This window comes from Eucalyptus grandis, chromosome 11, assembly GCF_016545825.1.
Source record: "Eucalyptus grandis isolate ANBG69807.140 chromosome 11, ASM1654582v1, whole genome shotgun sequence".
NCBI classification, from domain to species: Eukaryota; Viridiplantae; Streptophyta; class Magnoliopsida; order Myrtales; family Myrtaceae; genus Eucalyptus; species Eucalyptus grandis.
In genome coordinates this window covers 2,534,447-2,675,295 of record NC_052622.1, presented here as the reverse complement: position 1 = coordinate 2,675,295, position 140,849 = coordinate 2,534,447, and the positions used below count along the sequence as shown (strand labels likewise).

The following is a 140,849-nucleotide window of genomic DNA, read 5'->3' as shown; positions in this document are numbered from 1 at the left end:
AATTATTATTTGCATAGGGGCCGCCGATGTTCAATATATTCCTTTCCCAAGATTATGTTTCCTTTATCAATTTCGAGACATGGGAAACAAATTAGCATGAACTCCAAATCACAATGATGGAGGAAATGTGAAGAAACAACTCTTCTCAATGTGAAATGAGAATTCAAATATTGGTAAATTCGTTATAAAGTGAAAGCTTACTAACCATACTTGTAATATTTGAAAAATATTGTTACTTTTAGGTTGTTGGGAAATTCTATAAATGATGTGGGGCATCCCAATCATTTTAAAGATTTTGTTTACTAATTTATTGGAATATTGTCAAATTCATTATATTTAGTAGTTTACTAAGCCATACCGGTAAAATTTGAAATTAATGATAACCCATTATGATAAGTTAGTAATTTTTATCTTTTTTTTATTATAAAATATGTAAAGTGTACTGACTAAACTAGTAGTTTATCAACACGGTGACCCCACAGTTGTTTCTTGGAGTTGATTTACCTAGGCCCGCCTAATCTTTTTATGAAAAGTTCAGGACAGTTGGGCTACAAATGTTGAATTCCGAAGACACATACATTGGCCCAAATTTAAAAAAAAAAAAAATTATTAAGACTTAAGAAAGAAAAATATCTAATCTGATTTTTGTCCTTTCCTCTCTCACCTTAATCGTGTTCTCTGCTTTGATCTAAGACCCACTTGTGCTTGTGCACTTGTCCACTCACAACCAATACACGTTGGTAAATAACCTTAAAAGTGATTGGCATATCTAATCAAGAAATAATTCATAATTCGATATTGACATTTGTAACTTTAAAATGTTGGCAAATTTTTTATAATGTTAACTTTCAGCACAGGTGTTTAAAATCTGGAATTAGATTTGAAATTTTTTTTTATAATGTTAACTATCTAGAGAAATTAAAGTCATCACTGATGTATAGTTCTTGTATTGTTATTCAGTCGCTACTCCTGACGGTCAAGTAGCTGCACTGTGAATTGAAGGGCTTACTTTTGAAATCCAGATATGGTTTTAGAAAATTTTCTCAAGGAAACCATGATTCTCCATTATATATGGATTTTTGGTTTGCGATGATGTGGTTTACTGCAAATGTAGACAAAAGCTTCATGACACAAATGTAGATTCGGCTAGTCATATTTACAAGGGTTGATGCAGATCTAAGTTTCTGCATTGTTTATGCATGCTATCTGCTTGTCAATTGTCATTCTGACTAGAAACTAAATTGTGGAATCTCTCAGAAAAAAGGGTGAGGACCTGAAGACACTGAACAATCTCTCTGAATATCCATCTTCAGTGTTCTCAATCCTCATGTCCTGACTAAAGAAATTATCACCTTCTTTAACTGTAGAACCATCATCTTGATTTCTCATTCTATTTAACTAGCCTTTAATAGTGTGTTACGCACGGTGCCTGTGAACTAATTTATATATATTGAAGTCAATTATATTATATCAATGACTTTTCTCACTCTTTTTAAAATTCGCTTTAAATCAGTCTCGAGTCTTTTGCTTGAGATCTACATGACATTCAACACAACTTCATTTCAGTTTTTGAACATCCATTCAATTAAAAAAACACCAACACTTAAATATACCTTGGCGGATTGCACACCTTTGCAAGCATTCTCTTGAAATGATTTTGAACTTGTGTGTGTATGCAAAAGAGGAAAGTATTAGGAGGATTGCATACCCTTTTACTAGGTCGACGAAATATAGTACGAGAATCAGCGCATCGGTATCGTGTTCAAGTTGAGAACTTTTTTTTTTTTTTATGCATTTCTTCCCATTTTAATTGTTGTATGAGCAGTCACTACCCTTCCATGTACTTAATAAGCAATCACGAGGTGTAAGGATTTGAACTAAGGAAGGTGCATTCCGTAACAATCTCGTGTTTGATAGAATTTTCATCTGTTTTCTGGATGAGAGTACATGCAAGCATTGCCTGCTGAATTGGCAATTTCTTGAAGACTGAATACCATAAAGAGAACTTAGAAGTGATTGGCCATTTTCAAAGTTAAGAGGAAAAAAAGGCAGAGAAAATGACATACACGTTAGGGAACAAAAAGTACAAAAAATTGAAGTTAGATTCCGGTGAGAAATCGGAGCTTGGCTGGTAGTGAGGAAGATCCAGAAGTGGTTATGCGTGAAAGTATTAGAGAGAGAGAGAGAGAGAGAGAGAGAGAGAGAGAGAGAGAGAGAGAGAGAGAGAGAGAGAGAGAGAGAGAGAGAGAGAGAGGGGGGAGATATGGCGTTCGCGATCGGGAATGCATATACCAAGTATAGCAGCCGCAACAATGGTGCATTGAGTTCTGAGGAAGCTTAGCTTTGTAAGCCTCTAACGTAAGTCTCATCTCCAAATGTACGCGGCCCATTCACTGATTTGGATGTCTCGCTGCCTCATCAATGTCAGGAATATTTACAGAGATGATATCAACTTTCCGATTTTTGGGAGACTGTCGACCCTCCATTCTCACTATCATTCCTTGCCTCCCTTCTCTCTCTAAATGCCTTTTAAGAACCCCCTCAAAACCCATCCCATTCACTATCCCATTTGAGCCCATCTTTTACTTGGCCACATCTTATGACTGCCACGCCATCATCAGAAACTAGGGATGCATTCAATGTGGTAGTGTGCAAAATGGACTGCCCAAATTGAAAATCGCTTGGATGAAACTGAATTGGCCAATTGGGTTCCGTTTCTTAGACTGTCAGTCCGGTTCCCAGTTCTTAAAAATGGAATCTATGTTTAGGTGGTCCGATTTCTGATTCCAAAGGGGGATCGGATCATATCATATCAACTACATATACTTTTGTTTTATTTGGATTTCTTTAGAAAAAAAATTAGTGGGTGTAGTTTGTTGTTGGCGAGAAAATAAAAACTTATAATTTGACAATAAAATATTTCGATAGAAGTATAGAATTTGTCTCTAACTTTGAATTTTTTCTCATCATGCTTTGGAAAATTAGATATTCAAATGGAAACATGAAAATAAAAGTGACCGGCTCGCCATTTTCAAAGTTGGGAAACGGATCAAACCGGAAACGGGTGAACCTACATTCGTCAATACCCCCATGCTCTTACGTTCTACTCTCTTGCCCTCCCCCTCCCTTTTTTTTTTTAAATACTTTAGTTGCTCCAACAAATTCGCTAATATTTTGCGAGAAATGTGTCAAAAAAGTTCTAGATCTATTGTATTGATATCAATTTAGTTCTAAATCTTTTAATAGTACTATTTTAGTTCTAAATCTTTTGACTTGATGCCAATTCAATCATAAACTTTTTAATGATGCCAATTTAGTCATAAAACTCTTATATAGTACCAATTTATTCATAAATTTTTCGATTTAGTACCAATTTAGTCATTTCGACAAATTTTCGCTAGATTTTGCTTATGTGGACATTGGTCGACTTACACAAAGACGCTAGCACTGACATGAATAAATTTTAATAATTTTTCGATTTTTGGTTTTTCTATTTTATTATTTTTTCTGAATTTTTTCTCTCCTTCCTTTCTTCTTCCTCTAGATGGTGGCCGGTCGGTAAGCGATGGTCGGGTGAGGCCAAGCCTTAGGGAGGGTGGCCCTAGCGAGGGTAGCCTCGCTAGATTTGGCTTGGGCAAGGCCAACCCATGCTAGGGCCCATCTTGCCCCGGCTAGGCAAGGCTAACTAACCCAGCCCGTGGTTGGCGGTCGACTATCTCCTACTAGCCAGCCATCACCTTGAGGAAGAAAGGAAGGAGAGAGAGAAAAAGAGAAAAAGAAGAAAAAATATTAAAAATCGAAAAAATATTAAAATAATACTAAAAATTGTCCATGTCACGCCAAAGTGATGTTATGTATGTTGGCCGACATCCATGTCAGAAAAATCTAGTTAAAATTTCTCGAAAAGATTGAATGAGCACCAAGTCAAAAGGTTTAGGACTAAATTGACATTACTTGAAACGGTTTAGGATTAATTTGGCACCATTCAAGTTTTCAAACTAAATTGACATAAATGCAATAATTTTAGAATTTTTCTAACACTTTTTCCAATATTTTGCCTCAATCATGCCCTGCCATTCCAATGGGAATTGGGCATGGGCGACAGCGCATCCATTAGCTTTTTTGGAGTTGTTCTTTTCATCAATAAAAATTTTAGAACATATTTTAGGGGATTCTTTAATTTTCTTTTCGTGTACGATTCTTAATGTTATTATTCAGGATTAAATCTTTAAGTCTCTTTAGAAAAATCATAAGTGGGAAAATGATTTGTCATGCTCAAGCATTACATATGTTGCTTAAGTGGGTCTTTACGCCCCTGAATAATGCAATGCCAAACGAGAAAGGAAATTTCTTAAGCTGCTGACTATTGATGATCTTAGTGCTTTACATTGGGATCATAGGAGATAACCCAATAGGTCTTTGTTTCGGAAATATTTTATTGTGTAGACACAATATACTTGCAATCCTCAATTAATTACCAAAGTTACACGAAGAATGGAAGCCATAAAAATTTCATCAAGTCAAATCCATAAAGAAAGGCTTAACTGTGTAGATTGACCAAGGATGTCTTTGATTTGTGGATTCATTTTAGTCTAGAAAAATTCCAAGCAAATGCCTAAAATGCTCTCATTTTCTTTTTTAAAAAAAGGTATAAAATGAACATTGTTTTAAATAAAGGCTTGAAGTATCATCATTTTCTCAAATAATGATTTGAAATTGCCATATCAGTCTTAAAGAATGGCCTACTCTCACCGATCAAAGGGCGTTTTCATCTTTTATTTCTTTGAATTATTTTCCATTTTTCTGTTATTTTCATTTTTTCCTTTTTCCTTTTTCTTTTTCTCTCTTCCCTCCACCGGCCATGGCGAAGGTTGCTAGACTCAAGCGAGGGTGTAAGGAGGTCGGCAACCTCTGCTGGCCATTGATGAGGCACAATGATGGCTGGGGGAGGGAAGAGGGAAAAAGAAAAAGAAAAAAATATATATTTTGAATTTTTGCAATTAAGATATCCTTTCAATAGTTATTGGCTAGCCAAAAGTCTTTATTTGAGACGATATGGTCATTTCAAGTTCTTATTTGAAATGACTTCCACTTCAAATTCTTATTTAAAAAAATAAGAACACTTCGAGTTTTAATTTGAAATTTTCTCTTTTAATTTTCTTTCGAGTTTAAGTTTCAGCCACCAAAAAACTGCACAATTACGAGAACATAAGCTGGTGCTGTTAGCTGGATGCAGAAGGTCTCGATGAATCAAATCTTCATCTTCTCCTTATTCAAGTATCCAATAAATGCTAATGACAAAAGCAACCCACACCAAAATTGTTGGTTTATTATGGTGTTCTTCTCCATCCAAACCACTCCAACATAGCAAAAGTGTCCACAAATTCTTAAATGTATTATACGGTAGCCAATTTAATCCTAAACATTTCAATTGTGCCAATTTAGTTCTAAACCTTTCGATAATTTACTAATTTACTCCTAAATCTTTTGACGATTTGCCAATTTAGTCACTTTAACCAATTTTGATCGGAAATTACTAATGTGATGATCTAGTTAGTGCCGAACGTCCTATGTGGGATAGCCAACCCTTTCTTTCTTTCTCTGCCGCGGTCGTTGGGCCTGGCCACCAGCAGAACGACGATATGGCCGTCAAGACTTAGGGTTGTTGCTTGAGGGTCTGGCGTGTTTTCCACAGTGATTTGACTAACGGAAGTTGATGTAATCGACTTATAGCGAACACCTCTCTGTTTCGACTACAGCTATAAAAGTGACGCATGACTTCTTTACTGGTATTGCTGCCTCACCAAAAAAAGAAAAGAAAAAAAGAAAAAGAGGATACTGGAGCAGCTCTAAGGATGAAGTAGGAGATTAACCGAGAAGTGATAAAGGTTGACTCGACTTGAAGTCATTCGGGGACTTTCAATTTCACGAAATTTGATTGGAAGAAACATGTAAACTCCGAATTGGAATTGAAAACAAAAGCAATAATTAACTTTATCTTGAATTAGTAGATACCTTAGATGCATGCACCCATCTCTCATACGGCACATAAATCAAAGATGCTTAGGATATTCTATGAGATTAAAACACACCCATAAGTCCCTTTGTCAATTCTGTTTGTGTGTTGTAAGAATGCCAAAACTCACTGCATGCAGTAACTATAACAGTGAAGGTGATTAAGTACAAATAACAACCCTAGTAACTCTGTTGATGCCAACAAAGCCTGTTGTATAGGGCATACTAGCTTCGTGGAGCAGGCAATAGACAAGGCATGTGTGGCTATAACTGTAAACGTATCCATGTTAAAGAAACGATTCAAGAACCGCTTAAGTAATGAGCAATCTCATGCCCTCTCCCTAACTTTTGGTTCTTCATTTTGGGTGAATGAAACTTCTTGTGCTCGGGTGATCTCTTGCTTCTAATAATCGTTTTCCTTCCAATAATATGTTCGTTAATGTATATTAACTCAAGTGGATTAGACTAAGTGATCAAATTAATCCTTCTTCAGCAGAAAATGGCTAATGACTGCATATGTACACTCATCATCAATGTAAATTTCGGCAAATGAATTCAACAAGATGGACAACTCAATAATATAGAGGTACTCACCGGAATGGAATGTCACACGATTTTGTACCATGCTTCTTCCTCTTCTTGTTTTTTTTTTTTCTCCCCTTGCGAACTTCATCATTTCCAAATATGTTTTTATTTAGAACATCTTTTCATAATTAATTGGGGCCTAAATCCTTCTCTGCGCTCGGTTAAATATATCGAACCTAGTTAATAATGTCTCCGTCTATGCATCCCCGTAGACGTGCTACTGTGTGGAAAGCTAGTAATATGAAAATTATCAGTTGAGTAAAATTGACTTAGGTCAAAACTCAGCCTTTTCCTCCTGTTCATTTACCGAAAATGATCCTACAGCGGCCACAGCGTTGCCTTTTTTTTCTTTTTCTTTTCTTTTTTTGCAGATTGACTCGGTAAACTGTATTGTCTGTGGCTTCTTGATCCATAACATCGATATGTATTATCCTGGAAGTTGCTTGATTTAAGTACGGAGAGAAAGTGTCCAATTTGACTTGGACTTATGCGCAAATTGTCACTTCATGATCTCCTATTAAAAGAAGAACACGTTTTCCTTTATTATGATAACCAACACTCAAAAGACTTGACTTGGTTAGTGACATAGACGAAGAGATCAACTTGTATGATTAACGACATTGATCCAGAACACTTGACTTGGTCCGTGTCCAGCACTGCAAAAATTGGACGGAGTCCTCCACGATCTCCTTAAGGGTGCCGTACTTGCTGCCAAGTTTACCTGCACTAATTTTTGAAGGATCGATTTTCTCTTCTGGATGGGGTCCAATCGCAATAATGGAGGTGCCTTTCCTTCCTGATTATATTTATGACATGTGGACCTCACATCTGCTGAACATACGTCGTTTGAGATGGTCCACATGCATTCACCTAAGTAATGTGATGTGCGTTCCAATCGAAAGCAGTACGTATTTTCCTTTGTTATATCTCTAGTTACATTTTAAATAATATAATGCATATGCATAACAAAGTCTCTCCCCATGATTTGAGTCCTTATGAATTTCTAGAAACTCTTCATGTGTGGACTTGGCACAATTTTAATCTTTTTCAGCAACCACGAACAATTTTTTATAACTTGCTTTTTATGTTTTAGAGGAAGTAAATGAGTTATATTTCTTCGTTCATCCGATTCTCTTCATTTACTTTTATTGACAGTAAAGAGATGGTTTATGTGAAGATGAACAAGATTATAGATGAATGCAAAAGAAGAAGACGATTCCTTTATTCTCTTACGTATAATGGTGTATTCACCTCAAAAATACAGAGCATCTTTCAATGGAGTATTCTCCTTTCTATTCTCTCAAGAAACTGTTACAATGAATCGATGAAGAGGAAGAAGTCTCTTCTTATCTATATACAACAGATGCTTAATGAAAATTAGAATGCTAGCTGTCAACGTAAAACTGAATCCATGAATGACTTAAACAGAAAAGAACTTATTTCACAAAAGCTGAGCTAATCCGAATCAACTGCCTCTCTTTCCTTCTGGAAATTGGTCACGTGATGTCTTTACTTCACCGACTTATCTTCACCACATTATGTAGATATACGGCTGACATTATTTGACAGCATTACTGGTTACTAACTTGCGTATTCTGCTTCTTCGTATTCTGCTTCTTCCAAGCTTCTCCAATGACAGCCATAGACTTGTCTCTGTTACAGTCTGACTTCTCTATTTCAAGCTTCGATGAATGAATGTTCTTAACATCCCCCCTCAAATTGGGAGGGGATGAAAATCCCATGCCCAATTTGGTACGAAGATTAACATGAACAAAACGTGTCAAGGATTTTGTAAAAATATCTGCAAGTTGAAGATGGCTAGGAACATAACGAATACTGAGGGATCCTAAGGAGACTTTCTCCCGAACAAAATGGAAGTCAACCTCGATATGTTTGGTTCGGGCATGAAGAATTGGATTAGCTGTAAGAGAGATAGCAGACTTATTGTCACAAAATAAGAGAGTGGGAGACAGAAGAGATATACCAATATCACGCAAAACAAAAGCAATCCAAGTAAGATCAGCTGAAGTAGATGCAAGAGCTCGGTATTCTGCTTCTGTGGAAGAACGAGAGACAGTTGGTTGTTTCTTAGCTGACCAGGAAAGAAGATTGGATCCAAGATATGTACAGTAGCCGTTGGGATCGCCCGGTGTCGCACACCCAGCCTGTCGGCATCCGAGAAGCCATAGAGAGCTGTTGAGCTACGAGAATGAAGAAAAAAACCAAGATGAGTGGTGCCTTTGACATAACGAAGTACTCTTTTTAATCAGTGAAGATCTGCAACTATTGGATGCTGCAATTTTTGACACAAGGTGTTTGTTGCATAAGCAAGATCAGGACGGGTAATTGTTAAGTATTGAAGGCCTCCCACAAGACTTCTATACTCAAGAGGGTTAGAGAGCAAAGTAGTATCATCTGTCATAGTAATTGATCGAAGTGGAAGAGGAGTTGATACAGGTTTACAACTGGTCATATGAGCTCTTGTCAACAGATCAATAGCATACTTGGTTTGACAGAGAAATAAATCATAAGGAGAGCGTTTGACTTCAATGCCGAGAAAATAGTGAAGATGGCCCAAATCTTTCATGTGAAAGTGAAGATTCAGTAACTCAATCAAAGTGGTTAGTAGCTGAGCTGAGCTTCCTGTCAGAACTATGTCATCAACATACAGTAATAATAGAACTGTGTCTGAACCAGTATGAAGCACGAAGAGGGAAGGGTCAGCAGTACTACAGAAGAAACCATTCTCCAGGAGGAAGTTGCTAAATTTGTCAAACCATGCTCGTGGTGCTTGACGAAGTCCATATAGGGATTTCTTAAGTAAACATACACAATGAGATTGTTGAGGATCAATAAAACCAGGGGGCTGCTCCATGTAAATCAAGTTTCATTTAATGTACCATGGAGAAATGCATTTTTAACATCGAGCTGGTGTATAGTCCAATTCTTCATTATTGCAAAAAGGACTATCCGAATAGTGGCATGCTTGATGACTGGACTAAATGTTTCAGTAAAATCGACCCCTGCTTCTTGATGAAATCCCTTTGCAACTAAGCGAGCTTTTAATCTCTCTAGACTGCCATTAGGTGTTAGTTTAGTTTTAAACACCCACTTATAGCCTATAACATTCATCTGTTTGGTTCTAGGAACTAAGAGCCACGTCTGATTCTCATACAAAGCATCCATTTCATCCTGCATGGCTTGATACCATCCTTTATCAACTAAGGCTGCTTTGACTGATTTTGGTTCCAAAGGTACTTTATAGTCAGCCAAATATGCATACTTGGGGTTAGGTTTGATGATACCAGACTTCAATCGAGTTTGCATATGATGGACAGAAGAAGTACCTGAAGAAGTGGCTGTTAAGTTTGGTTGAGCTTGATAAAAGGTAAGCTCTCCTAATTCGGCAATTTGAGATAGAACATCTTGTTGCTCTGTAGTAACAGAGTCTGACTGTTGCTGAGGAGAAGCTGGTATATGTGGAACACCCTCATATTGTGATGTATGAGTATGATCAATTGCTACAGAAGGAGGTAGTTGAAACTCTGTTGTATGGTTAGTGGAAGGATTGTCCACTGAGGTTGTGTTTGTGGAATCAAGAAGATTAACAACATCTGCCCATTGGTTATACAAAGTTGTGTACTGATCATAGTCAGATATTACCTTCTTTGTAAAGGGAAAGAAGGTTTCATCAAAAACCACATGGCGACTAACATAAATTCGGCCATCGAGGTACAAGACAACGATACCCCTTATGCCGTTCACTATAGCCCCCGGAAAAACACAAGTGAGAGATCTCGGGATCGAACTTGTGTTGAGCATAGGATCGAAGACAAGGGTAACAAGCACACCCAAAAACCTTGAGATGGTCATAGCCGGGCTGCTTATTAAAAAGTCCGGAATAGGGAGAAGCCATTTGTAACTTTGGTGTAGGAAGAATGTTGACAATATAGTTAGTTGTTATGAAGGCATCTACCCAGAATTTCAAAGGAACTCTAGAATGATACATCATGGCTAACCCCAACTCGACTATATGGCGATGTTTCCTCTCTGCAATTCCATTCTATTCTGGTGTATGAGGGCAAGACAGACTCTGCTTTATACCAGAATTTCGTAAATGATTCTGAAACCTGTTACTAGTAAACTCTCCTCCACCATCACAATGAAACATTTTGATTTGATGATCAAACTGCTTCTCGACTAGTTTCAAATATGATAAAGATGTCATAAAAGTCGACTTGACTTCATTGGGTAGATCCAACAGAAGCGAGAGAAATTATCTACAAATATGACATAGTACTGAAAGTTCTGAAGATTTCACCGTGAGGGACCCCGAGATGTCACAAAGTGTATCTTTTCTAATGGCATAGTAGATGTAGAATTTGATAATGGGAAAGGTAAAGCTGCACTTTTTGCAATTTGACAGCTGCTACAAATGGATTCAGACTTTGTATTATAGGAAATCAAGTCTTGATTTTGCAAATGCTTCACTATATTGAAGTTTGTGTGAGCCGCTCTTTGATGCCACACATCTCGTTATTGCTCGTGTCTTCGAGTAAAGTATGCTGCTGTAGTTTGAGGATCCACACAAGAAAGTCCTCTAATTTTCCTTCCGAGCATCTCTGTTTTGTTGGTTTGGTTGTCCTTTATATAGACACCAATTTTATCAAAAATAAAAGAACGAGGGATAGTCATCCGTCGCTTTTGAAACGAGAGAAAGGTTCTTTTTTATTTCGGAACAATCAAAACATCATTTAAAGGTAACTTGTTGTTTTCGTATTCAACGAGTATTACCGGTATAAGCAATAGCTAAACAGAGCCATTACCTATCATGACCAGTCATTTCCAAAAGTATATTGAGTAGAGTTGAGAAGAATACCGGGATCGGCACCGATATGTCTTGTTGCTCAGATCGTCGGTACCACTCACTTCCTCTTGGATCCTCTAGATGAACTGCTGCCAAAGCAGTTGGAATTTCTTTAGCCTGATAAGAATTATCAAATCGATACCAGCAACGAAGAGCATCGTGTCCTGGTCGTTTACAAATCTGACATTCTAACCGGATGTTTTCTGTTGGTTTCTCATTTTGCACATGTTTCTGAGGCATCAAGACTTGAGTCGGATAGGATTTGGTGTCTTGATACGTTTGTGAATAACTTGCATATGGTCGAAACCCCCGTCCAGACTAGAATAATCAATCCTCTGCTTGAATTGTTGATCTGTTCGTTCCTGATTCAAATTGTTTGGTCTGTAGTATTGATTTCTTCCTGAATATCCATAACTACGGCCTGCATTATTCATTGCACGGTCTCGACCAAAAAAGCGTCCTCCTCTGTTACTACCTCTTTGACTTCCAAAACTTGAAGTCTGAAAGCTGTATTCTCTTTCAGAATTTTCTTTCTGTTGTGTTTCAGAATTTCTTTGTCCAAAGTAAGCTAGATTAGGATTGAATTGATTCATCGAATATGTCTTTAATCTTGTTTCAAATCGTTCAAGCTGCGCTATCACTTCATCATAATCTGGCTGGGGTTTCAAATAGTAGATAGTAGTTCTAGAATTCTCATACTCAGAACCTAATCCTTCAAGAACACCAAACATTTTAGTTATTTCATCTATAGGTTTTCCAATCGCATTCAGCTGATCACAAATGGACTTATACTCCCTCAGATAAACAGAAAGAGTTCTATCTCGTTTTTGACATGCCTGTAACTTTCCTCTTAGTTCAAACTCTCGAGCTACCGATTTCTGAGTAAAACGATTGAGAAGAGTCTGCCATACCTCATAAGAAGTTTCTAAACCAATGATCAAGCTCAGAATATTCTTAGATACGGCTCCACTAATCCAGGATGAAACAAGCTGATCAGTCCTTGTCCAATCTGTATAATCTGGATTTATGACTTCTGTTTCACAATCTTCAGTTTCAGTGTTTAGAGTTCGAGGAGGTGAAGAAATTTCACCACTGATGAAACCAAAGAGTTCTTGACTTCAAAGGAATCTGTGAAACTGTGCTTGCCACAACAGGAAATTATCTTCAGCAAGTTTAATCGTGACAAAATTGGAGATGTTAACATGTATTGGAAATGGATACTTCTGTGTCCTTCCTGCCATTGCTGCACTTTCAGAGGTTTTATGATGACAGAAGTCGATTTTTGTGACTGGAAACAGGATTACCTGTTGATCAAGATGATGTTCCATTCGTGATACCAGAAAGTTCAGATCTTACCAAGGAACAGTAGAATCGAATACAAGATACTTGTGAGATTTTTCAGCAAATCAGCACACGGAGATGATCAACGGCTACTTTGATCTGCTGCAATCATTGAAGTCCCGGAGGCCACTATTGATCTTCGAATCTTCAACACCTTTGGTTTGATTTCACGAACAATTGCGTATTTCATGAAAAACTTTTCAATACGGATGATCGATCACGGCTCGATACCAAGTGAAGATGAACAAGATTACAAATGAATGCAAAAGAAGAAGACGATTCCTTTATTCTCTTACGTATAATGGTGTATTCACCTCAAAAAATACAGAGCATCTTTCAATGGAGTATTCTCCCTTTCTATTCTCTCAAGAAACTGTTACAATGAATCGATGAAGAGGAAGAAGTCTCTTCTTATCTATATACAACAGATGCTTAATGAAAAACAGAATGCTAGCTGTCAACGTAAAACTGAATCCATGAACGACTTAAACGAAAAGAACTTATTTCACAAAAGCTGAGCTAAGCTGAATCAACGCCTCTCTTTTCCTTCTGGAAATTGGTCACGTGATGTCTTTACTTCACCGACTTATCTTCACCACATTATGTAGATATACGGCTGACATTATTTGACAGCATTACTGGTTACTAACTTGTGTATTCTGCTTCTTCCAAGCTTCTCCAATGACAGCCATAGACTTGTCTCTATTACAGTCTGACTTCTCTATTTCAAGCTTCGATGAATGAATGTTCTTAACAGTTTATAACTTAAATCATCAAATAGAAAGTTCGCTAGTCTCTTATATATATGGCGATGTTAAATTTTGCTGAATTTGTGACTGTTTTAACGCATATGATAATATTATCTAGCCCTTAATTCTTTGACTGCGTCATCCATTGATGAAGAGAATATTAAAGAGTGGTAATTGATTGGTTATTTTTATTTTTTCCTCTTCCAAATTTTTATGATTTCTTCATCTATATAAATCTCTTAGATGTACACTGCAGAATAAATCTGAGTTTATACAAAAGAAAAAGAAAAAAGAACATGATGAATATCCTGGGTAGTAGCAGAATTAGGCACACATCCTATTAATATATATGGTTTCTTGCTTTGGTGTTGTTTGGCCTGAAACTTTGGATATTTTCAGGAAAATTGGGATTTTGTGCTATTTCAAGTGTGAATGAAAGTTGACGACTTATAATTTTGTTAGCCTTGTAGAATGAGGACATGAGCGATGAGTTTGGCATGGGAGACGAAAAAGGGACCAGGTAGGATGAAGACAAAGACCACAAGACTTAGAAAAAAGGGACCAGGTAGGATGAAGACAAAGACCACAAGACTTAGAAAAAGGGACCAGGTAGGATGAAGACAAAGACCACAAGACTTAGAAAAAAGGGACCAAGGTCGGATGAGGACAAATATCACAAGACGTAGACTTGGTGCTTACGGGTCTTGCGGGTTTTCCACAGCGATGGGACCAAGGGAAGTTGATGTCATCGGTTTATAGCATTGGGCAAAGGCGAACACCCCTGTTTCAAGTTCGACTAGCTATGAAAGTGAGGCATGACTACCCTGCTGGGACCGCTGCTCACCAAAGGGAAAATAAAATAATCTCGAAGGATGAAGAAAGAGATTGATCGAAAAGTAGTAAACGTTCACTCGAGTTGAAATCGATGGTATATTTATAGACACATTTTGGTGAAAAAATCCCTCTATGATTGTTACCTAGACCCAAAAGACTTGACATGGTCCGTGTCAAACACTACAAAATCTGAAGAATTTCTCCTCGGACCTCCTCAATGGTGACTTGACTAGCCCTATTTGTAGATGATTCGTTTTCTCTTCTAGATGCAGTCCAATCATCGTTTTACCCACTCCAATTGCAAGAGTGGACGTGTCTTTTCTTCATGATTATGATTATGGCATGTGGACCTCATGTGTGTTGAATATACATCCTTTGATATGGTAAACATGCATATGCATAAGTAAATCTTCGCTGCCCTTCTCTTTAAGTGATCTGGGTTTCCTAAGAGAACCCTCAAACGGAGTCTCAAAAGCTTATACCTATTCTCTCCTTTGTTCCTCATGGGGAGATACTATTTTGAAGTGCTTGACTAGTAATCCTATTACTTATTTTAGATAAGGGTTAATACCCTGAAAAACCCCCAAACCGGTACACTTGTGACAAATCTACCCCAAACTATTTTTTTGACCACCAAAAATCCTAAACTGGTATACTTTTGACAAATTTACCCTAAATTGGTACACTTATGACAAATTTACCATTTGTTAGTTTTAGTTAAATTTTCTTGTTAAATTATAAAGTTAAATGACACGTGACAATTGACCGGTATACCAATTTGGGTTTTTACAATCTATTTGTCACAGTTTACAATTTTTGTGATTTTTTTGTGGTATTAATCTAATTTAGCGGATGGTATATTAGTCACAAATTTACTAGTTTGAGGTTTTTTGTGGTCGAATAAATTAGTTTTTGGTAAATTTGTCATAAATGTATCAGTTTAGGGTTTTTTATAGTTAGTCGGGGTAAATTTGTCATAGGTGTACCAGTTTTGGGTTTTTCATGGTCAAAAAAATAATTTGGGGTCTTTACCAAAAAAAAAAAATAATAAATAATTTTGGGTAAATTTGTCACAAATGTATCAGTTTGAGGTTTTCAAGATATTAACCCTTTAGATAATTTGTGTGTATGCTTTTGTGAAAATTCAACATCCATTTGCATAAAGCAAGAAAGAGAGGCTCCGTTGTACATTAAATAAAGCCTCTTAGACCAAGCTCGCTTACTTACTTCGCTATAGCTTAAATAAAGGCTCTCAAACTCATCTCGCTTACTTTCTTCTTGGAAAGGTGAAGATTGTTGCAAATGGAAAAGAGTCGGTTGTGATGGAGTGTATGGTCATGTTATCGAGCTCCAATTCTTATCCCAAATTGTATCTATTGCGTTGGTGCCAATTTAGGCAGAAAAAGTACCAAAAAGTCATAAATCTATTATATTTGTACTAATTTAGTCATAAATATTTTAATTAGACCAATTTAGTCCTAAACTTTTCGTATTCGTATAAATTTAATTCATCTGGCCAATTTAGGTCGAAAATTGCTTACATAATTGACAATCGTCCTACATGACATGATTGACACTTATGTGCGCACTTTTTTTTTTTGGTAAGAATATGTGCACACTTTTTTAATTTTTAAATACTTTTAGAATTTTTTATTAATTCTTATTTTCTTTTTCTTCTCTTTTTGCTTCTTTTCTTCTTCTTCCTTTTTTCCCCTCTTTTTTTCTTTTGTTTCTCTTTTTCTTTTTTCCTTATTACCCTCCACCAATTGTCAGTCAATGGAGGTTGCTAGTCGCCAGTGAGGGTGAGGGTTAAGACCCTCTCGCTCACCATAGGCAAGGCTAGTGAGGGGATCCTTGCCTAGCCCTTGCCAAAGGTCAGCAAGGCGCCTGGCGATGGTGGCAAGACCGCCCCTTGCCAAACTAACGAGAAAGGAGAAGAGAGTTCGCATTGCATGGAGATGAGAGAACTAAATTTGACCATACTGTTGAACCCTGTACACCTCCTTCTGTATCTCGAACGTTTAATCCTACAATGCAAACCCCCCTCCGGCAAAAACAAAAACAAAAAGCCGTGGTTGCTAAAATTAAGGGAAAGATGCACCAGAGTGAAGACCTAAGCTAAGAGGCTAAGATAAGCTTGCTTGCTAGATTTGGCAAGAGCCGGCGAGGGTTGGGCAAGGCATCGCAGCCCTCACCCTTAGCGGCTGACGACCTCTACTGGTTCGTGATAGGTGAAGTGTACTAATAATAAAAAATAGAAAAGAAAAAAAAAGGAAAGAAAAAGAGAAAAGAAGTAAAAGAAGGAAAGAGATTAAAAAAGAAAATAAAAGATTAATTAAAAATATTATAAAATTTTAAAAAAGTATTTAAAATATTTAAAAAAATATCAACGTTAGCATCGGCCATATCACATATGACGGTTTGCGTCCATGTCAGCAATTTTTAACTAAAATTAGCTGGATGGATAAAATTCATAGTACTAATTTCAAAAGGTTTAGAGCTAAATTTGTTTAATTGAAATGTTTAGAACTGAATTGGTACAAATGCAATAGGGTTAAGATTTTTTTGGTACTTTTCCCTAATTCATGTATGAATATTTTAATTTGATCAATTTAATCATAAATATTTTGCATTCACATCAATTAAATCCATTTTGCCAATTTTGATGGACGTAGTTTTGGGACATTACAAGCTCAACGGGAGCATTTGTAGAACAATATGGCATTATAAAAGATACACGATATTTGCTCATTATAAAATAAATGAATGCAAACAAGATAAATATGGACGCATAAAAATCTGGACAAAAGGGATCCGGAAGAATGAGGATATGGACCTCAAAGACGCGGTGCTTGCGGGATTTCCACATTGAAATGACCGAGGGAAGATTTTATTGGCTTATAGCGGTGGCAAAGGCGAACCCCTCTCCTCTCTGATTCAACTCTAACCTATGGAAGTGAGACATAGCTACTCTACTAGGACTGCTGCTTCACAAAAATAGAAAAACGAATAAAAGAAAACTAATACTGGACTAGCGTAAGGATGAAGTTAGAGATTCATGGAAAAGTGATAAAGGTTGACTCGGGTTGGAGTTATTCGTGGACTTTCAATTTCACGACCTTCAATTGAAAGAAACATGAAAACGTCCAATCGCAATTGAAAACCAAAACGATGATTAGATTCCCTGGAATTGTTGGATACGTTGGGTGCGCGCATCCGTTTCTCACACGGCATGTAAATCATTGGTGCACATGACATGTTATGAAATTTGAGCACACCCATACACCCCTTTGTAAATTCTATTTGTATGCTCTAAGAATACCGAAATTCACTTCATATTACTTAAAAATGTGTAAAAGCCATTTTTAAGTAACTATCTTAGTAACCCTGTTAACGCCAGCATGTTGTATTGAGGTATGGATTTGATATTTATTGTGAATTAACTTATTGAGACATGATATGGCATACATGTATGGACCAGTTCTGTTCCGGGTCTTAATGACAACACATTTGATTTTCGAGGCATAACTATAGCCAATATGGTTTTTGAGCCTGATGAAGCATGACGGTAGAGTTTTCTTGATACGGGCAATTGAATGAGTATGAACTATGTTGTATTTAATATGTTGCATGGTTTATGATAGGGTGCATCCCTTATGAGTGTTGGAATGTAAGCATTATGCTTAAAACATGGGGAATGCAATGAATTCAATTGTCTTGATATATATGGATGCACACTTAGTTTCTAAAGCTGCATTCTTTTTTTGCTTGATCATATAGAAGGGTGATTATCACTTATCCAACTGTAGATTTGCTCACCCCACTTTTTAGCATTTCAGGTTCTGAATATAAGCAAACTTAATCGAGTCATCGAGAGAGCGAAAGGTGGCATGGTACTCTGTTTTACGATACTTGAGTAAAAGCTTTTAAAGTGAAATATATTACACTCATTTTGATTAATTCACAAGGCCTTGTTTTTGTTATTATATTTATTTAATGAAAGGTTTTAATAAATTGATATTAACGTTAAATCACTATATTTAACCGGAGATTTCATCCTTTATCTTATAAAGACCGATAGGTCATTCCTAAATTCTTGAAATGGAATTAGGTTGCAGTAACTTGAGTCACTTATCAATGTTCATTTGGTCACTTCAAATTACCAACTCCTGCAACAATCTATCAACATTAATTTGCGCAGTTTGCTTTGCCGACCTGTAAATTTTTAACTTTTGTTCGAAACTACCATTGAGTGCACATGTGAGAGATATGAAAGAAAGAAGGCCCGCATAGGATATATAGTGGTAAAGAAGCAAATTGATAATTCCTAGTTGGCCGTAATCCAATGGCTTATGAATTCACAGGTACATTTCTAAGAAAGAATGCAATAAGATCAAACATTCAATAATATATAGAAGAGAAATAATTGTGTGATAATCCTTAATTTATTGTGAAAATAACAGTCTATTTTGATTTTTGGATTATAAAAAATCAAATAACAAATAGTTATAAATTGTTATGGGGTTCACTCCTTCTATAATTCATGGCTCGTAATAAGTTATTATTTTTACGGTAGCTTAAAGATTATTATGTTAGCAAAACCTTATATAGAGACACTGGAATGGAATGTCCCATGATTTGTACCACACTTATCTTTTTCCTCTTCCGAACTTCATCATTTCCATAATTTCTCCATCTATACGTCTCTTAGAAGTTCTACAACGTGGAAGGGCAGTAATATGAATATTGTCAGTTGAATGAAATTGAAAGTCAGCCTTTTCCTCCTGTTGATTTACAGAGAATGATCCTACAGCTTCCAGAACATTGATATGAAATATTATCCTATAAGTTGCTCGATTTACACAAAAAGAGAGAAGCGTCCATTTCATTAAAGTTCTGTTAGAAATTGCATTTCTGCAAAAGAAATGCAAACAAATCAATATCGACCCAAGTCGTTGTATAAGATAATGACATGGACCTCAAGACTTGACTCGGTGCTTGCGGGTCTTGCACTGTGAAACTTGGCCATACGTAAATTCCACAAACATGCGGCTGGGCCAGCAGTCCGAGTCGTTGTACAAGATAATGACATGGACCTCGAGACTTGACTTGGTGCTTGCAGGCTTTGCACTGCGAAACTTATAACTTGGTGGGTTTTCATCTAGCTAATAAATTAAAAGTATGATTTTGAAATATATAACTGCCTCTTCAATTATTTGGGGCATATGCCTGTTACAATGCAAGCCTTAACTCCACCGGTCCAATCAATGCTAATGAAATGCAACCGGCCAGGAACATCTTCGACTGTAAGCACAAAAGTCCGATGACATGATCTTAAATTTGACTTTTTGGGAGATTGTCGATTTGGAGTCAAGTCATAGGATGTTGCTGGATAATTTTAAAATCAACAAACTGATGTTTACGTTTAAAGAGATGGTAACTGAAATTATGTACACATGATATGCATGATACACTGATGATATAGAACAATAATTGATTACGTTCACTATCATTCCTTCCCTTGCTCACTATAAATGCCCTTTGTCCATTCTTAAGAATCCACTCAAAACCAACTTCCCAAAATTGAAACAAATGCACCCAAGCCAAAGACTTGAAGCCTGATCCGGCCTGCAATATAGCTTTCATTTTCAATTTCTTCATCGTTCATGGCGGGACATGATAGTGTAAAAGTGCTTGTATTAGTAAGTCTGTTGTTAATTTTAGACAATGCATATGTATGCTTGTGCAGAAACGGAAACTCATCCTCCGTCTGCTTTGAAGAAGAAAGGAATGCTCTGCTGCAACTCAGACAAAGTCTCTCAGACGCATCTCATTTCCTTTCTTCTTGGAAAGGTGAAGATTGCTGTCGATGGATCGGAGTGACGTGCAACCGAGCAAATGGACACGTCGTCAAGCTCCAAATCACATCAGCAAATGAAAATCCTGGACAATATGAGGTGGGTGGATATTATGATGAGTGGTTCCCACGAGTTGTTGAGATAGCTAGTACGAGTACCTAGAGGGGGGTGAATAGGTATACACAAAAAATTTCTCGATGTTTGCACGATACTTAAACAATTAGAGACTTTGCAACAGTTGAAAATTCAATCGCAAGACTGAGTAAGGGAAAGAGAGAATGAACACTCGGTTTATAGTGGTTCGGCTTGATTCAAGCCTACGTCCACTCTTAACCGACAGCCGATTGGCTGGATTCCACTATGATCAAAGAGTTGTTACTGGTGTTGATCTTCCTTGATTTCTAGGTGTAGATGATCTACCACACTTGCTCAAGGCGTCACCAAGTATAAACACTCTCGGTATACAATTTCGCTCGTCTCAACTAACAATCAAAGGATCTTCGAGACTCTGGAATTTTTCTATCGATCACACACTTAAAACAACTAGAACGTCTTCCTTTTATACTCCTTCATGCCATCATAGCCGTTGGCACTTACCAAAGGAATTCCTCCAATCTACCGTTGGACGGAATCAATCAAGAAGATCATCCGAGCTATATAAGGAATCGATGATAGCCCATCAATCTGTTCGCCCATACAATCGGGATCTCGGTTTCCAAGAATAGAATAATCCAAGATTATTTCGTCGACCATCGGATCTTCAATCGTTCTTAGATAAGATATAAAGAATCCGAAATGATTATCCAACCAAAGAATCTATCCCGAGAGGATAGGATCAAATCCTCAATCATAAACCTCGACTTTGGATTTCCTTCAACACTTTGGATTAGAAAGAATCGGTGAGAATAACTTTGAGTCTTGAGTCTTGAGTCTTGAGTCTTGAGTCTTGAGATAACGAGTCTTGAGACTATAAAGTCTTGAGACTTTAACTATCGATATCCGGACTTAGGCGATAGAAATGTTTTGTCGGCTTCAAAATATTACGGAAAGATTTCTCCAACAATCTCCCCCTTTTTGATGGTGACAAAACTTTCTTGAAGATTTGAACAACTTTGACCTGCAAAAACATTTCTCAAGCAATATGGCTAACTCATAAAGATTAATAAACAACCAGACTCTGCATCCACACAAATTGGTTAGTCTTTCATGAGTAATACCATGTAACAATACTTGATATAAATGCAACCAGTCAAGCATCAAAATCCACAACCAATTCAGTCTAACACTCAAGTTCAAGTTCTCAAGTCATACTCAAAAATAAACATAACCACAAAAGTCAAATAAAGTTTTAAAATAATGTTTGTTCAAATTGGTTCTCCCCTTTTTGTCATCATTAAAAAGAGGGTGAGAAAGGAGTCATGTACGCTTGGGAATGCGCACGATCTGGAAATCCCCAATGGACTGGACTACTCCTTCGAGCTTCTTCGGATCTTCTCGAGATGAGCTACCTCTTCTCTCTTGGCATTGGCTTGAAGTTGTAGAGCGAGGTCTTTGTATTTTTCTTCCAGAGAGACTGAAGATGCTTGTCCAGCATGCTTCAAGACTTGGATTTCACAATCCAGAATATATATCTGGTTACGCATTTCCAGAAGAATATTCATGATACTACGAAGATCTACAGAATCATCCGTCGTGTACTGGCATTGGCTTTCTCGGATGGTGTGTGTGCGACGATGGCGCTTCCGAACGGTCTTGCAGATTTGGAATTGTCGTATCATCTTCTTCCAGGCAATTGAGAGACTGAGCTTCTTACAGGTCTTACGGAGATTTTCTTTGATCTTCAGCGGCATGAGGTGGAGACCTCTCTTGCTCGCTAACTCCCCTGTCTCTAGGACATCGAAAGGGGAAGAGTGATGATCAATCTCTTGATTTCCCTTCTCTCCAGTTATCAGCGGGCCTCTTTTACTTCTTCTTTTTCTTCCTCAACTTCTTTCTCCTTCTCTCTCTGTTCTTCTTCTTCTCGCTTTCTGCTGAAGTTCGTCGAATAAGACACGAACGTCTTGTTCTTGTCGATCTTTGGAATAGTGGGATCTTCATCATCTTCATCTTCATCCTCATCCTCCAGGATAAGAATTCTTTTCCTCTTTTTCGAAGAAGCACTAAATGCCTTCTTTCCTTTTCCTTTTGAAGCATTTGAATTTGGAGATTTCACTTTGAATTTCTCCATTGCCTTAGAAAGTTCTTGCGGACGCATCTTCATTAACATTTTCAACCCTACCACCATCTTATCACACGGTCGAACACAAAAGTATGTGGCAGTTCAATATTCGGATGTCGAAGATCTTGGTCACCCGGACCGGGATAAGGCAATTGTCCTTTGTCTTTTGACACGATTACGTACATATGGAAAAGAATAGTGTGCGGGAGAGAGAACTTCCGTCTGAGTTGATCGCATACATCAACTTTGCTTCGAAAGAGACACGAGAAGTCTTTGAAGTAGACTTAGGTCTTAGACAATTGATCACAATCTTGTGAAGCACAATGTTGATAGCGTTCATTACGAATAGATAATTTTCTTATCTACATCCCTATCTTTGACAAGATCCGAGTAGTTCGAGCGGTGAGACTTTAATGGGAGATAGCGTCCCCGTTCAACTCCAACTATGTACTGCCAACATATTCACATCTACCACATAGACTTTGTCTCGAACATCAATGAAATTCTATTCGCATCCAAAAAGCTAAGATTTGAATAGAAATAAGCGGTCAGATGATCATACCCGTCTGTAGAGTCAGAGCAGAAAGTCTCAAGTTGAAGCAAATTCAACTTCTCTCTTAGGTTCAAGTTGATGGAATCCAGGAAGTCAAAATCGACACTTCTAGGGTTGATTACCCCTCTTTTCAACGGGCATGTAATACACTTTTTCTTGATCCTTGGATTTAAACAAATCCATCCGATTTCCTTTCGCCTTTGCCGCCACACCCATTCTAGGTTCAAATTCAAGGAACATTTTGTCATCATCATTCGCGTCAATCGATTTTGTCTGGCATACGAGGATCTCTTGGAATGTTCGCAAGAGCTTCCTCTGCTTTTCCTTTTGGGGCAATTCCCCATTCCTCCATTTTCTTCGAAAAAGATACTCATTCCCATAATTTTTGTCCTTAAGGAAGTCATCTATGTAGTTCAATGGAGTACTGTGCTTTTCAATGCACGATAAAGATTATACAAAAAGGAAGGCTTTTGAACTCTTACTTGGGTCGGCATCCTCGATTATCTCTTCTTCAGTTATGACTTTCACTTTGTGGGGCAGGAGATGCTGAATGACGTGGAGGAGAGCGAATCGGACTTTGTCGCTGACCAGATAAGTCTTCTTCCTCAGTGAGATCGAAATGAGTCGGTCCCTTCTTCATTCTTTGTGGTCCCACATTCGCGATTCTTGATGATTTCCTTGAAGACGACATCTTTCTTTGTCTATTGGAGGATTCCTTCACTTGCTTTCCCAAGAAAAATGACCACTTTCTCGACGATGAACAAAGAGTAGAAACAGTATAGAGAGAAGAGTGCTTTTAGGGTTTTGAAGATTTGGGGAAAAAGCTATATATATATAACTTAGTTTTTGAAAAGGGAAGTTCAATCGGTGCAATGGAAAGTGAACGATTACTTCTTTTCAAAATCTATAACTGCCAAAATTATTAAACAAAAGATCGTACCTTTTCGACTAAATGACAATTAGTACCTTTTAGAAGAAATACAACTTACGGTCTTTATCCACGAATGTCGAGTCTCGGGACTTAGAGTCTAAGAGATCGAGTCTTTAGAGTTGGTGAGTCTCTAGACTTTAACTTCTTCAAGCTTCAAAATGTTGAGTCTTGAGCGGATAAAGTCAAACGGATTCTTCTCCAAAGGCTTTGTGAATATGTCTGCTAGTTGACTTTTTGAATCAACAAATTGGATCGAGATTTCTCCATTTTGAATATGATCTCTAATAAAGTGATGTCGAATCTCAATATGCTTTGCTCTTGAATGAAGGATTGGATTTTGGTGAGATTTATAGCACTGGTGTTGTCACATCTGATTTCTGTGCATGAGTCTTCAATGCCAAAGTCTTGTAGCTGTTGTTTTATCCATAGAATTTGCGAACAGCAGCTTCCAAGAGCTACATACTCTGCTTCTGTTGTTGAAAGAGCTACAGTGCTTTGTTTCCTCGAAAACCAAGACACCGTTCTGTTTCCAAGTAGTTGACAAGTTCCGGAGTGCTCTTTCTATCGATTACGCAAAACGGCCAGATCGCATCCGAGTATCCTAGAAGATTAAAGTCTCCCTTCTTTGGATACCAAAGACCGATGCTTGAAGATGAAGCAACGTATTTGATAATTCGTTTCACGGCCTTTGAGATGTGATTCTCTAGGATCTGATTGAAACCTAGCACGAAATACAAACACTAAACAAAATATCGGTCTAGAAACGGTAAGATAAAGAAGTGAACCGATCATGCTTACGTACACTTTTGATCTATTTTCTTCCCTTCTTCATCCTTGTCTATCTTAGAACATGACATTGGTATGTCGATCTTTTTGCATTTTCCAATCCAAACCTTTTGACAAGATCATTCGCATATTTTTCTTGATGGATGAAAGTTCCTTCCTTCATTTGTTTCACTTGGAGTCCAAGAAAGAATGTTAATTCTCCCATCATACTCATTTCAAATTCATCCCGCATAGACTTAGAAAATTTCTTGCAAAGACTTTCATTAGAAGATCCAAAAATAATGTCATCAACATATATTTGAACAAGTAAAAAGTTTTTGTTTTCCTTTTTGATAAACAAAGTAGTATCTACTTTACCTTTGACAAAACCATTTTGTAATAAAAACTTACTTAATCTGTCGTACCAAGCTCGAGGTGCTTGCTTTAGACCATACGAGCCTTTTCGGTCCGAAGGCGAGTCCGGCTTCTTTGGGTCTTCAAATCCGGCGGTTGTTCCACATAAACTTCCTCATGGATAAATCCATTTAGGAAAGCACTTTTGACGTCCATTTGGAATAACCTGAAATTTTTGTAACAAGCAAACGCAAGTAATAGACGAATAGCTTCTAACCTTGCAACGGGTGCGTAAGTCTCGTCATAGTCTATTCCTTCTTCTTGCGTATACCCTTTGGCCACGAGCCTTGCTTTGTTTCGTGCGACTTTTCCTTTTTCGTTCATTTTGTTCCCGAATACCCATTTGGTTCCAATAACAGTTTTACCTTTTGGTTTAGATGTCAATTCCCGGACATCATTGATGTTGAACTTGTCTAAGCTCTTCTTGCATAGCTTCGATCCAGCTTTCATCGATAAAGCTTCTTCTATGCTTTTTGGTTCAATTTCGAGAGATGAGAGCCACAGCACTAGATTCTTCATGCCTTTTTGATCTGGTGCGGATTCCTTCATTAAGTTCGCCAATAATAAGATCTTTGGGATGACTGGATTTGTGTTTCCAGTTACCAGGTTGATGATCTCTTTCTTTATTTGATTCTCCATGATCGTCTTGATGATGGACTTCCCGAATCCGAGATGCTTCTTGAGATGTAGACATTTGAAGATCTAGAGCGGATTCGGTCTCATCGTGCGAGTCCGGCTGGATTCATCTTGCCCGAGTCTTGGAATTTGACATTCATTGATTCTTCCACGGACTGGCTTTTTTGTTGTAGACTCGTAGGCTTTGCTTGATGTAGAATATCCAAGGAAGATGCCTTCATCGATCTTTCTTCAAACTTACCAACTCGATCATTTGCATTTTTCAAAATAAAGCATTTGCAACCGAACACATGAAAGTATGAAACAATAGGCTTCTTACCTTTGAACAATTCATAGGGGTTTTATCAAGAATAGGTCTTAAAAAGACTCTATTTATAATATAGCAAGCAGTTGAAACAGCTTCAGCCCAAAATCGTGAAGAAATTTTACTTTCAATTAAAAGTGTTCTAGCCATTTCTTGAAGAGATCTATTCTTTCTTTCCACAACTCCATTTTGCTCGGAGTATACGGAGAGGAGAACATGTGATTAACACCAGATTTATCACGAGAATCTCGTAAAATCTTGATTTTCAAATTCACTTCCATGATCTGTTCTTATACTAGAAATAGCACATCCTTTTTCATTTTGAACCTTTTTAGCAAACTTTTCAAAGTACGAAAAGGTTTCGATTTGTTTGCTAGAAAATATACCCGGGTAAAACGAGTAATCATCTACAATTACTAGACAATATTTCTTACCTCCAATGCTCTGGGTTCTTGTTGGTCCGAAGAGATCCATATGAAGCAAGCGTATTACATGATTAGTAGATACATGATTTATTTGTTTAAATGAATTTTTACCTTTCCCGAATGCATGGAGTACATAAGTCGAGACTTTTGGTATGGCAGTTTAGGTAGACCTCTAACAAGCTGCTTTGAAGAGATTTTGGCTAATTGCTTCTTGTTGATATGGCCAAGCTTTCTATGCCATAGAATTGCTTCATCTTGAATTGAAATTAAGCATTGTTCTTCATTTGGCTTTACATCAAGGAGGTAGATGTTTCCATGCCTTCGACCCATGAAAGACGAGTCGAATCTTTGCTAATTCCAGAACAAATGCCTTCTTGAAAGAAGATCTTGTAACCGAGTATCACACAATTGGCTAATGCTGAGTAGATTGTAGTTGAGTCCTTCCACTAGAGAGACATTGCTTATTGTGAGATTTCCAATTTTCGCAATTCCGAATCCCACAATACTTCCTTTGCTATTTCCTCCGAATGAAACTTTTCCACCATTCACTTTAATAAGCTTTATGAAACACTCTGAGTCTCCTGTCATGTGTCTTGAGCATCCGCTGTCAAGATACCACTTTACCTTCTTTTTGACAGAGACCTGCATTCAAAAAAGAGTCTCAAGCTTTCTTTGGTACCCAAATTTTCTTGGGTCCTTTCATGTTAGTAGGATAAGCATTATTAGGCCATACTCTCTTCACAGGCTTCCAAACCATAGGACACTCTTTTTCAAAATGATCCCGATGTTACACTTAGAACACCTTAAAGCATTTCGACCTACGGGCTTTACAAAAACTCTTTTGAAATGATTTTTATAAGCCTCTTTCGATGGTCTTTTCTTAATTCTTTCTTTTACTTTCGGAAAATCAATCAAAGGGATTGTTTCTTCTGTCATACCTAGACCCGACTTATTAAAGTAAGGTCTTTGGATTGAAAGAACTTTTTCAAGTTTTTCGGACCCTATTGAAAATTTCTTTGAAATATTTGATAAATCAGTTTTTAAGAAAGCATTTTCTTTTGAAAGATTGTCTTCACTCTCTTTAAGAGTAGAAACATTCAAGTCTAAATTTTTACCTTTTCTTCTAAAATGATTTCCTTTTGTTTTAAAACTGAGTTTTCCTTTTTAAGTTCGGAAATCCTTTTAAGAGAAGTCTTAAGACTAAAACATAACTCATTAATATATTTAGAGACTTTGACAGGGGATTTTATAATTGCTTACCTCAAATTCAGCATGCCGAGTCTGATCCGATCCAGTCCGAGTCGATTGCGCCATTAGACACGGGTTGGCATATTCCTCATCACTCTCTTCACACTCGTATCGCTCCGGGTTTCGGCTTTAAGAGCTTTTCGAAATTTCTCAGCTTTTCCTCTTTTCTTTTTTCGAAGAGGACGGTTGGGTCGATGTGTCCCTTCTTTTTACATTCGAAGCAAACTACTTCTTTGTTTGGTTCCTCATCATCAACAGACTTGGTCTGCTGTCTCTGAGAATTTTGTTTCCTTGGGATAAACCTTCTGCCTTTTCTATTCAGTTTTCTGAATCTTCTTATCATGAGGGCGAGCTCCTCATCATTCATATCATCTTCGAAATCTGCATCATCGAATCATCATTTGATTTTAGTGCAATAGATTTCTTACCTCTTGGATCTTCGTCTTCATTAATTCGTTCCACTTCGTAAGACTGAAGAGTTCCAATCGGTTCGTCTACGAGATAATGGCATGATTCTTTGCGTCTCTCTTATTGAAGTCTTTATATGATTCCAATCCTTGGAGAGTCCACGTAGAAGCTTGTTCACCTTCATGGGATCAGAAATTTTTGTCCTTGGTTCTCAAGACCATTGACAATATCTGTAAAACGACTAAACATGTCAGTTATAGATTCTCCTGGTTTCATTTTGAAGGATTCATATTGACCAAGAAGAATGTTAATTCTGGTCTCCTTCACTCGATCTGTTCCTTCATAAGTGATATGTAACCTGTCCCAGACTTCTTTTTTGTGACACAAGAAGATATTCTGTTATATTCGGTTGGTGACAAAGCACAATATAAAGAATAAATTGCTTTAGCATCAAGTGCTTGTCTCTTGTTTATTTCTTCTTGAGACATTCCGCTTTGGTTTCAACGGTTTCTTTTCCTCTTTCAAAGTGTTTGATGCAGCAGCAATAGTGATTCCTTTTTCCACTACGTCCCATTCCCGAGAGGATCCTTTGATCGTAGGAAAGCTTTCATCTTGTTCTTCCAGGATGTTGTAATCCTTTCCATCGAAGTAGGGAGGTGCTGTATTGCTTTGCCCCTCCATCAGCCCGGTGCTAGCATACTAGCCATGGATCTTTTACTCGAAGTAAAACACTTCAAACAAAGTAAGAACACAGGCTCGATACCAATTGAGATAGCTAGTACGAGTACCTAGAGGGGGTGAATAGGTATACACAAAAAATTTCTCGATGTTTGCACGATACTTAAACAATTAGAGACTTTGCAACAGTTGAAAATTCAATCGCAAGACGAGTAAGGGAAAGAGAGAATTGAACACTCGGTTTATAGTGGTTCGGCTTGATTCAAGCCTACGTCCACTCTTTCGCACCGACGCCGATTGGCTGGATTCCACTATGATCAAAGAGTTGTTACGGTGTTGATCTTCCTTGATTTCTAGGTGTAGATGATCTACCACACTTGCTCAAGGCGTCACCAAGTATAAACACTCTCGGTATACAATTTCGCTCGGTCTCAACTAACAATCAAAGGATCTTCGGACTCTGGAATTTTTCTATCGATCACACACTTAAAACAACTAGAACGTCTTCCTTTTATACTCCTTCATGCCATCATAGCCGTTGGCACTTACCAAAGGAATTCCTCCAATCTACCCGTTGGACGGAATCAATCAAGAAGATCATCCGAGCTATATAAGGAATCGATGATAGCCCATCAATCTGTTCGCCCATACAATCGGGATCTCGGTTTCCAAGAATAGAATAATCCAAGATTATTTCGTCGACCATCGGATCTTCAATCGTTCTTAGATAAGATATAAAGAATCCGAAATGATTATCCAACCAAAGAATCTATCCCAGAGAGGATAGGATCAAATCCTCAATCATAAACCTCGACTTTGGATTTCCTTCAACACTTGGATTAGAAAGACCTCGGTGAGAATAACTTTGAGTCTTGAGTCTTGAGTCTTGAGTCTTGAGTCTTGAGATAACGAGTCTTGAGACTATAAAGTCTTGAGACTTTAACTATCGATATCCAGACTTAGACTGATAGAAATGTTTTGTCAGCTTCAAAATATTCTGGAAAGATTTCTCCAACAGTTGTTTCAACAGCTGGTGAACTAACCCCTTCTTTGCTCAACTTGAGATATTTGAGCTACCTAGACTTGAGCGGGATTAATTTTGAACTTGCGTACATGCCCAAATTTATCGGCTCCATGAAGCAGTTGAGGTGCCTTAACTTGTCACACTCTTTCAATTTTGTAATTGTTCCTCATGAATGGGGAAATCTCACTGAGTTGGAAGTCCTCGATCTTTCAGGGAATTTGTTGAGAGGCCCCATCTCAAGCATTCCATTTCAAAACATGACTTCTCTTGAGTACCTCGATCTTTCAAAGAATTTGTTGTGGGGCCCCATCCCAAGCATTCCATTTCAAAAAATGACTTCTCTCCGGCACCTTCATCTTTCGTCAAACTCTTTCAACTCTTCAGTACCAAGGTGGTTCAATAACTTGAGAAGTCTTGTCGATCTCAATCTTGCAAACAATTTGTTGCAAAGCATTGAAGGAGGGTTGTTCTCCTTCTTAAGGGAACGACCGTTCCTCGAGTCACTACGTTTGGATGGTAACAAACTTCATGAGGAGATATTTTTAGTGGAGGGAAGTTCTTCGAGGATTATTGGGAAAAACTTCAAGCGACTGGGGATAAGTAATAATTTTCTTCAGGGGACTTTGCCAGATTGGCTATTTCACCTGAAAAACCTGACGGTACTTGACCTATCATATAATCAATTAACAGGGAATATTCCCGATGCATTTGGAAGATTGCAAGTCTTATCAAAGTTAGATCTCAGCAACAATCTTCTAAATGGCACTATTCCACAGAGTCTTGGACAACTTCAATATCTTTACTATTTAGATCTTTCAGCAAATTCCTTGGGAGGAACAGTTTCCGAAATCCACTTCTCCAACCTCTCGAAGCTATGGTTCTTAGATATCAGCAACAACCATTTAGCTATCAAGGTGGATTCTGACTGGATACCGCCTTTCAATCTCTCGTACATGAGGATGGTGTCTTGCAAGTTTGAAACAGAATTTCCGCGATGGATAAGAACGCAAGCCAATCTCACGGAGGTGGATTTGTCCAATGCCTCCATTTCAGGATCTCTCCCAGATTGGCTAGGTCTCATGTCATTATCCTACTTGAATCTCTCTCACAATCAAATAAATGGATCTCTGTCGAAATTTCGTTCTAATCTGCATAAGTTAGATCTCTCTTACAACCAGATAAATTCATTAGATCTCTCTTGCAACTTCGGATCTCTATCAGAAGTTCCTCGTTATCTATCTTTAGATCTCTCTCACAACCAAATAAATTCATTAGATCTCTCTTGCAACCAAATAAATGGATCTCAGTTGAAATTTCCTCCTCATCTATCTTTGTTAGATCTCTCTCACAACTTAATTTCAGGACCAATTCCGCAAGATATTGGCCTAGCGATGCCTCAGTTGGAAAATTTGAATCTGAATGATAATCTCTTAAGTGGTCCAATACCCACCTCAATATGCAAGATGGAGTTTCTGATTGACTTGCACCTCGGAAGGAATAAATTAGTCGGCAAAATTCCCACATGTTGGAAGGAGAACCCGCGAATACTCCTCGATTTATCATCCAATAAGTTGTACGGAGTCATACCAAATTCTTTGGGAAATCTACTTTGGCTTACGTCATTACACTTGAACAACAATAGTCTCCATGGAGAAATTCCTGTGAGTCTAAACTATTGTAGAAACTTGCAGATTTTGGATCTTGGAGAAAACAAAATCTCAGGAAGTGTTCCACATTGGATTGGACCAAGTTTTCGATTACTACAGATTCTTAGACTGCGGGAAAACATGTTCAATGGAAGCATTCCTTCACAACTATGCTTACTCTCTACACTGCAAATATTGGACATGGCAGTCAACAATCTGACAGGAACGATTCCAAATTGTCTTGGCCATATGAAAGGTATGAAACTGAACAAAAGCATAGACGAAGGCAACTCACTCTCTCCTGCTTATGTAGCTACACCTCCCATGCTTGGGCCAACGGCAATGTCCATCGCTCCATCGGATTGGACTCAAGAGCATGTGAGGCAGGTTGTGAAGGGGGTGGATCTTGACTACACGACACTTGATCTACATCTTATGGTGAATTTAGATCTCTCGAGCAACAAATTGGTAGGGCCAATTCCAGGAGAGCTTACCTTGCTCTCTAGATTGCGAGGCTTGAACTTATCGCGCAACTTTCTTTCTGGAGGCATCCCGACTATGATTGGAGACATGAGATTGCTCGAGTCACTTGATCTTTCGAATAATCACCTTTCAGGAACAATCCCACAAAGCTTTTCTGCATTCATATCACTGAGCAAACTAAACTTGTCACACAACAACTTCGCGGGGCCAATTCCAAAAGGAAATCAAATCCAGACACTTGATGATCCTTCCATTTATGCTGACAATCCTCTACTTTGTGGTGATCCTCTACAAAAGAAATGCCCCGAAGCAGAGGCCCCTCAAGGGCCGGAAGAAGTTGCCAATGAAGAAGGTAAGCTTGAAAAGGTAATGTTCTACATAGTAATAATGCTTGGGTTTGCGACTGGATTTTGGGGAGTTGTTGGCAGTTTGGTGTACAAGAAGAACTGGAGACGGGTGTACTTCAACTTTGTGGATCGTAAAGTAGACATGGTTTACGTGATTGTTGCAGTGAAGGTGGCCAAGTTGAGGAGGAGATTGAGAAGAGTGTAACGGGCTTGTTATCCACATCAATTAGTCCAATGCTTTGTTGATCTCATGAAGTTCTTGTTTTCATGTTCAAGCATAATCGTCTTTGTAGTTGGTCTGTTAATCCTTATCAGTAGTAACAGATATTTTTTTCTTTAATTTCAACCTTGTTCCAGCAAGCCGTCAATGGAACGGCTTGGAAAGTGCATGTCACGCCCCGAACCTCGAGCGCGCCAACATCCCACCATGGTCATGCAAATGCGACATTCCCAGGTAGTGTCGCCGACCCCATTCATTTATTATTGCGCAAGCGGAACGTATTATAAAACCCCTGACAATAAAATACGGGATAGAAAAGCAGGAAGCAAAACCACAACATAACACTTAAACATAATTCAACAGAATTACAAACAGGGGTTTATGGCCAACATTCTACAAAAGACTGGCTCTTAAAAAGAGGTTATCCTACGACCTACAAGTCGTACACGATCTCCAATCCTTATGACTTCACCTCTCCAACTCCTCAAGGCCAACCAAAGCTATCCGGCTGCTCCGTCTACCAGGGACCTGAAATGGTTATTCAATAACCACTGAGACAACGTCTCAGTAAGTTCAACCCCCTAAACCCCTATTAGAAAGAAAATACGCCCAAGGGTGGCCTAGCCACATCACACAGAAGACTTACCTCGCCTCAGCCTTCATCTGCAGGTTAGCACAATTTATATAATTCAACCACGTACAATTATGATAACCAAACAACCATGGCTCAATCACATTATCAAAACAATTCAACCACTTGGATCGTCTCAATGATCAATCGACTCGGCCGATTACAGGTCATTCCAACAAATCAATTACTACTACCCATTAGGGGTGATCGGTTCCCGGTTCGGTCCGGTTCCACCTTGGAACCGGGAACCGGACCGGGAGCACCAGTTCCCAAAATTGCAAACCGTGGACCGGACCGTTTGGTCCTAGGACCGGGAACCGGACCGACCATCGGTTCCGGTCCGGTCCGGTCCGGTCCAACAAAATCGGCTCTACTTTTTTGCACTAAAGAGTGACCGTGCTCCGGACCGATCAATCCAATTCGGTTCTCGAGCAATTCAACAAAACTAATCACACATGTTTCCACGTGCAAAATATTCAAATGTGATTCACACTTCGTGTGTTTCACACTTAACTTTAACCATGAAAGCCGTGAATAATTTGGCTAAAAGTTATGCATGGCTTAGATTTTATAGACAATCTCTGGTCTTTAAATGTTTAGTCAATGTGGGACTCTTGGAGGCTTGAAGTGCCTTGTGGGTCTCTTGGAACCTTAGTCCCACATCAAGTAGAAGATGAAACGATAGAAAATGAGAAAGAAAATTGACAAAAACTGAGAAGGAATTGGAGGAATTTTCTGTATTGTGTATTGCTGTGTTTGTACATGTATTACACACCTATTAATAATACAAGAAAAGAGTACGATAGGAAAGAATATACAAAATATGTTGTTTCCTATACTACTGTCCTAATATCCAATCTCATGGATTCATAGAATCAATTAACCGCATTTAGATAATTAGAATAAAAACAAATCATATTTCCAACAAACTAACAAGGAGATTTTTTTCTATAAATAAAAGAGTAATAAAAATAGTTTTAATGGTCTCTTGGCCAAATAAGATGATGCTACCTCAAATTGCAATTTTAGTTGCAATAAGTTATCATGTTTATATATTTTATTAATTCTATGTATATAAATTATATATAAAAAATTTGTTTCGGTCCGGTCGGTCCGGTTCGGTCAGTTCCCACCTTAGAACCGGGAACTGGACCGACCGGCCACCGGTTCCAAGATTAGGGACCGGGAACCGCACCGCCAACCGTGGGAACCGCCCAAAACCGGCCGGTTCGGTCCGGTCCGGCCGGTTCTCGGTTCGGGCGGTTCCCGTTGCACACCCTACTACCCATCTCGACCTGATAGGACGATTTAGCAACCAGTGGCAATCACGGCCCCACTCGGCACGACCTGTAATCAGGTGGTAATTCACGGCCTCATCGGGCACGACCTCTAATAGGTGGTATATCACGGCCTCATCGGGCACGACCTCTAATAGGCTCATCAGGCACAACCTCTAATAGGTGGTATATCACGGCCTCATCGGGCACGACCTCTAATAGGTGGTATATCACGGCCTCATCGGGCACGACCTCTAATAGGTGGTATATCACGGCCTCATCGGGCACGACCTCTAATAGGTGGTATTTCACGGCCTCATCGGGCACGACCTCTAATAGGTGGTATATCACGGCCTCATCGGGCACGACCTCTAATAGGTGGTATTTCACGGCCTCATCGGGCACGACCTCTAATAGGTGGTATATCACGGCCTCATCGGGCACGACCTCTAATAGGTGGTATATCACGGCCTCATCGGGCACGACCTCTAATAGGTGGTATTTCACGGCCTCATCGGGCACGGCCTCTAATAGGTGGTATTTCACGGCCTCATTGGGCACGACCTCTAATAGGTGGTATTTCACGGCCTCATCGAGCACGACCTCTAATAGGTGGTATTTCACGACCAACCGCCCCTCAATTTCCACATTTAGGATTTTATAAAGAATCCTCATAAATCGAAATCACATTCAATTCGCCACAACCAATCATAAATATCAAATTCTAAATGCACAGCAGCGATCGGCACGAAATTCTGAGCAAATAAGGTCCCAATGAAAATTTTCGGAATTTAATAGATTATTAAATTTATTCCGAAAATTAATTAAATAATAATATCCATAGTTTTCGAAATCCACACTCAATTCATAATATCCAATCATCAATTTCAAAATCCGAATGTACCGTAGCGACGCGGCACGAAATTCTGAGCAACCGGGGTCAAAAATAATTTTTCTGATTTTTTTTAAAATAATAATATTTTAATAATTTCGGATTATAATATAATATAATATTTTCCAGAATTTCGAAGCACTTAAATAATTCAAAACTAAAATCATTTTGTGTCACATCAAGGCTTAACTTTAAATAAACTCTCTTAGCATTTAATTAAACATACTTTAGATTAAACAAACATCTTAATCTAAATAATAATTAAATCAACTAAATTAACCACCTAAGCTTAATCAACTTAAGCTAAGCACACCTAAAGCATAATTAACCCTCTAAGCGAGGTTTAGTGAGCCAAACTTACCAGATTAGCGAGCCGAGCAAACCAAAATGACGGGGACGCCGAGGAGAACAACTTTCCTCAAAGCGGGCCGAGCATCCGGCTCGGGAAGGCGGCCAAAAACGGGCCAAACGTCCGCTGCATACCCATTTTTTTTTTTTCAGCTGCTGTCCATGGCGGTTTGAGGCCGAGGAAGGGTAGATCCGGCGCCGGTTCGGGTCGGAAAGGGCGGAGGAGCTATGGCGGTGGCTGGCGGCGACGAACGGCGGTGCACGGCGGCGACGAATGAGCTCCGGCAGCTCTTGCGCGAGCTGAACAGCAGCTCGGGACGACGAGCTGGGCGAAGCGGGCTGAGCGGCGCGCGGCCAGGCGCGGGCGAGCGCGAGGTAGACGCGCGACGGCGGCGACAGGCGAACGGCGAGACCTCCGACTGGCGTGCAGCTTCGGACGGGACTTCTCTAGTTGCTGCTAGGTCTCGAAGCAACCAAGGGAGATGGAGAAGAGAGACCGCAACGGGAGAGGAAGGGGAAGGAGGGGGGTCGGCCAACGGCGGTTCGCATGACGGCGAGGTGGCGAACTCCGGCGATGGGCGGCCGGTCGAGCGGATGGAGGCGGCGTCGGGGCTGGTCGCACGAGCGCTCCTCCCCTCTCTCTCTCTCTCTCTCTTCCCAAGCTTGAAGATGATGTTGATGGGTGCCCTTTTTGAAATCAAATCTCCACCTTACACTTGTCAACATCCTAGCCATTCTTGCCCCACACCATGACATCACCAAGTGATGTCATATTCCACTATCTCAAAACCTCCCACAACATTTTCCAATGGTTGCAATTTCATTTTCCGCCGGGGTCCAATTCTTGTACATCCAATTTCTTCAATTCTCATCAATTCTCTTCCAATTGAGTCCAAATGAAGTCCATAAAATTAATCCAATGTCACCACACTTTAATTCACATCTTCACTTGTCTATATAATCAACTTAGATCCCAAAAGCGACCAAAAGCGGCATACTAATTTCTCGAGCCAAATTAGCCATTTCTTGATTATTTTGCTAAAAAGCTCGGCTTGCATGAAAAATCTTCCAAAGATGATTCAATGATCTTGAAATGATTTGTGACACACCCGACTTCCAATTTCTGAATTCGATCTCAATTCCACGGTTAATTTCACTTTGGCACGATACTAAGCAGCCCAACCTACCGAGTAGCTTTTAGAAATTTTCATGCATTTGACCTGTGGTTGATCATCTCAAGCCACAATGTACATCTTTGAAACATTGGCGACTTTCGGTTGTCGGGGTAATCTCAAGGTTTCAAATACGAACACAAGGTACCCAATCGATAGAAAAGTCGGTCCAATGCCGATCGACGAGAATTGTGCGATCTGGTGGAATCACCCACACTCGATCACATGCCTCGCCGAGTCAACCTATCTCCGGTCTCTAATCGATTTTTATTTGTGTCACAATGACCCTTGCAGATTAGCTCGGTCGAAAGGTCGCTTCCTGGTCAAATTCTCGAGTCCGATGCATTAGAAACTCTTAACGGCTTCACCCGATAGACTAGTTTTCACATGAGTGGCCGACTCAAGGAAAAGAACTATATGCGTGCCAACGAAATGCCCGTCTCAATTTATTGAAAATAGGATTGGAAAATCGGGATGTCACAGTGCAAATCATGTCATTTTATAATTTGGTGTTGCTCAGCAATCTAGGAATACTCCATGTTATTATACTTTAAATGTTTTGGTTGTCAATGATGTGAAATTATGTTGGAAAATTTCATTTCGTCCTGTTTATGCTTTTGCTGTTAATTGCATGTTGAGGGCAATACAAAATTAGGACTCGAAATTATTAATGGCATAGGGTCTGCCGATGTTCAATATATTCCTTTCCTAATATTATGTTTTCTTTCTCAATTTCAAGACATGGGAAAAAAATTTGCATGAACTCCAAATCACAATGAAGGACTATGTGAAATGTGAAGAAACAACTCTTCTCAATGTGAATACATTGTGAATTCGAATATTGGTAAATTTGTTATAAAGCGAAAGCTTACTAACCATACTTGTAATATTTGAAAAATATTTTTACTTTTCAGGTTGTTGGAAAATTCTATAGAGGATTTGATGTACACCGACAAACTTATAACATTTCAAAGATGTTTGTTATTTACTAATTTATTGGAATATTGTCAAATTCATTAGATTTAGTAGTTTACTAAACCATACTGGTAAAATTTGAAATTAACTGATAACTTACTAACATTATGATAAGTTAGTAATTTTTATCTTTTTTTTATTATAAAATATGTACAAGTGTACTTACTAAACTAGAGGTTAATAGTTTATCAACACGGTGACCCCAACCCCAAACACCAACCCAACCCGGGGGGGCCGGGGGGATCCCAATCGGTTCAGATTGTTTCTTGGGTTGGATTTATCTGGGCCCGCCTAATCTTTTTACTTCAGGACAGTTCTAGCTATTGGGCTACAAAATGTTGAATTCCGAAGGCACATACATCGGCCCAAATTTAAAATAAAAAAAAAATTATTAAGACTTTAGAAAGAAAAATATCTAATCTGATTTTTGTCCTTTCCTCTCTCACCTTAATCGTGTTCTCTGCTTTGATCTAAGACCCCCTTGTGCTTGTGCACTCACTCACGACCAATACACGTTGGTAAATAACCTTAAAAAGTGATTGGCATATCTAATTGAAGAAACAGTTCATAATTCGATATTGACATTTGTAACTTTAAAACATTGGCAAATTTTTTATAATGTTAACTTTCAGCACAGGTGTTTAAAATCTGGAATTAGATTTGAAAATCAGACTTCGCTACGATTTAAAAAGATAATAGGCACTGTATTGAGTACCTGAATCACTACGTTTGCTCACAACTTTTGATATCACACATGATTCCACATATAAATTCTTTTACGATTTAAAATGTTTTAGGTGCGCCGTCAATACAGTATCTGCCATAATAATTGGTGCTGGTCTGGACAAATTGAAATGGGCCTCAACAACAACGGGCCCCTAATATTTTGGATCGCGAGGACGCGAGGGGAAGCGGCCGGTGAACGATTGCTTAGAAATGCATTTCTCCCTTCGTCCTTAAGACCTGAGGCACTTCTGATTTTCTAGCAGTGTCTTCCAGCCACTGCGAGCTTCTAACAAGACTTGATCTTTTGATTTCTTTGTTTTGTTGTTGACGAAATCGTGATGGCGACTGTTTAAGAATTGAGTGTGAGGCTTCCATCGAAGCTCCTTTTGTGCAAGGCTTCAAGTTTTAATATAAGATATTATAGTTGATACATGTGCCTTGTAAATCTTTTATCAGAGTTAGTTTTTTTGAAAATCGAGGTTTTATGCCAAAAATTAGCATATAGGCTCGCTATAAATGATTAAATGGGCGGTTGTCCAGAAAATGATGGGATTAACAAATTGCAGCTTTTTCCATAAACAATTACACCTCATTGCACTTAGTAAAATCATCAGTTGTAAAATTCGCCCGCATTTATCTAATCAATAATCAATCTCCCATGCGTTGTACGCACCAAAAAACAGGTTAATAGTAAGATGTTTGACTATTAACTTGAAATCTCCCATGCACTGTACTCCATCGTTGAAATCCAATTGATTCCCATCCCATCTATTGATAATTTGTCATCATTCACTTAAAACATTTGACTAAACTTTGTCTTAAATGTGCGAAGCTGCATGTCACAATGTCTCGTAAGATCGACCTTACCCTTGTGCTTCTATACCATGGAAGGTTATTTAGAGAGCTTGCTTTTCTTTCGGACTTTGCTATGGAATATTTTGAAAAGGAAAGTCACCCCCCATGCCCATCCATCCTTCGCACCTCTCCATTTAAAATAACACTTCACTAGATGGGATGTAATAAAATCATAGCCTCTTGTGTTGTCATCTAGCCGATAAATTCAAAGTGTGATTTTGGAAACTAATTGCCTCATCAATTATTTTGGGGCAGATGCATGTCGCCATCAATCGAAGTACGGTAATTGAATACAACTTTGTGAGACCGTTTATGAATGTGAGCGCAAAAGTTTTAAGATATGATGTCGACTCTGAATTCTTTTAGAGACGTACGACTTGGGAGTCAAGTCATCGCAATGCTGCTAGATAGTTTCTTAACGGAGAACACTTATTATGTGTGAGAAGAAAGCTCATAAAAAGTATAAAAAAACCTTGGGCTCTATGCCTGCCGTTACCATATATCATCAATTATCAGCCATTAGATGACACCAATCAAGAAAAATGTCAACTAAATAACAAATTTTAGTCATTATCGATAACGGTATAGGTATATTATTGTACATTTAAAATTTCCTATACTCATCACCCTCTTAGTAAAACTTTATCCGATCCACTTAAACATGACAATTTTTCGCTTGTATAAAGGTGTTAATTGTGCTATTGAAAATAGTATTTCGAAATGTAAATTTAGCTAGAAAAGATTCTAAAACTCCTAAGATATTGTACAATATATGAGATTGGTGGGGGTTCTCCATTTATTGAAATTCAATTGATTATCATCCCATATAGTACTAATTTGTCAACATTGACTTAACACATTGGACTATACCGTCTTAAATGTGGGAAGTTACATGTCGCAATCTCTCCTAAAAGCTACCTTACCCTTGTGCTTGTATAGTGCGGAAGGGTATTCGCTTTTTCTAGGGACAAGTGGGTTGTTCTTTTTATCATGAGTGGTGCAGGAATCTTTCCACATCGACCCTATTTTATATTCCAGTGACCTACACTCCAGCATTGTTCATGATACAAAAGTCAAATCAATGGCATGAAGAATTTCTGGAGAATAAATACATCATATGGTTTCCTGGCTTAGGCACTGCCCTGGTTCGAAAGAACTACAGAAAAATCGACAAAGAATCATCGATGTTGCCAATTCTTGAAGAACTCATAGAGACCCATTAGATTTGGAAACAAGAAAGAAGAAAACCAAGCCAACACATTTAATCTCAAGCCTGCAATGTTTGATTAATTTGAGATATACTCATGATTTTAATGAATTAGTAGGATTACCACATAAACATTCATCGAATCGAAGATAATGACTATTATATTCTAATTCATCATCAAGATATCTTTTCTTTTTGGAAGTTGGACCTAATATTAGTTTTTATGTACAGGATAAATAGGACCCTTGGAACCGTAATGATCTAGTAAGCGTAATTCAAATTGAGTTAGAGAAAAAACTTTCATGCAGTAATTCACAATAGACTAAAACTAGACTCTTCAATTACTGATAAGCTCACAGGTTGGATCGAGATATACGAAGGGTTTCCATTCCTTGTTGCGATAGGCCTGGGACACGAAGTCCCAATGTATCTTCCCTCTCAGGCACATGCTTGGTTTGGGAGCTCGTGATCTAATTTGGCTTAGGTCAATTTAAGCAAACCATTTTCGACCTGGTCTGACACAAATCTGATCCAATTTATTCATTTGACAAGTCTATATCTTTGAAACTCATGGACAGTGCATCTTTTAGGCCTTCCAACCAATCTCTATGGCCCTAGACATCACTAAGTAGTCCATATGTAAGACGTTGATTGAATAATAACATCTTGTTGTTTCTTTTTTCCGAGAGGCCAATTTGCTCTTCCTTGATTCCCCTGCTGGAGCTGGATTTTCTATCCTCAGTGTTGCCGAGTCAATCGCTGGTAATAGCACCGGTCGGCACTTATGACTTGCTCTACGTACTTTACTTTCGCTTAGTTTTTCTGTCTCCCGCTCTATACTTTTCAAAAGTCCAAGTTACTTCCTTTTCTTTCGATCTTTGCCGTGGACAGTCAAACATTTTTCAATAAGTGGCTCGAGATGTTTCAGAAGTACAAATACGGAGACTTCCATATTGCTGGAGAGGGCTATGTAGGTATTCGTGTTCAGTGGCCATTTAATTGTGTAATGTAATTTTAAGTCACTCGCGTGTAATAAATGTTTACTTCAGGACATTAGGACCCTCAACTCGCTAGACTGATCATATATCAAGGCAAAAGGATAGTGTGATCAATCATCTATCCAAAGAGAATATTGGCGAGATGATTACGTCGAATCTACATGTCAAAGCACATCCGCTATTGAACTGGACCAAACTATTGCTCTTTTCTCGGGAAATTTTTTTTAGCTTGGAAATACCTCTCTTGACAAAGCAATTGGATAACCCAGTCTGGTTGATTACCTGTGGAATTACAGTTGATATCGAACATACGCTACGACTAGGTTTGTTTCATGGAAAATAAATAATTCAAAAATATTATTTTAAAATTGATCGATAATAATAATTAGTCAATGAAAAATATTTTTATCATCGAAAATCATTTATATTTAAATATTTCAATGGACTATGGAAATACTTTTCATTTATTCACTTCAGTAAGAGTTTTAAATGATTATTTTTAGAAAAAAATGTTTTCAAATCATTTATTTTTTTATGAAACAGGCAAATTCTACATACAAAAACTTGAGGAACTTTTGCACCGTGGATAGTCATTCTGACGGCTGTAATAAAGCCTGGGAAGAAACATATAGCAATGAAGTTGGAGATGTCAATAACTTCAATGTATAAATGAGACCATATGGGAGATCCATACAGGTGAGATAGCTCCAAAATTTATTCTTAGAGGCCAGAAAATGAACGCATAAGAAAGCCCGAGAACACTTTAATACTTATTAACCTCTGCTTTTCTCTGCAAGTAGTAGTATTTGATGTACAGAGATGGGTTTGGATTCTTCTCGGATGGAGACGCTATCAGCTACTTGAAAAGGAAAGAGGTGCAAGAAGCTTTCCACATTGACCCCTCCTCCTATATTCTGGTGAATTCTGCTTTAGATACGTGTTGTTCATGACATAAAAACTCGGTTCAAATCAAGGGCATGGGAAATTTCTGGAGGATAATTAATCATTTGAGATGGCTTATGTAAGTGACCTGGTTCAAAGAACCACAGAAAAAGGGATAAACAAGCATCAGGGTGGCCGGTTCTTAAAGAACTCATGGACACCAATTTTGCAGATTTGGATATATAGGCAAGGTGTATTAGATTTAGAAACGAGGAAGGAGAAAACCACGCTAACTTATTCGATCTCGAGCCTGCAACGTTTGATTAATATGATACTGTAATACCAAGGAGAACAAAAATCTATGAAGAGGAAAAATAACGAGTAGCAATATATCTCGATTGTCGATTATGCTTTTGCCTTAACCCAACCAAAGACCGCAAGAAGGATTCAAACCGTAAGGCCGACATGGTGATTTGCATACATCCGTGAAAATTAATTTGTCCATCCTTACCATATTTCGACTTAACTAATAAGATACATAAGCTAGTGGGATACATAAGCTAGTGGAAGCGGTAGCTCATCTCAAATCATGAACTTCTATTTTGATTTTTTAGGAATAGTATCAAAACCCACCATGGGCCATACTATCAATGTCACTAGTTGTGACCAGGGAACACCTCCTAAGAAATCGTGCGGAACATTAGGAGACACTTGCTCAAGTGATATATCGAGACAATATTTGATATACATAAATGCGCGTGCTTACCTGATAATTTTGGATTTTGAGCTATTGCTACCTCTTTTGAATTGGAAAATCGCCTGAACTAGGGATGATGTCTCCATTCAGTTTTTGCTAGTAAGTCCTTCGATTTCGTGTGTTGGTGATTCCTGAGAATTTCATGTCCAAGGAAAAAGGACTGATGTGACCTGCTCACTTTTTGCCGCATATTCCTTGCTTGCAATGAACGTTTTCAGAAAGATCGACCGACCTCGAGTTGGACGTTGCGCACGTCGCTACATAAAGCTCGAATATAATATGCCCCATAGAATCTCTTCCCACCTCCACCTCTCACCTCCCCACCTTCGAAGTTCCCTCTATCCAAGCTTCAAATCCTCATGGCTCAGGTCCATTCCAGCTTCATATATTTCTCTCCATCCACGTTAACTTTCTCTTAAGCTCAGCTGCATGATCTCGTTTTCTTCACAGAACTGCATCTTGAAACGTCAAAATTCAACAGTTCTAAACTCCATCTTTTCCTTCCTGTTCTGAATTCATTGCTGCAGAAGGTGATACTGAAGGTGTTGACGATGGCAGACGACAAAACGAAGCAGAAGGCCATCGAAGCTGCTGCTGATATTTTCGGTATTGGAATTCATAACCCTTAATCTGTTCATTTTCAAGCTATTCTCTCACGCGAGGATTTATAATTACGTGAGAATCAGTTGCTGTTGCTGCAAATCCTGGGGCTGGTTTACTTTGTCATCTGGTCATTTAATGAATTTATGTGGGTGACGGGTGCTTTCCATTATGCGCTGCGAGGAAAGGGGTGGACTCGATAGCGGCGGATTTGACGGATCAGAAGCTGACGGTGATAGGATTGATGGACACGGTGGCGGTGGTGAAGAAGCTGAAGAAAGTGGGGAAGGTGGACATCATATCGGTAGGACCAGCGGTGGAGGAGAAGAAAGAGGAGAAGAAGGAAGAGAAGAAAGAGGACAAGAAAGAGGAAAAGGAGGAGCCCCAAGTGGAGAAAAAAGAAGAAGCAAAAGTTGTGGAGAATAAGTGAAGAAAAAATGAGTGAAATTTAGATGAATGGCATGTATTAAATTAAGGTATCGAATAACTTACTTCTACTATTGTTCGATCTTGAATTGAGTTCAACATCTTTTCTTACGAGAAATTCTGAATATCTTCATCAAATTCATTGATTTATTACTATGTATATCCAAATCTTAAAACTTATGATTTTGCATGTTGGATTTACCTAATCAAGCAAATCCCGCTTCAATAAACGAAACTCAAAAGCCAAGATGCCAAATGAGAAAAGGGAAGTGGTAATAACATTTTCAGAAAAAAAAAGTAGTAATTTGGTCACATAATCAAATTTGAATGTTCATATCGAGACTCTAGATAAATTTAAAGTTTCTAGAAGTAGGAGTTTTGCAAAGTGATGAAATTGATCAAAAATGACTGGTACTTTTTAACTTTTCATTTTTTTTTAATCTTGCCAAACGCATTGTTTATCTTTTAGTTGATTTGAAGTGCTCGAAACCTTTTAAAATATTTAAAAACCGACTTATAAAGTCATACAGTGTTCAAATATTCAAAAAATGTTTATTACTTTTCTCGAAAGGAAAATTATACGCAAAACAAATCACATAAATGATTCCTAAATTTTGGTTCATTTTGTATTATGGTTTATCCGTTTTAAACTTGTTCCGTGTATTGAATCCAAGAATATAATAAATTCATAAACTAAATTGAATATTTACAAAAAAAAATTAAGGACGGTTTGAATAGACTAAAAGTCCCGCAATTATATTATATATCAAGTGAAAATTTAATGGTCACATGGAATAAATTAAAAAGTTAGAGATCATATTGAATATTGGATTGAAGTTTAGAGATTATTCATGCAATTGTTCATTATACATAAAAGTAAGAAATACAAAGGAATCAATCGCCCCGTAACCCGGTGAGCCACTCAGCTGAGTCAGGGGCTGCAACTCGGCGAACTCGCGGCTCGCCTTCCTGTATATAAAGCCCCCCCAACTCAGAAGCGCCAAATTCAAAATCTTCTTTCCATGCCGTCTCTCCAAACCTGAGAAACAAGATGCGAACTCGCTTCCTCAACATCGACTACTTCAGCGCCGAGCCTCCTCCTCCGCCACCGCCGCCGCCTCCGTCGTCGTCTCCGGCCCAAACCCTAACCTTCCTAGACCTCCCGGTCCCTCGCCTCCCCTCGGCTCTCCCTCTCGGCTCGGAACAGGACCTCCTCTGCTCCGGCTCCCTCTCCGCGATCGGCGTCTCCCTCGGGCTCGACAAACTGGAGATCGAGCCCGCCCTCTCGAGGTTCCTGACCGACGTCGTTCCTCAGTTCATCGATGACGCCGGAGGCGGAGAAGGTTGCGGAAATGGAAGCGTCGAGGTATGTCGTTCTTCGGCCGTGTTTGGTGCTTAAAGTAGTCGGTGATCGCTCGTGATGCTTCGCTGGTGTTGGTTAGCTGCGTGAGGGTGAAACTGGAAATGTTGAGCGATCTATTAGGAGTTTGAGTTTGACGTGTGATTGATTGGGAAAAAGCCTGGAGATCGAGCTCTCGTTTTAATCTGTGGATTTCAGTTTGAATTTGGTGCGATCCTCGCCCTCTAAGGCGTTCCCTGTTTAGATTTTGCGTCAGGGTTAGCTCTGAACTTGTGTGAATATGAAGACAGTTCATCGTCCACGAGGCATAGAAGTTTGACTTCGGTCGGTTTTGGTATTCCCTTGTTCAACGTTCCTTTCCTTTTTGGTTGGAAAAATGAAGAATTAGGAAATTATGATAAGCGAGGAAAAGCTTATTGGCTCTGGTACCTTTCATTATATCCACTTTTGGCCGGTGAATTAGCAGAGTTATTGGCAGTTGGTATTGCCTGGTTGAGTTCTGTCAAGCGGATTGTTCCTGCTTACTTGCAGAAAGAAAGAGAGCTAAGCTCCGGAGCAAAGGAAAGGTTGGGCTGCTGTTCAACTAGTAAGCCTGCAGCTAGGGAAGCTGAACTTTCCAAAGTATGAACTGATGCCAGAGAAATTTTTTTTTTTTTACTCTTATCTTTTCAGAACTCCAGAAAAGTTTGTCTCTGTCTTCCTGATGTTATGTTACTGCAACCATCAGATTAGCAGTGAAAACTTTGTCAAAGAAAAGGGCGCACAAGGCATGGCAGCATTCCAGCTTGAGACACCAGAGCTGGGTAGTTGCTTGGTATGCTGAATATCGTTAGCAAGTTACAATGAATATACCAGAAGTGTGATGCCACAGTCCTATTTTTGTTCATTGTAATCCTCAGGAGAATTCTTACTTGCTTGAGGAAGAAGCAGTAGGCATCTTCTCTGAAGTTCTTGAAGTAGAAAACAATGAGGTAAATTCCAGGCTTAACTTAGTTCCTAAGATCCTTCCATGTTATTTTTCCCCTGGAACTTGTTGCATTTAAGCTGAACTTTGTTCTTCAAACAGCAAGCATTAGTTTTTACCAGTAGATAATTTAAGAAAACTAGAGAAAAGTGGCAACTCTGATTCATCAAGGACATCCATTTTTATCAATCTTTGATGAGTGACCCCGTGGTTATATATTGCGACATGTTTCTCTTTCTACATGAAATATATTGAGCCAGTTTATGAATGTTTGACCCTCCCAAATGATCATAGTCCATCGCTTAATTGATGATTGAGCATTTGCTTGTCCTTAAGAAGGCAAAGTCACTACTATCATCCAAGTCTGTATTTAGATATTTGCTAGGATAACCATCGGCAGCCACAACACCACAACAGCTAGTTGCTTTCAATTGTTTCACCAAATGGTTGTCAGAATTTAACAAGATTCTGGTCCAAGACTGTAAGGCATTTGGTGGTTTGCTAGCAGATGGATCTTGATGACAAGCTTTCACTCAAAATAGATACTTATTGCTATATTTTTACTGACAGGATGCACCCAAGCTGAGCTTTTCAGTGAACTATATTTTGGAGGCTCAAGAAGTGGTCACTAAATTTGGAGACACAAGTATACAGTATCTCATAGAGCCGAAGGCTGTCTTTTGGGAAGATGATGCTTATGCTGTGGGCCAGTCGGACTTCCCATGTATCCAATTTCCTCTTTTAGAAGGGGAGGAGATTAGTTTGGAAGTTATGACAAGCACATCTGTGCAATATGAGCTTGTAAAGCTTCTTGACAAAGTCAAACCGCTATATCTAAGTCAAAATGATGATTCTCCATTTGACACCAAATAAATTTTGAACTTGCTTGAGAAGGACCTTTATGAATTTCCTTCACACCATTGTCTGTTTAAGGATTACCTTGAATCTGACTCTGTAATAGGAACCACTTTTCTGGAAATGGATTTTGTGAGCATTTTGGACAGACCTTGTCTACGAAGCAACTCACATTGTCAGGGACCATCAGACACAGATTATTTTTTGTCAATTAGCCCAGTTGTCTTCGAGGACTTTCAGATACTTGACATTGGGACAGCTCTATTTAGTGAGGTCTTCAGCTTACAAGAAGTCCATGAACCTGAGTTCTGCAATGAAATGCTGCAGGAAAAGGTGAAGTTCAAGAATTATGAGGAATTGGTAATCAGTCGGGAACTGGCTCTTGTAGATGAGATGTTCAAATCACTGCCCGTGCCAGTTCTCCCGACTCTGTACTAGGAACATTGTCTGCAATTGTTGCAGAAGCCCTGATTGATTTGAAGCCACAGCCTCCATTGGCATCCGATGGGATCTATTTAAATTGGCATCTATTGGAGGAAGACAACTGCAGCTCTGCGATCAATTCCTTTTATCACAATATGGTAGGGGAGCTGAACAGGAGTTTTGACTTCAAATTAAGTATTGCCAATTATGGGAAAGTCATTCTTGACTTCATCCTTCTTGATCACAATCCTAGCAGGCCTAAATTTGAAGAAGGCAGTGGGCCATTGGACATGCTTTCTGACACGGTCTCTTTGCTGAGGGAGGATCTGACTGAGGCTGCTTCCCGGACGTCTACTGATACTGAATACCAAAAGCCAGCAAGTCAAACACTGGTTTCTGAGTATGATTATGAGAGGGCTTAGTCACTATTTAAATCCATGTCAACATTTCATGACCTGGACTTCTTCTTGAATCCTTCGAAAGATAGAGCTGAAGAAAATAGTGTACCTGCAGGCAAGATTCCTGGTGAAATGAACAATATCCATATGGTCAAGGTTCCTGGTGATCTTACTTGCAAGGTTTCAATTAGTAGCCCCGGGGCAGGAAATCCATCTTATGAGCCACCTGTTGTAGGATCGGGCCATATTGAGCTAGGGCTTGTTTCTTTTCCTGATGCGGTCGTTATTGTGAACACACAAAATTCAAGTGAAGTAATGTTAGTGTCCAGAAGAAGTACATATCAAAAGATTCTTGGTATGGAGAAAGAAGGAATTCAAGTAATTGAGCGTGATACAACCCTGCCAGTTGATATTATAATCAGTGCTGCAGTTTGCCTGGTGTGGTATACTCACAAGAACATTGGCAGAAAAGCCTCTGGTTTCAGTGAAGGATCTTCAGTGTTAGCTTGTCATATTGAGAATATAGCAGCAAATATTCTTACAAACTTGAGCTTCGCTTTTAGGGCATGCATTCTGGTAAATATCATTCATTATTCCTTGTTGTTAGACCTTTCTCAACCGGTTAAAAAGGAATATTATTTCCTCTAGAGACAAAATTTTCATTTCTGTATTTTTGTGGATAATTAAAGTAGGAAAAAGTCTAGCAGTTGTAAAGAAACATGTGCAGTGATTACATTTATATTTCAGTAACAACTGCTGTTTCAGCTCCATCTCATGCTTTTACTTGAGATTTTCTGTGTCATGCTGAAGATGAACTTAAATTGTTTCTGCATGCAAGCCCAGTGTGATGATGATTTGCTATAATATACTATGCCCTGTGCATATTGTTATGAAGCCAATAGAAAGCATAAAACAACTGTATATTTGTTACTCTTAATGGGTTTTTGCATTGGGCTCCTCCCTTTTCATAATATTACTTTTCTTCTTTTGTAATGTTTGCTTAGCCAAGTTGGCAAAAGCATGCAACTTATGTCATTCCTTACAAGAAGTTAGTGCAGGTCTGTGATTTTATGATTTTCTCATTATCTTATGCTTGATTATTTCTAGCAGATATTTGAGGGGGAATCTGGCTTTCTTGCTTCGGTAATGGAATCTTCAGATGGACTTTATGCTGCGGCAGCTAGTCTGGGAATTGATTTACAACTCCTTTGCTCCTTTTCACCTGAGTTAACTGATGAGATCATATTGAAATCTATTGCTAAGGAAACTAGGATTATTAGGGGTCTTTATACTAAACTTCCTGAATCAGAGACACTGGCAGAATCTTTCCTGACCAAATTTCCTTCTGTCAATCCACTATCAGCTCACGCAATACTGTCTTCTGAAGGGATGCTCAGTGACTTTTTTGAATTATCTCATGAATGCAGAGTCACCACGGTCCAAAAATATCAAGTTCCTGATGAAAGTGTTTCTCTTTTTAGTGTTTTATGCCAATTTGGGGAACGTGAGGATTCTCGGTCTATAATGACAGACTGCTCTTCTTCAGTGTCATCGGGCCCTGACTCTAAACACTGCCATAGTAAGCTGGATTCTGGAGGGAAAAGATGTAAGTATGAGAAGCACCCTGACAAAGGTGATGTACCTGTGGACGACCTGCTGCATTTCCAGCCTTCAAAACTATGTAACAGCAGCTCCTCAAAACTTCCTGGGTTTACAAATCTATATGATTCGACAATACTCAAAGATCAGGAGATACACAACAAGTTTAAAGAGCCCAATTCATGTGTTGATCATTTCCTAGGTCAAAAAAGAGGGATGGATGAGTCAACTACCACATATCCTTCTAGAGTCGGCAATCGATTTGATTCTGGGATCAAGAAAGGTGTTTTCTCCTCTAATGTGACTGAGCACCAAAGCCTAGCTCCTGATGATGATTTCCTTTATTGGTACACAGGAGCACACCTAGCTACAATGGACACCTTCGATTGGACGGATATCAAGATCTCTGATATTGTTCATGAGGACACTAAAGGTGAAGCTATCAACCTTACCCATCCATCAATTGCTAATCCTTTGGAGTTTTCGTTTTCATTGCCAGATCTGGAAAACAATGCCAGAGGTGGATCCAATCATGCAAGTAGATTTTCCTTCGATCGACACAATTATCCGACTTTCCCAACAGTTGCTGAGAGTGATTCTACTTCATTCATTCATAGCCCTGGGAATCATCAAAGGCAAAGTTTACAGGAAGAAACTGATTGCTTTTTATCTACGGAGCTAGTAAATGACAAAATGCCTACCGACAATCAGGACAAACTCTTTAAGGGGTTTTTGGATGGGAGATCCATGGAGAATTTACATGGTATACCAGTACAGAAGAACAGGGCAAGGTATAATGGAACACCACTTAGAAATGCCATTCACATGCCCCACTTGCAAAAAGGTTCACCCTGGACAATTGAATTTCTGAACAGAATCCGGGAAAAGAGCAAGTTGTGGCAGCAATCCCTTCCATCCAGTGCATCTCCTTGTTATGGCAATACACGGACCAAATCAAATACAACAAAGAGAAGAAGTCCATCGATTCTCGAATTTTTTAAGTATCAAGGAGGTAGCACTGTCAGAAAAAAACCTGAAGAGAAGAGGCAGAAGAGATCCACACAATCATTTGGTTCGTTCAAGAGTGGAAAAGTGGCAGCATCTCTGGTCCCCTCATGGACTCCTGTGGATAAAAGAGCAAGACGGGTTTGTCTGAATTCCTTATTCAATCTTTCCAGTGCTTTCTACCAAAATTTCAAATAAATAGCTCATTTTAGTGCAGAAACTTTCCTTTGTGACAAATGATGCTGAGAGCCAGACTAAGCTGGTTTGGGGTGATAAAGCCAGAGAAATTCACGACCACTGAACATGTGCTTCTTGAGCTGATCAAAGGATAGAGAGTTAGGGTGAGTAATCTCTCTCTTTACAAGATAGCCTCACTTTTTGTGAAGATGGCGAGTTATCTGGATTCCTCGGATCATAACTAATTTTTACATAATTTTTCACAGAACTGAAGAACCAAGAAAAATTTATGGGATTTCCCAGGGGATTTTTCATCAAGAAATTATGCACTTATAGGTGAGTTTCCATTAGGATTTATTTCCTCTATTAAGTCAGACTAAGCTTATGGCCGAAAAAATTTCAGACTAGGCTGGTAACTTCAGCTGCACAGATCAAACATTAACAAATGTTCTCTCTTATTAGTCGAGCAAATTCCTCTAGCATTTTGAATAGAACTATCTAGAGAAATTAAAGTCATCACTGATGTATAGTTCTTGTATTGTTATTCAGTCGCTACTTGTGACGGTCAAGTAGCTGCATTGTGAATTGAAGGGCTTACTTTTGAAATCCAGATATGGTTTTAGAAAATTTTCTCAAGGAAACCATGATTCTCCATTATATATGGATTTTTGGTTTGCGATGATGTGGTTTACTGCAAATGTAGACAAAAGCTTCATGACACAAATGTAGATTCGGCTAGTCATATTTACAAGGGTTGACAGATCTAAGTTTCTGCATTGTTTATGCATGCTATCTGCTAGTCAATTGTCATTCTGACTAGAAACTAAATTGTGGAATCTCTTAGGAAAAGGGTAAAGGAAGTGTGTTTTCTTTAATGTGCTGTTCCATTCGTTCCCTTGTCTCTTTTCCTTCCATTTGATTCTTCACATCCAGTCGGGTTATACCAATCCAATGGTTCTTTGGATGGCCCATCTCTGGAAAAGTACAAAAAATTATTCTATGCTTACTCCATTTACGTCAATTCAGTATTAAATCTTTCAATTATACTTATTGACTCTCAAGTTTTTTGACAATTTGCCTATATAATTTATCCAAACCAATTTTGACAGAAGATCGTTGATAATAGATGTTAACTATGCTATGTGACACGACTAACATTGACGCGGACAAATTTTAAATATCTTTTTTACGTTTTTGTATTTTTATTAGTTTTTCCCTTCTTTTCTTTTTATTTTTTTCAACTTTGGGCCAGTAAGGTTGTCAGCCACACTTGGTCTTGCTGAGGGCGTGGAGGCCCTTGCCCAAACCTCACTTGTGGCAAGTGATGGTCAGACAGCAACCCTGTTGGCCCATTGTTAAGAAAGGAAAGAATGCCTCCTCATCCAGACTTGCCTATGATTGGTGAGGGTCAACTAGCAACATTGCTAGCCCACAGTTGGGGAAAAAATAAAGTAATAAAAAATTAAAAATTAAAAAATTAGTCACTTCAGCGTCAACAGTGTTATGTAGGACGATCGATATCTATGTTAGCAATTTTTAGTAAAAATTGACTAGATGGACTACATCAGCAAATCGTCAAAATGTTTAAAACTAATCGTCACAATTAAAAGATTTAGGACTCAATTGACATATGTGCAATAGATTGAGGACTTTTTTTTTTTAATGCATTTCTTCCCATTTTAATTGTTGTATGAGCAGTCACTACCCTTCCATGTACTTAATAAGCAATCATGAGGTGTAAGGATTTGAACTAAGGAAGGTGCATTCCATAACAATCTCGTGTTTGATAGAATTTTCGTCTGTTTTCTGGATGAGAGTACATGCAAGCATTGCCTGCTGAATTGGCAATTTCTTGAAGACTGAATACCATAAAGAGAACTTAGAAGTGATTGGCCATTTTCAAAGTTAAGAGGAAAAAAAGGCAGAGAAAATGACATATACGTTAGGGAACAAAAAGTACAAAAAAATGAAGTTAGATTCCGGTGAGAAATCGGAGCTTGGCTGGTAATGAGGAAGATCCAGAAGTGGTTATGCGTGAAAGTATTAGAGAGAGAGAGAGAGAGAGATATGGCGTTCGCGATCGGGAATGCATATACTAAGTACAGCAGCCGCAACAATGGTGCATTGAGTTCTGAGGAAGCTTAGCTTTGTAAGCCTCTAACGTAAGTCTCATCTCCAAATGTACGGCCCATTCACTGATTTTGATGTCTCGCTGCCTCATCAATGTCAGGAACATTTACAGAGATGATATCAACTTTCCGATTTCTTGGGAGACTATCGACCCTCCATTCTCACTATCATTCCTTGCCTCCCTTCTCTCTCTAAATGCCTTTTAAGAACCCCCTCGAAACCCATCCCATTCACTATCCCATTTGAGCCCATTTTTTACTTGGCCACATCTTATGACTGCCACGCCATTATCAGAAACTAGGGATACATTCACTGTGGTAGTGTGCAAAATGGACCGCCTAAATCAGAAATCACTTGGATTGAACCGAATTGGCCGATTGGGTTCCATTTCTAAAACTGTCAGTTTGGTTCCCGGTTCTTAAAAATGGAATCTATGTTCAGGTGGTCCGATTTCCGATTCCAAAGGGGGATCGGATCAGACCATATCGACTACATGGAAAAGTGATAAAGCTACTCTACTGGGACTGCTGCTTCACAAAATTTGAAAAACTAAAAAAAGAAAACTAATACTGGACTAGCTTAAGGATGAAGTTAGAGATTCATGGAAAAATGATAAAGGTTGACTCGGGCGGGAGTTATTCGTGGACTTTCAATTTCACGACCTTCAATCGAAGGAAACATGAAAATGTCCAATCGCAATTGAAAACCAAAACGATGATTAGATTCCCTGGAATTGTTGGATCCGTTGGGTGCGAGCATCCGTTTCTCACACGGCACGTAAATCATTGGTGCACATGACATGTTATGAAATTTTAGCACACCCATACACCCCTTTGTAAATTCTGTTTGTGTGCTGTAAGAATAGCGAAATTCACTTCATATTATTGAAAAAATATGTAAAAGCCATTTTTTAAGTAACTATCCTAGTAACTCGGTTAACGCCAGCATGTTGTATTGAGGTATGGATTTGATACTTATTGTGAACTAACTTATTGAGACATGATATGGCATAAATGTATCGACGGGTTCTGTCCTGGGGCTTAACGACGACATATTTGATTTTCAAGGCATAACCATAGTGAATATGGTTTTTGAGCCTGATGAAGCATGACGGTAGAGTTTTCTTGATATGGGCAATTGAATGAGTATGACATACTTTGTATATATTATGTTGCATGGTTTATCATAGGGTGCATCCCTTATGAGTGTTGGAATGTAAGCATTATGCTTAGAACATGGGAAATGCGATGAATTCAATTGTCTTGATATATATGGATGCACTCTTGGTTTCTAAAGCTGCATTCTTTTTTTGCTTGATCATATAGAAGGGGTGATTATCACCTATCGAACTGTAGATTTGCTCACCCCACTTTTTAGCATTCCAGGTTCTGAATATAAGCAAACTTAATCGAGTCATAGAGAGAGCGAGAGGTGGCATGGGACTGTGTTTTACATTACTTGAGTAAAATCTTTTAAAATGAAATATATGACACTCAATTTGATTAATTCACAAGGCCTTGTTTTTGTTATTATATTTATTTGATGAAAGGTTTTAATAAATTGATATTCTCGTTAAATCACTATATTTAGCCGGAGATTTCATCCTTTATCTTATAAAGGACGATAGGTCATTCTCTAAATTCTTGGAATGGAATTAGGTTGCAGTAACTTGAGTCACCTATCAATGTTCATTTGGTCACTTCAAAATTACCAACTCCCGCAACAATTTATCAACAGTTATTCGTGCAGTTTGCTTTGCCGACTTGTTAAAATTATTAACTTTTGTCCGAAACTACCATTGAATGCACATGTGAGAGATATGAAAGAAAGAAGGCCAGCATAGGATATATATGTTGGAGAAATCTTCTTGAAATATTTTGAAGCGACAAAACGTTTCCATCCAGTCTGTCGAAGGTTTTGCGAGACTCTGCTTTGTTTAAAGTCTGAAGACCTCCGAACAGCCAGACTCAAGACTCAAAGTCTATCCTCATTGACAGTTTCTAATCCGTTGAAGAAAGGCTATCAAGAATTGGATGTTTTATTAAGGATATGACCTTATCAACTGGAGAAGATCTCTTGGCTGGATATGACGTAATGGAATCCTTTGATTGATCGAGATTGATTCGGGGATTAAGGATCCGATGATTGGCGAAATATTCGTGGAAGGTTCTACTTATGGAAACCGAGATCCTGATTGTATGGGCGAACATGATTGATGGGCTATCGACATGTTCCTTTAATAGCTCTAATGATCTTCCTAATTGATTCTGTTCAACGGGAAGATTGGAAGAATTCCTTTGGTGAATGCCAACGGGTATGATGGCATAAAGGAGTATATATAAGGAAGACGTTCTAGTTGTTCGAGGAGTACACGATAGAAGAATTCCAAAGTCTGAAGCTCCTTATTTTTAGTCAATACATTTGAGCGAAAACTTGTACGCAAAATAGTGTTTATATTCGTGAGAAACCTTGAGGAAGTGTGGTAGAATATCTACACTGTGGAATCAAGGAAGAATTGTGCTGTAACATCTCTTTTATTCATAGTGGAATCCAGCCGATAGGCTGTCAGTGCGGAAGAGTGGACGTAGGCTTGGGATAAGCTGAATCACTATAAACCTTGTGTTTAATCTTCTCTTCCTTACTCTTTACTTTACTTTGATCGTAATTCATTTTAATCAAAAGAGTACTGCCTTTCTATCGTCTGCCTAGTATTGCTGTGGTATCTCGAGAAATTGTTTTTACACCTATTCACCCCCCTCTAGGTGATTATACTAGCTACATCAATTGGTATCAAAGCATGTGTACTCACTTTGTTTGAAGTGTTTTACTTCAGAGTTAAAGATCCATGGCTAGTATGTTGGCTCCAGGGCTGGTAGAAGGGCAAAGCAATACCAGACCACCTTACTTTGATGGAAATGATTACAACATATGGAAAAACAAGATGAAGGCGTTCCTAAGATCAAAGGATCCTCTGGAATGGGACGTTGTAGAAAAATGAATCATTCCTAAAGCTGCACTTGTCTCAGAAAGAGGAAAAGATACTGTGGAGTCTAGTCAAATGACTCAGGAATAGATAATCAAGAGACAAGCTCTTGATGCAAAAGCAATTTATTTATTATATTGTGCTTTATCTCCTATTGAATATAACAGAATATCTTCTTGTGTTACAGCTAAAGAAGTCTGGGATAGATTACATATTACCTATGAAGGAACCGATCGAGTGAAAGAGACTAGAATCAACATTCTCCTCGGTCAATACGAAGCGTTCAGAATGAAATCGGGAGAATCTATAACTAACATGTTTAGTCGTTTTACAGAAATCGTGAATGGTCTTGAAAATCAAGGTCAACCAATTTCTGATCCCATGAAGGTAAACAAGATACTGTGTGGACTCTCCAAGGATTGGAATCACATAAAGACCTTAATCAGAGAGACCCAAAGAATTATGCCACTATCTGTTGATGAGTTCGTTGGGACTCTTCAGTCTTATGAAGTGGAACGAATCAATGAAGACGAAGACCCTAAAGGTAAGAAATCCATTTCATTAAAATCCAATGATGATTCTGACGTTACAGATTCTGAAGACGATATGGATGATGAGGAGCTTGCTCTCATGATAAGAAGATTTAAAAAGCTGAACAGAAAAGGAAGAAGATTCAATCCAAAGAAACAAAGTTTTCAAAAGCAGCATACTAGGTCTGTTGAGGATGATGAATCAAACAAAGATGTAGTCTGCTTTGAATGTAAGAAAAAAGGGACACATCAGATCCAACTTGTCCTCTTCTGAGGAAGAAGAAAGGAAAAGCTTAAAAGTATCGAAAAGCTCTTAAAGCAGAAACCTGGAGTGATACAAAGTGTGAAGAAAGTGATGATGATTATGCAAATATATGTCTAATGGCACAATCGATTGATTCAAACTCCGAGACAGAGAATCAGATTCGGACAGGTGAATTTGAGGTAAGTAATTTCAAAATCCCTATTAAAATTTCTAAATACATTGATGAGTTGTGTTTTAGTCTTAAAACTTCTCTTGAAAGGATTTCCAAACTCAAAAGAGAAAATTCTGCTCTAAAACAACAGAAAAATAGTTTAAAAGAAAAAGTGAAATGTTTAGATATGAATGTTTCTTCTCTTAAAAAAAAAGTGAAGATAATCTTTCGAAAGAAAATGTACTATTGAAAAATGATATCTCAAATATTTCTAAAAAATTTCTATAAGATCTGAAAAACTGGAAAAAAATTCTTTATGTTCAAAGACCTTATTTCAACAAATTTGGTTTGCGAATGACTTTGAAACCATTCATTTATTTGATTTTCCAAAGGTAAAAGAAAGAATTAAGCAAAGACCGACAAGAGATACTTACAAAAATCATTTTAAAAAGATCTTTGTAAAACCGGTAGGCTGCAATGCTCTTAGATGTTCAAAGTGCAATAGTGCGAGATCATTTTGAAAAAGAATGTCCTATGGTTTGGAAACCCATTAAGAAAGTATGGGCAAAAACCGCATTTCATACTAACTCAAATGGATCCAAGAAAATATGGGTACCAAAGAAAGTTTGAGTCTCTTTTTAAATGCAGGTCACTATCAAGAAAAAATGTAAAATGATATCTGGATAGTGGATGCTCAAGACATATGACAGGAGATTCAAAGTGCTTCATAAAGCTCGTTCAAGTGAATGGCGGAAAAGTCTCATTTGGAGGAAATAGCAAAGGAAGAATAATGGGATTTGGAACGTAAAGATTGGAAACCTCACAATAAGCAATGTTTCCTTAGTTGAAGGACTCAACTACAATTTGCTCGATGTCGACAATTTATGCGATACCGGTTTCAAAATCTACTTTCAAAAATGAATATGTACAGGGAACCGAGAAAGACTCTACTCGGTCATTCATGAGTCGAAGACATGGAAATATCTACCTCTTGGATGTGAAACCAAATGAATCACAATGTCTAATCTCAATCCAAGACGAAGCAAGCTTATGGCACAGAAAGCTTGGGCATATTAATATGAAACAGATAGCCAAAATCTTAGCAAAGAAACTTGTTCGTGGTCTACCCAATTTATCATACCAAAAGGCTGATCTTTGTACACCGTGCATATTGGGAAAACAAGTAAGAAATTCCTTTAAACCAATAAATCAAGTTTCCACAAACCGTGTACTGCGCAGCTTCGCATTTGGATCTTTTTGGACCAACCGAACACGAGGCGTTGGAGGTAAGAAATATTGCACTGGTAATTGTGGATGACTACTCACGATTTACTTGGGTATATTTCCTGGCAAGTAAGTTTGAAACCTTCTCTTATTTTGAAAAATTTGCTAAAAAGGTTCAAAATGAAAAAAAAGGGTATGTTATTTCAAGTATAAGAACAGACCATTGAGGTGAATTTGAAAATCAAGATTTTACAAACTTTTGTGATAAATCTGGTTTTCAGCACGTATTCTCTTCTCTATATACTCCCGAGCAAAATGGAGTTGTGGAAAGAAAGAATAGATCGCTTCAAGAAATGGCTAGAACTCTTTTAATTGAAAGTAACACCTCTTCACGATTTTGGGCTGAAGCAGTTTCTACGGCTTGTTATATTTTCAATAGAGTTTTCTAAGGCCTATTCTAGAAAAAAAAACCCCCTATGAATTATTCAAAGAAAAGAAGCCTATTGTTTCATATTTTCATGTGTTCGGATGCAAATGTTTTATATTGAAAAATACAAATGATCGAATTGGCAAGTTTGAAGAAAAATCGGATGACGGAATCTTCCTTGGATATTCAACCTCAAGCAAAGCCTACGAGTTTATAACAAGAAGAGTCAATATGTGGATGAATCAATGAATGTCAAATTCCAAGATTCTATACAAAATGAATCTATTCGAGACTCATCTTGAAGAGCCCGAACTCGCTCCAGACTCTCTACAAAGTCTAAATCTCGGGAAACAGCTCGGACTTTGAAGGACCAAAGAACAAGTGATCTGTTGAAGATTCAAGTGAAGGAAGTGACCATCAATCGACAAATTAACTAGCAACTGGAAACATAAGTCGAGTCATCCCAAAGATCTTATTATTGGTGACATCAATGAAGGAATTCACAAAAGATCCAAAAGGCGCGAAGAGTCTAGTGTTGTGGCTCTTATTTCTGAAATAGAACCCAAAAGCATAGAAGAAGCTTTAACTGATGAAAGCTGGATTGAAGCTATGCAAGAAGAACTCAAGCAATTCAGCATTAATGATGTTTGAGAGTTAACTCTTAAACCAAAAGGTAAATCTATTATTGGTGCAAAATGGGTTTTCAGGAACAAGATGGACGAGAACGGGAAAGTCATAAGAAACAAAGCAAGACTCGTGGCCAAAGGATATACGCAAGAAGAATGGATAGACTATAACGATATTTACGCACAAGTAGCAAGGTTAGAAGCAATTCGTTTATTACTTGCATTTGCTTGTCATAAAAATTTCAGGTTATTCCAAATGGATGTCAAAAGTGCTTTCCTAAATGGATTCATCAATGAGGAAGTCTATGTGGAACAACCACCTGGGTTTGAAGACCCAAGGAAACCAGACTCGGTATTCAGACTCAAAAAGGCCTTATATGGTTTAAAACAAGCACCGCGAGCTTGGTATGACAGGCTGAGTAAGTTTGTAATTCAAAACGGTTTTGTGAAAGGTAAAGTAGACACTACTCTGTTTATTAAAAGAGAAAGGAAAAGTTTTGTACTAGTTCAAATATATGTCGATGATATTATATTCGGATCTCCTAATGAAGTGCAAGAAATTCTCTAAGACTATGCAGGATGAATTTGAAATGAGCATGATGGGTGAGTTAACCTTCTTTCTCGGGCTTCAAGTGAAACAACTGAAGGAAGGAACTTTTATTCATCAAGAAAAATACGCTAATGATCTCGTCAAAAGTTTGACCGAACAATTGCAAAAAGGCTGAAATACCAATGTCAAGTTCCTTGAAAATAGACAAAGATGAAGGAGGAAAGAAAATCGACCGGAAGCTATACATGAGTATCATTGGATCACTTCTTTATCTTACTGCTTCTAGACCTGACATTTTTTTTAGTGTTTGCATTTGTGCCAGATTTCAAGCAGATCCTAAAGAATCTCATTTAAGTGCTGCAAAGCGTATTATTAAATACATTGCTTCAACTTCAAGCATCGGTCTTTGGTATCCTAAAAATGGAGACTTTACTCTTCTTGGATACTCAGACGCAGATCTAGCTAGATGCAGAGTTGATAGAAAGAGCACATCGGGTACCTGTCAACTACTTGGAGGCAAGACATTATCTTGGTTTTCAAGGAAGCAAACTACAGTAGCTCTTTCTACAGACGAAGCAAAGTATGTAGCTCTCGGAATTAAAGATTCATGCATGGAGATTAACTGCGACAACACCAGTGCAATCAATCTTACTAAAAATCCAATTCTTCACTCAAGAGCAAAGCATAGAGAGATTCGACATCACTTCATAAGAGATCATGTTCAAAATGGAGAAGTTTCGATTCAGTTTGTTGACTCAAAGAACCAACTAGTGGATATATTCACAAAGCCTTTGGAGAAAAATCAATTTGAAATTATCCGTTCCAGACTCAACATTTTGAGGTTTGAAGAAGTTAAAGTCTAGAGACTCTCAGACTCAGACAAACAAGACTTTGACTGTAAGTTGTTCTCTCTCTCGAATCTCATCTTGAAAATGTACGATTATCAACCGTGTTTGATTATTCCTATCTTTAATTGACGTGATTATGGCAACGTTTTCTTTTCGAAAAAGAAGTTATTTTTTAAATGACTATTTTCTCGAAAAATGTAGTTATTTTGAAAATGCACCTTTTTATTTTCCTTTATGACGTTCCGTATACCTCTCCTTTTAACCGATTATACACTGTTGATTCTTCTTCACTTTACTCTCAAAAAACCCTAAGAAAGCATCAATCTTCCATTCCTGTTTTCTTCCCTTGTTTAATCTTCGAAAAAGTTGTCATCTTTCTTGAGAAAGTCAAGCAAGGAATCTTTCAAAAACTGAGAAAGATGTCATCTTCAAGAAAGTCTTCGAGAATCGCAAGCAGAGGACAACGGTGAATGAGTGAGGGGCCTACGCACTTCGATCTCACCGAGGAAGAGGAGTCTCCTAATCAGCAACAGAGCCCACAACATTCTCAGCAACGTCATTCTCCACCATCTAGTCCACAGGGTGCTGGTCATCAACAAGAGGAAGAAATCGTTGAAGACGCAGATCCTGTAAGAATTCAAAGGCCCTCTTTTATTTATAAGCTTTACCGTGCTTTAAAGAAGACTGGTACTCCATTGAACTATGTCGATGAGTTTCTTAAGGACAAAGGATATGGGAATGAGTACATCTTTTTGCGGAAAAATGGAAAGTTTGGGAATTGCTCCCAAAGGGGTGGCAGAAGAAACCCTTGCAAATATCCCAAGTGATCTGCGTGTTGGGGGACTTAATCCGGTAGATGGAAATGATGATGACAAATTGTACAGCCAATTTCAACCAAGAATGGATGTTGCAACGAAAATTCGAGGAAAAAGGGGAGAGCTGTTTAAATCAAAGGAACAGAAGGAATTATACTCAAAATTGCTGAAGTGTGGGGTGATAAACCCTAGGAGTGTGGATTTTGATTTTCTGGATGCTGTGAATGTGAACTTGAGGGAAAAGTTCAGTTATCTTCAATTTGAAAAGTTTTGCTTGACACCATAGAGGCCTATACTCAATTAACTGCATATTTCTATTCAAATCTTAGTTTCTTGGATGCGAATAGAATATCCTTTAGTATCTGAGATCAGGACTTTGTGGTTGATGTGGATATGCTGGCGGATGTGATTGGGGTTGAGAGAGGAAGATATCAACCGATCAATGTTTCTACTACTCGTGCAACATTGGAGCTTGTTAAGGATAGAAGAACAGAGGAAAAGATTTCCTACTTGAGGATGAGTGCATTTAACATTCTGCTTCACAAGATTGTGATCAATTGCCTCAGACCAAAATCAACTTCCAAGACTGATGTTTCAAGTTCAGAGGCAAAGCTGATATATGCCATCATTAATGGGAAAAAGTTTTCTCTTCCTCACACTGTTATATTTCATATGTATAGAGCAGTGGTGAAGGATAGAGGTCAACTTCCTTATTCAAGTCTTGTGACGAAGTTATTCAGACATCTAAATATTCAGCCTCCACAAATCCTCTGTGTTAGATCGTGTGATCATATGGTGGTAGGACTAAAAATGGTGACTAAAATGCGTCTGAAGGAATAAGCAAGGCGTTGGAGAAATTCAAGGAGAAGACTCATGTTAAAACTCATCAAATCTCTTTTGCAGCAAAAAGAAAAGGGAAGGAGCCCATGGTTGCTCCATCCAAGAAAAGAAGAGCTCTTATTGTTGAAGATGAAGATAGTGATGATGATGACATCACCATTTTTGCTATAGCATTGAAGAAGCTAAGCCGTCCTATTCCAGAACCAATGGAACGACAGGAGAAAGAAGTAGAGGAGAGAAAAGGACAAGAGAAAGAAGAAGAAGAAAGAGAAGCTGGAGAAAAAGAAGCAGAGGAGGAAAGGTTTGAAGAAGAAGAAGAGAGAGAAAATCAAGAGGAAAGAGAGCATGAAAAACACTCTTCTCCACCTAAAGGCATGGAAAGAGGGGGAGATCATGAGAAAAGAGGAATGTCCTCTTATCCTGCTCACAGTGAGGGAGTTAGTCGCTCTCCAGCAGACCCAGAAGACATTCATGCCTCTCATTTTCCTGAGGAAGAACATGATGCTTCATCGCTAAATCTGCGTGATTATGATATGCCATCATCTGCATTTACTCCATCAGATCGTGCCGAAGCAAGTACGCAGACCGATAACTCAGCAGATTTTCGCATAATTATGGATATTCTCTTGGAGATGCGCGGTCAAATTTATGCTCTGGGATGCGAGGTTCAAAACTTGCAGAATGAAGGTCAAGCTTCTTCAGTTTCTTTGAAAGATCAGATCCAAGCCCTCTCTGTTCAGATTCAGGTTAATGCTAAGGGTGAGGAGGTTGCACAACTGAAGGAAGACTTGAAAAGGTTGGAAGGGATCGTTCAGTCCATGGGAGATTTCCAACTTGTTCGCCTTCCCAAGCAATCTTGACTTTATTCCATTTTCATCTCAACATTTTTAAATGCTGACAAAAAGGGGGAGAGATGCAAGATTTGAATCAAACTTTGATTTTTTAATCGTTTGGAGTGGATTGTTTTGATGTTTGACTTTGTTTGACTTTATTTTTGTGTCTGGTTGAGAACTGAATTTGAATTTGGACTTGACTGTTATTGATATCTTATGGATGGCTTTATCATATACAAGACTAACCTATTTTCTGTGGTTGCAAATTCTAGTGTTATTCACTTAGCCATTTATCTTTATAAGATATGCATATGTGTTTGAGAAATGTTTTGCAGGTCAAAGTTATCCAAATCTACAGGAAAGCTTTGTCACCATAAAAAATGGGGAGATTGTTGGAGAAATCTTCTTGAAATGTTTTGAAGCTGGCAAAACGTTTTTATCAGTTTAGTCTGAAGGTTTGCAGACTCTGCTGTTTAAAGTCTGAAGACCTCCGGACAGCTAGACTCAAGACTCAAAGTCTATTCTCATTGACAGTTTCTAATCCGTTGAAGAAAGACTATCCAGAACTAGATGTTTTATTAAGGATATGACCTTATCGACTGGAGAAGATCTCTTTGCTGGATATGACGTAATGGAATCCTTTGATTGATCGAGATTAATTCGGGGATTAAGGATCCGATGATTGGCGAAATATTCATGAAATGTTTTACTTATGAAAACCGAGATCCTAATTTTATGGGCGAACAGGATTGATGGGCTATCGACATGTTCCTTTAATAGCTCTAATGATCTTCCTAATTGATTCTGTTCAACGGGAAGATTGGAAGAATTCCTTTGGTGAATGCCAACGGGTATGATGGCATAAAGGAGTATATAAGAAAAACGTTCTAGTTGTTCGAGGAGTGCACGATAGAAGAATTCCAAAGTCTGAAGCTCCTTATTTTTAGTCAATACATTTGAGCGAAAACTTGTACGCAAAAGAGTGTTTATATTCGTGAGAAACCTTGAGGAAGTGTGATAGAATATCTACACTGTGGAATCAAGGAAGAACTGTGCTGTAACATCTCTTTTGTTCATAGTGGAATCCAGCCGATAGGCTGTTAGTGCGGAAGAGTGGACGTAAGCTTGGGATAAACCAAACCACTATAAACCTTGTGTTTAATCTTCTCTTCCTTACTCTTTACTTTATTTTGATCGTAATTCATTTTAATCAAAAGAGTACTGCCTTTCTATCGTCTGCCTAGTATTGCTGTGGTATTTCGAAAATTTGTTTTTACACCTATTCACCCCCCCTCTAGGTGATTATACTAGCTACATCAATATAGAGGTAAAGAAGCAAACTGATAATTCCTAGTTGGCCGTAATTCAATGGCTTATGACTTCACAGGTACACTCATCATCGGTCTAAGTTTCTAAGAAAGAGTGCAGCAAGATCAACCATTCAATAATATATAGAAGAGAAATAATTGTGTGACAATCTTTAATTTATTATGAAAATAACAATCTATTTCGAATTATAAAAAACCAAATAAGAAATAATTATAAATTGTTATAGGGTCCACTATTTCTATGATTCATGGCTCGTAACAAGTTATTATTCCTATTACAAAAAAAAAAAAAATACAAGTTATTATTCTTACGGTAGTTTAAAGACTGTTATGCTAACAAAGCCTTATATGGAGACACTGGAATGGAATGTCCCATGATTTGTACCACACTTATCTTTTTCCTCTTCCGAACTTCATCATTTGAGTGCCGGACACCTGGAGTGCCAAAACTTGACACGGAGAGACATTTAAGTATCAAAAGTTAGGAAAATGGCACATAAGTGTTAAAATCGGAGCAAAATTGATCATTTAAGTGCCAACGGCGAGAAAATCCGACAAAAATGTTGACATGACAATTTTCTTTTCTTTTTTTTGGGTGAAAGTAAGCAATATATTGGGGGAAAGGTCAAACTGTACAAACTAATTGCCTTCAAAAAACTTGCACTCAAGATGAACATGCTCATTATGAGTGGAATGAAGCCGAGGAAAAGCCAAGTGGCAACAACAAGAACAACCAAAAGAGAAGACCCACGGCAAAACAACTGTGAGGCAGACACCAACTAGCAACCAACAAGAAGCTTAGCTAGCCGGATGACGATCAGTGGGAATGAAGATGATGGGGTCCACATCCCAAGAACGTTACAGCCTCCTATTTCTGGTGGAGTCAGCTATATTTTTGAAGGTGATAGCATTGTCTTTAACGACTTGAAGAAGATGCTTCTTCATGGCCGGAATAGAGATCGACTCCCCCCTGAAGAGAATATTGTTCATGTTTTTCCAAACGATGTGACAAAGCGCACCAAATGAAAAGCGGGCAACACATTTATAAAAATCCTTGCCTGAGAGCAAGGTAGTGGCCCAAGTGAGGGTCTCCTCCCACGATCTGTTGCTCTAGGGAAGATTGCATCTGGTCGCCCAAAAGAAAGCAATACCAGAAGTAATACGACACCCAAAAAATAGATAATCAATAGAGTTGGGCACCTCATTGCAAAAGGGGTAGGAAGCAGCATCTATCCTACCATAAGATATAATGAGGGACTGTGTAGGCAACCTGCACTTGGTGATGAACCAAAAGTTTAGTTGCTGATATGATGATTTTCTGGCAAGGTAAGTGCAAAACAATGTTATTTTGCACGCTGACGTGGTAAATAATTAATATAAAAATTAATTAAACTAAATTTAAAACCAAATTTATTTAAAACATTTATTTTTTTTTTAAAAGGAGGGAGGCGGCAATGGTGAGGGCTTAGCCCTCAGCCACCTTCTTCCTCCCTCCCTTTTTTGAATAAAAAAATTATTTATTTATCTAATGTTTATTTTCAATTTTTTTTTTATAATTTAATTTAGTTAATTTTTATATTAAATTTCAAATTTACTCCAAAATGATGTCGTTTTTGCGTTTCTTTGTTGAGTCAGCTCTCCGGTGAGCCATGTAGGTGAGCAAAAAAAAAAAAAATTGCCACGTAGGATTTTCGACGGGGTTCGCTAGATGTGATACTTAAGTGTCTCACTTTTTTTCTTTTTTTTTTATTATAAAAAGTGGCATTTAAGTGTCACTTTCCTAACTTTTAATACTTCAGTGTCCTTTCGTGCCGAATTTTGGTACTAAGGATGTACTTTTTCCTCATCATTTCCATAATTTCTCCATCTACACATCACGTAGAAGTTCTACAACGTGGTAGGGCAGTAATATGAATATTCTCAGTTAAATGAAATTGAAAGTCAGCCTTTTCCTCCTGTTGATTTACAGAGAATGATCCTACAGCTTCCATAACATTGACATGAACTATTATCCTGTAAGTTGCTCGATTTACACAGAGAAGCGTCCATTTCATTAAAATTCTATTAGAAAATGCGTTTCTGCAAAAGAAATGCAAAGAAATCAATATAGACCCAAGTCGTTGTATAAGATAATGACATGGACCTCAAGACTTGACTTGGTGCTTGCGGGGCATGCACTGCGAAACTTCGTGATACATAAATTCCACAAACAGCAGCCCAAGTCGTTGTATAAGATAATGACATGGACCTCGAGACTTGACTTGGTGCTTGCGGGTTTTGCACTGCAAAACTTGGCCATACATAGATTCCACAAACATGAGATTGGGCCAGCAGCTCCTCCTCCCACAAACTCCCAAAAGAAAAAAAAAACCAAGTTCCTCAATATCTTCATATCACTCTTTTAACTTTAATTTAATAGAATAGTGGCTTGCGGTGGGGCTTGATGGTGCTACCGAGCACCGGAGGATCGTGTGATTCCCGAAAGGTGATCTCCAGTGGTTCTTCGGTCATCTCAAAAAAGAAAAAAGAAAAAAAGTATGATTTTGAAATATATAACTGCCTCATCAATTATTTGGGGCATATGCCTGTTACAATGCAAGCCTTAACTCCACCGGTCCAATCAATGCTAATGAAATGCGACCGGCCAGGAACATCTTCGACTGTAAGCACAAAAGTCTGATGAGATGATCTTAAATTTGACTTTTTGGGAGATTGTCGATTTGGAGTCAAGTCATAGGGATGTTGCTGGATAACTTTAAAATCAACAAACTGATGTTTACGTTTACAGAGATGGTAAATGAAATTATGTACACATGATGTGCATGGTACACTGATGATATAGAACAATAATTGATTACGTTCACTATCATTCCTTGCCTCGCTCACTATGAATGCCCTTTGTCCATTCTTAAGAATCCACTCAAAACCAACTTCCCAAAATTTAAACAAATGCACCCAAGCCAAAGACTTGAAGCCTGAGCCGGCGTGCAATATAGCTTTCATTTTCAATTTCATCATCGTTCATGGCGGGACATGATAGTGTAAAAGTGCATGTATTAGTAAGTCTGTTGTTAATTTTAGACAATGCATATGTATGCCTGTGCAGAAACGGAAACTCATCCTCCATCTGCTTTGAAGAAGAAAGGAATGCTCTGCTGCAACTCAGACAAAGTCTCTCAGACCCATCTCACGTCCTTTCTTCTTGGAATGGTGAAGATTGCTGTCGATGGATCGGAGTGACGTGCAACCGAGCAAATGGACACGTCGTCAAGCTCCAAATCACGTCAGGAAATGAAAATCCATTTTTTATAGCAGAAGAATTGCCGTATGGTGATGACTTGTTCCCACAAGTTTTTTCAACAGCTGGTGCACTAAACCCTTCTTTGCTCAACTTGAGATACTTGAGCTACCTAGACTTGAGTGGGATTTTTTTCAAACATGCGTACATGCCCAAATTCATCGGCTCCATGAAGCAGTTGAGGTACCTTGACTTGTCATACTCTTTCGATTTTGCAATTGTTCCTCATGAATGGGGAAATCTCACTGAGTTGGAAGTCCTCGATCTCCATGGTTATTATATCGCGGGTGCTGTTGATGACTTTCAGTGGCTTTCACATCTTCAGGCATTAAAGTACCTCGACATGAGTGGAATACATGTTAACAAATCTGGAGACTTCATGCACGTGATCAGTGCACTCCCATCTTTATCCCATTTGAGCCTATCATATTGTGGGCTTTATAACTCTCGCCCGTCTTTTGATTGCTTGGCGAATTCTACTGCTCTTCATCTTGAGTACCTTGATCTTTCAATGAATTTATTGGGGGGCTCCATGCCAAGCATTCCATTTCAAAATATGACTTCTCTTGAGTACCTCAATCTTTCAAGGAATTTGTTGGGGGCCCCATCCCAAGCATTCCATTTCAACATATGACTTCTCTTGAATACCTCGATCTTTCAGAAAATTTGTTTGGGGGGCCCATCTCAAGCATTCCATTTCAAAACATGACTTCTCTCCGGCACCTTCATCTTTCATCAAACTATTTCAACTCTTCAGTACCAAGGTGGTTCAATAACTTGAGAAATCTTGTCGATCTCAATCTTGCACACAATTCGTTGCAAAGCATTGAAGGAGGGTTGTTCTCCTTCTTAAGGGAACAACCGTTCCTCGAGTCACTATATTTGAATTATAATGAACTTCATGAGGAAATATCTTCAGTGGAGGGAAGTTCTTTGGGGCTTATCAGGAAAAACTTCAAGCGACTGGTGATAAGTAATAATTTTCTTCAGGGGACTTTGCCAGATTGACTGTTTCACTTGAAAAACCTGACGGTACTTGACCTATCATATAATCAATTACATGGAACCATACCATCTCCAGATGATTGGGTATGCTTGAGAGTACTTCTTCTTTCTGATAATCAATTAACAGGGAATATTCCTGATGCATTTGGAAGATTGCAAGTGTTATCAATTTTAGATCTCAGCAGCAATCTTCTAAATGGCACTATTCCACAGAGTCTTGGACAACTTCAGTATCTTTTCTCTTTAGATCTTTCAGCAAATTCCTTGGGAGGAACAGTTTCCAAAATCCACTTCTCCAACCTCTCAAAGCTGCGGACCTTAGATATTGGCAACAACCATTTAGCTATCGAGGTGGATTCTGATTGGATACCACCTTTCAATCTCTCATCCATGCTGATGGCGTCATGCAAGTTCGGAACAAAATTTCCGCAATGGATAAGAACGCAAGCCAGTCTCATGATGATAGATTTGTCCAATGCCTCCATTTCAAGATCTCTCCCAAATTGGCTAGGTCTCATGTCATTATCCTCCTTGAATCTCTCTCACAATCAAATAAATGGATCTCTGTCGAAATTTCCTACTACTCTGCAAGAGTTAGATCTCTCTCACAACCAAATAAATTATGATCTATCTTTATATCTCTCTCACAACCAAATAAATTCGTTAGATCTCTCTCCCAACCAAATAAATAAATCTTCGGAATCTTTTTTTCTATACTTAGATCTCTCTCACAACCAAATAAATTTGTTAGATCTCTTTTGCAACTTTGGATCTTTGTTGGAAGTTCCTCAATTACTATCTTTAGATCTTTACAACCAAATAAATTCGTTAGATCTCTCTTGCAAACAAATAAATGAGTCTCTGTTAAAATTTCCTTTTTATCTGTTAGATCTCTCTCGCAACTTAATTTCAGGACCAATTCCGCAAGATATTGGCCTAGCAATGCCTCAGTTGGGAACTTTGAATCTGAATGACAATCTCTTAAGCGGTCCAATACCCACCTCAATATGCGAGATGGAATTTCTGTTTGAGTTGCACCTTGGAAGGAATGAATTAGTTGGCGAAATTCCTGCATGTTGGAAGGAGAACCCATTGAGCCTCCTTGATTTATCATCCAATAAGTTGTACGGAGTCATACCAAATTCTTTGGGAAATCTAACTAAGCTTATGTCATTACACTTGAACAACAACAATCTCTATGGAGAAATTCCTGTGACTCTGAACTATGTTAGAAACTTGCGGATTTTGGATCTTGAAGAAAACAAAATCTCAGGAAGTGTTCCACGTTGGATTGGACCAAGTTTTCAGTCACTACAAATTCTTAGATTGCGAGAAAACATGTTCGATGGAAGCATTCCTTCACAACTATGCTTACTCTCTGCATTGCAAATATTGGACATGGCAGTCAACAATCTGACAGGAGCGATTCCAAATTGTCTTGGCTATATGAAAGGTATGAAACTGAACAAAAGCATAGGCGAAGGCAACTCACTCTCTCTTGCTTATGCAGCTACACCTCCCATGCTTGGGCCAACAACGTCCAATGCTTCACCTCCCATGCTTGGGCCAACAACGTCCAACGCTACAACGCCCATTGCTCCAACGGATTGGACTCAAGAGCATGTGGAGCAGGTTGTGAAGGGGATGGATCTTGACTACACAACACTTGATCTACAGCTTATGGTGAATTTAGATCTCTCGAGCAACAAATTGGTTGGGCAAATTCCAAGAGAGCTTACCTTGCTCTCCGGATTGCGAGGCTTGAACTTATCCCGCAACTTTCTTTCTGGAGGCATCCCAACTATGATTGGAGACATGAGATCGCTCGAGTCACTTGATCTTTCAAATAATCAACTTTTGGGAACAATCCCACAAAGCTTTTCTGCATTCATATCATTGAGCAAACTAAACTTGTCACACAACAACTTCACGGGGCCAATTCGAAAAGGAAATCAAATCCAGACACTTGATGATCCTTCCATTTATGCCGACAATCCTCTACTTTGTGGTGATCCTCTACAAAAGAAATGCCCCAAAGCAGAGGCCCCTCAAGCGGCCCCACAAGTGCCGGAAGAAGTTGCCAATGAAGAAGGTAAGCTTGAAAAGGTAATGTTCTACATAGTAATAATGCTCGGGTTTGCGACTGGGTTTTGGGGAGTTGTTGGCAGTTTGGTGGACAAGAAGAACTGGAGACTGGTGTACTTCAACTTTGTGGATCGTAAAGCAGACATGGTGTACGTGATTGTTGCAATGAAGGTGGCCGAGTTGAGGAGGAGATTGAGAAGAGTGTAACGGGCCTGTTATCCACATCAATTAGTCCAATGCTTTATTGATCTCGTGAAGTTCTTGTTTTCTTGTTCAAGCAGAATTGTCTTTGTAGTTGGTCTGTTTCTCCTTATCAGTAGTAAGCGATATTTTTTTTTTCTTTAATTTCAACCTTGTTCTAGCAAGCAGTCAACGGAACAACTTGGAAAGTGCAAATCATGTCATTTTGTAATTTGGTGTTGCTCAGCAATCTAGCAGTACTCCGTGTCATTATACTTTAACTATTTTGGTTGGCAAATTTCATTTCGTCCAGTTTATGTTTTTGCTGTTAATTGCATGTTGAGGGCAATCCAAAATTAGGACTTGAAATTATTAATGGCATAGGGCCTGCCAATGTTCAATATATTCCTTTCCTAAGATTATGTTTCCTTTCTCAATTTCGAGACATGGGAAAAAAATTTGCATGAACTCCAAATCACAATGAAGGACTCTGTGAAATGTGAAGAAACAACTCTTCTCAATGTGAATACATTGTGAATTCGAATATTGGTAAATTCGTTATAAAGTGAAAGCTTACTAACCAAACTTGTAATATTTGAAAATATTGTCACTTTTCAGGTTATTGGAAAATTCTATAGAGGATTGGATGTACACTGACCAACTTATAACTTTTTAAAGATGTTTGTTATTTACTAATTTATTGGAATATTTTCAAATTCATTATATTTAGTAGTTTACTAAACCATACTGGTAAAATTTGAAATTAACTGATAACTTACTAACATTTTGATAAATTAGTATTTTTTATTATAAAATATGTACAAGTGTACTTACTAAACTAGAGGTTAATAGTTTATCAACACGGTGACCCCAACCCCAAACACCAACCAACCCGGGGGCATCCTGTCGCGACCCAATTTTTCGAGGGTGAACCACCTAGGGTTTTGACTAATGGATTGTTAAGCCTAGATTTAACTCGGGCTCTCCCAAGCCCATACCAATTCGCGACTTAGGTTCAAATTCTTAACATGCAATTTTTTTAAATTAGGAGTCGCCATTAATCTATTTTTGGTAGGTCGATTAGAAACCCAAGTAAAGTAACGGAGATTCACTTTACTCCTACGAACCAGAGATTTGGGTACGGGGACTTGATTACGCTAGATTTCCCTAACGCCCTTTCGGTACAATTTCTTTTATTTTGAAAAAAAGTTTTTCAGGCAGCTTGAATTGATTTTAAACTATCTCCCTAACATGTGAGGTGTTCATGTAGGTGCGCAAACCACTAATTTAATACCCAAGTAAAGCAGTAAATAAATTGCAGGACTTACCTCATAGCAACGAAAGCATCTGCGTTGTTAGATCAGAATTCACATCAACAACCCTAGATATGATTTCTAATTAACACGCAATTTCTTTTTCTTTTTTTATGTTCACTTTAATTAATGAGAATCGTGCTTTATGCAATGCATGCCACTAATTTAACATGAAATGATATGACATGGTAACATGACTTAACTATATGACCTAAGCGATACTACATAAATAAGCATGTAATCTATCCTGAAGCATGAGATGGATTTATTCTAAAAAATACTTTTTTTTTGTATTTTCCATGAGATTCGAAATTAAAGAAATGCAACACTTAAATATGCAATCTAAATTAATGTAATGACCTAATTCTAATGACGGGCAATTTCTAATTAAATGAACCTAACAAAAACCACTAAATGGCGTGCATTGTATGAACCTAATTCTATATGACGTGCACATGATTTTTATTTTCCTAATAAGCATGCAATCTATCATAATATGCAATGACGTGCAAAGAATGCTCTAATTCTAAATTTTTTATGAAATTCGAAATTAAAAATTGCCAAATAATTAAACGTGCAATTTAAATTAATGAGAAGAAAATATGATATCCTAAATTAATGTTTTTGGTCTTTTTATTTAAGAAATTCAAAATAAATTTCCTATCCTAAACATGCAACATAACATTAAAACTAGGAACATCCTAACATGCATTTAACCTAACTCAATTTTTTTTTTTTTTTTTTTTTTTTTGGTTTTTCCTTTACAGGAGCAATCAAATAAAGGCATCGAGAACAGCGCAGCAACAAATCAAGCAAGATATCATCTATGTCCATTTAATTTTGGAAATAAATTGACGAATCGTATCTCGCGCATGAAATCGGATCAGTCAATTTTTAAATAAAAATCACGAATCGTATCTCGAGCGTGAGATCGGATTGGTGATTTTTCCGTGCGATTGCGGGTCGTATTTCGAGCATGAAATCGGACCATCAATCATATGCACGTTGCGGAATTAGGAAGATTTCCTAATTTAGAAGGCTACTCGAGTTGCGAATATAGGTCATGTGCATCAACGAATATATCAAATAAGGAAACAGAATTTTCGGAAATTAAAATAATCAAAATTTTTACCTATTCCGAATATTAATTTCCAATTTGGAAATTGCGCAATTGGACCGAGATTGCAACCGGCGCTTCGGGTGGGACAATGATGGGCAGTTTATGGCCAATGAACCTACAAAAGCAGAACTTTTACGGGATGGCCCGGCTCATGGATGAACTCGCGATAGGCTCGGCACAGCGTTAGGAGAACAAGTTGTCTCGTGGTGGATCACAAGTGGCTCATCAATGTCTTCAATTCGTTGAGGCACGTCGACAGCAAAGGACAAGGACGGCAAAGCAGGTTTGCTCGGCTTGCGATTGTTGACTCACGGTGGACGTAATTTACCGAGACTGGGACTCGCGTTGAGGATCTCCGTGAAGATACTAAAGTTGTTGAAGAATTTTGCGAGCGTAATGAGCCCAGTGTGTTTACGGCTTCCCCCCTGAAGTTTCTTCCTGGTTAGTGGGTAGTCAAGAGAAAATAAATAAAACAAAAACTCAAATTGGAGGCATGAATCCGAAGCAATTCATGGGATCATGGCGGTGGCTCGTGATTGAAGGACAGTGGATCGAACGGTGGTGCTCTGTCATGGAAGGTCGGGGCTAGTAAACGGTGCAGGGCCTTCTCGGTTCGGAACAGATCAGCAAGACAGGGATGGTGTCAACAAGGCAACAGCTGGACAACAGATCAACGTGTGGTCTCGCGGCAGCAGCGACGGCGGCGATCGGGTAATAGTTGGAACAGCAACTACGAGGGTCGGAGCTGCAGTGACGTCATCGATGAAGGGGCTGCGGTGGCGTCGTCAAGCGATCGAGTAATAACTAAACAGGATGGCAGCTCGTTGACAATGTATCGGGGACGACGAAAGCACCGCGGCAGAAGCATCGACGTGGGTCTTGGTCAAGAATTGGCCAAGAAAACTCACTCTCTCCTCTCTCACGTGTCTCTCAATTGTGAAGCCCCAGTCACATTTTACTCTCAATGGCCGTATGTATCAATGTTTGGCCCCCTTTTTTTCCCTCGAACATTACGCTTTTTTATACTGGCCGAATATGAACTTCAAAAAGGGAAATTTGAATATAGGAAAGAAGTCCACGTACTGACTTCCCTCTTTTGTGAGGGTTTATATTTCCTTTGTACGCATTGCGGATCCATATATCCTCATTGAATATATATTTTAATTATGCTAATCCTTCTTGCCCTTTTTGATGTTTTTGTCCGCACATTTATAATCACAAGATCAACAAAAACAATTCTTTTCTTTCCAAATACCAACTCACAATTGATTGAACATTGCCAAAAGTTCGGGATCGTAATAAAATTTTCTCGGATTCTGAATATTTTAAAGATGAGCTCGCAACCAAACATCTGATATCCTGCGAATGTCAGGTTTCTCTCTCGCCTTGTAGAGTTTTCACTACCTAGTGGTAGCAGTTCAGTACCAAACCCTCACACCCAAATCTAATCTCCTCGGTTCATCCGTCAGTATGTTTCATCACTCGATTTTTCTTCCAGATTAACAGTATCCAGCTATGGCCTCCGTCTTCGCAATTCTCTGCTGTCTTGTTTCTTCGTTCCATCCATAATTCACGTCAATTTCTATATCGTTCTCGCAATTCTCAGCTGTCTTGTTTCTTCGTTCCATACATAATTCACATCCATGCCCGGCATCAATGGACGCTTTCTATCTGAGTATCTTTCCTATATCTTTCACTATATTTTACTGGGATTCGTTCATTTCTTGAGGTAGTTGATTGTTTCGTCTCCATAGTCCTTTGCGAAGCTTCTTCCATCCGGTTCCAAGACATGCATGCAGATGGCATCTTCAAGTCAGGACGGAGATGCACGCCTTGCTGCTCTTTGCACCAGATTAGGTCGCCTTTGGTCTAGTGGTAGCACTTCAGTACCAAACCCACACACCCATATCTACTCTCCTCGGTTCATCAGTCATTGACTATTTCGTCTCCATAGTCCTTTGCGAAGCTTCTTCCATCCGGTTCCAAGACATGCATGCAGATGGCATCTTCAAGTCAGGACGGAGATGCACGCCTTGCTGCTCTTTGCACCAGATTAGGTCGCCTTTGGTCACCGCAAGAGGTTGAAGTATGGGATGAAGCTGTTCCTGCCAACACATTGGCGGAATGTCAATTAATTCTGGTCGGTAAAATACTCTCTAATCCGTCTATCAATCTACCCGCATTCCGAATACTATGCAAAGAATCGCGTAATGATAGAGTTCAAATTACTCAACGCGAAGAGGGAGTCTATATGTTTAAGTTTAATTCGGTAGCAGAAAAACAGCGAGTATTAGATAATAGTCCATGGCTGTTCTCACATCACCTTGTTATCTTGAAGCCCTGGTTGCCCAACACTCCTCCGCATCATTATGATTTCAATACTTGTGCCTTCTCGGGTGCACATCTTCGGCCTTCCTATTGAGCGTTGCCAGGAGAGGAGATTATCGTAGAATTATGAGGCATCTTGGTACGGTGCAGCGGTGAAAATTGAAGGCAGGGGAAAATACGACATTACGGGCGGGTAGGGCTCGTGTCGACCTTAATTTACAACAGCCGCTACAACCTGTGTAAGCTTTTAAGATTAGAAGGTAGGAATACATGGCTGGATTTCAAATATGAACGATTATCCTACTTTTGTTATTCATGTGGGGTTATCGGACATTATGCCACGTATTGTCCTACTATACCTTATCTTTGAGTCACAACAAGATGGGAAAGATAATTTATCCTTTGGTCACTTTGGTTAAGAGCTGATGTTAAGGAACATAGCCCATATTGGCGTGCTTTCTACGATGAAGACACTACCGGTGAAGGAGTTGAGGAGGTCATACCCGAAACTCCGCAACACTCACGCCTTCTCTTACCTAGCACCCCTCTAGTTTCTTTGTTTCATTCAACCAAAGTCCCTCAAGCCGATTGTCCCAGCTCAAACCTTGTGCCACCGCAACAATCCCCTGTACAGGTACAACATCTTAGTGGCAAACATATAGAGGCTAGCTCTTCAAAAGGTAAGACAGCAAAGACACATAGAATTCCTCCTAAGACTACTCCACTTAAGAAGGCCAAAAGATATGCTCCTTATGAAGCGCGTCCACCGTGTCACAACAGATTTTGATGATTCACATTTTATGGAAAATCCTGTTTATGAGACACAAGGCCGATAACCGGGCCGTGGTGGCTTGCCCTAAAAAGCCACTAGAGGACAAATGAAACTACTCAGCCTGGAACCGTCGTGTCCTGGGCAATACCCCGCGGTTCAAGCACTTAGGCCCCGGTGACCGGGAAAGGCCCGACATAGTGTTTTTGATGGAGACGAAAAATCGAACATAGTAATCCAGAAAATTCAAAGGAGGCTGAAATTCCTAACTCTTTTGTGGTAAGTCCGGTGGGTTTGGCGGGAGGATTGGTTGTTTTCGGAATGCTCGAGATGCGTTATCTATAGAGAGACATAATGTCCATTTTATTGACTTGTTATGCACAGCTCATCCAAGAAGTAGTCCGATGAGGATTACTTGTATCCATGCGCCTTCGGTTTATCTTCAACGACAGCAGCTGTGGCAAGAGTTAAGGCAAATCAGTTCCTATAATCACTTGCCATGGATATGTATAGGTGATTTCAATGAGATCATGTATCACTGGGAAAAGGTTGGAAAAAAGTTTGCTGATTCCTATAGGATGCAATCCTTTCGATCATTTATAGATAGCTGTTCGTTAATGGATGTTCATAGTAAGGGCTGCGCTTTCACTTGGGCAAATAATAGGGCGGGGGATAATGAAGTCAAAGAACATCTCGACAGATTGTTATGTACTATAGAGTGGAGGATTTCTTACCCTCGTAGCGTGTTTTTGCTCTTCCCGCACCGCGTCGACCACAGTCCCCTTCTATTACTCACCGATGGTCCCAAACAAAAGCGTTATAAATCCTTCATTTTGAAGCTTTTTGGGTCCAAAGATCGCAGAGTAGACAGGTCATTGCGAAGCTTGGGATTCTTCACATCTCCACTTTGCATCCTGGATCAAAAACTTCGCTCTCTCTACAGTCCTTGCCGATGGAGTAAATCGACCTTTTCGCATGGTCGTGACAGATTAATCTATTACAACAGAACTCCAAAGTGCATTATGAATCGCTCAAATATTAATTATGGTCACGCAACAATCAAAAAACTGAAGGAAGAAATACAATCTCTATGGCAGCAAGAAGAGCAATATTGGGCAATGAGATCGCGCATTAACTGGTTGAGGTGGGGGGACAGGAATACCAAATTTTTCCATTCGTCGATAGTACAGAGAAGGCAATTTAACCGAATTACTATGCTACAGGATGATACTCAGAGATGGATTCGAGATCCTACTCAACTGCAGAACTTGACACCGGACTATTTCCGAAATCTCTATAAGTCGGGCCACCGTGATTATCTCCCTATCCCGACTCGGATTTCGCGGTAGTTACATTGGAAATGAACCAGGTTTTAATAGCTGAGGTTTCTCGGAAGAAGTGAAAACTGCTACCTTTCAACCTCAACAAAGGCCCCGGACCGGATGGATTTAATGGTCTATTCTACCAGAATTATTGGGACATACTCCAAGAGGATATCTTTACCTCAGTGCAGAATTTTTTCAGCACAGGACTGCTGCCCCCAGCTTTAAACAGAACGCTTATCACTCTGATTCCGAAGATCCCACATCCTGAAAGGTTAGATCATTACCGTCCCATCAGCCTCTGTAATTTTATCTACAAAATTATATCCAAGATATTAGCCAATAGATTAAAACCTTGGTTACCTGAGTTGATCTCCATGGAACAGAGTGCTTTTGTTTCTGGTAGGCAAATACAGGATAACATCTTGGTTGTTCAAGAAGTCCTGCACCAATTGAAAACCAGAGTCAGAAAGAGAAAGTTTCAAGCTATTTTAAAGCTGGACATGAAAAAAGCATATGATCAAGTAGAGTGGGATTTCTTGGAGGCTTATTTATGTAAACTCGGGTTCCATACCAATTGGGTGAATTGGGTAATGCAGTGCATAACGACGACTTCACTGAGTGTTAAATTCAATGGCCAACCGTTACCCTACTTTCAACCTACAAGAGGCCTACGCCAAGGCGATCCTCTCTCGCCATATATTTTCATCTTGGTGGCTAATGTTTTATCAACTCTCATTAAACAAGCTGTCGATATGGGAAATCTTAAAGGTATTCAGTTTAACAGGTGCTGTCCTATCCTTTCTCATCTCTTTTTCGCCGATGATGCCATATTCTTCTTAGATGGAAGTCTAATTGAATGTCAAAATTTAGCCAATATCCTACAACAATACTGTCTTGCTACCGGACAAGTGGTGAATAGGAACAAATCTGGCCTTTTTTTTAGCAGAGCTTGTCCTACTCTCTTAAAGCAAAATCTGGCTAGTACACTTCGGGTGCCATTGATTGAAAAAACTGGCAAATATTTAGGGATACCTTCTGATTGGGGAGTCTCTAAAAAGAATATGTTCGCCTGGATACTAGGAAGGGTTAGTGCTAAGTTGGCGGGGTGGAAAGAACAGCTACTATCTAAAGGGGGAAAGGAAATACTACTCAAATCTGTGGTGCAGGCCTTACCAAACTATGCTATGTCCATATTTAAAATTCCAGTGTCAATATGCAAATCTATTGAGAAGAAAATCGCACAGTTTTGGTGGCAAAACAGTAGTACCAAATCGGGCATACACTGGAAAAGTTGGGAACTACTTCAAGAAGGGAAGGAAAAGGGAGGGCTGGGTTTTCGTGATTTACTTAGTCTTAACAAGGCACTTCTTGGTAAACAAGCTTGGCGGCTATATCACTGTTCTTCCTCTTTGTGGAGTCGCCCGTTTAGAGGTTTATATTTTCAATCTACTGATTTCTAGCATGCTCCTAGAGGTTCAAATCCGTCCTGGGGGCAAAAGTCTCGTTATTCGGTAGGGACTCCATCTCGGACTGCATGCAATGGTCTGTTGGGAATGGCCACAGATACACATTCGAAACGATAAATGGTTAGCTAGAGGAACTCTAGGTGGGCCAGCTAAAAGAGGGGAGCCTGAACTTGTTGAAAGTTATATTAACCAGAATCTGTCCACCTAGAATGTTCATCTTCTTCAACAGAATTTTGATGAGCAAATTATTAAGGAGATCCTCACCATTCCTCTCAGTTCCACTATGGTTTCTGACAAACTTATTTGGCCAGGGACACTTACAGGAGAGTATTCGGTTAAAAGTGGCTATAGGTTTATTAAAGATCATGTTCCTAAATCTCTCCCTACCTCTCGCAACCATATCCCCTCACCTTACCACCCCCGTTTGGCGTAAACTTTGGCATCTACAAACCGCCCCCAAAATCGAGTCTTTGTGGTCCCTTTGCCACAATGCACTAGCTACAAGGGAAAACCTATACAAACGACATATCCTCCCACCCTGCATTGTCGGCTTATGTCGACTCATCTCCCTGAAACTCCCGAACATTTATTTCTATATTGTCCACAAATTCAGGGTATTTGGTCTCATCCGAAAGTGCAGCTTAACTTTTCAACAAACCACACACAACCACTGTCTTTTTGGCTAGCAAATATATTGTTGCAGGATAAACACATACCTGATTCGGAGATTGTAGTAGCTCTTCTTTGGCAAATCTGGCAGGCGCGAAATCATTCCATCTTCCGCAGCCAACGCTCAACCCATGAACAGATTGTAGATCTAGCATTTATAACTGCAGAGAGCAATCGCAGTAAGCCGCAGAACATATTATCTACGGGCGTACACTTTTGCCTACCTCTCGGACTTGGAATCCTCCACCGGTTGGGACAATCAAAGTAAATGTAGACGGGCTTTCCCCGTGGCGGATCGACAGTTCGGTGGCTTGTATTTGCAGAAACCACGAAGGCAATCTGATTGGGGTTCCTCCCAAATTGTTCCCGCTTCATCACCTCTCGCAACCGAGATTCGAGCTCTCCATCATGCCCCGCTTTATCTACTCGAGAAAGGAATGAATGAAGATCACCTTCGATTGATTCTCGACGCTTGGCTATGGTCGATATGCTGAACAATCGATGCTCTCCTCCATGGGACTCCGAACCCTAATTGTCGACGTTGAAACCTTGCTATCCCGTTTTCCACTTTTGCGTCTCGTCCTATTGTAGACGGGAAGCGAATTCCCCGGGGCTGACTGGGCGCTAAGGCCTCGTGGCCGAGGTTTCTTGCACTCTAATTGGGCCTCTTCTCCTCCTTCTATAGTTCGGGACCTACTATGTATCGATGCCCTGGCAATGGGTAGTACTCCTGTTCCTATATAAATAATACAGTTGGTTTCTGATCAAAAAAAAGATGAGCTCGCAATATTTTTGTCGCACTTGCCCTTTCCAAAGATATTGAAAAATCCCCCAACATATCCCGGAAAAAAATTCAAATCTCTATTTTTCATGAGATAATTTTCGATCATAAAAAAAGGGGCTTGGGCCAATTTGCTCCCTTCGTGGGTTTAGTCCAGCCCGTCAATTTAAAGCTCGAACCACCCATTTGAACTCATCCGCCACCGGTCCAATAAACAAATGCAAAAAATGCAAATGCACCTAAATCTATATGCTGTGCAATTAATTATTTTTTCAGGGATAAAATTAACCCCTAATTTTTAATGCAATAAATGACTAATCAGGTCGCCAAAATTTAGGTGTCAACAATCCCAATTGGTTCGGATTGTTTCTTGGGTGGATTTACCAGGGGCCCGCCTAATCTTTTTATGAAAAATTCAGGACAGTTCTAGCTATTGGGCTACAAATGTCGAATCCCGAAGATACATACATCGGCCCAAATTTCCAAAAAAAAAATAATATATTATTAAGACTTAAGAAAGAAAAATATCTAATCTGATTTTCGTCCTTTCCTCTCTCACCTTAATCGTGTTCCCTGCTTTGATCTAAGACCCCGTTGTGCTTGTGCACTCACTCACGACCAATAAACGTTGGTAAATAACCTTAAAAAGTGATTGGCATATCTAATCGAAGAAATAGTTCATAATTCGATATTGACATTTGTAACTTTAAAACGTTGTCAAATTTTTTATAATGTTAACTTTCAGCATGGGTGTTTAAAATCTGGTATAGGATTCGAAAATGAGACTTCGCTATGATTTAAAAAGACAATAGGCGCTGTCTTGAGGACCTGAATCACTACGTTTGCTCACAACTTTTGATATCACACATGATTCCACATATCAATTCTATTACGATTTAAAATGTTTTAGGTGCGCCGTCAATACAGTATCTGCCATGATAATTGGTGCTGGTTTGGACAAATTGAAATGGGTCTCAACGACAACGGGCCCCTAATATTTTGGATCGCGAGGACGCGTGGGGAAGCGGCCGGTGAACGATTGCTTAGGGATGCATTTCTCCCTTCGTCCTTAAGACCTGAAGCACTTCTGATTTTCCAGCAGTGTCTTCCAGCCACTGCGCGCTTCTAACAAGACTCGATCTTTTGATTTCTTTGTTATGTTGTTGACGAAATCGTGATGGCGAATGTTTAAGAATTGAGTGTGAGGCTTCCATCAAAGCTCCTTTTGTGCGAGGCTTCTAGTTTTAATGTAAGATACTATAGTTGATACATGTACCTTGTAAATCTTTTATCAAGAGTTAGTTTCTTCGAAAATCGAGGGTTTATGCCGAAAATTAGCATATAGGCTCGCTATAAATGATCAAATGGACGGTGTCCAGAAAATGATGGGACTAACAAATTACGGCTTTTGTCAGAAACAATTACACCTCATTGCACTTAGTAAAATCATCAGTTGTAAAATTCGCCCGCATTTATCTAATCAATAAACAATCTCTCATGCACTGTACGCACCAAAAAACAGGTTAATAATAAAACATTTGACTATTAACTAAAATCTCCCATGCGCTGTACGCACCAAAAAACAGGTTAATATTAAAACATTTGACTATTAACTTAAATCTCCCATGCGCTGTACTCCATCGTTGAAATCCAATCGATTCCCATCCCATATATTGATATTTTGTCACCATTCACTTAAAACATTTGACTACACTTTGTCTTAAATGTGCGAAGCTGCATGTCACAATCTCTCATAAGATCGACCTTACCCTTGTGCTTGTATACCACGGAAGATTATTTAGAGAGGTTGCTTTTCTCTAGGACTTTGCTATGGAATATTCTGAAAAGGAAAGTCACCCCCCATGCCCATCCATCCTTCGCACCTCTCCATTTAAAATAACACTTCGCTTGATGGGATGTAATAAAATCACAGCCTCTTGTGTTGTCATCTAGCCGATAAATTCAAAGTATGATTTTGGAAACTAATTGCCTCATCATTTATTTTGGGGCAGATGCACGTCACCGTCAATCCAAGTATGGTAATTGAATACAACTTTGCGAGACCGTTTATGAATGTGAGCGCAAAAATTTAAAGAGATGATGTCAACTCTGAATTCTTTTAGAGACGTATGACTTGGGAGTCAAGTCATCGCGATGCTGCTAGATAGTTTCTTAATGGAGAACACTTATTATGTGTGAGAAGAAAGCTCATAAAAAGTATAAAAAAACCTTGGGCTCTATGCCTACCGAACACTTCTACCGTTACTGTATATCATCAAATATCAGCCATTAGATGACACCAATCAAGAAAAATGTCAACTAAATAACAAATTTTAGTCATTATCGATAATAGTATAGGTATATTATTGTACATTTAAAACTTCCTACACTCACCAACCTCTTAGTGAAGCTTTATCCAATCCACTTAAATAGGGGCTATTGAAAATAGTATGTCGAAATGTGAATTTAGCTAGAAAAGATTATGAAACTCCTAAGATATCGTACAATATATGAGATTGGTGGGGGTTCTCCATTTATTGAAATTCAATTGATTCTCATCCCATATATTACTAATTTGTCAACATTGAGTTAACACGTTGGACTACACCATCTTAAATGTGTGAAGTTACAAGTCGCAATCTCTCCTAAAATCTACCTTATCCTTGTGCTTGTATAGTCCGGGAGGGTATTCGCTTTTTCTAGGGACAAGTGGGTTGTTCTTTTTATCATGAGCGGTGCAGGAATCTTTCCACATCGACCTTATTTTATATTCCAGTGAAGTACACTCCAGCTAGGTATTGTTCATGATACAAAAGCTTAGCTCAAATCAAGGGCATGAAAAATTTCTGGAGAATAATACATCATATGGTTTCCTGGCTTAAGCAATGCCCTGGTTCGAAAGAACTACAGAAAAATCGACAAAGAATCATCGGTGTTGCCGATTTTGAAGAACTCATAGAGACCCATTAGATTTGGAAACAAGAAAGAAGAAAACCAAGCCAACACATTTAATCTCAATCCTGCAATGTTTGATTAATTTGAGATATTCTCATGATTTTAATGAATTAGTAGGATTACCGCATAAACATTCATTGAAGATAATGACTATTATATTCTGATTCATCGTCAGGATGTCTTTTCTTTTTGGAAGTTGGACCTAATATTAGTTTTTATGTGCAGGATAAATAGGACCCATGGAACCATAATGATCTAGGAAGCGCAATTCAAATTGAGTTAGAGAAAAAACTTTCATGCAGTAATTCACAGTAGACTAAAACTAGACTCTCCGATTACCGATCAGCTCACAGGTTGGATCGAGATATACGAAGGATTTCCATTCCTTGTTGCGATAGGCTTGGGACACGAAGTCCCAATGTATCTTCCCTCTCAGGCACATGCTTGGTTTGGGAGCTTGTGATCTGATTTGGCTTAGGTCAATTTAAGCAAACCATTTTCGACCTGGTCTGGCATAAATCTGATCTAATTCATTCATTTGACAATTCTATCTCTTTCAAACTCATGGACAATGCATCTTTTAGGCCTTCCAACCAATCTCTATGGCCCTAGACATCACTAAGTAGTCCATATATAAGACGGTGATTGAATAATAACATCTTGTTGTTTCTTTTTTCCTAGAGGCCAATTTGCTCTTCCTTGATTCCCCTGCTGGAGCTGGATTTTCTATCCTCAGTGTTGCCGAGTCAATCGCCGGTAATAGCACCGGTCGGCACTTATGACTTGCTCTACGTACTTTACTTTCGCTTAGTTTTTCTGTCTCCCGCTCTATACTTTTCAAAAGTCCAAGTCACTTCCTTTTCTTTCGATCTTTGCCGTGGACAGTCAAACATTTTTCAATAAGTGGCTCGAGATGTTTCCGAAGTACAAATATGGAGACTTCCATATTGCCGGAGAGAGCTATGTAGGTATTCGTGTTCAGTGGCCATTTAATTGTGTAATGTAATTTTAAGTCACTCGCGCGTAATAAACGTTTACTTCAGGACTTTAGGACCCTCAACTCACTGGACTGATCATAAATCAAGGCAAGGGATCGTGTGATCAATCATCTATCCAAAGAGAATATTAGCGAGATGATTACGTCGAATCTACATGTCAAAGCACATCTGCTATTGAACTGGACCAAACTATTGCTCTTTTCTTGGGAAATTTTTTTTAGCTTGGAAATACCTCTCTTGACAAAGCAACTGGATAACCTAGATTGATTGATTACCTGTGAAATTACAGTTGATATCGAACATACGCTACGACTAGGTTTTTTTCATGGAAAATAAATAATTCAAAAATATTATTTTAAAGTTGATCGATTATAATAATTAGTCAATGAAAAATATTTTTATCATCGACAATGATTTATATTTAATCATTTCAATGGACTATGGAAATACTTTTCATTTATTCACTTCAGTAAGAGTTTTAAATGATTATTTTTAGAAAAAAATGTTTTTCAAATCATTTATTTTTTCATGAAACAAGCAAATTCTACATACAAAAACTTGAGGAACTTTTGCACTGTGGATAGTCATTCTGACGGCTGCAATAAAGCCTGGGAAGAAACATATAGCAATGAAGTTGGAGATGTCCATAACTTCAATGTATAAATGAGACCATATGGGAGATCCATACGGGTGAGATAGCTCCAAAATTTATTCTTAGAGGCCAGAAAATGAACGCATAAGAAAGCCCGAGAACACTTTAATACTTATTAACCTCTGCTTTTCTCTGCAAGTAGTAGTATTTGATGTACAGAGATGGGTTTGGATTCTTCTCGGATGGAGACGCTATCAGCTACTTGAAAAGGAAAGAGGTGCAAGAAGCTTTCCACATTGACTCCTCCTCCTATATTCTGGTGAATTCCGCTTTAGACACGTGTTGTTCATGACATAAAAACTGGTTCAAATCAAGGGCATGGGAAATTTCTGGAGGATAATTAATCAAGTGAGATGGCTTATGCAAGTGACCTGGTTCAAAGAACCACAGAAAAAGGGATAAACAGTCATCAGGGTGGCCGGTTCTTAAAGAACTCATGGACACCAATTTTGCAGATTTGGATACATAGGCAAGGTGTATTAGATTTAGAAACGAGGTTGGAGAAATGCACGCCAACTTATTCGATCTCGAGCCTGCAACATTTGATTAATATGAAACTGTAATATCAAGGAGAACGAAAATCTATGAAGAGGAAAAATCACGAGTAGCAATATATCTCGATTGTCGATTATGCTTTTCCCCCTAACCCAACCAAAGACCACAATAAGGATTCGAACCGTAAGGCGGACAGGGTGATTTGCATACATCTGTGAAGATTAATTCGTCCATCCTTACTATATTTCAACTAAATTAATAAGAGACATAAGCTAGTGGAAGTGGAGCTCATCTCAAATCATGAACTTCTATTTTGATTTTTTCGGAATCGTATCAAAACCCACCATGGACCATACTATCAATATCACTAGTTGTGACCAGCGAACACCTCCTGGGAAATTGTGCGGAACATTAGGACACACTCGCTCAAGTGATATATTGAGACAATATTCGATATACATAAATGTGGATGCTTGCCCGATAATTTTGGATTTTGGGCTATTGCTACCTCTTTTGAATTGGAAAATCGCCAGAACTGGGGATGATGTCTCCATTCAGTTTTTGCTAGTAAGTCCGTCGATTCCATGTGTTGGTGATTCCTGAGAATTTCATGACCAAGGAAAAAGGACCGATGTGACCTGTTCACTTTTTGCCTTATATTCCTTGCTTGACATGAACGTTTTTCAGAAAGATCGACTGACCTCGGGTTGGACGTTGCGCACGTCTCTACATAAAGCTCGAATAATAATACGCCCCATATAATATCTTCCCACCTCCACCTCTCACCTCCCCACCTTCGGAGTTCCCTCTCTCCAAGCTTCAAATCCTCATGGCTCAGGTCCATTCCAGCTTCATAAATTTCTCTCCATCCACGTTAACTTTCTCTTAAGCTCAGCTGCATGATCTCGTTTTCTTCACAGAACTGCATCTTGAAACGTCGAAATTCAACTGTTCTAAACTCCATCTTTTCCTTCCTGTTCTGAATTCATTGCTGCAGAAGGTGATACTGAAGGTGTTGACGATGGCAGACGACAAAACGAAGCAGAAGGCCATCGAAGCTGCTGCTGATATTTTCGGTATCGGAATTCATAACCCTTAATCTGTTCATTTTCAAGCTATACTCTCACGCGAGGATTTATAATTACGTGAGAATCAGTTGCTGTTGCTGCAAATCCTGGGGCTGGTTTACTTTGTCACCTAGTCATTTAATGAATTTATGTGGGTGACGGGTGCTTTCCATTATGCGCTGCGAGGAAAGGGGTAGACTCGATAGCGGCGGATTTGACGGATCAGAAGCTGACGGTGATAGGATTGATGGACACGGTGGCGGTGGTGAAGAAGCTGAAGAAAGTGGGGAAGGTGGACATCATATCGGTAGGACCAGCGGTGGAGGAGAAGAAAGAGGAGAAGAAGGAAGAGAAGAAAGAGGACAAGAAAGAGGAAAAGAAGGAGGAGCCCCGAGTGGAGAAAAAGAAGAAGCAAAAGTTGTGGAGAATAAATGAAGAAAAAAATGAGTGATCCTCATTGGTCAATTGCATATCCCTAGAATTTTCCTTTCTCTCTTTTGTTTTGTTTTGTTTTTGTTAAAAGTATGCTCATGCAAGATAAGAATTCCATGTTGCAGCTTATTGAAATTCAGATGAATGGCACCTATTAAATTAAGGTATTGAATAACTTACTTCTACTATTGTTCGATCTTGAATTGAGTTCGACATCTTTTCTTATGAGAAATTCCGAATATCTTTGTTGAATTTCATCAATTTATTACCGTGTACATCCAAATCTTAAAACTTTTGACTTTACATGTTGGATTTGCCTAATCGAGCAAATCCCCCTTCAATAAACGAAACTCAAAAGTCAAGATGTCAAATGAGAAAAGGGAAGTGGTAATAATATTTTTAGGAAAAAAAAAGTAGTAATTTGGTCACATTATCAAATTTGAATGTTCCTATCGAGACTCTAGATGAACTTGGAGTTTCTAGAAGTAAGAGTTGTAAAGTGATGAAAATGATCAAAATGACTAGTACTTTTTAACTTTTCATTTTTTTTTATAATTTTGCCAAACGCATTGTTTATCTTTTTGTTGATTTGAAGTGCTTGAAACCTTCTAAAATATTTAAAAACCGACTTATAAAGTCATATAGTGTTCAAATATTCAAAAAATGTTTATTACTTTTCTTGAAAGGAAAATTATATGCAAAACAAATCAAATAAATGATTCCTAAATTTTAGTTCAATTTGTATTATGGTTTATCCGTTTTAAACTCGTTCCGTGTATTGAATCCAAGAATATAATAAATTCATAAACTAAATTGAATATCTACAGAAAAAATTAAAGGACGGTTTGAATAGACTAAAAATCCCGCAATTATATTACATATTAAGTTAAAATTTAATGGTCACATGGAATAAATTAAAAAGTTAGAGACCATATTGAATATTGGATTGAAGTTTAGAGATTATTTATGCAATTATTCATTATATATAAAAGTAAGAAGTACAAAGCCCCCCACCTCAGAAGCGCGAAATTCAAAATCTTCCTTCTTCTCCTCCTCCGTCTCTCCCAAACCTGAGAAACAAGATGCGAACTCGCTTCCTCAACATCGACTACTTCAGCGCCGAACCTCCTCCTCCTCCTCCGCGGCCGCCGCCGCCGTCGTCGTCTCCGGCCCAAACCCTAACCTTCCTGGACCTCCCGGTCCCTCGCCTCCCCTCGGCTCTCCCTCTCGCCTCGGAGCAGGACCTCCTCTGCTCCGGCTCCTCTCCGCGATCGGCGTCTCCCTCGAGCTCCACAGGCTGGAGATCGAGCCCGCCCTCTCGAGGTTCCTGACCGACGTCGTTCCTCAGTTCATCGACGACGCCGGAGGCGGAGAAGGTTGCGGACATGGAAGCGTCGAGGTATGTCGCTCTTCGGCCGTGTTTGATGCTTGAAGTAGTCGGTGATCACTCGTGATGCTTCGCCGGTGTTGGTTAGCTGCGTGAGGGTGAAACTGGAAATGTTGAGCGATCTATTAGGAGTTTGAGTTTGACGTGTGATTGATTGGGAAAACGCCTGGAGATCGAGCTCTCGTTTTAATCTGTGGATTTCAGTTTGAATTTGGTGCGATCCTCGCCCTCTAAGGCGTTGCCTGTTTAGATTTTGCGTCAGGATTAGCTCTGAAGTTGTGTGAATATGAAGACAGTTCATCGTCCACGAGGCATAGTAGTTTGACTTCAGTTGGTTTTGGTATTCCCTTGTTCAACGTTCCTTTCCTTTTTGGTTGGAAAAATGAAGAATTTGGAAATTATGATACGCGAGGAAAAGCTTATTGGCTCCGTCGCCTTTCATTATATCCACTTCTGGCCGGCGAATTAGCAGAGTTATTGGCAGTCGGTATTGCCTGGTTGAGTTCCGTCAAGCGGATTGTTCCTGCTTACTTGCAGAAAGAAGGAGAGCTAAGCTCCGGAGCGAAGGAAAGGTTGGGCTGCTGTTCAACTAGTAAGCCTGCAGCTAGGGAAGCTGAACTTTCCAAAGTATGAACTGATGCCAGAGAAATTTTTTTTCACTCTTATCTTTTCAGAACTCCAGAAAAGTTTGTCTCTGTCTTCCTGATGTTATGTTACTGCAACCGTCAGATTAGCAGTGAAAACTTCGTCAATGAAAAGGGCGCACAAGGCATGGCAGCATTCCAGCTTGAGACACCGGAGCTGGGTAGTTGCTTGGTATGCTGAATATCATTAGCAAGTTACAGTGAATATACCAGAAGTGTGATGCCACAGTCCTATTTTTGTTCATTGTTATCCTCAGGAGAATTCTTACTTGCTTGAGGAAGAAGCAGTAGGCATCTTCTGAAGTTCTTGAAATTGAAAACAATGAGGTAAATTCCAGGCTTAACTTAGTTCGTAAGATCCTTCCATTTTATTTTCCCCTGGAACTTGTTGCATTTAAGCTGAACTTTGTTCTTCAAACAGCAAGCATTAGTTTTGACCAGTAGATAATTTAAGAAAACTAGAGAAAAGTGGCAACTCTGATTCATCAAGGACATCCATTTTTATCAATCTTTGATGAGTGACCCTGTGGTTACATATTGCGACATGTTTCTCTTTCTACATGAAAAATATTGAGCCAGTTCAGGAATGTTAGACCCTCCCAAATGATCATAGTCCATCGCTTAATTGATGATTGAGCATTTGCTTGTCCTTAAGAAGGCAAAGTCACTACTATCATCCAAGTCTGTATTTAGATATTTGCTAGGATAACCATCGGCAGCCACAACACCACAACAGCTGGTTGCTTTCAATTGTTTCGCCAAATGGTTGTCAGAATTTAACAAGATTCTGGTCCAAGACTGTAAGGCATTTGGTGGTTTGCTAGCAGATGGATCTTGATGACAAGCTTTCACTCAAAATAGATACTTATCGCTATATTTTTACTGACAGGATGCACCCAAGCTGAGCTTCTCAGTGAACTATATTTTGGAGGCTCAAGAAGTGGTCGCTAAATTTGGAGACACAAGTATACAGTATCTCATAGAGCCGCAGGCTGTCTTTTGGGAAGATGATGCTTATGCTGTGGGCCAGTCGGACTTCCCATGTATCCAATTTCCTTTTTAGAAGGGGAGGAGATTAGTTTGGAAGTTATGACAAGCACATCTGTGCAATATGAGCTTGTAAAGCTTCTTCACAAAGTCAAACCACTATATCTAAGTCAAAATGATGATTCTCCATTTGACACCAAAGAAATTTTGAACTTGCTTGAGAAAGACCTTTATGAATTTCCTTCACACCATTGTCTGTTTAAGGATTACCTTGAATCTGACTCTGTAATAGGAACAACTTTTCTGGAAATGGATTTTGTGAGCATTTTGGACAGACCTTGTCTACGAGGCAACTCACATTGTCAGGGACCATCAGACACAGATTATTTTTTGTCAATTAGCCCAGTTGTATTCGAGGACTTTCAGATACTTGACATTGGGACAGCTCTATTTAGTGAGGTCTTCAGCTTACAAGAAGTCCATGAACCTGAGTTCTGCAATGAAATGCTGCAGGAAAAGGTGAAGTTCAAGAATTATGAGGAATTGGTAATCAGTCGGGAACTGGCTCTTGTAGATGAGATGTTCAAATCACTGCCCGTGCCAGTTCTCCCCGACTCTGTACTAGGAACATTGTCTGCAATTGTTGCAGAAGCCCTGATTGATTTGAAGCCACAGCCTCCATTGGCATCCGATGGGATCTATTTAAATTGGCATCTATTGGAGGAAGACAACTGCAGCTCTGCGATCAATTCCTTTTATCACAATATGGTAGGGGAGCTGAACAGGAGTTTTGACTTCGAATTAAGTATTGCCAATTATGGGAAAGTCATTCTTGACTTCATCCTTCTTGATCACAATCCTAGCAGGCCTAAATTTGAAGAAGGAAGTGGGCCATTGGACATGCTTTCTGACAGGGTCTCTTTGCTGAGGGAGGATCTGACTGAGGCTTCTTCCCGGAAGTCTACTGATACTGAATACCAAAAGCCAGCAAGTCAAACACTGGTTTCTGAGTATGATTATGAGAGGGCTTCGTCACTATTTAAATCCATGTCACCATTTCATGACCTGGACTTCTTCTTGAATCCTTCGAAAGATAGAGCTGAAGAAAATAGTGTACCTGCAGGCAAGATTCCTGGTGAAATGAACAATATCCATGCGGTCAAGGTTCCTGGTGATATTACTTGCAAGGTTTCAATTAGTAGCCCCAGGGCAGGAAATCCATCTTATGAGCCACCTGTTGTAGGATCGGGCCATATTGAGCTAGGGCTTGTTTCTTTTCCTGGTGTGGTCGTTATTGTGAACACACAAAATTCAAGTGAAGTAATGTTGGTGTCCAGAAGAAGCACATATCAAAAGATTCTGGCTATGGAGAAAGAAGGAATTCAAGTAATTGAGCGTGATACAACCCTGCCAGTTGATATTATAATCAGTGCTGCAGTTTGCCTGGTGTGGTATACTCACAAGAACATTGGCAGAAAAGCCTCTGGTTTCAGTGAAGGATCTTCAGTGTTAGCTTGTCATATTGAGAATATAGCAGCAAATATTCTTACGAACTTGAGCTTCGCTTTTAGGGCATGCATTCTGGTAAATATCATTAATTATTCCTTGTTGTTAGACCTTTCTGAACTGGTTGAAAAGGAAAATTATTTCCTCTGGAGACAAAAATTTTCATTTCTGTATTTTTCTGGATAATTAAAGTAGGAAAAAGTCTAGCGGTTGTAAAGAAACATGTGCAGTGATTACATTTATATTTCAGTAACAACTGCTGTTTCAGCTCCATCTCATGCTTTTACTTGAGATTTTCTGTGTCATGCTGAAGATGAACTTAAATTGTTTCTGCATGCAAGCACAGTGTGATGATGATTTGCTATAATATACTGTGCCCTGTGCATATTGTTATGAAGCCAATAGAAAGCATAAAACAACTGTATACTTGTTACTCTTAATGGGCTTTTGCATTGGGCTCCTCCCTTTTCATACTATTACTTTTCTTCTTTTGTAATGTTCGCTTAGCCAAGTTGGCAAAAGCATGCAACTTATGTCATTCCTTACAAGAAGTTAGTGCAGGTCTGTGATTTTATGATTTTCTCATTATGTTATTTCTAGCAGATATTTGAGGGGGAATCTGGCTTTCTTGCTTCGGTAATGGAATCTTCAGATGGACTTTATGCTGCGGCAGCTAGTCTGGGAATTGATTTACAATTCCTTTGCTCCTTTTCACCTGAGTTGACTGATGAGATCATATTGAAATCTATTGCTAAGGAAACTAGGATTATTAGGGGTCTTTATACTAAACTTCCTGAATCAGAGACACTGGCAGAATCTTTCCTGAACAAATTTCCTTCTGTCAATCCACTATCAGCTCAAGCAATACTGTCTTCTGAAGGGATGCTCAGTGACTTTTTTGAATTATCTCATGAATGCAGAGTCACCACGGTCCAAAAATATCAAGTTCCTGATGAAAGTGTTTCTCTTTTTTAGTGCTTTATGCCAATTTGGGGAACGTGAGGATTCTCGGTCTATAATGACAGACTGCTCTTCTTCAGTGTCATCAGGCCCTGACTCTAAACACTGCCACAGTAAGCTGGATTCTGGAGGGAAAAGATGTAAGTACGAGAAGCACCCTGACAAAGGTAATGTACGTGTGGACGACCTGCTGCATTTTCAGCCTTCAAAACTATGTAACAGCAGCTCCTCAAAACTTCCTGGGTTTACAAATCTATATGATTCGACAATACTCAAAGATCAGGAGATACACAACAAGTTTAAAAGCCCAATTCATGTGTTGATCATTTCCTAGGTCAAAAAAGAGGGATGGATGAGTCAACTACCACATATCCTTCTAGAGTCGGCAATCGATTTGATTCTGGGATCAAGAAAGCTGTTTTCTCCTCTAATGTGACTAAGCACCAAAGCCTAGCTCCTGATGATGATTTCCTTTATTGGTACACGGGAGCACACCTAGCTACAACGGACACCTTCGATTGGACGGATATCAAGAACTCTGATATTGTTCATGAGGACACTAAAGGTGAAGCTATCAACCTTACCCATCCATCAATTGCTAATCCTTTGAGTTTTCATTTTCATTGCCAGATCTGGAAAACAATGCCAGAGGTGGATCCAATCATGCAAGTAGATTTTCCTTCGATCGACACAATTATCCGACTTTCCCAACAGTTGCTGTGAGCAATTCTACTTCATTCATTCATAGCCCTGGGAATCATCAAAGGCAAAGTTTACAGGAAGAAACTGATTGCTTTGTATCTACGGAGCTAGTAAATGACAAAATGCCTACCGACAATCAAGACAAACTCTTTAAGGGGTTTTTGGATGGGAGATCCATGGAGAACTTACATGGTATACCAGTACAGGAGAACAGGGCAAGGTATAATGGAACACCACTTAGAAATGCCATTCACATGCCCCACTTGCAAAAAGGTTCACCCTGGACAATTGAGTTTCTGAACAGAATCCGGGAAAAGAGCAAGTTGTGGCGACAATCCCTTCCATCCAGTGCATCTCCTTGTTATGGCAACACACGGACCAAATCAAATACAACAAAGAGAAGAAGTCCATCGATTCTCGAATTTTTTAAGTATCAAGGAGGTAGCACTGTCAGAAAAACACCTGAGGAGAAGAGGCAGAAGAGATCCACACAATCATTTGGTTCATTCAAGAATGGAAAAGTGGCAGCATCTCTGGTCCCTTCATGGACTCCTGTGGATAAAAGAGCAAGACGGGTTTGTCTGAATTCCTTATTCGATCTTTCCAGTGCTTTCTACCAAAATTTCAAATAAATAGCTCATTTTAGTGCAGAAACTTTCCTTCGTGACAAATGATGCTGAGAGCCAGACTAAGCTGATTTGGGGTGATAAAGCCAGAGAAATTCACGACCACTGAACAATGTGCTTCTTGAGCTGATCAAAGGATAGAGAGTCAGGGTGAGTAATCTCCCTTTACAAAATAGCTTCACTTTTTGTGAAGATGGCGAGTTAACTGGATTCCTCGGATCATATCTAATTTTTACATAATTTTTCACAGAACTGAAGAACCAAGAAAAATTTATGGGATTTCCCAGGGGATTTTTCATCAAGAAATTATGCACTTATAGGTGAGTTTCCATTAGGATTTATTTCCTCTATTAAGTCAGACTAGGCTTATGGCCGAAAAAATGTCAGAGTAGGCTGGCAACTTCAGCTGCACAGATCAAACATTAACAAATGTTCTCTCTTATTAGTCGAGCAAATTCCTCTAGCATTTTGAATAGAACTATCTAGAGAAATTAAAGTCATCACTGATGTATAGTTCTAGTATTGTTATTCAGTCTCTAATTCTGACAGTCAAGTAGCTGCACTGTGAATTGAAGGGCTTACTTTTGAAATCCAGATATGGTTTTAGAAAATTTTCTGAAGGAAACCATGATTCTCCATTATATATGGATTTTTGGTTTGCGATGATGTGGTTTACTGCAAATGTAGACAAAAGCTTCATGACACAAATGTAGATTCAGCTAGTCATATTTACAAGGGTTGATGCGGATCTAAGTTTCGGCATTGTTTATGCATGCTATCTGCTAGTCAATTGTCATTCTGACTAGAAACTAAATTGTGGAATCTCTCAGAAAAAAGGGTGAGGACCTGAAGACACTGAAGAATCTCTCTGAATATCCAACTTCAGTGTTCTCAATCCTCATTTCCTGACTAAAGAAATTATCACCCTCTTTAACTGTAGAACCATCTTCTTGATTTCTCATTCTATTTAACTAGCCTTTAATCGTGTGTTACGCACGGTGCCTGTGAACTAATTTATATATATTGAAGTGAATTATATTATATCAATGGCTTTTCTCACTCTTTTTAAAATTCTCTTTAAATCAGTCTCGAGTCTTTTGCTTGAGATCTACATGACATTCAACACAACTTCATTTCACTTTTTGAACATCCATTCTATTAAAAAAACACCAACACTTAATATACCTTGGCGAATTGCACACCTTCGCAAGCATTCTCTTGAAATGATTTTGAACTTGTGTGTGTATGCAAAAGAGGAAAGTATTAGGAGGATTGCATACCCTTTTACTAGGTCGACGAAATATGGTACGAGAATCAGCACATCGGTATCATGTTCAAGCGGAGTCAGGCTTGTTCAGACCATGACTCGAGTTACCATTCACCTCAGTCTCAAGCCACCATCTGCCATACAAAGCTTGAGGAATATATTCTACAGAATGTTCCTACGCATGTGATGTGCACTTAACATAACGGCATGAAAAAGGAAACCAGCACAAGAAGCAATTACAGGTGATAAAGAGAGTCGGAATTGGCCGCTTTCTTATCTAAAAAACAACGTGGAATCTGTATATCAGGGGGGACACGGAGCAGAAAAAAAGAGAAAGCATAAACAAACACATTCAGCACAAGAAACCAGGACCCGATTCATTTCTTTATTTATTAATCTACTTTGTTTTCCTAATGAAAAGAGCTTGGAAATCTAGAGGGACAATTGAAAGCCGGAATGGCATAAAAGAAGTGTGTTTTCTTTAATGTGCTGTCCCATTCGTTCCCTTGTCTCTTTTCCTTCCATTTGATTCTTCACATCCAGTCGGGTTATACCAATCCAATGGTTCTTTCGATGGCCCATCTCTGGAAAAGTATAAAAAATTATTCTATGCTTACTCCATTTACGTCAATTCAGTATTAAATCTTTGAGTTGTACTTATTGACTCTCAAGTTTTTTGACAATTTGCCTATATAATCTATCTGAACCAATTTTGATAGAAGATCGTTGATAATAGATGTTAATTGTGCTATGTGACACAACTAACATTGAAGCGGACAAATTTTAAATATATATATATATATATATATTTACGTTTTTGTATTTTTATTATTTTTTCCCTTCTTTTCTTTTTATTTTTTTCAACTTTGGGCTGGTAAGGTTGTCAGCCACAGTTGGTCTAGCCGAGGGCGTGGAGGCCCTCGCCCAAACCTCACCTGTGGCAAGCGATGGTTAGACATCAACCTCGTTGGCCCATTGTTAAGAAAGGAAAGAATGCCTCCTCATCCAGACTTGCCTATGGTTGGTGAGGGTCAACTAGCAACATTGCTAGTCCACAGTTGGGGAAAAAGTAAAGTAAGAAAAAATTAAAAATTAAAAAATTATTCACTTCAGCGTCAATAGTGTTATGTAGGACGATCGATATCTATGTCAGCAATTTCTGGTAAAAATTGACTAGATGAACTACATTAGCAAATTGTCAAAATGTTTAAAACTAAATCGTCACAATTAAAAGATTTATGACTCAATTGACATATGTGCAATAGATTGAGGACCTTTTTTTTTTATGCATTTCTTCCCATTTTAATTGTTGTATGAGCAGTCACTACCCTTCCATGTACTTAATAAGCAATCATGACGTGTAAGGATTTGAACTAAGGAAGGTGCATTCAGTAACAATCTCGTGTTTGATAGAATTTTCATCTGTTTCCTGGATGAGAGTATATGCAAGCATTGCCTGCTGAATTGGCAATTTCTTGAAGACTGAATACCATAAAGAGAACTTAGAAGTGATTGGCCATTTTCAAAGTTAAGAGGAAAAAAAGGCAGAGAAAATGACATATACGTTAGGGAACAAAAAGTACAAAAACTTGAAGTTAGATTCCGGTGAGAAATCGGAGCTTGGCTGGTAATGAGGAAGATCCAGAAGTGGTTATGCGTGAAAGTATTATAGAGAGAGAGAGAGAGAGAGAGAGAGAGAGCGAGATATGGCGTTCGCGATCGGGGATGCATATACTAAGTACAGCAGCCGCAACAATGGTGCATTGAGTTCTGAGGAAGCTTAGCTTTGGAAGCCTCTAACGTAAGTCTCATCTCCCAATGTACGCGGCCCATTCACTGATTTGGATGTCTCGCTGCCTCATCAATGTCAGGAACATTTACAGAGATGATATCAACTTTCCGATTTTTTGGGAGACTATCGACCCTCCATTCTCACTATCATTCCTTGCCTCCCTTCTCTCTCTAAATGCCTTTTAAGAACCCCCTCAAAACCCATCCCATTCACTATCCCATTTGAGCCCATCTTTTACTTGGCCACATCTTATGACCGCCACGCCATCATCAGAAACTAGGGATGCATTCGCTGTGGTAGTGTGCAAAATGGACCGCCCAAATCAAAAATCGCTTGGATCGAACCGAATCGGCCGATTGGGTTCCGTTTCTTAGACTGTCAGTCCGATTCCCGATTCTTAGAAATGGAATCTATATTCAGGTGGTCCGATTTCCAATTCCAAAGGGAGATCGGACCAGACCATATCGACTACATATACTTTTGTTTTATTTTGATTTCTTTAGAAAAAAAAAATTAGTGGGTGTAGTTTGTTGTTGGCGAGAAAATAAAACTTATAATTGTACAATAAAATATTTGGATAGAAGTATAGAATTTGTCTTTAACTTTGAATTTTTCTCGTCATGCTTTGGAAAATTAGATATTCAGATGAAGACATGAAAATAAAAGTGACCGGTTCTCCATTTTCAAAGTTGGGAATCGGATTGAACCGGAAACTGGTGAACCTACATTCGTCAATACCCCGTCATGAAATGTGCTCAAATGCCCAAGCTTTTCCCTGTCATAAATCTTTGCCGTAACCCACACTCTTCCCCATGCTCTTGCGTTCTACTCTCTTGCCCTCCCCCTCCCTTTTTTTTTTTTTTTTTTTAAATACTTTAGTTGCTCCAACAAATTTGCTAATATTTTGCGAGAAAAATGTCAAAAAGTTCTAGATCTATTGTATTGATATTAATTTAGTTATAAATTTTTAATAGTGTCATTTTAGTTCTAAATCTTTTGACTTGATGCCAATTCAATCATAAACCTTTTAATGATGCCAATTTAGTCATAAAACTTTTATATACTACCAATTTAGTCCTAAAATTTTTGATTTAGTGCCAATTTAGTCATTTCGACAAATTTTCGCTAGATTTTGCTTATGTAGACCTTGGTCGACCACTACTAGCACTGACATAGATAAATTTTAATAATATTTCGATTTTTTGTTTTTCTATTTTACTATTTTTTCTGAATTTTTTCTCTCCTTCCTTTCTTCTTCCTCTAGATGGTGGCTGGTCGGAAGGCGATGGTCGGGTGAGGCCAAGCCTTAGGGAGGGTGGCCTTGGCGAGGGCAGCCTCACCGCATTTGGCCTAGGCAAGGCCAACCCATGCTAGGGCCCAGCTTGCCTTGGCTAGGCAAGGCCAACTCACCCGGTTCGTGGTTGGCGGTCGACTATCTCCGACTAGCCAGCCATCACCTTGAGGAAGAAAGGAAGGAGAGAGAAAAAAGAAAAAAAGAAGAAAAAATTAAAAATAAAATAGTATTAAAATAATATTAAAAATTGTCCATGTCAGCTCCAGTGGTGTCATGTATGCTGGCCGACATCCATGTCAGCAAAATCTAGTTAAAATTTCTTGAAAAGACTGAATTAGCACCAAATCAAAAGGTTTAGGACTAAATTGACACTCCTTGAAAAAGTTTAGGATTAATTTGGCACCGTTAAAGTTTTCAAACTAAATTGACATAAATGCAATAATTTTAGGATTTTTCTAACACTTTTTCCAATATTTTGCCTCAATCATGCCCCGCCATTCCAATGGGAATTGGGCATGGGCGACAGCGCATCCATTAGCTTTTTTGGAGCTGTTCTTTTCATCAATAAAAATATTAGAACATATTTTAAGGGATTCTTTAATTTTCTTTTCGTGTACGATTCTTAATGTTATTATTCAGGATTAAATCTTTAAGTCTCTTTAGAAAAATCATAAGTGGGAAAATGATTTGTCATGCTCAAGCATTACATATGTTGCTTAAGTGGGTCTTTACGCCCCTGAATAATGCAATGCCAAACGAGAAAGGAAATTTCTTAAGCTATTGACTATTGATGATCTTAGTGCTTTACATTGGGATCATAGGAGATAACCCAATAGTTACAAGATGTCCTAAACAAGCCCGAACAAATAGGTCTTTGTTTCGGAAATATTTTATTGTGTAGACACAATATACTTGCAATCCTCAATTAATTACCAAAGTTACACGAAGAATGGAAGCCATAAAAATTTCATCAAGTCAAGTCCATAAAGAAAGGCTTAACTGTGTAGATTGACCAAGGATGTCTTTGATTTGTGGATTCATTTTAGTCTAGAAAAATTCCAAGCAAATGCCTAAAATTCTCTCATTTTCTTTAAAAAAAAAAGAGTATAAAATGAACATTATTTTAAATAAGGGCCTGAAGTATCATCATTTCTCAAATAATGATTTGAAATTGCCATATCAGTCTTCAAGAAGGGCCTACTCTCACCGATCAAAGGGCGTTTTCATCTTTTATTTCTTTGAATTTTTTTCCCTTTTTCTGTTATTTTCATTTTTTTCCTTTTCCCTTTTTCTTTTTCTCTTCTCTCTGCCGGCCATGGCGAAGGTTGCTAGACTCAAGCGAGGGCGTAAGGAGGTTGGCGACCTCTGCTGGCCATTGATGAGGCACATGGTTGGGGGAGGGAAGAGGGAAAAAGAAAAAGAAAAAGAATATATTTTGAATTTTTTCAACCAAGATATCCTTTCAATAGTTATTAGCTAGCCAAAAGTCTTTATTTGAGACGATATGGTCATTTCAGGTTCTTATTTGAAATAACTTCCACTTCAAATTCTTATTTGAAAAATAAGAACACTTCGAGCTTTAATTTGAAATTTTCTCTTTTAATTTTCTTTCGAGTTTAAGTCTCAGCCACCAAAAAACTGCACAATGACGAGAACATAAGCTGGTGCGGTTAGCTGGATGCAGAAGGTCTCGATGAATCAAATCTTCATCTTCTCCTTATTCAAAGTATACAATAAATGCTAATGACAAAAGCAACCCACACCAAAATTGTTGGTTTATTATGGTGTTCTTCTCCATCCAAACCACTCCAACATAGCATAAATTGTCCACAAATTCTTAAATGTATTATACGGTAGCCAATTTAATCCTAAACATTTCAATTGTGCCAATTTAGTTCTAAATTTTGACAACTTGTCAATTAAATCCTAATCCTAATTTGTGCAAATTTAGTCCTAAACATTTTGACAATTTACTAATTTAATCCTAATCTCTTGATGATTTGTCAATTTAGTCATTTTAACCAATTTTGATCGGGAACTACTAATGTGATGATCTAGTTAGTGCCGAACATCCTATATGGAATAGCCAACCCTTTCCTTCTTTCTCTGCCCTGGTCGTTGGGCCTGGCCACCGGCAGAATGACGATTTGGCCGTCAAGACTTAGGGTTGTTGCTTGAAGGTCTTGCGTGTTTTCCACAGTGATTTGACTAACGGAAGTTGATGTAATCGACTTACAGTGAACACCTCTCTGTTTCGACTACGGCTATAAAAGTGACGCATGACTTCTTTACTGGTATTGCTGCCTCACCAAAAAAAGAAAAGAAAAAAAGAAAAAGAGGATACTGGAGCAGCTCTAAGGATGAAGTAGGAGATTAACCGAGAAGTGATAAACGTTGACTCGACTTGGAGTCATTCGGGGACTTTCAATTTCACGACATTTGATTGGAAGAAACATGGAAACTCCAAATTGCAATTGAAAACGAAAGCAATAATTAACTTTATCTGGAATTATTAGATACCTTAAATGCATGCACCCATCTCTCATACGGCACATAGATCAAAGATGCTTAGGATACTCTATGAGATTTTTTTTTTTTTGACAAGATATTCTATGAGATTGAAACACACCCAAAAGTCCCTTTGTCAATTCAGTTTGTGTGTTGTAAGAATGCCAAGACTCACTGCATGCAGTAACTATAACAGTGAAGGTGATTAAGTACAAATAACAATCCTAGTAACTCTGTTGATGCCAACAAAGCATGTTGCATAGGGCATACTTCAGTTTCGTGGATCAAGCGATAGACAAGGCATACGTGGCTATAACTGTAAACGTAGCCAAGTTAAAGAAAAATTCAAGAACCGCTTAAGTAATGAGCAATCTCATGCCCTCTCCCTAACTTTTGGTTCTTCATTTTGGGTGTATGAAACTTCTTGTGCTCGGGTGATGTCTTGCTTTTAATAATCACTTTCCTTCCAATAGTATGTTCGTTAATGTATATTAACTCAAGTAGATTAGACTAAGTGATCAAATTAATCCTTCTTCAACAGAAAAAGGCTAATGACTGCATATGTACACTCATCATCAATGTAAATTTCTGCATATGAATTCAACAAGATTGACAATTCAGTAATATAGAGGTACTCACCGGAATGGAATGTCGCACGATTTTGTACCACGCTTCTTCTTCTTCTTCTTTTCCTTGCGAACTTCATCCTTCTCTGCGCTCGGTGAAATATATCGAACCTAGTTAATAATTTCTCTGTCTATGCATCCCCGTGGGAGGCTAGTAATATGAAAATTATCAGTTGAATAAAATTGACTTGGGTCAAAACTCAGCCTTTTCCTCCCGTTCATTTGCAGAAAATAATCCTACAGCAGCCACAGCGTTGCCTTTTCTTTTCTTTTCTTTTTTTCACAGAAAAAGAAGGCACTGTACAATTGACTCGGTAAACTATATTGCCTATGGCTTCTTGATACATAGACTCGTTAAATGGGTGGGTCGGGTCGGGTTTGGGTCGGGTCATAATGGTCCGACCCAAATCGACTCATTTAACCCGTTTATTGCAATGCAAAATTTTTGACCCATACCCATACCCGACCCGACCCATTACTAAACTTAATATATATATATATATATATATATATTTTAAAAAATTGCTCTGAACTAAAGGGCTGAGTGATTTTCTGCTAAAAGGCTGTCCCTAAAGGGCTTGAACGGGAGTTGTTCACCCACTGTGGGATGCATACCTGCAGGAAATTTACTCTCCTTCCCTGGTTCTAAGTCTAGGTCCATTCATGGTATCAGAGCCATGGTTTCGTTTGTAATGTTATCCATTCCATGCGCTTGGTAGGTGAATCCAGTGCTGAGAAGATCTCCTTACATCATGTCAACATAACCAGAAATTCTCGAAGCACCCGTTTCTCTTGCTCCTTCTTCTTCATCTTCAACTCCTTCAGAATTTCGTGTTTCCAATGCTTCTAAGATAGATTATCTTTATGAAGTCTCTCTTAGTGATGAAACCAAGATTTCTAAAACTCAACTTCCTCTCATGAACCCTTACTCCGCTTTTGCCAAACCCAACTCATCATTTTCACCTATCCGCTCCATCCGCCAACTTATTCACCAAACCCCAAAGCAAGTAAAGGAGTATGTCCAGTCCTCCAAATTCGACCAACATCCCATTCCTGCCACTGAAAAAGAGTACTTTGTTACTCTTCAAATTCCTCCAGAATTCCCCAGACAATGGGCTCAACAGGGATATACTCATGTCCATTATGGAGCTGTTCGTCTTGCTCTTACCTTTCATGGTCGTAAAGGTTTGCCAGTTGTGGCCAGAATAGCATTGTTGGATACCAGGTTTTTACAATACCAGCATGCTTGCATCGGTATTGTCCAAACAACTTTGAATGCTGGAACAATCTTTGTGACTCTATATCCAAACTTCAACATCGCTCTTTCAGACCCCCAGTTACTCTCTTTTCTGAAAGTTCAAGTCCAGCTCACTGGAGCTCCTCAAACTACTGACTCTGTAGCTGCAACTCTACATTACCAGATGGTTTATCGAGTGCAGAACCATGCACTTGATCTCAACTTCAACAATGGTAATGAAGATGCTTTGTTCATCTCTATGCAAAATGACCAGGCATCCTCTATCCATGTTCCCAGACAGATCCCGAAGGATACATTGGCCAAGCTCCTTCCAGAGACCTGGATTACCAACTACGAAAAGCTACACCAGCATAACAAGCCTTTCCAATCTACGGACTCAGAGTTCGTACGAAAAAAAGATGGAACTATTTCCATCAAATTTGGCAAGGAAAAGGAAGAAAGTCCTTCTATCTTCCAGACCCTCTTCATGATTGAACCATGTGTTCCTCAATCAATTTCCGAGCCAGACCCAAAAAAGCTTGTTAGACACTTTAACGGTGACGGACATCCTGTCCATTACTACAAAGACAACTATAGTCATTGTTTTTGGGATCCTTTTTGTCAATGCTCCTATTGTACAAAATCCCCTAACGAGGTAGATCCTTTTGCAAAATCTCCACCTCGAAGGAAAAAGCCAAAGGATAAGGTGTACCAAAGGTACTTAAACGGAGATCCATCCGTTGATACTCTTAGTGAGTGTGATAAATACCAGTTCATGGTCTCCTATGCATCACCTCCACCACCGAGTACAAGACTACATCCCAAGCCTTACCAGATCCACCAAAAACACCCCCACCATCTCCTCCTCGAAAAACAAGCTCTCTCTCCATTTTATAAGCCAATTCTCAAATGGGCTAGGAAACATTCTTACCCACTTGAAACTCCACTAGAAGCACCACCTACTTCTTCCATTGCCATGTTCCGAAAACGAGGGCGCGTTTGATAACGTTTCTGTTTAAAAATTGTTCCGTGGGAACGAAATAGAAAAAAAAGTGTTTCGTTCCTGGGAACAATTTCTCGAACAAAAAAACGCGTTTGGTAAACTTGTTCCGGGAATAAAAAATAAATAGAAACATGTTTGGTAAATTTGGATAATTTTTTTTATTTCTTTTATTTTTCTATTTTTTTCTTATTTTTCCTTTTTCTCTTTTTTCTTTTTCATTTTTTTCTTTTGGCCGGTCGCCGGCCAAGGCCTTGGCCGGCGACCGGCCGGCGAGGGTCGGCTCGCTTGATCCGGCGAGGCCGAGCTCGCCCGGCGGGCGGCGCGGCCTCACCGGCCACCGCTAGGCGACGCCGACTCGCCTGGGCCGGCGCGAGGTCGACCTCGCCCGGATCCGGCGAGGCGAGCTCGCCAGCCATGGCGAGGCCGACCCTCGCCCCGGCTACGGCGAGCCTCGGCCTCGCCGGGACGGCGAGCCTCGGCCTCGCGGGCCGCGAGCCCTCGCCGTGGTGGGCGAGGCCGCCGGCCCTCGTCGGCTCTGGCCGCCGCCATGGCGAGGCCGGCGACCGGCCAAAAGAAAAAGAACAAGAAAATAAGAGAAAAAGAAAAAAAAAGTATTTCTCAAAAGTGTTTCTAAACAAGAAACACAAAATTTGTGTTTCTTGTTTCTGTTTTTTTTTGTTCCCGGGAACAAAAGAACAAAAAAGGAACAAACGCACTCCAAACACGTTGCCTTTTGTTCCCGGAACAAAAAACAGAAAAAGTGTTTAAAAACAAAAAAGAATACAAACAAACGCAGCGACTTTCCCCTCTTGTCAAAGAAAGTTCTAAACTCTCGTTTCGGCTTCAAAGGAATTTATTGATCCACATGGTAGATACTGCCATGTTCCTAATATTCCAACCCCCACTGATGTGGATGAACATGGGAGACAGAGAGAGACTCCTGTCTTGAAGTCGGTTTCTAAATTGGCAATCGTAGACTCGTTGGTACAAAATAATGCCTTTAAAGCAATTGATTCCAAGATTGGAAATGTACAACAAGATCTCCGAAGGTATGATGAAAGCACCAAAGATACTTTCGAGTTCCAAAAAGGCTTCACGCCCGGAATCGGGACAACATCTTGGGTATCATTATCTTGAAAGTCCAAAGCCAGAAATAGAAAAGCTCAAGAAGCAAATCCAACTTCTTGAAGAAGGAAGGTTTAGACCTTTCGATCCATTGGCACCTTCAGTTAGAACCGGGTATTTACCTCCACCACCACGTACATCTATTTTTGCCACTATTCCGTAAGATCCCTACGAAGAGAACCCGACATGGCGAAATACGAAATCGTCTCAAGGCCCCGCGTAAGGACAAAGGAAAAGAAAAATACCGCCTACGTAATCAAGTTCGATTGTTATAAGAGAAAGATCGAATCGATGATGTTATCCAACCCATTAGAATCCTTTCTAAAGGATTTGGGTGCTCAGAACCTAAACTCGCTACTCAACAACCCGATCCCCGTCATTCCGTAAAAGCAGGTTTTGTTCCCGTTGAACACACTACTCCTGAGACTGAATCAGATTCAGCATCTCTTTCCTCTTCTTCATCTTTCTCTGTTCCTACAGTTGACTCTCTCCCCATTGCACCAATAACTTCATCGATATTCATGGATGACCCTCCTGATGATGAAATGGAATCAAACTATTCGAGCGAAAATGTTCAGACAAACAATTCCCGCTCAAAGATGTGTCCATAGCATCAAAATAGTTCTTCACTATCGATGATATTCCTTATCATAAATGGCCACAAAGACTTGAAGACTTTCATACTTGGTTGAATACTCAGTCCATCACCAACCATGATATGAATGATGTCCTTTACAACTTTGTTACAAGGTTTACGGGCAGCCTCAAACTTTGGTGGCAATCAATTTCGAACAGGACCGCATTCATTTCCGATGTCACCAAATTTCGGCCATGCCATCACTCTCTTATATCATGTCTTTGTGGGAAAACCCACTGATCTCATAGAGATGAAAAGAAGAGAATTTTTCGAAAGAAAATGCTGCTCCTCCGTAAGAAGCATCTTGATAAGCATTATCAAGTGATGCTTAAGCTTTTTTACCAAATTGGCGCGATCCAAATTTAAAGCATGTTCTCCTTACTTCCATCCCTAAGGAACTATCCTGCATGGTTGAAAGATCCTTTTTGGAAAACAAAGGAGAGTACAAGATATTCCCTTGGGAGAAATACAGCAAGAAGTCCATCTGTGCCTAGAAGAATTATGCTTAAAGTGCCGTACATACATCACAGATGAAAAACGTCTTGAATCAGCTTGCTCTCGCCAGAAGCTAAAAATCAAATGCTCCAAGCAAGACTGTGATGGTACTTGTGGTAAGTACTCTCGGAAAAAGAAACATTACAAGAAGTTTTGGATAAACAAATCCAAACATGGTTCCAAGCATTTCCAGAAAAAGAAGAAATGGCGATACCTACGCAAAAGGAAGGATTGCACAGGCCACAAGAAATCAAACCGTTGCTACATCTGCAACCAGAAAGGACATTTTGCCAAAAATTGTCCACAAGCAAGAAAATGTCATAATCGTCTAATTCATCACATTGAGAATGAAATAGGTATTTCTCTTGAAAATGATGATATTGAATCATTATTCTCTGCTGACGAAAAACCATCTGAACAAACACTTTGTGTCATTCCTTCTTACCAAACTTCCAGTGAGACTGAGTCAGACTCAGAATCTGAAGATATTTTTCATATATCATCCTCATCTCCAGAACCTAACTTTGACATATTTTCAAGTCAAACTCAGTGTCCCCATTTCCTTGTAAAAATCCTCACTTCAAAGTTTGCCAAACCCATCACTGTTATCGCCCTCATTGACACAGAGCAAGTTGTTCAATATTGACACTAAGGTTCTTCTTGAAGAATTCTGGACTCCTTACATCCGATATTTCAATTCCGCCTCAGAGATACCTTCTCCACAAATGTCGAACCACTCCCGTAATGTCCAGCTTCTTCCTCGGTGTTCTATAACCACAAAAATCTTTGGATCAAGCCTCCCAATAAAGACCTGATAATTGAGTGATATCATGACTCAAATCTCTCAACTCCGTATCATTCCTGGAAAAGGTCTTAAATATAAAGACCAATTCTCTGAGTTCGTCAATATTCAGAGACTTTTTTCCATTCAGATGAGTCTATTAGATCCAATCATGCAAAAGTTGTTAGAATCTTGTTCGGAATCCCATTCAGAATTCGCTCAGAAATGTTCTCATCATTTATGGAAAAATCCAGAGTTCTTTGTTCGTCTTCCCTTTAAGAAGAATGAAGATATAAATCCAACTAAGGCGAGTCACATGGGAATGAATCCAGAACATTTGGCTTTAGCTCAAAGGGAATGCTCGAATTATTGCAACAAAGCCTTATTGAAATTTCGATTCTCAATGGGCCTCGTGAAGCCTTTTACGTCAATAAGCGTTCGAGCAAAAACAGAGGAAAAATGAGATTGGTAATCAACTATCAACCTCTCAACCTTTTTCTCCAAGATGATAAATTCCCTTTACCATCCGAGACTCTCTCTTTGCTGGTTTAACCAAGGCCCATATCTATTCCAAATTCGACCTCAAAGTTGGATTTTGGCAATTGGGCATCCATCCTGAAGACAGATCCAAGACAAGATTTTGTATCCCAAACCAGCACTTCTAGTGGAAAGTACTTCCTTTTGGCTTAAAGGTAGCACCATCCCTTTTCCAAAAGGCCATGTGTCGTATTTTCCAACCAATCTTATCAAGTGCAGCCATATACATTGACGACATTCTGCTCTACAGTCCTGACGAGCAATCACACTGCCAACTCCTTGAGCAATTCGCAGAAATTGTCAAAAAGCATGGCATTATGCTTTCTCAAAGGAAAATGAATATTGCCCAAACAGAGATTGAATTTCTTTGGTATGCACCTCAACAAAGGTACGTACTACCCGGGGCCACATATTGCTCAAGAATTATTGAAGTTTCCTGAAGATAACTTCACTACAAAACAAGTTCAGCAATTTCTTAGGATAATCAATTATCTTAGGGATTTTGTCCCAAACATTGCAAAGCTTCTGATTCCTTTGCAATCCATTGTATAGAAGAATCCCCCACCTTGGGGAAAAACCCAGACTAAAGCGAGTTCTTGAGCTTAAGGAGATTATGCAGAATCTCCCACCATTACAAATACCATCAACAGAAAAAATTCTTCAAACCGATGCCGTGATGAATACTTGGGCAGCCATCCTGTTCAAGAAATTGATGGTAAGAGACACCTTTGTGCTCACAAAAGTGGAAAGTTTTCTCCAAATAAAATGCATTACATTCCACTTTCAAAGAAATCTTAGCAAAAATGGAATAAAAAAGTTTGAGTTTCATCTCATCGGCCATCACTTCCTGGTAGAATTAGACATGGCATCTTTCCCTTAGATGACCAAGTTTAAACAGAAGCAGATTCCAAATTCCCAACTACTTCGATGGGCTGAATGGTTCTCAAAATACTCATTTGAAACCAAACATATTCCTGGAAAGAAGAATGTGCTTGCTGACTTCTTATCAAGGCCAAAAGCACCAGCCGAAATCAACATGTACATCAAGAGGCCTGCTTTTCATATGCTCAATCATGGGGTGAAATACAAGATTGAGAAGATCAAAGATTTGCAAAGCTGGAAATATCCCCGTGAGATTATCCAAAAAATCCCGAATGACAGCCTTGCTGAGAACTTGAGAATCTCATGGGCAAAGCCATACGGACCTATTCGATTCAATGGAGGTTCGATTCTTTATCCTTTTGGGTTAAATATGAATTATCCATTCATTCATCCTCTTATTTGGAAGGAAGATGATTTCCCTGAACAGCTCAAGACGTTATTGTGGTACTTAACTAATAAGTACTTGATAGCCATTGAAATTCCAACCAGAAGGTTCATTGCTAACCTCGCCAGGATATTCTTACTTGGAAGAAATGTTGAAAAAGAAAGTGATAAGAATCTCTTAGACTTTCTTAATTGGTTCCATTCTCCTACTTACTAGAAACAACTTTTGGAAAGGGAATTAAGAACCATGACACCAAATCCTGAAGTCCATACCATCCTGTTTTTCAGACGTCCATGGCATTTTTTCACAAACAATGGAAGAATCATTAATGCCCCACAGGAAATAGGAACCACATCCTATAAACCTCACTTGGACAGCCGAGAAGCACAGATTCACAAATCTTAACCCAGATCTGTTAGATTTTGTGAACACGAATACCAAGAACTCCAGAGAATCCTATGCCAGAAAACAAAACCATTCCCGAAAATGTTTGGAATAATGTACCCACTACGTGGGATCATTCAATTTTTATAATTTTTAAAATAATTATTTTAAAAAATCGAATTTTAATTATTTTTTATTTTTTAAAAAATAAAATTTTAATTATTTTTATTTTTTAAATATAAATTTTGTTTTTCTTTTTTCTTCTTCTTCTTCTTCTTTGGCCGGTCGCCGTCCACGACGACGGCGGCCGGCCACAGGCGAGCCTCGAGCTTGCCCGGCTCGTCGATGCCGCGCGAGCTCGAGGCTCGCTGCATCCGACGAGCTCGAGTTTCGCCGGCGTCGGGCGAGGCTCGAGCTCGCTGGCGTCCGGCGAGGCAGATCTGCGAGCCTCGAGCTTGCCGGCGTCGAGCGAGGCCTCCGCCTCACCAGATTCGGTGAGCCTCGAGCTCGCCGGGCATCGGCGGCCTCGCCGAGATCGTGAGCTCGAGCTCGCTGGACACGTCGGCAAGCTCGAGGCTTGCCTAGCTGGTCACCGGCCATTGCCGTGTCGGCGACAGAGGAAGAAGAAAGAAAAAAAAAGGAAAGAAAATAAAAAATAATTATAATTTCGGTTAAAAAATTGTAAAGTTAAAGAGAGAAGAGAGAGATTGTGAGGTTTTGGCTTTGGGTGAAAATGAATGGGTTAATAAATGGGTCTTAAATGGGTGCAAAGTGACCCATTTAAGACCCATATATCTCACTCTCTTTAATTTTAAAACCCATTATGAGTGCTTTAAAAATAAGGCTTGACCCATTAACGATTCATTTAAATATAAATGGGTTCATATATGGGTCAATGACCCATTTTAACACCTCTATTGATACATAACATCAATATGTATTATCCTGGAAGTTGCTTGATTTAAGCATGGAGAGAAAGTGTCCAATTTGACTTGGACTTATGCGCGGATTGTCACTTCACGATCTCCTATTAAAAGAAGAACGTGTTTTCCTTTATTATGATAACCGACACTCAAAAGACTTGACTTGGTTCATGACAATTGTGACATAAATGGAGAGATCGACTTGTATGATTAATGACATCGATCCAGAAGACTTGACTTGGTCCGTGTTCAGCACTGCAAAAACTGGACGGAGTCCTCCACGATCTCCTCAAGGGTGCCGCACTTGGTGCCAAGTTTACCTGCGCTAATTTTTGGAGGATCGATTTTCTATTCTGGATGGGGTCCAATCGCAATAATGGAGGTGCCTTTCCTTCCTGATTATATTTATGACATGTGGACCTCATATATGCTGAACATACGTCGTTTGAGATGTTCCACATGCATTCACCTAAGTAATGTGATGTGCGTTCCAATCGAAAGCAGTATGTATTTTCCTTCGTTATATCTCTAGTTACATTTTAAATAATATAATGCATATGCATAACAAAGTCTATCCCCATGATTTTAGTCCTTACGAATTTCTAGAAACTCTGCATGTGTGAACTTGGCACAATTTTAAGCTTTTTCAGCAACCACGAACAATTTTTCATAACTTGCTTTTTATGTTTTAGAGGAAGTAATTGCGTTGTATTTCTTCGTTCATCCGATTCTCTCCATTTCCTTTTATGACGGTAAATAGATGGTTTCTAACTTAAATCATTAGATAGAAACTTTGCTAGTCTCTTCTATATATGGCGATGTTCAATTTTGCTGAAGTTGTGACTGTTCTAACGCATATGATAATATTATCTAGTCCTTAATTATTTGACCGCGTCATCCACCAATGAAGAGAAAATTAAAGAGTGCTAATTGATTGGTTATTTTTATTTTTTCCTCTTCCAAATTTTTTCTTCATCTATATAAATCCCTTAGATGTACACTGCAGAATAAATCTGAGTTTATACCAAAAAAAAAAAAAAACATGATGAATATTCTGAAAAAATAGCAGAATTAGGCACACATCCTATTAATATATATGGTTTCTTGCTTTGGTGTTGTTTGGTCTGAAACTTTGGATATTTTCAGGACAATTGGGATTTTGTTCTATTTCAAGTGTGAATGAAAGTTGAGGACTTAGAATTTTCTTAGTCTTGTAGAATGAGGACATGAGCGATGAGTTTGGCATGGGAGACGAAAAAGGGATCGGGTAGGATGAAGACAAAGACCACGAGACTTAGAAAAAGGGACCAGGTAGGATGAGGACAAAGATCACAAAACTTAGACTTGGTGCTTGCGGGTCTTGCGGGTTTTCCAGAGTGATATGACCAAGGGAAGTTGATGTCATCGCTTTATAGCATTGGGCAATGGCGAACACCCCTTTTTCGCCTGATGTCTTCCCAATCCAATTTGCACATATTCTAACCTTATCCTACATTGTTCGATGATGGGATACAATTATAACTTGGTGGCTTTTCATCTAGCTAATAAATTAAAAGTATGATTTTGAAATATATAACTGCCTCAACAATTATTTGGAGCATATGCCTGTTACAATGCAAGCCTTAACTCCACCGGTCCAATCAATGCTAATGAAATGCGACCGGCCAGGAACATCTTCGACTATAAGCACAAAAGTCTGATGAGAAGATCTTAAATTTGACTTTTTGGAAGATTGTCGATTTGGAGTCAAGTCATAAGGATGTTGCTGGATAATTTTAAAATCAACAAACTGATGTTTACGTTTACAGAGATGGTAAATGAAATTATGTACACATGATGTGTATGGTGTACTGATGATATAGAACAGTAATTGATTACGTTCACTATCATTCCTTGCCTTGCTCACTATAAATGCCCTTTGTCCATTCTTAAGAATCCACTCAAAACCAACTTCCCAAAATTTAAACAAATGCACCCAAGCCAAAGACTTGAAGCCTGAGCCGGCGTGCATTATAGCTTTCATTTTCAATTTCATCATCGTTCATGGCGGCACGTGATAGTGTAAAAGTGCTTGTATTAGTAAGTCTGTTGTTAATTTTAGACAATGCATATGTATGCTTGTGCAGAAACGGAAACTCATCCTCCTTCTGCTTTGAAGAAGAAAGGAATGCTCTGCTGCAACTCAGACAAAGTCTCTCAGACCCATCTCACGTCCTTTCTTCTTGGAATGGTGAAGATTGCTGTCGATGGATCGGAGTGACGTGCAACCGAGCAAATGGACACGTCGTCAAGCTCCAAATCACATCAGTAAATGAAAATTCATTCCTAACAGCAGGAGAATCGTGGATTGACGATTATAAAGATGACTCGTTCCCATGAGTTTTTTCAACAGCTGGTGAACTAATCCCTTCTTTGCTCAATTTGAGATATTTGAGCTACCTAGACTTGAGCGGGATTTTTTTCGAACATGCGTACATGCCCAAATTCATCGGCTCCATAAAGCAGTTGAGGTACCTTGACTTGTCACACTCTTTTGATTTTGCAATTGTTCCTCATGAATGGGGAAATCTCACCGAGTTGGAAGTCCTCGATCTCCATGGTTATTATCGCGCGGGTGCTGTTGACGACTTTCAGTGGCTTTCACATCTTCAGGCATTAAAGTACCTCGACATGAGTGGAATACATGTTAACAAATCTGGAGACCTCATGCAGGTGATCAGTGCACTCCCATCTTTATCCCATTTGAGCTTATCAAATTGTGGGCTTTATAACTTTCACCTGTCTTTTGATTGCTTGGCCAATTCTACTTCTCTTCATCTTTAGTACCTCGATCTTTCAATGAATTCGTTGGGGGGCCCATCCAAAGCATTCCATTCCAAAACATGACTTCTCTTGAGTACCTCGATCTTTCAAGGAATTTGTTAGGGGGCCCCATCCCAAGCATTCCATTTCAAAACATGACTTCTCTCCGACACCTTTATCTTTTCTCAAACTCTTTCAACTCTTCAGTACCAAGGTGGTTCAATAACTTGAGAAGTCTTGTTGATCTCAATCTTGCAAACAATTTGTTACAAAGCATTGAAGGAGGGTTGTTCACCTTCTTAAGGGAACAAACTTTCCTCGAGTCACTATGTTTGGATGGTAACAAACTTCATAAGGAGATATTTTTAGTGGAGGGAAGTTCTTCCGGGCTTATTGGGGAAAACTTCAAGCAACTGAGGATAAGTAAAAAAATTTTGCAAGGGACTTTGCCAGATTGGCTATTTCACTTGAAAAACCTGACGGTACTTGACCTATCATATAATCGATTACATGGAACCATACCATCTCCATATGATTGGGTATGCTTGAGAGTACTTCTTCTTTCTAATAATCAATTAATAGGGAATATTCCCGATTCATTTGGAAGATTGCGAGTGTGGCACCCCTCGACGGCCCCCAAACCGTTAGGGTCGCCACAGTCCGTTTACCCTTCATTTGACCTGATAATATAATACTCTGATACCAAGGAATTTCATTAAAATTCATAAATCTTGGGGGTTTACATCTTTTAGATTGGTCCCTACGCAATTTATATGGCGGAAGCACATCCATCAACTCCCTTCCTTATATTCAGAAATCGATGCACACCTACTAAATATTTTTAGGTAAAAGCCGGACACTTTTATTTACTTAAACCAGATGGACATGATTCATGGGTACATCAGAATGCCGTAGTCTTCTATACTCGGCTATACTTCAAAAGATAACCGACATCTCCTCCAACAGTCGTATACTCAAAGTCCATCGTTCAGTGTCGGCGTCCAAAAGTTTCTTCCTTTGCTATCCTCCTCCTCCCGGTCATATCCAATCACTTGATCCATCAACTGGTGGCAGTGGCAGCAGAGGTATCTTATCTAGTCTGAAATGTTAGTCCCCAAACAGGGTGAGTACAACCACTTAGCAGTAAAGATCCACCAAACTACACGATGCGTCAGATAGAACCATCAAGGTATCACGAATAAAGCACATATCATCCATGTATTCGAATATATCTCACCATACAGCCATGCATATATCACCATACAATGTGCATATACCACCATGCACTTGTACATATACTATCAAGCAGCCATGCATATATCACCATGCAACGTGCATATACCACCATGCACTTGTACATATATCATCAAGCGGCCATGCATATATCACCATGCAATGTGCATATACCACCATGCACTTCATGCTTGCATTTCCATGAGGTTCATCCCATGCCATATGCACATAATCCATGCGCATGATTCAATTCTCAATTTTATCTTTCACAAGGATCTCATCATTTTTCTTTCCAGGGACCAGTGTTTTCATCCCTCAATTTATCGCTCACACCCAACTTGGCATCGCAAGGAGCCTCCGGCACACACCTCCGGGCATCCGGCACACACACTCCGGGCATCTCATATCCCAACTAGCATCACGAGGAATCCCCCCGGCACACACCTCCAAGGCTTCCGGCACACACCTCCGGGCATCCCAACACTCCTGGGGCATCTGGCACACACACTCCGGGCATCCCAACACTCCCGGGGCATCGTCGGCTCACACCTCCGACGGTTTTGTTATTATCACGATATATAATCTCATATATGTCTCATTTTCATCATGGCATTTGATGCAGCAATATCAAAGATCTAAACCATCTTTTGATGTCACATGATATTCCAAACATCACCATATATGCAGCATATATAACCACTCAAGACATCATATTTCGTAGGGCAGTCCATTTATTCTTGAAAATAAAGCAAATTTCGGATAAAGCAGAATGCACTTCTTTAATAAAAATTCTGGAAAAATTAGTAAACGATCTCAATAAATTTTGAAAATTTAACACGATGTAAAAAGATTCAGAGGAAGATATTTTATGAAGAATACTATGTCAAGAAAGTTTTACATCAATCACATAAATCCATACATCACAGCAAAAGAAATTTCAATATCACTTTTGCACAGTTTCGGAAATAATTTAGATTAAGCCCTTAAATAAACTCAGAAAATTCTGATATTTTAATATGTTATAGCTGAGATCTAGAGGCAAAATTTTTGTGAAGAAATCGAAGTCAGATTCGTGATAGATCAAAAGCTATAGTCGTCATACTTTTCATAATCCTCAGTGACGATTTCCAGATCTAACCATTTCCAAGAAAATCATTTCACCGACCAATAATTGTTCGTTCATTCTCAAATTTTATTTTGTTACTCCTCAAGACGTTTTCTACAACTCTTATCAAGAACATGAGCTCAAATTCGGACTGGATAATTTCACAAAATTCACGGAATCACAATAGATCAACATAACATTTTTCAGATCTAGCTTCATCAAAGAAAAATGGTTTCATCGACATATACTTGTCCGTTTCCTTTCAAATATTTATATGTTATTCTCCAAGAAGTCCTTTACAACTTTCCTCAACAAGTCGAAGTGAGATTCCTACTAGAACATTGCATGCAACTCATGAAATCACTAAAGGTCGGACTGTTTTTCCAGAAACAGAATACTCGGCTAGAACACAACTCCTATAACTTCGAAATTTCTCACCTCAACCATATCGGAAATTCACCATTCATCACACACAAACACAGCAAGCAAAGGGTAGATCAATGGACTCTACTTGCCTCTAATCCAAGCACAACACAGCAAGCAAACGGCGGGGCAAAGCAGACTCGGCAGCTCGATGGCGGCGAACGGAACTCCTTCTTCCTCCTCTTCTCTCACATGCTCGCTCTCCCTCTCTCGATTTCACTCTCTCTTTCTCTCGGACGGTCACTCTCTCTCTCTCTATCCGCCCCTCCTCTCTTATTTCCCCTTCATCATTTGCAATCATTTGATTTGCATGGCTAATGCCACTTGGCTCTAGAGGAAAAACACTTGGCAAGCTTCTCTTGCCACTTGTTAATTTTTCCATGCACACGATGGGCCTTCCTTTGGGTCAGGCCTCTCCGTCCATCCCTCTCTTCTCTTGGTCGACAGCAGCCCTTCCTCCTTTGGGCTTCTTGGGCCGGTCGAATGGTGGGGCTATGGGCTGGTTTGGTCCTTAAATATCCAGCCCACCATCATTCCTAATAATCTGCCTTAATTTCCTACTTATATAAATACCTAATTGAATTTATAAAATCATAAAACTTGCAACATAATTTAATAAATTCCAGCCTATAAATCACATGGCCAAGAATGGAAATTTTTCCATCAAATAATTATCCATTAAAAGCTTGGCCTTAAACTTATTGCAAACCATGTATCAAATGGCTACAACATAACTTGATGGTACTTCCATCACCTATCCATGGCTCATAGCACATCTAGAGGTTGTCATGAAATTCTAGGATGCCACGGTGAGTCTTATCAATTTTAGATCTTAGCAACAATCTTCTAAATGGCATTATTCCACAAAGTCTTGGACAACTTCAATATCTATTATCTTTAGATCTTTCAGCAAATTCCTTGCGAGGAACAGTTTCCAAAATCCACTTCTCTAACCTCTCGAAGCTGAGGGCCTTAGATATCAGCAACAACCATTTAGTTATCGAGGTGGATTTTGACTGGATACCACCTTTCAATCTCTGGTACATGGGGATGGTGTCATGCAAGTTTGGAACAGAATTTCTGCAATGGATAAGAACGCAAGCCGGTCTCAGGTGGATATCTTTGTCCAATGCCTCCATTTCAGGATCTCTCCCAGATTGGCTAGGTCTCATGTCATTATTCCACTTGAATATCTATCACAATCAAATAAATGGATCTCTAATATGTATGAGTCAAATTATAAGTTAGAGTATGAGTTTGATCTCTCTCACAACCAGATATATTCGTTAAATCTCTCTAACAACCAGATATTTCCTTTTTTTTTTTTTTTTTTTTTTTCTATATTTAGATCTCTCTCACAACCAAATAAATTTATTAGATCTCTGCAACTTTGGATCTCTGTCAGAAGTTCCTCATTATCTATCTTTAGATCTTTCTCACAACCAAATAAATTCGTTAGATCTCTCTCGCAACCAATAAAATTTCCTTTTTATCAGTTAGATCTCTCTCACAACTTAATTTCAGGACCAATTCCAAAAGATATTGGCCTAGCAATGCCTCGGTTGAGAACCTTGAATCTAAATGACAATCTCTTAAGTGGTCCAATACCCACCTCAATATGTGAGATGGAACATTTGTGTGACTTGCACATTGGGAGGAATGAATTAGTTGGTGAAATTCCAACATGTTGGAAGCAGAGCCCTCAGGATCTTATCCTTGATATATCATCTAATAAGCCATCCGGAGTTATACCGAGTTCTTTAGGAAATCTAATTAGGCTTATGTCATTACACCTGAACAACAACAAGCTCCAAGGAGGAATTCCTGTGAAAATAAAGTATTGCAGGAACTTGCGGATTTTGGATCTTGGGGAGAACAAAATCTCCGGTAGTGTTCCACATTGGATTGGACCACGTTTTCCGTTACTACAGATTCTTAGACTGCGAGAAAACATGTTCAATGGAAGCATTCCTTCACAACTATGCTTATTCCTTGTGCTACAAATATTGGACATGGCAGTCAACAATTTGACAGGAACGATTCCAAATTGTCTTGGCCATATGAAAGGTATGAAACTGAACAAAAGCATAGATGAAGGCAACTCACTCTCTCCTACTTATGCGTCTGCAGTAGTGTCCAACTCTCCACCGGCCATCACTCTAATGGATTGGACTCAAGAGCATGTGGTGCAAGTTGTGAAGGGGGTGGATCTCGACTACACCACACTTGATCTAAAACTCATGGTGAATTTAGATCTCTCGAGCAACAAATTGGTTGGGCCGATTCCAGGAGAGCTTACCTTGCTCTCCGGATTGCAAGGCTTGAACTTATCGCGCAACTTTCTTTCTGGCGGCATCCCAACTATGATTGGAGAAATGAGATTGCTGGAGTCACTTGATCTTTCAAATAATCACCTTTTGGGAACAGTCCCACAACAACTGAGCAAACTAAACTTGTCACACAACAACTTCACGGGGCCAATTCCGAAAGGAAATCAAATCCAGACACTTGATGATCCTTCCATTTATGCCGACAATCCTCTACTTTGTGGTGATCCTCTACAAAAGAAATGCCTCGAAGCAGAGGCCCCTCAAGCGCCGGAAGAAGTTGCCAATGAAGAAGGTAAGCTTGAAAAGGTAACGTTCTATGTAGTAATAATGCTCGGGTTTGTGACTGGGTTTTGGGGAGTTGTTGGCAGTTTGGTGTGCAAGAAGAATTGGAGACGGGTGTACTTCAACTTTGTGGATCGTAAAGTAGACATGGTGTATGTGATTGTTGCAGTAAAGGTGGCCAAGTTGAGGAGGAGATTGAGAAGAGTGTAATGGGCATGTTATCCACATCAATTAGTCCAATGCTTTATTGATCTCGTGAAGTTCTTGTTTTCTTGTCCAAGCAGAATCGTCTTTGTAGTTGGTTTGTTTCTCCTTATCAGTAGTAATCGATGTTTTTTTTTCTTTAATTTCAACCTTGTTCCAGTAAGCCGTCAATGGAACGGCTTGAAAAGTGCAAATCATGTCATTTTGTAATTTGGTGTTAATCAGCAATCTAGCAGTACTTCGTGTCATTATACTTTAACTATTTTGGTTGTTAATGATGTGAAATTATGTGGCAAATTTCATTTCATCCTGTTTATGCTTTTACTGTTAATTGCATGTTGAGGGCAATACAAAATTAGACTCGAAATTATTAATGGCATAAGGCCTGCCGATGTTCAATATATTCCTTTCCTAAGATTATGTTTCCTTTCTCAATTTCAAGACATGGGAAATTTTTTTGCATGAACTCCAAATCACAATGAAGGACTCTGTGAAATGTGAAGAAAAAACTCTTCTCAATGTGAATACATTGTGAATTCAAATATTGGTAAATTCGTTATAAAGTGAAAGCTTACTAACCATACTTGTAATATTTGAAAAATATTGTTACTTTGTTTCTTGGGTTGGATTTACCTGGGCCGCCTAATCTTTTTATGAAAAGTTCAGGACAGTTCTAGCTATTGGGCTACAAAATGTCGAACCCCGAAGATACATACGTCGGCCCAAATTTAAAAAATAAATAAATTATAAGACTTAAGAAAGAAAAATATCTAATCTGATTTTTGTGCTTTCCTCTCTCACCTTAATCGTGTTCCCTGCTTTGATTTAAGACCCCCTTGTGCTTGTGCACTCACGACCAATACATGTTGGTAAATAACCTTAAAAAGTGATTGGCATATCTAATCGAAGAAATAGTTCATAATTCGATATTGACATTTGTAACTTTAAAATGTTGGCAAATTTTTTATAATATTAACTTTCAGCACAGGTGTTTAAAATCTGGAATTAGATTTAAAAATCAGACTTCGCTACGATTTAAAAAGATAATAGGCACTGTATTGAGTACCTGAATCACTACGTTTGCTCACAACTTTTGATATCACGCATGATTCAACATATCAATTCTTTTACGATTTAAAATGTTTTAGGTGCGCCGTCAATACAGTATCTGCCATGATAATTGGTGCTGGTTTGGACAAATTGAAATGGGTCTCAACAACAACGGGCCCTTAATATTTTGGATCGCGAGGACGCGTGGAGAAGCGGCCGGTGAACGATTGCTTAGGGATGCATTTCTCCCTTCGTCCTTAAGACCTGAGGCACTTCTGATTTTCTAGTAGTGTCTTCCAGCCACTGCGAGCTTCTAACAAGACTCGATCTTTTGATTTCTTTGTTATGTTGTTGACAAAATCGCGATGGTGAATGTTTAAGAATTGAGGGTCCGTTTGTTTCACGGAAAATGACTTCCGAAAAACATTTTCCGGATTTTCCAGCATTCGTTTCACGGAAAATGAACTAGTCAAGGAAAATGTTTTCCATCATTGGAAAAAAAACAACCTTTAAAAGTGAGGAAAATGTTTTCCATAACTTCTTCCATCTTGCTTCTTTTTACCAATACATTTTCGTTTTATTTTTATGTTTTCTTTTCTTTCTTTCCTTTTCATCTTCTTCTTTGGCCTTGGCCGGTGGCCGGCCATGGCGGCAGCCAGTGACCGGTCGCACCGGCGATTGGGCACAAGCCAGCTCGAGCCTCGCCCCAAGCCGGCGAGGCTTCGCCGAGCTTGACTTGGTGAAGTCAAGCTCGGGCCTCGCCATAGCGGGCGAGGCGGAGCTCGCCGGCCTGGGGTGGAGATCATGGCTCTCTAGATCCGGCGAGTTGGGTGGGGCTCGGCTTCGCTCGAGCTCTCCAGAGGTTCGCCATGCTCGCGAGCTTGGGTGAGATCGGCCGAGCCTCGAGCTCGCCGAATCCGACGACGGGTCTTGGTCGGCCGTCGGGCACCGGCCATTGTCAAGCATGCAAGGAGGAAGGAGGAGGAAGGAGGAAGGAAAAGAAAAAGGAAAAAAAGAAAAAGAAAAAGAAAGAATAAAGAATAAAGAATAAAATTTTCGATTTTTTTAAAATACAAATAATTAAAAATTCATTTAAAAAATAAAAATAAAAAATAAATTTAATTTTTTGGTCAATTAAAAATATTAAAATTTAATTTTTGATAATTTTTCCCAAACAATTAAATTAGCTAACGAACGGTGGAAAATATTTTCCACTAAAAGTTTAGGTTTCAGCCGAACATCGGAAAATAGAGTCATTTTCTTGAAAAATGACTTCTAGGAAAATGTTTTCCAGAAACATGATATTTTCCGTGAAACGAACGGATCCCGAGTGCGAGGCTTCCATCGAAGCTCCTTTTGTGCAAGGCTTCAGGTTTTAATATAAGATACTATAGTTGAAACATATGTCTTGTAAATCTTTTATCAAAGTTAGTTTTTTCGAAAATCAAGGGTTTATGCCGAAAATTAGCATATAGGCTCGCTAAAAATGATCACATGGACAGTTGTCCAGAAAATGATGGGATTAACAAATTGCAGCTTTTGCCAGAAACAATTACACCTCATTGCACTTAGTAAAATCATCAGTTGTAAAATTTGCCCGCATTTATCTAATCAATAATCAATCTCTCATGTGCTATACGCACCAAAAAACAGGTTTTTTTTTTTGGTCGAAAGCAACGCTTGTTTTCAACATAATGGAAACTTACAACCTGAAGATAAAGCATCCGCATATACTAAGTCAAGCATTACAACCGGAGGAGAAAGGATTCAGCTTTGGGCGGAAAAATATGAGATTTGGGCCTTCACAGGCTAGTGAGCAACCAGATTAGCTTCTCTCCTACAGTCCTGCAACATTAAGTTAGGAAAACGGGAAAACCAAAAGTCAGTCTCCGCGATTACACCACGAAGCTCCCACAATGGTGATCTTGCTCCTTGCACAACTTCGACGAGATTAAGGCAGTCTGATTCAATCTCCAGATCAGCTTCATGGAGTCCTTGCTGCAACAGATGTTGAAGGGTGAAGATTAATGCCTGGGTCTCTGCTTCAAAGCCGGACGTCGCTGGGAATCGTTTCGAGAAGAAATCCGTAAGTCTCCTTGTAATCTCTGCAAATACAAGCCATCGAACCTTCGATGCAACTCGGCTTATAGCTTCCATCAATGTTACATTTCAAGATTCCTACTTCCGGGGGTCACCACAACTGCCCAGGGTTAACATGTTCAAGCCCAGATCTTGGATTAGATGAAGCAGAGGAGATCTGGTATGTTCTGGCGTGGATAACTGCCATCTCTACTGCGAAGGAAGGATTTAGTTGCTGGTTGCGAAAAATGAAATTATTTCACATCTGCCAGATTTGCCAAAGGACATTAGCAACAATTTCTAGTCCAAGTAAGTGATGAGGTGATCTCGCCCTTTTTGTTAGCTAGGAATCCAGACGATTGATTGTAAGGGTTGAAGGGAGTAAATTAATCTGTGGGATAGACCAAATAGCTCGAGTCCAAGAGCAGTGTAGAAATATGTGTTCTAGGGTTTCAGGAGCTTTCTGTTTACATAGATGGCATAACAGATCTGCGATAATATGTCACTGAAAGAGATTTACCTTGGAGGCTAGGGCATTTTGACACAATGACCATATGAATGTTCTGATTTTCGATGCTGTTTTCATAGCCCATAGACTTCTCCATAAAAATCAGGGATTCTAATGAGATGTTGATGCTCCGTTTTTGTTGGGATTGCTGATTGAATGCACTATAGTATGGTAGTTACTTTTGATAGTGTGCTTACCATTAGTTGTAGTTTACCAAACTAATTTATCTTCTGCATATAGAGGTCTTACTTGGATGGTAAGTACTTCTGTTGTGATCTGTTCTCCGACGAACCTTTGGAGTAGTGATTGGTTCCAATTATGGTTGATTGGATCAATAAGATCCGCCACCATAATTGGTTCCTCCCTAGTTTTAGGTCCATGGAGAATACCCATTAGTAACCACCGATCTCCACGGATTCTGATTTCTCCATTACCGACAGATCAGCGTATGTGTGGTAGAATAGCATCTCTGCCAATAAGAATGCTCTGCCATTCCCAGGATGGCTGAGTTCCTCTAACGGCAGATTGGAAATCTATCGAATGAAAATACAAACCCTTAAAAATGTTACTCCATAAAGAGTGAGGCTGACTTATCAATCTTCAAGCCTGCTTTCCAAGCATCGCTCTATTAAATGCAGTAAGGTCTCGGAATCCCAGCCCTCCTTTATCCTTACTTTCTTTCAGAACTTCCCATTTTTGCCAATGGATACCTGCTCTATTTTGATCATTTCTCCACCAAAATTGAGCTATGCATTTTTCAATAGATTTACAAACAGAAAGAGGCAACTTAAAGATAGACATAGCGTAATGTGGAATTGCTTGAACGACAGATTTAATGAGAATTTCTTTACCTCCTTTTGAAATAAATCTCTCTTTCCATCCATCCAACTTAGCGTTGACTCTTCCTATTATCCATGAAAACATTTCCCTCTTTGATCAACCCCACTGTAATGATATCCCCAAATATTTGCCACACTTCTGCAACACAGGTGTTCTAAGTTCCCGAGACATGTTTTCCTGTAGGGTAATAGGACAGTGTTTATTGAAAATCATTCCTAACTTGTTACAGTTTACTAGCTGCCTTGTAGCCATACAGTATTGATTTAAAAGATTGGCTAAGTTCTGGCATTCTTGTACACTACCAGCTAGGAAGAAGATCGCATCATTAGCAAAAAATAAATGGGACAATGTAGGACACCATCTATTTAACTTAATACCCCTGATGTGTCCCATACTGACAGCTTGAGTAATAAGATTTGATAGAACATTAGCCAGCATAATAAAAATATATGGAGATAAGGGGTCACCTTGCCGGAGGCCCCGAGATGGGTAGAAATAAGGCAGCTGCTCTCCATTAAACTTCACATTAAATGATGCTGCCGTGACACACTGCATTATCCACTGAACCCATCTAGGATGAAATCCCAATTTTAGAAGGTAATCATGAAGGAAATCACATTCGACTCTATCATATGCCTTTTTCATGTCTGTTTTTAGAATAGCATTGAACTTACTTGTCCTCTTCCTGGTTCTAAAGTGATGAAGAACTTCTTGGATGATTAAAATATTATCATGAATTTGTTGTCCACTCACAAAAGTCGACTGTTCCTTAGAAATCAAAAAATTCAACCAAGGTTTTATACGGTTAGCAAGTACCTTTGAGATAATTTTGTATGCAAAGTTGCATAAGCTGATTGGGCGAAATTGCTCCAGCTTCTCAGGTTGAGTTGTTCTGGGAATCAGTGTAATAATGGTCTGATTGAGACCTGTAGGCATTATTCCCGACATCAAGAAATTTTGCACTAAAAGGAAAAGATCTTCTTTGACTGTATCCCAGTGTTTTTGATCAAATAAACCGTTTAAACCATCCGGGCCCGGGGCTTTAGTGGTTCCGATATGAAAGGTGACCTACCGAACCTCCTCAATAGTAAGCGAAGCAGTCGGTTGGGCATTCATGTCACAAGTGATAACCTAATGGCATTGATCAAGTAGAGGTCCATATTCCCTAAACCCTTCAGTTGTATATAACTGCGAAAAGAAAGTGGACGTCATATCTTGAAGAGTTGGAAGATCACGTACCCATTGCTGATTATCATTCAGTAACATAGTTATTCGATTTCTTTGCCTTCGCTGAATTGTAGATGCATGGAAGAATCACGTATTCTTATCGCCCCATTTCAACCATTGAATTCTGGAGTGTAAGGCCCAGTACTGCTCTTCCTGTTGCCAAGTTCGACGAAGTTCCTCTCTTAGTTTTGCTGCCTCTACTCTGTCATAATGATAATGTTGCTGGTTTATTAGGTCCTGTAACTATTGTTGTAAGGTAAGCACCTTTGTATGTGCATTTAAGAACTTTGTTCGGCTCCATTTAGTAAGCGCTTCTGTTACAGTCTTCACTTTTGGAATGAAACTAGAATCTGATAGGCGTAATGAATTCCATGCCTTAGAGATAACTTCGCGGCATTCGTCATCCTCATTCCAATAAGCCTAAAAAAATAAAAGGCTTCCTTCTTTTTTGATAAGTTGTTGAAGTGTGAATCAGTAAAGGGTTGTGGTCGGATCCCACAGCTGGGAGTGAATAAACCTCTACCCCAGGAGATAATAAACACCAATCCATTGTGCACATCACCTGATCTAATTTTTCCTTCACAAGCTTGTCCCCTTCTCTATTGTTCATCCATGTATACTTGCAGCCCTTGCTTTCTAACTCCGTAAGAGCGCAGTCATTTAGGAAAGCTCAAAAAGACATCATTCTAGACAGGTCAGCAGGTCGCTTTCCTATCTTTTCCTAAGGATAAAGTATCTTATTAAAGTCTCCAGCACATATCCAAGGTAAATTATTGTTAGAGTTTATGTCCCGAAGTTCATCCCACATAAGCTGATGCTGTTGATAGTTAGTAGGAGCATGAATAAATGTTATGCGCATAGTTCTGTTTTCCTGCCCAATCCTACAACTTATATAAAAAAAGTGTGGTGTGGAGCGAATCACTTGTAAAAAGACTTGATCATTCCATAATAGTGCTATGCCTCTAGCAAAACCAACTGGGTTTATAATATATGAATTTTTGAACTTTAAATAGCGTTGAATATGTTGCAGCCTTACTTCAGTGTTATTGGTTTCCATTAAGAATACAACATCAGGCTTTTCTTTGGCTTTCATGGCCTTAAGAGCTTGAACTGTCAGGGGATTGCCCAAACCCTGGCAGTTCCAGCATATCATCCTCATTTGTCGGCGGGTGGCTGTTTAGGGCCAGCCACCAAAGCCCAAGCTCATGCTTCATCTGCTTCATAAATAGGCGTTTCCATAAGATTTGAATCATAATGCTCCTCTATTATCAATCCCTTAGTCTCGTACCGGTTGTATCTTTTTAGCCTTTTGGCAGTTCCAATTTTGGTGTGGCTCTCGTATTCTTCAGCTTCTTTGGTAAATTTACATCCATGGACTTAGTCTGAACTCCTTTTAATTTGGTTGCTGCAGGTATGAGTGCTGTGTGGAGAGAGGTCTAATGCATAACAGTGCGCAGATGGTGCTGCAGTTCAGGCCCTACTACTGATGTACATGTTATGTTGATTGCGCTGGATAGTTTAGTTGCTACGATATTAGTTGGTGGGGGCAATAAAGGGATATTCGGAATCTGTGAGGGTGGAGTTTCATGTACGAATTCTTTTGTTTGCGCTGAATTGTCTTACGGCGTATAAAAAGTGTGCCAATATGGACTATTTTCCTTAACTTCAGCACGAAGCCACTGTCCATACGCCATTTTCTCTCGACCATCTAGTTTTGCCTCGTCATAAGGGATATCCTTGCAATACATTGCATAGTGCCCCAGCTTTTCACAAGAATAGCAAAAATGCGATAGGCATTCATAGCAGAAATCTAGCCAAAGTGGCTTACCCACAATCCTAATTAGCTTCCCTGATATGAGAGGTTCCTGCAAATTTAATTCTACTCTTGCTCGACCTGCCCTCGATGATGCTCCTTCCTTTGTGTCGACCTTTATCTCTATTACTCGATCCATATGCTATACTGCCCTGCTAAGCATACTCTCTGTACACCATTCTAAAGGCAATCCAAACACCTGTACCCAAAAGGCACAAGTAGAGAAGTCATAACAGTGTAATGGTGTGTTTGGGATCCATGGTTTAAAGATAACTAAATGGCTTGAGAATAGCCAAGGTCCCCCTTCAAGAACTCTTTGTTTTTTGGCGTGAGATTGAAATTTCGCGACATAAAGACCTGCCTCATGCTGTGATATATCCACTTGTTCAGTCCGCCAGGTTCACTTTAGTGTGCTTTGGAAGGCCGGGAAGTTAATGGAAGGATTAGAAAGGATTTTGCCAACTAGGGTTAACTTGCATTCTTCCAATTTTTCAGGTGAAGGCTCGTCATCCCAATCTTCGATGACCTGTTCGGTGGTGAGGCGACCCAACCTGTTGCAAAGTGCGGCTAAACGCGAAGAGTCGGCATGGACGTTTAATGCCATCCAAAAGTCGGCAAAACAGGGCTTGAAACAGAGACGAGGTAAACGCTAGTGGATCTAGTCGGAGAGCTTAATTACCCAAATTAGAAGTCGATGAAGCAGAATGGAACCTAGAATAATGAAATCGGCAGTTGCCGACCCACGACTAGCTATGTAACCGCAATATATTATCAGATGGAGAACACTTTTAGGCATGCAGAACAAACCAGAGAGGATCGGTGGATGGATGGAGGGTCCAGCCTTTCATTGAAAGCCGATGCAGCAGAGAGAAAGAAAACTGAAAGGCGAAGTGAAAGCGATCATAATTGGAGCAATGAGAGAATCGGATATGGAATAAGCGGAGTTTGAACGGGGATTTAGGGTTAGGAAAAGCTACCCAAAGGTAGAAGAGACTACATTTTCGAGAGAGAATAAGAGCGGAGATTGCTCCATAACCTTTTCGTGATATATGTTTTGGATAAAGAGTATGAAACATATCTGCCGCAAAATAATTGATGAGGCAATTAGTTTCCAAAATCACACTTTGAATTTATCGGCTAGATGACAACACGAGGCTGTGATTTTACTACATCCCATCAAGTGAAGTGTTATTTTAATAGTAAAACATTTGACTATTAACTTAAAGTCTCCCATGCGCTGTACTGCATCGTTGAAATCCAATCGATTCCCATCCCATATATTGATAATTTGTCACCATTCACTTAAAACATTTGACTACACTTTGTCTTAAATGTGCGAAGCTGCATGTCACAATCTCTCATAAGATCAACCTTACCCTTGTACTTGCATACCACGGAAGATTATTTAGAGAGGTTGCTTTTCTTTAGGACTTTGCTATGGAATATTCTGAAAAGGAAAGTCACCCCCCATGCCCATCCATCCTTCGCACCTCTCCATTTAAAATAACACTTCACTTGATGGGATGTAATAAAATCATAGCCTCTTGTGTTGTCTTCTAGCCGATAAATTCAAAGTGTGATTTTGGAAACTAATTGCCTCATCAATTATTTTGGGGCAGATGCATGTCCCCATCAATCCAAGTATGGTAATTGAATGCAACTTTGTGAGACCGTTTATGAATGTGAGCGCAAAAGTTTAAAGAGATGATGTCAACTCTGAATTATTTTAGAGACGTGTGACTTGGGAGTCAAGTCATTGCGATGTTGCTAGATAGTTTCTTAACGGAGAACACTTATATGTGTGAGAAGAAAGCTCATAAAAAGCACAAAATAACCTTGGGCTCTATGCCTATCGAACACTTCTACCGTTACCGTATATCATCAATTATTAGCCATTAGATGACACCAATCAAGAAAAATGTCAACTAAATAACAGATTTTAGTCATTATTGGTAATAGTATAGAAATGTTATTGTACATTTAAAACTTCCTACATGCATCACCCTCTTAATGAAGCTTTATCCGATCCACTTAAACAGGACAATTTTTCGTGTGTATAAAGGTGTTAATTGCTATTGAAAATAGTATGTTGAAATGTAAATTTAGCTAGAAAATATTATGAAACTCCTAAGATATCATACAATATATGAGATTGGTGGGGGTTCTCCATTTATCATACAATATATTACTAATTTGTCAACATTGACTTAACACATTGGACTATACCGTCTTAAATGTGTGAACTTACATGTTGCAATCACTCCCAAAATCTATGTTACCCTTGTGCTTGTATAGTGCGGAAGGGTATTTGCTTTTTCTAGGGACAAGTAGGCTGTTCGTTTTATCATGAGTGGTGCAGGAATCTTTCCACATCGACCCTATTTTATATTCCAGTGAACTACACTCCAGCTAGGTATTGTTCATGATACAAAAGCTTAGCTCAAATCAAGGGCATGCAAATTTTCTGGAGAATAATACATCATATGGTTTCCTGGCTTAGGCAATGCCCCGGTTCGAAAGAACTATAGAAAAATCGACAAAGAATCATCGATGTTGCCGATTCTTGAAGAACTCATAGAGACCCATTAGATTTGAAAACAAGACAGAAGAAAACCAAGCCAACACATTTAATCTCAAGCCCGCAATGTTTGATTAATTTGAGATATACTCATGATTTTAATGAATTAGTAGGATTACCGCATAAACATTCATCGAAGATAATGACTATTATATTCTGATTCATCATCAAGATGACTTTTCTTTTTGGAAGTTAGACCTAATATTAGTTTTTTATGTACAAGATAAATAGGACCCTTGGAACCATAATTGTCACGCCCCGAACCTCGAGCGTGTGCACATCTCTCGATGGTCAATAAAATTGCGACGTTCCCAGGACGTGTCGCCGACCCAAATGAATCATGCACAAGCGGAAGCGAAATAAACAAATCCCAGACAATATAAATCTGAGATAGAAAAGCAAGACAACGAATTTCAACAAAATACACTTTTATAAACACACGAGTTTATACACAAATGGGGTCTAAGCCAAAAAGAGGGAGCTGCTACGCCATCTAGGCACTAGACTCCTCATCCATAAGTTCCGGGGGCTCCGGGTCTACCACAACACCATCAAGAGTATCGAGATCCATAGGATGCGCTGCCTCCCACTGCCCAGTCCCGATGAGAGGCCCATCGAAACCCAGTAGTGGACCCTCCTGACCCCCTTGTCGAAAGCCAATGAACCATGCTATGAATCGGTGAGGTACTAACCGAGGTAGTCCGTCATCAACCCATACCACGGACTCAACTAGCTCCGGAGTTAGGGTGGTTCCAGGAATAGGGATGAAGGTGTGCTCAAAATCCATCGTTTGTGGGTCCTCGTATCGTACCTAACGCTCCTCCATATAGGGACCTGAAAAGATTAAGCCCACGACGGGGTGAGATAATGTCTCAGCAAGTTCATGTCCTAAACCCCGATTAGGAAGGTAATACGCCTAGAGGCAGTCTAACCACACATCACAGAAGACTCACCTCACCTCAGCACCTTCCTATACGTCAGTACAGCTCATATCACAGATGCATATAGTAAATAAGCACACCAATGGGAACGTTTCACTCATATTTCAATCAATTACAAGGGTCCCGATTATAAGGCCAAATCTTTATGACACGTCTCATTTTCGTGCCACACAATTTTGTCCCATAATCAGGCGTGTTTATCTCAATCAATCACACATTCCAATTGATTATTGCATGCACAGGCACGATCTACCCGATGCACATCGGTCTTCCGGTGTAATCGGGTATCGTCTCATCCCTTGAGCACAATAACGTCTACCACTAGACGGCATTCCTGAAGGAGCTTCAGTTCGGCCTCTACCGCGATCCGGCATCCGTTGTTAAGGGCATTCCATATAGGAGCATCGTCCCACCTGACACACATCGGAAACGGGTTCTCATAATTATCATACGACCATTCAATCAAGACCAATGACATTGTGCTTTGCACTCAAATGCCTCAATTAAGATAATGCGCTTGGCCTATTTTCTTCATATTAAAAATACCTAGTAAAATAATCGTGCGTGAATACACGGTCAGATTGAACCATAAAAATTAATATCATTCCTTTTTAAAATCTCACTATTTGATATAGTACCTAAAAATATTTTTGGTGTCAAAAGCCAACACTCGGTATTTTCTAATTAAATACCAAAATTTTTATAATTTTGAAATAATAACTCAAAATCAGCAATCATTACTCAATTGCATAAATCAACACTCAATTGCACAAACTAATTGCACCACGACAATCAGCACGAAATTCTGACGATCAGCTATCCCGGTATAATTTCTGGAAAATATTAAATAATTAAATAAATTACAAAATTAATTCAATAAATGCCTAATTAAGCTTAATATGCTAATCTAACCACCTAATTGGACCTAGAAAATAGTGCACTATACTAATTAAATAACACAATCTAATTAACCATTAACTATTCTAATCCAACCACCTAATAAGCCTAATTAAGCATCTAAACCACTAATTAATCTAAATTAACCACCTAAGCCAATCTTAGGCTAATCTAATTATCCCCTAAGCATAATTAACCATCTAAGCAAGGTTTAGCAAGTAAACTCATCGGATTAGCAAGCCGGTGAGTTCACGGCGACGGCGATGCGGAGGCGGGTGGAACACAAGCCTACAACGACACCCAACGAGGTCCAGAAAGGGCTAGAAACGGGCCACGAAGTCTTAGCCCACAGCTGAGAGTTCGGCTTTTGTCCAAGACTGAAAGGGGCTGGTCGAGCGGGCGACTTGGCTGGAAACGGGCCAGGCAAGGTGCTGGCTGCTCGAGCAGCGACGGCTGGCTTGGACAAGCGGTGGAGACGGCTCAGGCGAAGCTGCGACGGCAGCCAAGGCACGGGCGACGAGCTGGACAACATGCAAGCTCGGTTGCGGGAGACAACACGTGAGCGGGAGGTAGTCGGGCGGGTAGACGGCGACACCGGTGAGCTCAAGCGGGCGTGCAGCTTGGCTAGTCGATGATAGGGCTAGCTCGACTGGTTTCTCTGGTTCTTTATGCTCTTGAATCAACAACAATAGAGAGAAAAGCTGAGGAAGAGGAAGAAGATGGGGTTGTAGCTAGAAAGGAGGGGGGACAAGCCTTCAATGCTCACTAAAATATCAAGAACACTCAAGTGTGAAGCCCCCAAAGTCCACAGCCCTATCCTCAGCCAATTTCCCTTCACAAGCTTCCCCAATAAGCCTCCCAAGGTGTTGAAATGTTGTAGCCCCCCATGGCTACGAATTTCAACATTTTTCCTTCAATTCCAATTCAAATCCTCTCCAAATTGAACTCAAATTAATGGCCAACTTGCCAAGGAGGATGCCCACACCACTTTCTACAATTTTCCTTGCCAATTGATCCATCTTGAATGCCAAGATTCCACACAAAAATGGCCCTCTTAATTTTTCGGTCCAATAACGTCCAACTTTGATTTTTTGCCGAAAATTCAGACTCGCCGAAAATTCTTCGGAGGATGAGTTGACGTCCTTAAAATAAATCGTGACATGACAGAACTTAATCGTGTTCAATTTCGTGGTTAATTTCAACTGGATGCGATTTTAGCGTGACTTAATTTATCGGGTAGCTTTTAGGATTTTTTAGCGCATTTGACCCATGGTTGATTATTTTCGAGCCACATTGTGCATCTTCGACACATTGGCGACTCTCGGTTGTCATGAAAATTTCGAGATTTCAATTACGGGCACAGGGTACAAAAATGACAGAAAAATCAATTTAATGCCATTCGACGAGAATTTGGCAATTAGGTGGAATCACTCATAATTTAATCACATGCCTCTATAGAAATGACATATCTCCGGTCTCTAGTCGATTTTGACCGTGCTGTTTGACCCTTATAGATTAGCACGATCGAGCAGTCGATTTCTAGTCGAATTCTCAAGTCTATTGCGTTTAGATTCCTTAACGGCTTCACCTAATAGATTAGTTATCTCGTGAGTGATTAACTCAGAGAAAAAGGACTATAAGCGCGTCGATGAAAAGCCCAACTCATTCATTCGAAAACAGAATTAGAAAATTAAGCTGTCACAATAATGATCTAGTAAGCACAATTCAAATTGAGTTAGAGAAAAAAATTTCATGTAGTAATTCACAGTATCAAACCTGAGCAGGTCCTTAAAAGGCTCATGGAGGAAACAAGCGGGACAATCGCCCTGGGGTGAGAGACCTCGCGCTGTCCTCATATTCCTTCTCTGTCAGGAAGACAAAGATAGACAGGGAATTATGGGGCCTCACGGTGGTGAAGGTGTCACCACGCTAGCACTACAGTTCGAGCTACTACTAGGTAGGCAGGTATAGTAGCCTCCCGCGCTTGGAGTGAGTGAGGGTAACTAAAACTAGACTCTCTGGCTACTGATCAGTTCACAGGTTGGATCGAGATATACGAAAGGTTTCCATTCCTTGTTGGGATAGGCTTGGGGCACAAAGTCCCAATGTATCTTCCCTCTCAAGCACATGCTTTGTTTGGGAGCTTGTGATCTAATTTGGCTTAGGTCAATTTAAGCAAACCATTTTCAACCTGGTCTACCACAAATCTGATCCAATTCATTCATTTGACAAGTTTACCTCTTTCAAACTCATGGACAATGCATCTTCTAGGCCTTTTAACCAATCTATAGCGCCCTAGACATCACTAAGTAGTCCATATGTAGGACGTTGATTGAATAATAAGATCTTGTTGTTTCTTTTTTCCTAGAGGCCAATTTGCTCTTCCTTGATTCCCCTACTGGAGCTGGATTTTCTATCCTCAATGTTGCCGAGTCAATCGCAAGTAATAGCACCGGTCAACACTTATGACTTGCTCTACCTACTTTACTCTCACTTAGTTTTTCTGTCTCCCGCTCTGTACTTTTCAAAAGTCCAAGTTACTTCCTTTTCTTTCGATCTTTGCCGTGGATAGTCAAACATTTTTCACAAAATGGCTCGAGTTATTTCCGAAGTACAAATACAGAGACTTCCATACTGCCGGAGAAGGCTATGTAGGTATTCGTGTTCAGTGGCCATTTAATTGTATAATTTAATTTTGCGTCACTCGCGCGTAATAAACATTTACTTCAGGACATTAGGACCCTCAACTCGCTGGCTTGATCCTATATCAAAGCAAAGGGATCGTGACATCCCAGATTTTCAATCCTATTTTCTACTGAATAAATCCAGTATTTCATTGACGCGCCTATAGGGCTGTTCTCAGAGCTAATCGCTCTCGACATAACTAGACTATTCAAGGAAGTTATTAAGGAATTTTAATGCAATAGACTTGAGAATTCGACCAGGAATTGGCTTCTCGACCGTGCTTATTTTTAGAGGCCAGTTCGGCATAGTTAAAAATCGAATTAAGATCAGAGATAGGTCGGTTCGACGAAGATGTGTGGCTAATCGTGGATGACACCACTAAATTAGAAAATTCTCATCGACCGACACTAGACTGATTTTTCTATCGTTTTGGTACCTTGTGTCCGTATTTGAATCCTCGAGATTTTCACTACCCAATGTGTTGAGTGGGTTCATCGTGACTCGAATAAAATTGACCATGGGTCATTTGCACTAAAAATCTCTGAAAACTATCCGGTAGTCTAGGTCACGTTAAAAACGCGCCGAATGGAAATTAACTGCGAATTTGAGCCTAATTTCAGAAATTGAAAATTCTGTCATGTCACAATAAATTCTAGGAGCGTCGACTCAGTCTCAAAATATTTTTCTGCAACCTGAGATTTTTTGGGAAAAAGTCGGCATATGACATTTTTTGTTCAAAAAAAAACGATGATCGTTTTTGGTCACAAATTTGGGATGCAAGATGGTTCAAGAGGTGAGAAAAAAAAATACTAAATGAGTATTGACTCGATAACAAAATTTATTGATGCCAAATAGGAGTGAATTGGGCAAGAAATTAAGTCCAATTGAGGGAGCAATGTTGCAAATTCGTAGCTCCCCCATTGCCTAGCCATTTTGGACCAATTCAAATGTCCAAGGGTGAGCCTTGGTGGAGGAAGGACAGCCAAGGATCAATGCTTGGCCATAGATGGTCAAGGGGACAAGAGATTGGAAGAAAATGGCATGTGGAGCCCTTGTCCCCCCTCCCTTCCTCTCCAAGCTTGACCGGCCAACCTTGTGTTGGAGAAATCTCTCTAGAATGTTTTGAAGCTAACAAAACGTTTCTATCGATCTGAATGCTAGTCCTGAAGTCATGACACCCTTGTACTTAGAGTTTGAAGACTTTCAGATCACCAGACTCAGCACACAAGACTCAAGACTCAAGACTATTCTCATTGACAGTTTCTAATCCAGTGACGAAGGCGATCCAGAGCTAAAGTGTTTGGTTAAGGATTTGGTCTTATCGACTGGAGAAGATCTCTTGGCTGGATTTGATACAACAGATTAATTATTCGAAATCAAGATCGTTTGAAGATCCGATGATTGACGAAATATTCTTGGAAGGTTCTATTCTTGGAAACCAAGATCCTGATTGTATGGGCGAACATGATTGATGGGCTATCGACATGTTCCTTTAAATAGCTCGAATGATCTTCTTAATTGATTCTATCCAACGGGAAGATTGGAAGAATTCCTTTGGTAAGTGCCAACGGGTATGATGGCATAAAGGAGTATAAAAAGAAGACGTTCCAGTTATTCTAGTAAGTGCTCGATAGAGAAATTCCGAGTCTCAAGCTCCTTGATTACTAGTCAATTCATATTGAGCGAAACCGTACACACAAAGAGAGTCTATACTTAGTGATACCTTGAGAGAGTGTGGTAGATCTTCTACACCAAGAAATCAAGGAAGAACAAAGTGCTGTAATATCTCTTTGTTCATAGTGGAATCCAGCCGGTGGGGCTCGGTGCGAAAGAGTGGACGTAGGCTTGAAATAAGCCGAACCACTATAAACCTCGTGTTCAATTTTCTCTTCCCTACTCTCAGTCTTACTTTGATCGTTGTTTGTTTATTGACGAGGAAAAATTGTCTCATTTCTATCAACTGTCTAGTATTGTGCGATTATCATTAGAAATTAATCGATATACCTATTCACCCCCCTCTAGGTACTTATACTAGCCATATCAATTGGTATCAGAGTTCGTGTACTCACTTTATTTGAAGTGTTTTACTTCAGAGTAAAAGATCCATGGCTAGTATGCTAGCTCTGTGGCTGGTGGAAGGTCAAAGCAATACCGCACCTCCTTACTTTGATGGAAAGGACTACAACATCTGGAAAACAAAATGAAAGCATTTCTTCGATCAAAGGATCCTCTGGAATGGGACGTTGTAGAAAAAGGAATCACTCCTAAAGTTGCGTCCGTCTCGAAAAGAGGGAAAGAAACTGTTGAGACCAATGGAATATCTCAGGAAGAGATAATCAAGAGACAAACTCTTGATGCAAAAGCTATATATTCTTTATATTGTGCCTTGTCACCTACTGAATATAACAGAATATCTTCTTGTGTTACAGCAAAAGAAGTCTGGGATAGGTTACATATCACCTATGAAGGAACCGATCGAGTAAAAGAGACCAGAATCAACATCCTTCTCGGTCAATATGAAGCCTTCAAAATGAGACCTGGAGAATCTATAACTGACATGTTTAGCCGTTTTACAGAAATTGTAAATGGTCTTGAAAATCAAGGACAACCAATTTCTAATCCCATGAAGGTAAACAAGCTACTGCGTGGACTCTCCAAGAATTGGAATCACATAAAGACTTCAATAAGAGAGACGCAAAGAATCATGCCACTATCTCGTCGATGAGCTGGTTGGAACTCTTCGTCTTATGAAGTGGAACGAATTAACGAAGACGAAGATCCAAAAGGTAAGAAATCCATTGCATTAAAATCAAATGATGATTCGATGCTACGATTCTGAAGATGATATGGACGATGAGGAGCTTGCTCTCATGATAAGAAGATTCAAAAGCTGAATAGAAAAGGAAGAAGATTCAACTCAAAGAAACAAAGCTTTCAAAGACAAATGCACCAAGTCTCGTTGATGATGATGAATCAAACAAAGATATAGTTTGCTTTGAATGTAAGAAAAAGGGACACATAAGACCCAACTGTCCCCTTCTAAAGAAGAAGAAAGGAAAAGCTGAAAAGCCTCGAAAGGCTCTCAAAGCCGAAACCTGGAGTGATACAGAGTGTGAAGGAAGTGATGATGAATATGCCAATTTGTGTCTGATGGCGCAATCAGACTCAGACTCAAACTCTGAATCAGACTCAGACAGTGAATTTGAGGTAAGTAATTTTAAAATTCCTGTCAAGGTTTCTAAGTATATTGATGAGCTGTGTTTTAGTCTTAAGACTTCTCTTAAAAGGATTTCCGAACTTAAAAAGAAAACGCTGTTCTAAAACAACAGGAAAATGTGTTGAAAGAAAGAGTTAAATGTTTAGACATGAATGTTTCTACTCTTAAAGAAAGTGAAGAAAATCTTTTGAAAGAAAATGGTCTTTTAAAAATTGACTCATCAAATATTTCAAAGAAATTTTCAATAGGGTCCGAGAAACTTGAAAAATTCTTTCAGCTCAAAGACCTTATTTCAATAAGTCCGGTTTAGGTATGACTGAAACTATTCCCTTGATTGATTTTCCTAAAGTAAAAGAAAGAATCAAGCAAAGACCCTTTAGAGAGGCCTACAAAAATCATTTCAAGAAGGTTTTTGTAAAGTCTGTAGGTCGAAATGCTCTCAGTGTTCAAAATGCAATAGCCCGGATCACTTTGAAAAAGAGTGTCCTATGGTTTGGAAACCTCGTTAAGAAAACATGGGCTAATACTGTTTATCTTACTAACACCAATGGACCCAAGAAAATATGGGTACCAAAGAAAACTTGAGACTCTCTTTTAAATGCAGGTCTCCATCAAAGAAAAGGTAAAGTGGTATCGGACAAAGGGATGCTCAAGACATATGACAGAGACTCAAATTGCTTTAAAGCTCGTTCAAGTAAATGGTGGAAAAGTCTCATTTAGAGGAAACAGCAAAGGAAGAATTGTGGGATTTGGAACTGTGAAAATTGGAAATCTCACAATAAGTAATGTTTCCCTAGTAGAAGGACTCAATTATAATCTTCTCAAAGATAAGCCAACTATGTGATACTGGTTTTAAGATCTTCTTTCAAGAAGGAATATGTTCGGAATCGAAAGACTCTACTCGTCTTTTATGGGTCGAAGGCATGGAAATATCTATCTTCCGGATATGAAACCGGATGAATCGCAATGCTTAATTTCAATTCAAGACGAAGCAAGCTTGTGGCACGAAAGCTTGGTCACATCAATATGAAGCGATAGCCAAAATCTCATCAAAGCAGCTTGTTCGTGGTCTACCCAATTTATCATACCAAAAGTTTGATCTATGCACTCCATGTATATTGGGAAAGCGGTAAGAAATTCATTTAAGCCAATAAATCATGTCTCTACTAATCATGTACTGCAGCTGCCGTGCATATGGATCTCTTCGGACCAACCGAACCCGAGCATTGGAGGTAAGAAATATTGCCTAGTAATCGTGGACGATTACTCCCGATTTACTTGGGTATATTTCCTTGCAAGTAAGTTTGAAACCTTCTCGTATTTTGAAAAATTTGCTAAAAAGGTTCAAAATGAAAAAGGATATGTTATTTCAAGTATAAGAACAGACCATGGAGGTGAATTTGAAAATCAAGATTTTACAAAATTTTGTGATGAATCGGCTTCAAGCATGTGTTCTCCTCTCCATACACTCCTCAGCAAAATGGAGTTGTGGAAAGAAAGAATAGATCTCTTCAAGAAATGGCTAGAACTCTTTTAATTGAAAGTAAGATTTCTTCACAATTTTGGGCTGAAGTCGTTTCAACAAATAAGTGCTATATCATAAATAGTCTTTTTAAGACCTATTCTAGAGAAAACCCCTTATGAGTTATTCAAAGGTAAAAAGCCTATTGTTTTGTACTTTCATGTGTTCGGTTGCAAATGCTTTATATTGAAAAATGCAAAAGATCGAGTTGGTAAGTTTGAAGAAAGATCGGATGAAGGCATCTTCCTTGGATATTCTACATCAAGCAAAGCCTACGAGTCTATAACAAGAAGAGTCAATCAGTGGAGGAATCAATGAATGTCAAATTTCAAGATTCAATGCAAAATGAATCCAGTCAGACTCAACATGAAGAATCTGAACCTGCTCCAGACTCTTCAAAGCTTACATCTCAAGAAGCATCTCGGACTCGCAGACCAAAGATCAAGTTGTTCGTGAAGATTCAAGTAAAGAAAGAGATCATCAATCGAGACAAATCAACCAAGAATCGGAAGCATAAGTCCAGTCATCCCAAAGATCTCATTATTGGCGAAATTAATGAAGGAATTCGCACTGCATCCAAAAGGCGTGAAGAGTCTAGTCTTTGTGGCACTTGTTTCTGAAATAGAACCCAAAAGCATAGAAGAAGCTTTATCGGATGAAAGCTGAATTGAAGCTATGCAAGAAGAGCTCGAGCAATTCAAGTATCAATGATGTCCGGAATTGACTCCTAAACCAAAAGGTAAATCTGTTATTGGAGCTAAATGGGTTTCGGAACAAGATGAACGAGAAAGGAAAAGTCGTAAGAAACAAAGCAAGACTCGTGGCCAAGGGATATACACAAGAAGAGGGGATAGACTATGATGAGACCTACGCTCCAAAAGAGCAAGGTTAGAAGCTATTCGATTATTGCTTGCTTTTGCTTGTTATAAAAATTTCAGGTTATTCCAAATGGACGTCAAAAGTGCCTTCCCCGAATGGATTTATCCATGAGGAAGTTTATGTGGAACAACCACCAGGGTTTGAAGACCCAAAGAAACCGGACTCGGTCTTCGGATCGAAAAGGCCTTGTATGGTTTAAAGCAAGCACCTCGAGCTTGGTACGACAGACTAAGTAAGTTTTTAATACAGAATGGTTTTGTCAAAGGTAAAGTAGATACTACTCTATTTATCAAAAAGGAAAACAAAAGCTTTCTACTTGTTCAAATATATGTGGATGATATTATTTTTGGATCCTCTAATGAAAGTCTCGGTAAGAAATTCTCTAAGTCTATGCGGGATGAGTTTGAAATGAGTATGATGGGAGAGTTAACCTTCTTTCTTGGACTTCAAGTAAAACAATTGAAGGAAGGAACTTTTATTCATCAAGAAAAATATACTAATGATCTTGTCAAAAGGTTTGGACTGGAAAAGTGCAAAAAGACCGACATACCAATGTCAAGTTCTTTGAAGATAGACAAAGATGAAGAAGGGAAGAAAGTTGATCAAAAGCTGTACAGGAGTATCATCGGTTCACTTCTTTATCTTACTGCCTCTAGACCTGACATTTTGTTGAGTGTGTGCATCTGTGCTAGGTTTCAATCGGACCCCTAGAGAATCTCATCTCGGTGCTGCGAAACGCATTATTAAATACGTTGCTTCATCTTCAAGCATCGGTCTTTGGTATCCTAAGAAGGGAGACTTTAATCTTCTTGGATATTCAGACGCGATCTAGTCGGTTGCGAGTTGATAGAAAGAGCACCTCGGGAACTTGCCAATTGCTTGGGAACAGGGCGTGTCTTGGTTTTCAAGGAAACAAAACATTGTGGCTCTCTCTACAACAGAAGCAGAGTATGTAGCTCTTGGAAGTTGTTGTTCGCAAATTCTGTGGATAAAACAACAGCTACAAGACTTTGGAATTGAAGACTCATGCACTGAGATTAGATGTGACAGCACCAGCGCAATCAATCTTACTAAAAATCCAATCCTTCACTCAAGGGCAAAGCATATAGAGATTCGCCATCACTTCATTAGAGATCATGTACAAAATGGAGAAATCTCGATTCAATTTGTTGAGTCAAAGAGCCAACTAGCGGATATATTCATAAAGCCTTTGGAGAAGAATCAATTCGATATCATCCGTTCTAGACTCAACATTTTGAAGCTTGAGGAAATCAAAGTCTAGAGACTCTCAGACTCTCAGACTCAATCATTCACGGCCATAGACTGTAAGTTGTTTTAATATTCAATCTCGAAAAGGTACGATCTTTCGTTCAGTTATATTTGATTTATCTTTAAATTCCGAGAAAAACGGAATCTTGTCTTTTCAAAAAGATAACCTCTATTTAAAAAAGGTAGTTATAATTTTTAAAAAGGGGACGACTGTTCACTTTCCTTTGTGACGATTGGTTTTTCCTTTTTAACTGGGTTATATACAGTCAGTTGTCTTCTTCGCTTAACTCCAAATCCCTAAAAAGGCATTCTCCTCCTAATCATGTCTTGACTTCGTGTTCATCTACGAGAAAGTTGTCATATTTTCCTGGGAAAGCGAGTCAAGGAATCTTTCAACGACAAGAAACGATGTCTTCTTCGAGAAGGTCTTCAAGAATTGCAAGCAGGGGACCACAGAGAATGAGGGAGGGTCCTACCCATTTCGATCTCACCGAGGAAGAAGAGTTACCGAGACAGCAACAGAGCCCGATTCACTCTCAGCCACGTCAATCTCCATTATCTACTCCACGAGTGTGGATCAACTACCACGGAAGAAATAATCGAGGAAGCGCACTCGTAAGAGTCCAAAACCCTCTTTTATTTATAAGCTCTATCGTGCTTTGAAAAGCATAGGTACACCACTGAACTATGTGGATGCCTTCCTTAAAGACAAA

General features: G+C 39.1%; 8 protein-coding genes and 1 long non-coding RNA gene across 9 annotated transcripts; all 9 read left to right on the top strand.

The window, feature by feature from the left end:
- Window positions 1-29,942: 29,942 nt before the first annotated feature.
- LOC120289568 (receptor-like protein 14) lies at window positions 29,943-32,555 on the top strand. Its single transcript, XM_039304657.1, has one exon. The coding sequence runs from the start codon at window positions 29,943-29,945 to the stop codon at window positions 32,532-32,534; it is 2,592 nt and encodes an 863-aa protein (XP_039160591.1). The 3' UTR covers window positions 32,535-32,555.
- Window positions 32,556-43,572: 11,017 nt separating this feature from the next.
- On the top strand, window positions 43,573-44,406 carry LOC120289368 (heavy metal-associated isoprenylated plant protein 39-like). The gene is made up of 3 exons (XM_039304172.1): window positions 43,573-43,637; window positions 43,797-43,875; window positions 44,058-44,406. Exons 1-3 carry the CDS (start codon window positions 43,629-43,631, stop codon window positions 44,297-44,299), a joined length of 330 nt encoding a protein of 109 aa, XP_039160106.1. The 5' UTR covers window positions 43,573-43,628; the 3' UTR covers window positions 44,300-44,406.
- A 3,505-nt stretch (window positions 44,407-47,911) lies between these two features.
- On the top strand, window positions 47,912-51,640 carry LOC120289365 (protein SHORTAGE IN CHIASMATA 1-like). The gene is made up of 4 exons (XM_039304169.1): window positions 47,912-48,871; window positions 49,406-51,040; window positions 51,117-51,240; window positions 51,343-51,640. The coding sequence occupies exons 1-3, from the start codon at window positions 48,335-48,337 to the stop codon at window positions 51,198-51,200; spliced, it is 2,256 nt and encodes a 751-aa protein (XP_039160103.1). The 5' UTR covers window positions 47,912-48,334; the 3' UTR covers window positions 51,201-51,240; window positions 51,343-51,640.
- A 16,432-nt stretch (window positions 51,641-68,072) lies between these two features.
- LOC120289566 (receptor-like protein EIX2) lies at window positions 68,073-71,331 on the top strand. Its single transcript, XM_039304654.1, has 3 exons — window positions 68,073-68,316; window positions 69,057-69,335; window positions 69,819-71,331. The coding sequence occupies exons 1-3, from the start codon at window positions 68,073-68,075 to the stop codon at window positions 71,219-71,221; spliced, it is 1,926 nt and encodes a 641-aa protein (XP_039160588.1). The 3' UTR covers window positions 71,222-71,331.
- A 15,432-nt stretch (window positions 71,332-86,763) lies between these two features.
- On the top strand, window positions 86,764-87,803 carry LOC104424416 (heavy metal-associated isoprenylated plant protein 39-like). The gene is made up of 3 exons (XM_010036831.3): window positions 86,764-86,903; window positions 87,063-87,141; window positions 87,324-87,803. Exons 1-3 carry the CDS (start codon window positions 86,895-86,897, stop codon window positions 87,581-87,583), a joined length of 348 nt encoding a protein of 115 aa, XP_010035133.2. The 5' UTR covers window positions 86,764-86,894; the 3' UTR covers window positions 87,584-87,803.
- Window positions 87,804-87,927: 124 nt separating this feature from the next.
- Window positions 87,928-89,811, top strand: LOC120289565. The gene is made up of 4 exons (XM_039304653.1): window positions 87,928-87,951; window positions 88,682-88,963; window positions 89,489-89,578; window positions 89,681-89,811. The coding sequence occupies exons 1-4, from the start codon at window positions 87,928-87,930 to the stop codon at window positions 89,774-89,776; spliced, it is 492 nt and encodes a 163-aa protein (XP_039160587.1). The 3' UTR covers window positions 89,777-89,811.
- An 855-nt stretch (window positions 89,812-90,666) lies between these two features.
- On the top strand, window positions 90,667-93,063 carry LOC104429846 (protein SHORTAGE IN CHIASMATA 1). The gene is made up of 2 exons (XM_010042643.2): window positions 90,667-92,166; window positions 92,692-93,063. The coding sequence occupies exons 1-2, from the start codon at window positions 90,685-90,687 to the stop codon at window positions 93,061-93,063; spliced, it is 1,854 nt and encodes a 617-aa protein (XP_010040945.2). The 5' UTR covers window positions 90,667-90,684.
- Window positions 93,064-93,662: 599 nt separating this feature from the next.
- On the top strand, window positions 93,663-94,965 carry LOC104424415. Its single transcript, XR_721471.3, has 3 exons — window positions 93,663-94,325; window positions 94,402-94,526; window positions 94,627-94,965. It is a non-coding gene; the product is annotated as an uncharacterized LOC104424415 (long non-coding RNA).
- A 22,403-nt stretch (window positions 94,966-117,368) lies between these two features.
- Window positions 117,369-118,637, top strand: LOC104426973 (receptor-like protein EIX2). Its single transcript, XM_039304652.1, has one exon. It carries the CDS (start codon window positions 117,369-117,371, stop codon window positions 118,635-118,637), a length of 1,269 nt encoding a protein of 422 aa, XP_039160586.1.
- Window positions 118,638-140,849: the final 22,212 nt, after the last annotated feature.

What these genes read in the sequence shown, in the direction of transcription:
- LOC104429846 (XM_010042643.2), top strand. Translation starts at nt 90,685, where the DNA reads ATGACAAGCACATCTGTGCAATATGAGCTTGTAAAGCTTCTTCACAAA. An exon ending in CTTTTAGGGCATGCATTCTG is followed by an intron (nt 92,167 to 92,691) that starts GTAAATATCATT and finishes TATTTCTAGCAG; the next exon opens with ATATTTGAGGGGGAATCTGG.
- LOC104424416 (XM_010036831.3), top strand. An exon ending in AGCTGCTGCTGATATTTTCG is followed by an intron (nt 87,142 to 87,323) that starts GTATCGGAATTC and finishes CTGCGAGGAAAG; the next exon opens with GGGTAGACTCGATAGCGGCG.
- LOC120289368 (XM_039304172.1), top strand. An exon ending in AGCTGCTGCTGATATTTTCG is followed by an intron (nt 43,876 to 44,057) that starts GTATTGGAATTC and finishes CTGCGAGGAAAG; the next exon opens with GGGTGGACTCGATAGCGGCG.
- LOC120289565 (XM_039304653.1), top strand. Translation starts at nt 87,928, where the DNA reads ATGTCAAATGAGAAAAGGGAAGTG. An exon ending in CAAATGAGAAAAGGGAAGTG is followed by an intron (nt 87,952 to 88,681) that starts GTAATAATATTT and finishes CGACTACTTCAG; the next exon opens with CGCCGAACCTCCTCCTCCTC. An exon ending in GCGGACATGGAAGCGTCGAG is followed by an intron (nt 88,964 to 89,488) that starts GTATGTCGCTCT and finishes GCTTACTTGCAG; the next exon opens with AAAGAAGGAGAGCTAAGCTC.
- LOC120289568 (XM_039304657.1), top strand. Translation starts at nt 29,943, where the DNA reads ATGCCCAAATTTATCGGCTCCATGAAGCAGTTGAGGTGCCTTAACTTG.
- LOC120289365 (XM_039304169.1), top strand. Translation starts at nt 48,335, where the DNA reads ATGTCAACATTTCATGACCTGGACTTCTTCTTGAATCCTTCGAAAGAT. An exon ending in CTTTTAGGGCATGCATTCTG is followed by an intron (nt 48,872 to 49,405) that starts GTAAATATCATT and finishes TATTTCTAGCAG; the next exon opens with ATATTTGAGGGGGAATCTGG. An exon ending in TGGATAAAAGAGCAAGACGG is followed by an intron (nt 51,041 to 51,116) that starts GTTTGTCTGAAT and finishes ATTTTAGTGCAG; the next exon opens with AAACTTTCCTTTGTGACAAA.
- LOC104426973 (XM_039304652.1), top strand. Translation starts at nt 117,369, where the DNA reads ATGCCTCGGTTGAGAACCTTGAATCTAAATGACAATCTCTTAAGTGGT.
- LOC120289566 (XM_039304654.1), top strand. Translation starts at nt 68,073, where the DNA reads ATGCCCAAATTCATCGGCTCCATGAAGCAGTTGAGGTACCTTGACTTG. An exon ending in AGACTTCATGCACGTGATCA is followed by an intron (nt 68,317 to 69,056) that starts GTGCACTCCCAT and finishes ATCAATTAACAG; the next exon opens with GGAATATTCCTGATGCATTT. An exon ending in ATCCATGCTGATGGCGTCAT is followed by an intron (nt 69,336 to 69,818) that starts GCAAGTTCGGAA and finishes TTTATCTGTTAG; the next exon opens with ATCTCTCTCGCAACTTAATT.